At 40.0% G+C, this 115845-nt stretch overlaps 2 protein-coding genes across 3 annotated transcripts; both read right to left on the bottom strand.

Annotated features, from left to right (window-relative positions):
• Nucleotides 1-40794: 40794 nt before the first annotated feature.
• LOC118849049 (SLAM family member 5-like) lies at nt 40795-82377 on the bottom strand. 2 transcript variants are annotated; one of them, XM_036758130.1, is made up of 8 exons: nt 82291-82368; nt 55816-56163; nt 54433-54702; nt 53176-53241; nt 48618-48716; nt 45180-45274; nt 44807-44881; nt 40795-42574 (listed from the first exon to the last, which is right to left on the bottom strand). In XM_036758130.1, exons 1-8 carry the CDS (start codon nt 82334-82336, stop codon nt 42509-42511), a joined length of 1065 nt encoding a protein of 354 aa, XP_036614025.1. In that variant the 5' UTR covers nt 82337-82368; the 3' UTR covers nt 40795-42508. The 2 variants fall into 2 exon arrangements, with proteins under 2 accessions (XP_036614025.1, XP_036614026.1); XM_036758131.1 differs by lacking the exon at nt 53176-53241 and having other exon boundaries at nt 82291-82377.
• A 9786-nt stretch (nt 82378-92163) lies between these two features.
• LOC118846864 (SLAM family member 5-like) lies at nt 92164-114390 on the bottom strand. Its single transcript, XM_036755558.1, has 4 exons — nt 114343-114390; nt 106689-106958; nt 93319-93432; nt 92164-92168 (listed from the first exon to the last, which is right to left on the bottom strand). Exons 1-4 carry the CDS (start codon nt 114386-114388, stop codon nt 92164-92166), a joined length of 435 nt encoding a protein of 144 aa, XP_036611453.1. The 5' UTR covers nt 114389-114390.
• Between the last annotated feature and the right edge of the window lie 1455 nt (nt 114391-115845).

Raw genomic sequence — 115845 nt, 5'->3', positions numbered from 1 at the left:
GTGAGGAGCCTCAGTTGGGCCAGTGTTGGAACATAGAATATCTGGAGGAAAGTAATGTGTAAGAAAACTGGAAAGGCAGGGAGGGGCAAGGTTGTGAGTGGCTTTAAATGCTAAACTATATTTTATCATGGAGGTAATAGGAAGCCATTGGAATTTATTGAATAGGACCACAACATGATTAGATTAGCATCAGGAAGATCACTTTCACAGGAAGTAGATGATGAGCTGAAGTGGGGGGAGACTTGAGGAAGGAAGACCAATCAGAAACCTATTTCAATAATCTAAGCATAAAGTGATAAGGACCTCCATCAGGGTGGTAGTTGTGTGAGTGAACACAAGGGGATGTACATGAATGATGTCATGAAGATAGAAATGACAAGGCTTGGCAACAGATTGTATATGTGGAATGAGTCAATAAGTCAGTCTATAAACATTTATTATTTGCCTATTGTGTGCCAGGAACTATGCTAAGAACTGAGGATACAAAGAAAGGTAAAAGACATCTTTGCTCCCAAGAAGCTCTCAGTCTAATGGGGGAGGTGATATGTAGATGATATAATGAAGGTAAACTAAATTACAAACAAGTTATAGACAGGATAAATTAGAGATAATCAACAGAGGGAAGAATTGAGAGGGATGATGAAAGGCTTCTTGTAGAAGGTGAGATTTTAGCTGGGACTTAAAGGAATCCAGGAAAGCCATAAGGCATAGATGAGGATGGAGAGCATTCTAGGTAGAGGGGACTGCCAGGTAAAATGCCTGAAGACAAGACATGGCGTCTCCTATTTGAGGGACCACTGGATTGGAGTGGGGGGAGTGTAAAATGTAAGAACACTGGGAAGGTAGGGGTGTGGGGAGGCAGGTGATGAAGGGCTTTGAATGCCAAATGGGAGGTGATAGGGAATCACTGGGGAGAGGGAGAGAGAAAGAAAGTGAGTGAGTGAGTGAGAGAGAGAGAGAGAGAGAGACAGAGAGAGACAGAGACAGAGAGACAGAGAGAGACAGAGACAGAGAGACAGAGAGAGACAGAGACAGAGAGACAGAGAGAGAGAGAGAGAGAGAGACAGAGAGAGACAGAGAGAAAGAGGGGGAGAGAGAGAGAGAGAGCATATGTATATATGACACGGTTAGATCTACTCTTTAGGAAGATTACTTTGACAGCTGAGTGGAGGATGGACTGGATTGGGGAGAAACTTGTGGCATGCAGAGCAACCAGCATGCTATTGCAATAATCCAAGCATGAATCCAAGACAATTCCAAAAGACTCATGATGAAAAATGCCATCCACATCCAGAGAAAGAACTGATGGAGGTTGAATGCAGATGGAAGCATACTATTTTCACTTTCTTTGTTTTTTTTCATGGTTTTTTCCTTTTGTTCTTTTTCTTCTTTTACAATATGACTGATGTGGGAAATATGTTTAACATGATTGCATATGTATAACCTACATCACATTGCTTGCCATCTTGTGGAGGGGGAAGGGAGGGAGGGAGAAAAATTTGGAACTCAAAATCTTAGAAAAATGAATGTTGAAAACTATCTTTACATGTAATTGGAAAAAATAAAATACTACTTACATGAAAAATAGTCCAAGCATGAGGTGATGAGGGCCTACACCAGGGTGGTGGCAATGTCAGAGGAGAGAAGGGGACATATTCAAGAGATGTTATGAAGGTTAAATCAACAGACTTGGTAACATACTGGATACGGGGATGAGAATGAGGAGTTGAGAATAACACCCAGACTTCTATCTTGGTTAACTTGGAAGATGGTGGTGTCCTCAATAGTAATAGGGAAATTAGGAAGAAGGAAGAGTTTGGAGGGAAAGATGAGTTTAGCTTTGGACATGTTGACTTTAAGATGTCTATGGGACATCCTGTCTAACATGTCTAATGGCAGTCGGTGATGTGAAACTTGAGGTCAGCAGAGAGGTTTGGGCTGCATAAGTAATTCTGAAAATCATCTGTATAGAGATGATAATTGAACCTAGCATACTTCATGAGATCACCAAGTAAGATAGTATAGAAGAAGGCCAAAAGACAGAGTTGGTGAAGGAAGACTGGAGGTTGAGAGAGAGGTTAAGGCTAGATCTATAGATCTAGGAATCATTTCCATACATATGATCATTGAAGCCATAGAAGCTGATGAGATTGCCAAGCCCAGCATGGAGCCTTGGGGAGCCCTTATGAATTGTGGGCCTGACCTTAATGAAGGAAAGGAGACTGAGAATGGGTGGTCAAAGAGGAAGGAGAAAAAACAGGAGAGAACCGTGTAACAGAAACCCATAAAGGGAAGACTATCCAGGAGAAGAAGGTGATCAACAGTACCAAGGGCTGCAGAAGGGTCAAGAAGGATGAATATTGAGAAAATACAATTAAAGTGGGCAATTAAGAGATTATTGCTAACTTTGGAGGGAGTAATGTCAGTTAATGATGAGGATGGAAACCAGATTCCAGAGGGTTTAAAATTTAGTGAGAGGATCAATGAAGACATCTTTCTCAAGAAGTTTAGCCCAGGGGAAGCTAGGTGGCAGTGGATAGAGCACAGGCCCTGGAATCAGGAAGACCTGAGTTCAAATCTAGCCTCAGGCACTTACTGGCTGTGTGCCCTTGGGCAAGTCACTTATAACCCTATTGCCTCAAAAAAAAAAGTTTGGCCCAAAAGAGTAACACTGGAACAACATATAGATAGAGAAGAATCTCTAGGCAGGGTGGGGCTGTTAAAGTTAACTAACATTTAGATAGTACATTAAAACTTATGAAGAACACAACAGAATCATCTTATTTGATCCTTACAACAGCTCTTTGAGGTCGATACTACCATTTCCATTTTACAGGTGAATAGAAGAAGGCTCAATGAGATTGACCGACTTGCCCATGATCATCACGTAGTAAATATTAGAGGTAGTATTCAAATCTAGATCTCTTCTGAATCCAAGCTTGATGCTCCTATTACATATATTTCCTATGGCCCACTGCTTTGGATACAAGCCAGTCCTTTACCTGGGAACTGAGGGGCTTGCTTAGAATGATAGAAAAAAGCAAGTGGGATGGTCTCTGCAGGGTCATCCTTACCTGTTGAGAGAGCAGGCTGCTAGCAATGATGTAATTTCAGGGACACAGAGGGACTCTTAAATGTGCTACAACTTGTCTCCTGGTATTCAAAATTCTTTTACTTCAGGACAAAGACAACAAAGATTTAAATTTTTTAAAATGGAATCAATATCCTATTAAAGCGAGTTCTATTTATATTGGTTAGACCAATGCTCTCCTTTCAAATGACCTGTTTTAGTGTGTAAATTTTATAAAAGGAGTCAAAATGGGAGGGATTCAAAACCTGTCAGAAGGAAATTCAGGAATTGCCATGAAAGTTAACATGGTCTGGAATCAGGTGATCTAGTTTATTCATTTGAAAAGTAGCACCCTGGAGTTGTGCCATATTCAGAGACCAGTGGCAAGGTGTCTCAGATTACAGTTATTGCAAAATTTCTCACAAATGGTTATAAGTTCAAGAAGGAGGTTAACTCTGGCCGTGAATTTTCAATAACTCCTATTACATAATATTTATAGTACTATATAATCATTCTTATGCCTTTGTATTAATTATAATAATACCTAATTGTATTAACCACAATGTCATATTGTTTTTTGGCACCATTGTGATACCAATACTTGTTGAAATGTTGTGAATTCAAAAATATTTTTCTTGTTATTATTGATGTCCTTTTTCAAACCTGACTTTCATTTCTGAATATATTGCCTCCTTCCCCTACCCAGTGAATATAACCTTGTAACAGATATTTTCAAAAGAAAGAGTAAAAAGTAGTTTAACATGATTAACACATTAACCGTATCTATATGTGATAGTGTATGTGATAGTTAATTATATCAATAACTGGTAATATTATTATCCTCTGTTAAAAAAAAGAATAGCTTAGATGAAGGAGACATTGGAGTAGCATTATATTTCCAGTGAAGAAATTCATGAACTGAACTAGAGAAACATTATGCAAAACTTTCGGGTAAGGATTAATGGAAGGAGAAATGAAAGGCATGTTGTGGTGGGAGTATGCTACTCTTCACTTGGCCAGAAGGAAGAAATGGATAATGAATTTAGGAACCAGAGCACACTTGGCATAGGAGCCTGACGTAGTTGTGATTAGTTGTGATAGGAAACTGTAATTATCTGGATATTTGCAGGAACTATTTAGCTATAAAAGCCAGGAAGAAAAAAATAAAATGGATAGTGTGGTGAGACTATGCAATTTTACTTTGAAAAGAATGAGGAAATGGATATTGAGTTTAGGAAACAAATCACAGACCTGGCACTGGAGCATGACATACTTGTGATAGGACGTTTTAGTTACCTATACAATCTGCAGAAGTTCATTAATTATAAAAGCCAGGGCAGTTGAAAAGATGCTTACCAGCCTAAAAAATAATATCATTCCTCAAAGTGTGGAGGAAATAGCATGCTAATCTGCCCGTGATTCTAATAAATAATGTAGCTGAAAGAGAAATGTTGGGAATTTTGAAAGGAAGTAACCATTCCAGTTTGAGTTTGTGAGAAATGGAGAAGAGAAAGTAGGGCACAGTTACATCCTAGATTTTAAGAGAGTGGATTTCAAAGAGACCATAGTATTAGAGATCTAGACCCTCACTTGGCCGGATTTCAAATGCTGGTTCCCTTGCTATCTCCCTGAGTGCTCTCTCATTCTCCACACGAATTGTTTGTGGCTCAGAACTCACCATTTCAGAAAATCATATTTAGTCCAGGGCTTCTTCATATCCCATACCATGCTGAAATCTTGAATCCAGGCCTATAACCCACTTCTCTGCATTGTTGGACACCCTGATACTCCCTTCAGGATCTGTACTTGGAGACATCCTCTCTTGTTCCAGATTTATAAGTAACTCTGGAAATCTATATCTAGTCATGGCAAGAATAATGGCTCTGAAATTCAAGGTCTAGGACAAAGGAAGCTTTATTTAAAAATATTTTAAACATTCTTTTCTTTTTAAATTTTGAATTACAGATTCTCTCCCTCCTTTCTACCCCTCCCCCACTCACTGAAAAGGTAAACAATATATCAATTACACATGTGAAATCCTGCAAAGCATATTTCCAAATTAACCATATCACAAAAAGCCAAGAACATAAATAGAGAAAATTATACTTCAATTTGTACTCAGAGTTAATCAGTTCGCTCTCTGGAAGTGGATAGAATTTTTTTTTTCCTCATGAGTCCTTTGGAATGGTTTTGGATCATGTATTGATCAGAGTAGCCAGCTTTCACAGTTGATCATCATTATAATATTGCTGTTACTGTGCAAAATGATTGCCCAGGTCTTCTTGCTTCACTTAGCAAGGAATGTAAACAGTTTAACTTTATTGAGTCCCTTATGATTATGCTTTCATGTTTACCTTTTTATGTTTTTCTTGAGTCTCATTTAAATCTCAAATTTTTTATTTAGCTCTGATTTTTTCATCAGGAATGCTTGGAAGTCTTCTATTTTATTAAATATACATTTTTTCTCCTGAAGATTATGCTTAGTTTTACTGGGTAAGTTATTTGTGGTTGTGATCCTAGCTCCTTTGCCTTTCAGAATATTATATTCTAAGTCCTTCACTCCTTTAATGTGGAAGCTGCTAAATCTTGTGTGATCCTGACTGTGGCTCCATGATATTTGAGTTGTTTCTTTCTCGCTATTTGCAACATATTCTCCCTTACCTGGGAACTCTGGAATTTGGCCATAATATTTCTGGGAGTTTTCATTTTGAAATTTCTTTCAGGAGGTGATTGGTAGATTCTTTCAATTTCTATTTTACCCTCTGGATTTAAGATATCAGGGAAATTTTTCTTGGCAATTTCTTGTAATATGATATCTAGACTCCTTTTTTTTGATGATAGTTTTCAGGTAGTCCAATAATTCTTAAATTATCTTCTTTTGATCTGTTATCCAGGTCAGTTGTTTCTCCAATGAGATATTATATATTTTCTTCTATTCTTTCATTCTTCTGACTTTGTTTTATTGTTTCTTGATGTCTCGTGGAGACATTAGCTTCTGCTTGCCCAATTCTAATTTTTAAGGCATTATTTTCTTCAGTGAATTTTTATGTCTCTTTCACCATCAGACCAATTCTGTATTTTAAGGTATTATTTTCTTTAGCATATTTTTTGCCTCTTGCCAAGCTTTTAATTCTCTTTTAATAGTTTTCTTGGATAACTCATTTCTTTTCCCAATTTTTTCTCTACCACTCTTTTTTTTACTCTTCAAAAAAAATTTCCATTCATTCATTCATTTATTTGTTTAATATTTTAGTTTTCAACAGTGATTTCCACAAGATTTTGAGTTACAAATTTTCTCCCCACTTCTACCGTCCCACCCACTCCTAGATGGCATACATTCTGATTGCCCTGCTCCCCAGTCAGCCCTCCCTTCTGTCACCCTACTCCTCACCCCATCCCCTTTCCCCTTGCTTACTTGTAGGGCAGGATAGATTTCTATGCCCCCTTCCCTATATATCCTATTCCTCAGTTGCATGCAAAAACAACTTTTTCTTTTGAGTATCTAATTTTAAGACTTTAAGTTCCAAATTCTCTCCCCTCTTCCCTTCCCACCCACCCTCCCTAAGAAGGTAAGAAATTCAACATAGGCCACACATGCATCATTATGTAAAACACTTCCACAATACTCATGTTGTGAAAGACTAACTATATTTCCCTCCATCCTATCCTATCCCCCTTTATCCAATTTTCTCCCTTGACCCTGTCCCTTTTCAAAAGTGGTTGCTTTTGATTACCTCCTCCCCCATTGGCCCTTCCTTCTATCATACCCCCCTTTTATCCCCTTCTCCCTACTTTCCTGTGGGGTAAGATATCCAATTGAGTGCGTATGTTATTCCCTCCTCAATTCAAATCTGATGAGACAAGATTCACTCATTCCCTCTCTTCTCTTCCAACAGAACTGCTTTTTCTTGCCACTTTTATGCGAGATAATTTACCCCATTCCACCTCTCCTTTTCTTCCTCTTTCAATATGCTCCTCTCTCATCCCTTAATTTAATTTTTTTTAGATATCATCCCTTCATATTCAACTCACCCTGTGCCCTCTGTCTATATATATGTATATTCCCTTCAACTACCCTAATACTGAGAAAGGTCTCATGAGTTACAAATATCATCTTTCCATGTACAAATGTAAACAAAACAGTTCAACTTTAGTAAGTCCCTTATGATTTCTCTTTCTTGTTTACCTTTTCACACTTCTCTTGATTCTTGTGTTTGAAAGTCAAACTTTCTATTCAGCTCTGGTGTTTTCACTGAGAAAGCTTGAAAGTCCTCTATTTTATTAGAAATCCATATTTTGCCTTGGAGCATCATACTCAATTTTGCAGGGTAGGTGATTCTTGGTTTTAATCCTATTAATAATCCTATAATTAAACCTCCAGAATATCATATTCCAAGCCCTTCGATCCCTTAATTTAGAAGCAGCTAGATCTTGTGTTATCCTGACTGTGTTTCCACAATATTCAAATTGTTTCTTTCTAGCTGCTTGCAGTATTTTCTCCTTGATCTGGGAGCTTTGGAATTTGGTGACAATATTCCTAGGAGTTTTCTTTTTGGGATCTTTTTCAAGAGGTGATCGGTGGATTCTTTCAATTTCTATTTTACCCTCTAGCTCTAGAATATCAGGGAAGTGTTCCCTGATAATTTCTTGAAAGATGATGTCTAGGCTCCTTTTTTGATCATGGCTTTCAGGTAGTCCAATAATTTTTAAATTATCTCTCCTGGATCTATTTACCAGGACAGTGGTTTTTCCAATGAGATATTTCACATCGTCTTCCGTTTTTTCATTCCTTTGGTTGTGTTTTATAGTATCTTGATTTCTCACAAAGTCACTAGCTTCTACTGGCTCCAATCTAATTTTTAAGGTGGTCTTTTGGACCTCCTTTTCCATTTGGCTAATTCTTCCTTTCAATGCATTCTTCTCCTCATTGGCTTTTTGGAGCTCTTTTGCCATTTGAGTTAGTCTATTTTTTAAGGTGTTATTTTCTTCAGTATTTTTTGGGGTCTCCTTTAGCAAGTTGTTGACTTGTTTTTCATGGTTTTCTTGCATCTCTCTCATCTCTATTCCCAATTTTTCCTTTACTTCTCTAACTTGCTTTTCCAAATCCTTTTTGAGCTCTTCCATGGCCTGAGACCAATTCATATTTTTCTCGGAGACTTTTGATGCAGGCTCTTTGACTTTGTTGATTTCTTCTGGCTGTATGTTTTGATCTTCTTTGTCACCAAAAAAAAAAAAAGATTTTAGAGTCTGAGTCTGAGTCTGCTTTCTTTTTCCACTGCTTGGCCATATTCCCAGCCAACTACTTGACCTTTGAGCTTTTTGTCAGGGTGTGACTGCTTGTAGAGTAGAGAGTGCTTTGTTCCAAGCTTTAGGGGCTTAGCAGCTGTTTTCAGAGCTACTTCTACTCCACTGTCACAGCAAGCTCTGCCACAGCAGTGCTCCTCCTCCCCCAAGAACCACCAACCAGGATTGTGACCCAGATCCAAGCAGGGCAAAGCAAGCCCTGCACTCCTGCTGTGGTCTGCCACTTGGTTCCTCCCACTGTGTGAGCCAGGGACTTGGGAAGCAGCTGACGCTGGAGCTCCACTACTGCACCACTATACTAGAAAGGCAGAATTTATGATTTCAAAGAGAATCTCATATGTGCCTAAAAGGTCCAGAACCGCAGGATATAAGGAATTCTCTAGGCAGAAGGCAGGAGAACTAAAGCATGTATTTACACTCCACAGTAACAAGCCCACAAACCAGAATCCCCATTTTGATATTTTCATCAAAAGCTTCCAGGCCCAATAAGTCCGCCTCACAAGGGTAACCAGGAGGCCACAGAGAAGCGAGATGGTATAAGGCAAAATCATATACATGCTTCCCCTCTACGGTAAGAAGATTACCCACTAGCCTCCAGTCAGCTCTGCTACCGGCAGCTCAGCTTCGGCTGTAGGCGTCTCTGGCTCCAACTGGAAAAGGAAGAGAGGATCTTCAAGCTGTCCTCGCCCCTCTTATAGAGTTTTTGGCATCATCAAGCGCCGCCTGAACGACCAGGGCCGATTGGTTCTTGACTTGGCCCCTCCCCCTAGCGTAGACCAGGTTAACACACCTCCCCTCAGCCAACCCCATGACTCATCACACAGGAAGTTCTCTGATTCCTGGCATGGTCGCTGGGCTTCCTGCCCTGGAAGAGCAAGCCCCAGTGTCCAGGGAAGCTCAATGAGGTAAGCTGAGTCATTCAAAGAAAACAAAGTCCATTCTGGTTACACTCCACCCCTCACAATGTTCTAGGATGCACAATCCAATCATAATTCAAATTAAATTATATATCCTAGAACATCCAAATTATGCAGGGAACTAAAACATATCATTCACAGTAAAGCAAAACATATCATTCAGTGACATTCCCAAATATTGGTTTACGATTCAAATGTGATCCACCCCTAGATCCCAGCCAGATAATCTCTTCAATCAATCATCCCAAAATAATTATTAATAATTCAAATGTCCACCACTAGATCTTTGTATCCATTACATAGGATCAATAATATCATAACAATAAAACAATATAGCAGGGATAACACAAAGTAAGTACACAGAACACTATCGTTATTCCCCCCCTCAAACAATTGGGGCTCAAAATCTTGGGGTAAGGGGTGAAGGTCTCATTTTCCATAGCTTCTTCTTGCTGAAATTGGATGTAGAGGTGTCCCTGCCCCAAAGAGTCCCATTCCAGAGTTCAGTTCTTTAGCGAGCTGGCAGGAATTCCAAGGATGCTACATGCTTAGGCAGTCACCGGAAACTGCAGGGTGCTTAAACCTGCAGGAGACAGAACTAGCGACAAGGTTAACTAAAACAGAGAACAAAAAGAGTAGGCAAGTATGGGCTATTATCCTTCAAATAAAATCATCTCCAGTTTAGTTGAAATTTCAGTTATGCAGAGATCCAATATCAGAGCCAAACTCAGATGGGAAATGTTTCTTTTTAAACAGAACACAATGAGGAAACTAAGCCAAGGGGATCTCACCCTAGATGGAGACCAGGATTGTCCTCCCAGCCTTTCCCCAGATGTACAAGGGAAACCAGGAGGATCCCATCCTAGATAGACTATTTTTGTCCTCCCAGCCTTTCCCCAGATGTACAAGGGAAACCAGGAGGATCCCATGCTAGATAGACTAGGATTGTCCTCCCAGCCTTTCCCCAGATGTACAAGCTTTCATCCGTTAATCGCACAAAGTCACCTTCCCTCTGAGTGGCTTGTGTCAATTACCAGCATCAGCCATACCTGTGGGGTCTGTGAATCTAATATTATAGCCCTATTCACGGTAAAATATATGGATCAGGGGTACGATTTGGTAATTATCTTCCCCTGAATAGACAACTGTTACAGTGTTGTTCTTCCCATGGGCTATGACTTCTGCAGCCTTTGGAATATCATCTGGCTTCCGTTTTACCCATACCTTAGCTCCCAACTTTATTCTATCAATGGAGCAAGCCCCTTTTGCCCCTCTAGTAGTTATTCTGGGAGGAGGGTCAGTTTTCACAAAGGGTATTTTTTCACAAGGGATAATAATCACTTGAACTATCCTATCATTCCTACCAAATTGTACAGGTTTTTCACCCAAATTCTGGAGTGTCACAACAATTTCTTTTTGATAATTCGAATCTATCACTCCAGCCAATACATGTACTCCTTGAGCTGCTAATCCTGGTTTAGGTAATATCCATCCAAAATGATTCTTGGGGATTCTCATACATACTCCAGTAGGGGTTTTTCTTATCTCTTTCCTATTCAACCTAAAATTCTCTATACAATGTAAATCATATCCTGCCAAACCAGGTGTTCCTGGACATGGTAGGGGGACATCTTCCCTCACAGTCCAAAATTCAATATTTTGGATCTCACGTGTTTGCTGTTCTCTAATCTGCAAATTTGGGGTCATCATTCTGGCTAGAGGTGTACTTCTCCCTAAGGGCCTATTGTTCAAATTACGTAAGGCAATAGACAAATTATCCTTCCAATGTCAATATGAATTATTAGAGCTTAATTTTCTCAGCTGTTCTTTCAATAATCCATTCATTCTTTCAATCAGCCCAGATGCTTGTGGGTAATATGGAATATGATATATCCATTCTATATTATTCAACATACAATATCTTTTCACTTCTTTGCCCTTGAAATGTGACCCATTGTCACTTTGAATCTGCATTGGGGTTCCATAGTATAAACTTACAATATCTAGGGTTTTACAGGTGTTTTTCTGAGTTGCGTCCTTATAAGGACAAGCCACTAGGACACCTGAATAGGTGTCAACACACGTACATACATATTTACATCCTTTATCCTGGGGTAGTGGGCCAACATAATCTATCTGCCAAATTTGGGCTGGAACTTTTCCCCTTGCTATTTCTCCAGTTACTATCCTAGGAAGAGTTCGTTCTTTTTCTAATTGGCATATACAACACTCCTCTGTTATTTGTTTTAACAACGCATGAGAGATACTGATACCTCAATCCTGTGCCCATTGGTGGGTGGCCTGGACCCCTAAATGGCCAGCGGTCTGGTGGACCCATCTTGCTAAGGCTGAGTCATCAGTTGGAGTTGGAGTAGGGACAATACATTCAGTGGCAATCTTTGCTAGTCGATCCGTGTGTGCATTGTACTCATGCTCTGGTGTGGTCAGGGTTGTGTGAGCATCAACATGAAAAACTGACAAATCCGTAACCAAAGACATGTCCCATATATTTTCCCATAACTCTTTACCCCAAGCTTGTTTGCCATGAATCTCCCAATTCTGATTCCTCCATATAGGCATCCAAGTAGCTAATCCATTATCTACCGCCCATGAATCAGTAAATATATGACACTGTCCTCCCTTCTCCATTCTGATGGCCTGATATACTGCCATCAGTTCAGCATATTGGCTACTTCCCCCTATCTCAGAACTTTCCAGAGTTCGCCTAGTACAGGGGTTATAGGCTACTGCTTTCCAATGTCTCTTCTGTCCCAAATATTTTGCTGTCCCGTCAGTAAACCAAGCATGTTTCTTCTGTTCTACATTTAGTCCATCATACCCATTATTCCATTTCACTAAGGATGGCACCATCTGTTGCTTAGATTCAAGGGGTTTTTCATTTCTCTCAGTGCCAATGTTCGCCACCGATTCATGTAAAGCAGAAACTCCACTTTTGCCTGCTCTGGACCTATTCTGAATATACCACTTCCATTTGATTATGCTTGCCTCTTGTGCATGTCCAATTCTGTGAGAAGCTGGGGTACTCATTACCCAAGTCATAATTGGAATTCCAGGCCTTAATATGACTTCGTGACCCAGGGTTAGTTGCTCAGTTTCTACTAAAGCCCAATATGCAGCTAACAGCTGCTTCTCAAAAGGTGTATACTGCACTCCAGATGAGGGCAGTTTCCTTGACCAAAAACCTAAAGGTACACTTCGGCTCTGTTGTTTTTGCCACAGACTCCAATTTGCATAGTCATCTTGTACAGTCACTTGTAACTCCACTGGCCCATTTTGCATAGGCCATAAGTCCAGAGCTAATTGTATAGCAGCCTTTGCTTCCTCAAAAGCTCTACTTTGTTCAAGGCCCCAATCGAATTCATATTTCTTTCTGGTGACTTTATACAAGGGTTTTAAAATTTGTCCCAAATGTGGGATGTGGTGTCTCCAATAACCAAATAGCCCTATGAACTTTTGGGCCTCTTTCCTATTAGTAGGGGTGGGAAAATCCTGAATTTTTTGTCAAGCTTGTGGGATAATTTCTTGCAGTCCTCTATTCCACTGTATCCCCAAGAATTTTACAGTTTGAGCTGGCCCTTGAACCTTTGTGGGGTTGATTTCCCATCCTTTGCTTTTCATATGGTCAATTAATAATGCTAAACTCTCCTCCACTTCTTTTATATTCTTTCCCTGTATCATGATGTCATCTATGTAATGTGTAAGCTGTACACCAGGTAGCTTTAATTCATCCAAATGCTCAGCTACAATCCTGTGGCAAATAGTTGGGCTATGAATATATCCTTGTGGCAGGCGTGTAAATGTATACTGTCGGCCTTGCCAAGTAAAAGCAAACTGGTTCCATTGCTTGGGGTCTATTGGGATCGTAAAGAAGGCATTGGCCAAATCAATAACTGCATACCAAGTCCCTTCATGTTTTTGTATTCTCTCTATTAAAGTAACCGTGTCTGGAACAGCAGCATACAAAGGAGGAGTCACTTTGTTCAGCTGTCTATAATCTACTGTCATCCTCCATGTCCCATCTGACTTTCGGACTGGCCAGACAGGATTGTTCCATTGAGTAGTTATAGGGACTAACACTCCTGCCTCAACACATTCTCTTATAGTGTTGGCAATTTCATCTTGCCCACCTGGCACACGATATTGCCTCAAAGTAATTACTTCAGAAGGTTTGGGCAAAGTGATTGGATCCATCTTGATTTTCCCCACTAAGACTGCATTAATGCCTATTTTCCTCACAGCAAATTGGTATTTCCCTTCAGGTAAATTTAAGGTCATACCCTTCAAAATGTCTATTCCAATGATGTATTCAGGAATAGGCACAATAACCACACTATATTCTTTCTTGGGCAACTGTCCAATTTTCAACATCAATTTAACTTGTCTGGCTATTATTTCAGTCCCTCCTAGTCCTGTGATAGTAATAGGAGTTCCATGGCTGAATTTGTCTGGATTCCCATAGATAAGGGTGGCCTCGGCCCCAGTGTCTATTAACGCCCTAGTTACTGTACTTGACCCATTTTTCCAATATATGGTCAAGTTAATGTGAGGTCTACAATCCAGCTTACGTATTTCCTTAGATTGGGCTGGGGCCTGGCCTGTTTCCTAGTATTCCCTAGCATGTGATTCACTTGGGTATGAAGGTTCAACGTCTGTAGCATTTGCAGGAGCAGTTCTTATTTCCCTATCTCTCCTGTTATCGAGTCCTTTATCTCGGTACATCCTGTACAATTCATTGGTTGGAATGCCATCTATCATTTCAAAACCTACCCCTGCTCTCAATAGAGCAGTGAACATTTCTTTTCTTGTCACTCCATTTTGGCGCCAAGTTTGCTGGCTATTCACCCTTCTCTCTCGAGGAGATCTATCCCTTCCCCAGTCTCCTAAGTCATGTAACTGTAAAATCTTATTTATCACCTCTGTAAGATGGCTCCCTACTTCCCCAAGTAACAGATTCAAAATTAGTTGTTTATAAACAGGGGGAGCTGTCCTAATTATTAAATTCCTATGAGGGATTCCTGTGGGATCATTGTAATATTTGTCTGCAGTTCCTGTCATAATAGCAATCTTCATTACCTCCTCCTTTAGTCTCATGATACAATCTTTAAGTGAATACCAGGGTCTGTGCTCAGTGGGCCACATAGAATCATTAGTATATCTCTTATTGCATCCCGCAGCAGCTAATGCCAACAGAGTAGTCCTGCTAGCATCATCTCCTTGCTGATGATGTTCCCTAAAAGCTTGCTGAACTAGAGGATCGTGGCTGATACCTATGAATCTCATATAGTCCCTCTTATCTACTAATATTCCACTGGCCCCTTGATCACTGAGCCTTACCATCCAAGATATTAATGGTTCTCCTACTCTTTGGCTGAATCTACTCAAAATATCTGTGACCTCTTGTGGTGAGAAAACTTCCTGAAATTCCCTCGTAACTAAATTGCCACCTCGGGTTTCTGTCCTCCTCCTCTCTACGGGACAAACACTTGTCTGAGTATTTGACCATCTCCCATTCTCCGTGTGAGGGATGTTCTGAACCCTAGTGGCGTTTTCTGTCTCAGCCCCTAACATTGTCTCATTTTCCCCCCACTCGCTTCCCCTGCCACCATGGCAAGAACAAAGCAGGCAGTCAGGCTTGGTCTGGGCTGAGTTGGGATGCACTCTTGGCTTATTTGGCCTCCTGTTGCTCCTAGCCACATTAATAGAAAAGTTCTCATCTGAGTCAGTGGGTTCTTGAGCAGCAATTCTCCTGCTATCTGAGATTCCCCTTCTTGCTGTGGGGTAGGAGTGCCCCCATCTCTTTCACTTAATCTCAATCTTTCATATACTAGCCAGTAGGCTGATAACACTATCCAGCTTTGCCTAGATAGTGATGCCCATGACGGAGTCCCAACCTCTTGTAAACACCTTTCCAAATCCTTAGGATCTCCTCTCTGTAGACTTGGTTCCCAGTTTTCACAGGGTCCGGCTTTTTTAGCCAATTCCTTTGCTAAGGACGAATAAAATGGATCCTCCCACCCTGGGATATTCATCTCTTCCTCTGGAGTTCTTCTGCTTCTGAATAGAGAGCCTATATCTAGCGATCCCATCCACCTCGTCGCCAAATATATTAGGAAGGTAGAATTTATGATTTCAAAGAGAATCTCATATGTGCCTAAAAGGTCCAGAACCGCAGGATATAAGGAATTCTCTAGGCAGAAGGCAGGAGAACTAAAGCATGTATTTACACTCCACAGTAACAAGCCCACAAACCAGCATCCCCATTTTGATATTTTCATCAAAAGCTTCCAGGCCCAATAAGTTCACCTCACAAGGGTAACCAGGAGGCCACAGAGAAGTGAGATGGTATAAGGCAAAATCGTATACATGCTTCCCCTCTACGGTAAGAAGATTACCCACTAGCCTCCAGTCAGCTCTGCTACCAGCAGCTCAGCTTCGGCTGTAGGCGTCTCTGGCTCCAACCGGAAAATGAATAGAGGATCTTCAAGCTGTCCTTTCCCCTCTTATAGAGTTTTTGACATCATCAAGCGCCGCCTGAACGACCAGGGCCGATTGGTTCTTGACTTGGCCCCTCCCCCTAGTGTAGACCCGGTTAACACACCTCCCCTCAGCCAGCCGCATGACTCATCACACAGGAAGTTCTCTGATTCCTGGCATGGTTGCTGGGCTTCCTGCCCCGGAACAGCAAGCCCCAGTGTCCAGGGAAGCTCAATGAGGTAAGCTGAGTCATTCAAAGAAAACAAAGTCCATTCTGGTTACAACCACCTCCTCCACCCCCAGGGCTGGTGGCTGGACAGCTCTCTAACCAGATCTAGCCATTTTCCCACTAACTTGCTCCCTGGTCTTTAGCGTTTGTGGATTGAGAAGCCCGGTAACTGCCACAGCTCAATGCTTCGTGGCCCTAAGGCCTGCTCCAGGCTGACTCCTGCTCTGGTCTGTCCTGGCTCAGCCCATGCTGGGCTGTGCTCTGTTCCCAGCACCATGCGATAGACCCTTCCCAGTGACCATCTGGGCTCTCTTGGGCTGGAGACCTGCTTCCCTCTGCTATTTCGTGTGTTCCACAGCCCTAGAATTTGTTCAGAGCCATTTTTTACAGGTGTTTGGAGGGATTTGGGGGAGAGCTTAAGCAAGTCCCTGCTTTCCAGTTGCCATCTTGGCTCTGCCCCGTTTTCTACCACTCTTATCTCTTTCTTTAACTCTTCTGAGAATTCTTGCTGGCCGTGTGTCCAGTTGGCATTTTTCTTTGAGCTTTTGCTTATAGCTGCTTCCACATTAAAGTCTTCTTCTAAGCTTATGCCTTGGTTTCTTGCCACCATAGTAGAGTTTTCTGGTCAAATTCTTTTTTTGTTGTTTGCTAATTTTTATCGCTTATTTCTTGATTTGGAACCTTGTGTTAAAGTTAGGCTCTGCTCACCTGGGGATGGAGAGGCTTTAGGTTTTTTGTGCTGCTATTTTCAGAGACAATTTTGGGAGCCTGCAAGTTTTTGGTGCTTACAAAAGTGCTGTTATCCTGGGAGAGGTTTGGTTACTGCTCTCCTGGTCTATATTCTGGTCATTAACCAGGATGGGCCTGTAAGGTTAATAGGGAATAAGATCTTCCCCACCCATCAATAGGCCTCATGTGGAGCCCATTAAAGGAAGCTTGCTTGCTTGTAGGAAGGCTTATACACCTTTTGTTCATTTCTAATTAGGCACTGAGCCTGTTAGCTGAAAGAGTATATATTCTGAGAGGTGAGCTTTTGCTTTGGGGACTTGCTTAAGAGAAGATATTGTGATTCTCTGGTTGAGACTCTGAGTGGCTGGATGTTCAGACCTCCCTGACTCCTCAGAGGTAAAGGCTCTCTTGATTCAGTGGTGGATGTAAAGTTTTAATTCAGGCAGTAGAGCCCTGTCTAGTGGTCTTTATTTATCTTCTCTGTATTTTTTTCTGTTTAATTAAAGGAGATTGTTGACCCATGAAATAGCTGTCTTTTCTAGTAAAGCAGATAAAATAACTTGCACTAGCAGCCGTCCTAGGTATGCCAATGTGGTTGCTGTTACGGGCCCCTGCTCCCCTGCAGTGACAAGTACTACTGCTCCTCTTGGCCCTGTAACTTTGACCAAGGGCCCTGCTCCCTTGTTATCAACTACTAGCACCCCCTCTCTGCCCTGGAACTGTGACCCAGAACTGTATATAAGAAATAGAGTTATCAATTAGTGCCAGCTGCACCTAGTGTCAGCAAAGGGTCTCCTGTAATCTCTTTCTGACCAGTTGGCTGTTACCCTTACCATCTCTGGGCTGAGAACTCCTGAAGCTGTTGCTGTTGCTACTTCAGTCACAGCTGCTTCCATGACACTGCTGGTGCTCCTGCCCTGCTTGGGGTCTGCATTCAATCTGATGTTTCACATATTTCCTACAGATTGCCTAAGTTTCTTAATCTAGAAAAAATGTCTCCTTCTGATATTTTGTTGGTTCTGCCACCCCAAAATTTGATTTGAGAACTCTGAGGTATCACCTCACACCTATCAAGTTGTTTAATATGACAGAAAGGGAAAACAATTAATATTGGAGAGGATATGGGAAAATTGGGGCACTAATGCACCGTTAGTGGAATTGTGAGCTGATCCAACCATTCTGGAGAGCAATTTGGAACTATGCTCAAAGAGCTATAAAGCTGTGCATACCCCTTGAATGAGTGATACCGCTACTAGGTCTGTATCCCAAAGACAGTATAAAAAAGAGAAAAGGACCTCCATGTACAAAAATATTTATATCAGCTCTTTTTATGGTGGCATAGAATTGAAAATTGAGGGGCTCTCCATCAATTGGGGCATGGCTAATCAAATATGGTATATGAATGTAATGGAATACTACTGTGCTATAACAAATAATGAGCTAGCAGATTTTAGAAGTATCTGGAAAGATATATATATATATATATATATATATATATATATATATATATATGCATATATAAACATATGCAAAGTGAAGTGAGAAGGACCAGGACAACATTATACATAGTGATAGTAATGTGCAATGATCAATTATGTTTGACTTATTTTTTCTCAGCAATACAATGATCCAACACAAGTCCAAAAGATTCATGATGGAAAATGCTACCCACATCTAGAGAAAGAACTGATGGAGTCTGAATATAGATTGAAGCATCCTATTTTCACTTTCTTTAATTTTTTGTGCTTTTTCTTTTTTTCTGTTTCCTCTTTCACAATATGACTAATATGGAAATGTGTTTTACTTGACTGCATATATATAACCTATAACAAATTGCTTACTGTTTTAAAAAAGGGAGATGGTAGGGGCAGCTAGGTGGTACAGTGAGTAGAGCACTGGCCCTGGAGTCAAGAGGACCTGAGTCAAATCTGGCCTCAGACACTTGACACACTTACTAGCTATGTGACCTTGGGCAAGTCACTTAACCCCAATTGTCCTACCTTCTCCCCTCCAAAAAAAAAAAAAACCCAAAAAAGGGGAGGGGAGAGGGGAGGGAGCAAAGGAGAAAGATTCAGAACTCAAAATTTTATAAAAACTATGAATGTTAAAAATTATCTTTACATGCAATTAGAAAATATAGTACTATTTAAAAGAAAAAAACCAAAATTCAATTTGAGGAATTATTATATAGTTCTTTAGAGGGAAATATTGGGAGAGTTCAGCTGGGTCCCTGCCTATATTCCACCATCTTGGCTCTGCCTCCCAAAGGAAGTTTTATTAAAAACATAAAGTTAAAGGAGGACTCAGATGAAGGAATCTCCCCACATTAAACACATAGTGGGCCTTTATACTCTAGAAAGTATAATTTGTTTCTTTCTACAGTTGGCTTTGTAAACAGGAACTTCCTTACCTGCAATTTTTCTTGATCATGAACAAGAGATAGGGCAGTGTAACCTCAGATTCAGAGAACTGAAGTTATTACTTTTTTTGTGCATGCCTAAAATGGAGACAGGATCTAAGAAGGACTAATGAATATAAAGAAAAGGAGATCCATGTTTGGACCTTCCTGCTCCCACTGTAAAAACCTTAGTAACTTTACTCAGTGATATTCATATCTGATGGCTCTGTAAACAGAGCACTCAGAGTCCTTTGAGTAGTAATTATGGGCAACAACTCAGTAGTGTCGGCTTCTGGAATGGCAAAAAGCCATTCACTCACTCAGAGACTTCTGGAACAAGTAAAAAGACTAAAATAACAATGAATGTGAAGATTAACACCTAGATGAAGTTGTAGAATCAGGACATTACATATGTGAAGTCATGCAAAATATATTTCCATATTAGCCATGTTGCCAAAAATTCAACAAACAAGAAAAAAAGTGAAAAAAATGCTTCAGTTTGGACTCAGAGTTCATTAGATATCTCTCTGGAGGTGGAGAGTGTTTGGATTGGACCACAATAATTTTTAAGAATACAAAGGTGTAAAAAAAGAGCATATAGGTGACCTAAGGCCAAAAAGTCTGAAAACTGCTGCTACAGAGAGCTTTCATTTCATTTTCATTTTATAACTCTTGCTTCAATCTGCCTGGAATTCCAATAGAGTTTGTAAAAAAAAAAAAACCAAAAAACAAAAAACTGTGGTTTTCTTTGAAGCTGTGCTTGTAGATGATGTGAAATTATGTCAACGAGTTTGTGTCTTGAGCATTCTTGGCTTCAAAGTATTTCATTATCATCAGTGTTTTCTTCTGTTCACTCATTTTTTTTGGCCTTACTTCATGTTTTGAGACTTTCTGTCAGGACCAGGCTTTGTTCACATTCAGAAGGAATCATGGTGTCTCTTTTGGTCTTTATCTACATCATCTTTGTTCTGTGTAATGAGTAGTGAGTTTTTCAAGGACCTCAGAAATGGTCTTGATTAGCAAGCTGCACTGTGGGCTGATTTTATGAGGCACTCTGGGCAGAGATCCAGGGCATACTCTAATCATTGTCATTCCTTTCCAAACCTTTCAGGCTCCTGAGCTGCTAAATTTTAATAATGCTGATTAAACTTAAAATGGTGCCATGTGTCCATCTTTGCTGGTTGTTAAACATTTGCCCCAACCTGGTTATTAAACATTTACCAACACCCTCTTGCCTAAAGGTGAAATGAGTTGCTAAAGCTTAAAAGGTAGTAAATGTAAAAGCAAAAATACAATCAATCATTCAATAAACATTTATTAGGTGCCTACTACTGTGCTAGGTGCTGAGGATGCATAACCAAAACAAAGAAATGAAACAATTTCTACTCCCGAGGAGCTTATATTCTACTGCAACACAGATTACCTTGACCCTCACTGCCTGAAGTCCAGGTAAATTACATTTTACTCTTCTCCCAGACTTCCCTAGTACACTCGAGGGAGTTTAGGTTATATGTCTAGCAAAGCTCTCTGCCATTGTCTCTAGCCCTCACTGATGATGTTCCCTCAAGTGGGGGGGGGTAGTCTCCTGCATCCAGTTCCATTTAACCACTAATAATCATATGAGTTTTTAAAAAGGAATATTTTCTTCAAAATGTATAATCACAAATATGCAGCCATTCCCCCATCACTTAGGAGGTGTAATCCCTGCTCCCCCCTCCTTTGCGCCACCTCAAATTCTGAGGAAGGAAAGGGGATTAGGTTCATGGTTTATTTTGGTTCCTATATAGTCTCAATTCCAAGTCCAAAACCTTCTTTGGGTTTAAGTCCCAGGAACTCTGGCTTCTCAGGTGTCCCTTGTTGGGCTGGCTAGCAGCAGTGCTCTCCCTGGAATCTTGATTTCAGAGTTACCATGGTTCTAACTTTCAAGTAGTGAGGATCATTGCTAGAACCTAAAACTGAGGACAAAAAAACAACCCCCTCTCAAATAAAACAACTGCCCCCTTCTCCCAACCCCATGCCTATTTCTCTGGACCATGGTTAAAAAAGAAAAGAGAGTCCTTCCCTTTTGACTAGTTCGGTTCATGGCACCTGTGCACCTTTTGAATGCGGCAGCAGGAAAGAGAGTGACTGTTTCAGTATGCTCAGTTTTAAAGATTCAGCCAAACAAATGAGGCTACCCCCACCCCTGTGGTTTGGTAGGGAGCTAAGGAAGCCTTAGTGTTAGGTGACCTAAGCAAATTAAGGAAAGCCCTGTTCAACTACAATACTCAGATTTCCTAACTCCAATGGGGGGTGGGGCGAGGAGGGGGTTGGGGGGGTGTAGTTACCACTACACCATGGTCCAATCAAACAAAGTTTACTGATCCAGTGTGCATGCTCAGTTAGCTTACAACATTTGTGCCCCAGAGTTCAGTGACCCACAGAGCAGATTGTTGAGGCAAGTGGAATCACCTGGTATGAGACAGCTTCACAAAAGGCATTTTATTTATCTGTGTGAAGCGATTGGGGTTAAGTGACTTTCTCAGGGGTCACGGAGGTAGTAAGTGTCTGAGATCCAATTTGAACTCTGGTCCTCCTGACTCCAGGGCTGGTGCTCTATCCACCATCCTGCTGCCCCTACAAAAGACATTTTTAATAAAAATTAAAGAACTATTTTAAGGATGGGTTTATGCTGTGTTTGATATGAAAGTTTTATTTGATTTGAATTTTGGCTGGTATTTTGTTTGTCTTCAGTTGCTGTACTTGCAGGTGGCTTTTATTTTTAGGGTGGGGTTAGCTTAGAGAAGTTTGACAACATCAAGAATATCTTGGTTAGAGGATTCTGGGAAGATGGTGGAGTAGGTCAGGAAACTTTTGGCTCTCCAAATTTCCTCTATAAAAAAAGACAGAACATCCCCTCAGAGCAGCAGAAATAAATGCAGAGTAAAGGAGTGGTCTTCTCAAATTGTCTTAGGAGAACAGGGGAGAAGGTTTGGCTTGAGTAAAGTGCAAACACTTCTAGGCTGGCTCTATAGAATCAACAAAAAACAAACCCTGGGAGCACCTGGATGGAGAGGAAGCCTCAGCCTTAGAAACTTTCATTTTTTTGAAGACAGTGTGTGTGTATATATGTGTGTGTGTTTGTGTATGTGTGTGTGTGTGTGTGTGTGTGTGTGTGTGTGTGTGTGTGTGTGTGTGGTGGGGGGGGCGGGGAGAGGGGGGAGGGTCTGATGGCTGAGTAGGAGTAGATTGAAGGACTATCCACTGTCGAGGGACACTAAGCACAGATATGCTGCCCAGAGGAGTTCTGGGCTGTGGCTGTGGGATGAAGGAGCTAGCAAACACCTAGTGAGTGCAGTAGCAGAGGGGTGGGGACCCTACTCTCTGTGGGTACTTGCAGGAGAGCAGAGTCCCTGGTTTCAGTTCTGGGGCAGAGAGGACAGCTGCAGTTTGCAGCCACCAAAAGACTGCAGGAAGCAAGATCATTTGCAAGACAGTGTGGCTGGGGGCCCTAGTCATAGCCCAGAAGTGGAGAGGAGAGCCTAAGGTTGGGCCCCAAGACAGACCTCAGAAAATTCAATAACCTCAGACACAGTAAGAAGGACCTGAGGCTTGGGACGTCATTCCCCATACCTCAGGACTACAGCTTGATTACACTAATAGCTGCTAAGAACAAAAACAAAAACCCCAATAAATAAATAAAAATGAGTAAGCAAAGGAGAAAGAACCCAACCTTGGAGGGTTATTATGAGAATAGAGAAGACCATTCATCACCTAAGAGATCTCAGGAGGGAAACTTATAGGAATATCAGAGTCAAGTTTCAAAGCTCCTACGTTAAGGAGAGAATATTGGAAGCAACAAGAAAAAAAAACACTTGAAATGTTGTGGAACTACAATAAGGATTACACAAGACTTAGCAGCTATTATTTTGAAGGACAGCAAGTCTTGGAATACTATATTTCATAGAGCAAAAGAGCCAGGGTTATGACCAATGGTAACTTACACAGTAAAGTTAAGTATAATCCTGAATAAAAAAAAGGGTATTTAACAAACTCCAAGAATTTCAGGTTTTTGTGACAAAACTCCTAGAACTTAAGGAAAATTTTGATCTATAATATCCTGGAGAAATATAAGGTAAATATTAAAGATCAATTATAAGGGACTCAGTAAGGTCAAATTGTTTACTTTGTATATGTGAAAATATTAGTGGTACTCTTATGATTGTCATCATTATTTGGGTGTTTTAAAAGAAAGAAGTGAGCTGAGCTGAGCATGATGGGGTGATTCTAAGAAAATAAAACTATAGGGAGTGATAAAAAGGAGTAAAGGAAAACTGATACAGAAGAAGCCAGTAGGGGGAGGGTGGGTGGTTTTGGAACACTACTCTCATTGGGAATGGGTTAAAGAGGGAACAACATATATATATCTAGAGGGCTATAAAAGTTGTCTAAATTCAGAAAGAGATAAGAGGCAAAGAGGATAGGGTGGGGGGAGAGGATAAGGGAGGGACTCTTAGAGGGGTGAGTAGGTTAAGGAATAGGAGGGCAAGTCAGTGGGTAGAAGTAAAGCAGAGGAGTGAGGAGGGATAGGGTAAATAGGCTGAGAAGGATAGTGATGAAAAATAGGAAGGAGGAAAAAATACACAACAAGTAGTTGTAGCTTAGAATTGTGAATGGGATGAATTTACCCATAAAATGGAAATGGATAGTGGATTAAAAATTTGAATTCAACAATATCTTGCTTTCAGGAAACATTATAAAAATGAGATATAGACACAAAGATAAGAAGCAGGAGTAGAATTTAGTATGTAAAAAAGAAGCAGGGATAGTAATCATGATCTCAGACAAAGGTAAAGTTAAAATAGATTTAATCAAAAGTGAAAAATAAAAAAAACCTACACTATGTGTCAGCAGTATTATTCATTTTTTTGGACCATCTGAAACACCTAGACAGTATAAAATACCTGAGCACATGTTTGCCAAAACAGATACAGGAACTATATGAACATAAAGATGAAATACTTTTTATATAAATAAACTCAGATCTAAATAACTGAAGTAATATTTATTGTTCATGAGTAGGTAAAGCCAATAGAATTTAAGAAAATGAAAATTTTACCTAACTAATCTATTTATTGAATGCCATGCCAATTAAATTACTAAAAATTATTTTACTGAGTTAGAAAAAATAATAACAAAGTTCATTTGGAACAAAAGGTCAGGAACTTCACAGAAACGAGGGAAAAAATATAAAGGAAGTAGATTCAACAGTATCAGACCTCCAACTATATTATGAGGTGAGAGCATTGTTTAAGTGTAAAAAGAATACTTTCAATTATTTTAAATTAAAATTTTCTTGTATGAATAAAACCTATGTAGCCAGGAATAGAAGAAATGCAGAAAATTGGGGAAAAAACTTTCACAGACAATCTCTCAGATAGATGCGATTGGGTTGGAATATCGCTGTGGTGTGGGAAACGCTGAGCTGGTTTATTTAGAAAAACATGGAAAGAGACTTGGGCTTATGAATGAAGATGCTATTCACCTTCAGAGAAACAGATGATAGGAGGAAACAAACATAGCACAGTCTTACAAATATGTGTGTGATTGTATATGTATATATATATGTGTGTGTGTATGTTTATAGATACCTATATGTTTGTATATATATTCATACTTAATTGTAGTCTTCTTTAGGGTGGTGGGGGTAAGGAGAGGAAAAAAATAAAATAAAAAGTGCATAGCAGAGAACCAAAGAAAACCAGCAAGGAAGCAAAGAAAAGCTAGGTAGCTTTGAAAACAACGTGTAGTATTTATTATATAGATTTTCTTGAAATAGAAATTTATTGTTTCATATTGAATCCTCTCTTATTGTCTGCAATGTACATAGCAATGTTTTCTTTTCTCATTTTGTATTTAAGTTTAAAATTTAAAGTTTACCAAAAAAAGCATATAATAGATTCAATGTTATTTTCAAAAAAAAATAAATATCTTGGTGGTGTTGTGGAAAGCACTGACTTTGGAGTCAGAAGCATACATTTCACAGTCAATCCCCTGCCCTATAAACTCTAGTGATTCCCTATTACCTCCAGGATCAAATAAAAATACCTCCGTTTGTTATTTAAAATCCTTTATAAACTGGCCACAACCTACCTTTCTAGCCTAATTGCACATTACTTCCCTCCATACACATTGTGGTCCAGTCAAATTAATCTTTTTACTTTTCTTCATACATGACCCTGCATCACTTTCCTCAGAGTTTTTGTACTGACTATTCCCCGTGCCTGGAGTGGACCTCATTCTTACCTTTGTCTCTCAGAATCTCTTTTTTTTTCCACTCAGGTTGAATGCTACCTCCTACTTGAAGCCTTTCCTGATTACTCCAGTTGCTAGTGCCTTCCCCTATAAATCTTCTTGTATCTATTATATCATATATACATATATAGTATTTTATAACAATTATATATACATATATCTACAATACACACATATCAATCAGACAATGAACATTTATTAACCACCTACTGTGTGCCAGGCACTGTGCCAAATGTTGGGAAAACAAAACGAGGCAAAAGACTATGCCTGTTGTCCTCAAGGACTTTGCAATCTAATGGGGAGACAACATGCAAACAAATAAAGCTATACACAGGATAAACATGAGATAACTAACAGAAGGAAGGCACTGGAATTAAGAGGGGTTGGAGAAGGCTTCCTATAGAAGGCAGGACTTTAGGTGGGACTTAAAAGAAGCCAGGGAGGTCAGTAGTCAGAGCTGAGGAGAGAGAGCATTCCAGGAATGGGAAACAGCTAGAGAATATGCCCTGGTCAGAGAGTTAGTGTCTTATTTGAGTAATCAAGGTCAATGTCACTGGATTGAGGAGAAAGTGTTGAGGAGAAAGGTGTCTAAGAAGACTGGAAAGGTAGGAGGGGGCTAGATTATAAAGGGCTTTGAATGCCAAGAAGAACATTTTATGTGATCCTCGAGGCAACAAGGAGCCACTTCAATTTATTGAGTAGGGGGAATGATATGGTTAGACCTACACCATAGGAAAGTCACTTTAGTGATTGATGGAATGCAGGATGGATTGTAGTGAGGAGAGACTTGAGGCAGGAGCATCTATAATTAGGCTGTTCCAATAATCCGTATGATCAGGTGATGATGGCCTGAGCTAGAGTGCTGGTAGTGTCAGAGGATAGAAGGGGGTACATATAAGAGATGTTGTAAAGCTGAAATATAGGTGTTAGTTATTATTCTACTTACATATGTGCATATGGTCTCCTTTGGCTACTTGAGGATATAGACAGCTTTCATTTCTGTCTTTTTATACCCATTGCCAGTATATTATCTGACATATAGTAAGGACTTAGTAAAAGCTTTTCAATTAAATTGAATATTAACATTGCATCTCTGATACCTATTACTGATGTGACCCTGAACAAATCACAGTCACCCAGGCTTCAGTTTTCATATATTTAAGATAAAAGAGTTGAATGAAATGTCTTCTAAGGTTTCTTTCAGCCACATACCAATGAGCCCATGTTAAATGCTAATTTCTTACATGTTCTAGTAATAACTAGGACTAACAGGTCCCTCCACATTTGTGATGATAATAGTATTTTTCTAGTGTGATAGAGACAACCAGCTTGGAGTTTGAAGACCTGAGTTCTAGTTTCAGCTTTGAAATTTACTGATCAATCCTTTGTGTAAATCATTTCAGAAGGAAACGAGCATTTATTAAGTGCCTACTACGTGTCAGGCACTGGGATAAATACTTTCCAAATAATATCTTATTTAATCCTCACAGCAATGCTGTGAAACAGGAGTAGAGGGACAGCATGAGCAAAGAAAGAGATGAGAAAAATCTAGTTTAGTTAAGAGCTGAGTCTTAGGAGAAGACTAATAAAAAGGTACTATTCTTTATTCTAAGTTGGAACCACATTGTATCTGACCTCAAAATGGCACTGTGAATATTAGTAATTAGTGAATAAATATACTGTTATTTAAATATAGACTTTCATGATCAGATGTTTCATCTCACCTTTGTTTTGGAGAGAACTGGGTTTAAGTGCCTAGGATCACACAGCCAAGTAAGCGTCTGAGGCTGGATTTGATCGCCTGACTCCAGGGCTAGTGCTCTATCCACTGCACCACCCAGCTGCCCCATCTCACCTTTCTCAATTATCCATAACTCTTGATAGCCTATCTGGGGACCCTAATAGCATATGCCACACAACCACCTGGTGGCAGCTCCTAGAATTGCAGGTATTACAAATTGGTCCACCTAGACTTTCTGATCCAACCCTCTGAATTGAGGATAGCTGTCATACATAATTTCACTTCCTTCCTTCTCCATGTCATCTTAGCAGTACAGCAGACTCCTGGCCTTTGTTACTTGAGTCCTCACTTTCTTTTGCAATTATGGTCATCAGCATGCAACTGTTCTCTGTTCTCGACCCCATAATGGCCGATACTCAACCTGTTGTATTGATGTCCTCCTCATGACAGCGACACATATTCACACCGATAATTTTGAGCAAGTGAGGATAATGAAATATCAACACAAATGCCATATCCTGAGAAGTAGGCAATGTAAGTACCCTTATTTTTGTTTTGCAAATGAGGGAAATGAGACTCAAAGCAACAGTTAGGTGGCATAGTGAATATAGCATTAAGCCTGGAGTCAGGGAGAGATGAATTCAAATCCTACTTCCAACACTTAACCACTGTTTGCCTCAGTTTCCTCAACTGTAAAAGGGAATAATAATAGCACCTATCTCCCAAGATTGTTATGAGGATCGAATGAGATAATATTTGTAAAGCGCTTAGCACAGTGCCAGGCACAGGGTAGGCACTATACAAATGCTATTTATTATTAACTACTGAGGCAGCAAAATTCACATTTGGAGAGCTTTAATTGTTAATAGTTTTTCCCCACCATTAAGCCTAAAATTTCCTCCTGGCACCCCATTCCTCCTGATTCCATTCTATGGGACCAAACAGAACAAGTATAATATTTCCTCCATGTGATAGCCTTCCAAATATGTGACTATAGCTTCCATGTCTCCCTTGAGTATTCTCTTTTCCAGGCTAAACATACCCAGTTCATTCAGCTGGTCCTTGTATGACAAGAACTCAGTACACTTTACTGCCTTGGTTGTCCTCCTTGCAACATTCTCCAGTTTATCAATGTCCTTAAGTCATAGCGCCCAGAACTGAATACAGTATTCTATATTAGGTCTGACAAAGACAAAGTTCAGTGGAACTATCACTTCCCTATTCTTGCATACTATGCTTCTCTTGATGCAATCCACAATTGCATTAACTTTTTGGGCTGACATATTACATTGCTGATTCATATTGATCTTGCAATCCTTTAAAACCCCACAGATCCTTTTCAGACAAACTGCTATCTCATTGTGATTAACCCATCTTGGATTTGTAAAGTTGATATTTTGCACCCAAGTCAAGGATTTTATATTTATCTCTATCAAATATGATCTTATAAATATTCAACCCAAATATCTTTCCCTGTCAAGATCCTTTTGGATCTTTCTGCTATCTACTGACATTGGTTGTGGTTTGTCCTTCATTCTCAGGGAGGACCATGACATCAAGGAGATGATGACTTGCCTTGCAATTGACTTTGATTTGGGTGAGGGAGGGCTGTGCAAGGTCACCAGCCTCACTTTCTCCTCCAGAGCCATCTGGATTCAGTGGCCAGATATTGATCAGGATAACTGGAGATGGTCCAGGATGCAGTTGGAAACCTTGGCCATTTTAAGGTAAAGTCTTTTCAGGTTCTCGCTTTGAGTGAGGCAACACCCCTTGAGTGAATAGGCCTCTTTAAGAATTGATGTATTTAGCAATCCCTTCTGACTTTGTGTCATCTGCAAATTTGATGAGCCTACTATCTATAGGTTTATCCAAGTCAATGACAAAAATGTTAAACAGCCTAGGACTCAAGATCATATCACCGGAGTGACTCACTGGAGATTTCTTGCTAAGTTGACATTGACAGGCTTTAATGACCATGCATTAAGTCTGGCTATTCGATCAATTCTGAATCCTCTAGTTATATCATCCGGTCCAAATCTCTCCATCTTTTTCTTTTGAAGAATATAAAATACTTTGCCAGATTCTTTTGTAGGTAAACTCTAGATGTAAGTAGCCTATGTCTATACCAGCCTCACCCTCCATATCTACTAATTTGGTAACTCAGAAAAGGAAATGAGATTAGCATGGCTCGTTCTTGATAAAGCCACACTGGTTCTGGGTAATCACCACTTCCCCTTCTAAAAGTATGCCAACCATCCCTTTAGTCATCTATTTCAGAAATTTTCCAGGAATCAATGTTAATTTACAAGGTGGTGTTCTGTTAGAGTTATCGGCCATCATGGCAAGATTTGTAAGTTAGTTTGGAACCTGTGGATCTATGAACAGCCGTTTCCTAGGAGGATAGAGTATCCCTGTTGGCCATCAGAAGGTGCTGTGCCTGAAAACACCCAGGCTACATTCTTCTGTCAAGTTCACTTGGGGATAACATTGTTAAAGCAGCTTTGGTGAACTCTTCCCTTGAAGTCTGGGTCCCAATTTAATCCAGGGGATCAAATGGAATGTTCCTCAAAGTAGTAAAATATTAGATTAGACTATGAATTCCTTGAGTACAGATACTGTCTTTTACCTTTCTTTGTACCCCCAGAGCTTAGTACAGTACTTGGCACATAGTAGGTGCTTAATAAATGCTTATCCACTGACAAATCTATTTATCTAGTGCAGAGCTTTTATCCCACAGTTTGTTCTGTTCCTTCAGTTTACTTTCCCACTGTGTCTGCTGGTTCAAAAACATCATGCTGTGATCACACAGAGTGTTGTACATAGAATAAAGTGAAAGAGAAACTAGGCCAAACATTCTACGTAGAGATAGTCACCACCAAACATCTCTCAGACCTCCTCCTGACCTCTTACCAGCTCTTTCAGTGAAGAGAAGAAGAATCCTGACCAATTACATCTGAAACTTGTGAAAAAGAATGAATAGTAGGGGTATGTACTCCCTCTCTCAAACTCAGGGACTAAAGATGGGAATTGGGGAAGATAGAGAGAGCCTTCTATTTTCTATCTCAGTCATGGACTAAATGTGAATAAAAGAAGATTCCGAGATCACAAGATGAATGAAATTCATTGTAATTGCTGATCTTAGCAACTCTGGATCATAGGTAGAGAGCTTGAAGGGACCTCTCCCTCTCCTATATCCAGTCAATTATCAAGTGCTGTCATTTCTACCATTACAATATCTCCCATTTGTACCCCCTTCTTTCCTCTCCCCATTTCTTACTGGGATGCACTCTGGACTTTTCTATCATGCCCCAGAAACCCCTTCATCCTAGAAGATCCCTTCAGCCCTAGAATTCACAGTCCAGACATACCTTTGCCCCTGTAGTCTCTCTCTTTGACTGGATTACATTTAAAGAAGGTATTAAGGCCAATCATTTCTTCTTTTCTCACCAGGCTGCATTTTGGGTTTCTCCAATATTAGATACCTTCCCTCCCACCTTTCCGCTTCCTTTTATGTGTTCTCTTCCCCATCAGAATGCAAGATCATTGAGGACAGGGATTGTTTTTCTTTTTATTTGTATTCATATTCCAAGGACTTAGCACAGTGCCTGTGCCTTACTAAGTAAACACTTAACAAATACTGGTTGACTGATTGACCAGTTCTGATGCTGTCACCAACCTGGTGTAGGTCCTCATCACTTCACACCTGTCAATAGCCTGTTGGTTGATGTCCCTTCCTCATCTCTCCTCACTGTAATCTATCCTCCTGTTGGCTATCAAATTGATTTTTCCCAAAATGCAGGCCTTACTATATCAATTCCACCTCCTACCCCTTGTTCAATAAACTCCAATTGCACCTGATTGCCTCCAAGATCAACTATAAAATCCTCTGTTTGGCTTTTAAAGCCATTTATAATCTGACCCATTCCTACTATACTTTACTTGCCTCCACGTACTTTGCAATACAGGGACACTAGCCTTGCTGCTGTTCTTTGCACTCCATCTCCAGACTGAGGATGCTCCCTGGTTGTCCCTCATGTTTGGGAAACTCTTTCTCCTCAACTCTGCTTCTGTTGCCCTGGCTTCCGTCAAGTCCTACATCACCACACAGCCCATACATGGAACCAGAAGTTAGAGCAAATGGAGAAGTTTTGAATGCTGTGGCTAAGTTCACTTACCCTGGTAGTGTACTCTCCAGGGATGTATGCATTGATAATGAGGTTGATGCACGCATTGCCAGAGCTAGTTCAGTGTTTGGGAGACTCTGAAGGAAAGTATGGGAGAGAAGAGGTATTAGACTGACTACCAAACTGAAGGTCTACAGAGCTGTGGTGCTGACCTCATTGTTGTATGCCTGTGAAACCCGGACAGTTTATCAGCACCATGTCAGGAAACTGAAATGCTTCCATTTGAGTTGTCTTAGGAAGATTCTGAAGATCACCTGGCAGGATAAGGTACCAGATACTGAGGTCCTTACTGGAACTAAACTGCCAAGCATTAAAGCTCTGCTTCAGAGAGCACAAGTCTGGTGGGCTGGCCATGTTGTCTGAATACAAAATGTATGCTTGCCAAAAAGACTATTTTATGAGAACTCACACAGGGCAAGCGTTCACGTGGTGGTGAGAAGAAGCGATGCAAGGATACTTTCAAGGTCTCTCTTAAGAACTTTGGAATTGATTGTATGACATGGGAGACACTGGCACAGGATCGCTCAGCATGGCATGCCCACATCAGAGAAAGTGCTGTGAGCAAAGGAGAATTGAAACAGCTCAAAGGAAACACAGGATGTGCAGATTTAGAGAATCCACCCCAAATGTTCACATGGACTATTTGTGCCAAGCTCATATTGGTCTGATCAGCCACAGTTGGACACATTAAAACTTGACTCTAGCATAGTGATGTCATTTTGGTCCTCTTTGAGAATGAAAGACAACCAGTTAAAGTCACACCTGTAGCCGTAGCGTGTCCCAGCTGCAGCATGCACAGTGGCCACGCCCTGGTAAAACCACCTGGCAGATGGGCCAAACCAGGTTGAGGTTAACCCACAGGCCTCAAATGAGTTGGTAAGTTAGGGGAATGCCCACCCCAAGCACGTGAAGACTTCCCCCTGGGCAGAATGGAGGATGAGAGCAATTTGTTCCATGGCCATGAAGGCACCTGAAGTCTGACATCAAAGACACCAAGGTCATCCACTGCAACCTCGGCCATCACAGTTGTCCTGACTTTTGTCTTGCTACTGCACTTTGATGACTCTGGAACAGAGCGTGAGTCTGATGACTTTGTGCAATCTGCCTCACTTAAATCCAGTTCATGAGCAAGTTAAGATATCACTCTGTGATGTCATTGGTCCTCAAAAAATGAAGGACACACAATGACAACAACAACAATGACGATGACAAAGTGCCACCTTCTATAACAAGCCTTTCCAAATTCTCCTTAATCATAATATCTCTCCTCTGAGGCCAACCCCAGTTTACTCTGCTTATGTCTTATTTGTACTTGTTTGTCTCTTCCATTAGACAGTGAGCTCCTTGAGAGGAGGAACTGGTTTTTCATCTTTTGTTTTTTCCTTTCTGTGTATCTCCAGTGCTTAGCATGGTGTCTGGAACATACTAGAAGTTTAACAAATGTTTTTTGCTGACTGACTGACCAGTTATATGATTGTAGGCATGTCATCACACCTCTCCCTATTTACTCCTCTGCAAAATGAGGGGTTTAGATTTACTGGCCTCTTAAGGTCCTTTTCCCTCTAAATCTATGATCCCATTATAGGAAATCCTCAAACACCAGTACACATAAAGCTATTCATGACCCTGTCCTTTCATATAGTCTGTTGCCAACCCTACCTCTTACGGTCTATTGCCAACTCCTATCCCGCTGTTTCCCTCCCTCCCTCTTACCCCAACCCTTTTCTCTAGCTCTGCTTTTACTAGAGCAAGTGGAAGGGAATAGAGACCCAGGTCAGGACTCTTAATGAGAGGCGAGAGGGGCTAATCTAATCACTCACATCACTATTCACTCTCTTTAAATGACCTTATTTTCTTCCATGCTCAGGGGTAAAATAATAGTTCAAATAGACAATAGGGCAATGAGGGAGACCTTGGTTATATAATATTCTCTGGATTTAGGTCAGGGATTCTTAACATGGGGTTCACAGAATAGAGGTCCAGGGAGAAATTTCAAAGGAGTGTGAATTTAGAGGGCAAAATAATTACATTTTTATTTCCACAGTTTTGTTTCTCTTTGTAATTCCTTGTAGATGCTACAAAACTGCCAAAGATGTCCATCATGAATAAAAGTATTAAGGACCAGAAGAGGAAACTGAGGCCCAGAAAGGGAAATAAATTTGCTGAGGTCACAGATGAAGGCTTATTCACCACAGTGCAGTGGGAAGAATTCTGACCTTGCCCTGCTGAGTCCGGAGTCACACACAGCAGTGGAGCCCAAATCCTGCCTATGGCACTATCTGTGAGAATTTGAGTGAGTCACTGCAGAGAAGGGGAAGGGAAAAGAATAAATATTTAGATAGCACCTACTGTGCGCTAGGTACTGCACTAAACACTTTCGCAAATATTAGCTCATTTGATCCTTGCAACATCCCTGTGAGGTAGGGTTCTTGTTATTCCCATTTGAAAGTTGAGAAAAATGAGAAAAACAGAGTGATTAGCCCAGGGTGACGCAACTAAGCAACCAGCAATTTGAACTCAAGTCTTCCTGACTCCATGACTGGTGCTCTATCCACTTCTGTCGGTCTAGGCTTCTTGATCTATAAAATGGGAGCGGTTGGAGTAGGTGATTTTGAAACTTGTTTCTAGTTCTACCTGTATGAGCCTACAAATCCTTAACGAAATTGATACAGAGCTGATGTGGAGTCAAATGGAGCCCAAATCTCCTAGATTCATATTGTTCAAGCTAGAAAAGACCTCACAGACTTCCTTGCCTGATACTAATTTTATTTTGTTTTTATATGAAATGGATGTTTATTATCTAGAGTTTTTAAAAAGTGTATATCAACCAAACAAGAAATAGAGAAGTTCTGATCACTGCATAAAAAATAGGTAATTTTGATTGTGTTCAGTCGTGTCTGACCATTCATGACCCCATTTGGGGTTTTCTTGGCAAACATACTGGAGTGGTTTATCATGTTCTTTTCTAGTTCATTTAACAGATGAAGAAACTGAGACACACATGGTTAAGCGACTTGCCCAGGGGCACACAGCTAAGAAGTGTCTGAAGTCAAATTTGAACTCAGGTCCTTCAGAGTTCAGGTTCAGCACTCTATCTACTGTGCTACCTAGTTGCCCCCTACTTTTAAATGCATTAAATTAAAAAGATTTTGCACAAAACAAATGTAGCCAAGATTATGAGGAAAGCAAAAAATTGGGAAAGAAAACATTTTTACAGCAAATTTCTCTGATAAAGGCCTCATTTCTCAAATATATAGAGAAGTGAAGCAAATTTATAAAAATATGAGTCATTTCCCATTGTTAAATGATTAAAGAAGATGGACAGGCAGGTTTTAGAAGAAATCAAAGCTATTGATAGCCATAAAAATGCTCTCAATCACTATTGATAAGAAAAATGAAAATAAAAACAACTCTGATGTACCCCCTCATACATATCAGACTGGCTAATATGACAGAAAAGGAAAATGACAAATGTTGGAGGGGATGTGGAAACATTGGGACACAAGTGCACTGTTGGTGGAGTTGAGAACTGATCCAATCGTTCTGGAAAGCAATTGGGAACCATGACCCTAGAAATACTAGTCTATATCCCAAAGAGATCAAAGAAAAAGAAAAGGATCTATATGTATAAAAATATTTATAGCGAACCTTTTTGTGGTGGCAAAAAATTGGGAATTGAAGGGATGCCCCTAATTGGGGAAAGGACGAGCAAATTGTGGTTGTGATAATTGTGATGACATACTATTGTACTATAAGAAATGGGAGCCATGTGGTTTCAGAAAATACTGGGAAGACTTATACAAACTGATGCAAAATGAAGTGAGCAGAACCAGAAGAACAATGTGGATGGTAATGGCAATATTATACGATGATCAACTATGAACGACTTAGCTATTCTGATAAATACAATGATTCAAGACAATTTGAAAGGACTTATGGTGAAAAATGCTATTCACCTCCAGGGAAAGAACCGACGGAGTCTGAACACAGATTGAAACATAAGTTTTTCACTTTAGTTTTCTTGCTTTTTTTCCCCCAACATGTCTAATATGGAAATATGTTTTGCATGATTTTACATATATAATTGATATTCCATTTCTTGCTTTCACAATGGGTGGGATAAAAATGGGAAGGAGGGAGAGAATTTGGAACTCAAAATTAAAAAAAAAAGAAAGTAAAAAATAAATAAATAGTAAAATTAAAATAAAAATATCAAACAACATAATATGTAACAAAATCATCCTGTTTGTCCATGTTTCTTTATGAACATCCTTCTGCTCTTTTCTGTGTATTTTAAAAATGTTTTGTTACTGGTCTTTTCTCCTCCTCCTCTTCCTCCTCCTTCCTTTTTTTTTTTTGCATCACTATCACTAGGTCACTAGGCCAGAATGGCCCAGATGCTAGGACCAAGTACAGAGGAACCCCTTTTGTTCTAACCTTCCTACCAATGACCTCTTCATCTTTCCCTCTCCTGGCTGGATGCTGATGACCCAATCCCACCGCTGCAAGACTAAGAGTTCTCACTCCACTATAAACCCCCTGAACCTCCAGGCCTTTCCACTCCCATAATATGGCTAATCCTACTATTTAGATGATCAGGGAGTCACCAAGTACAGTCTTTCTGATTAGATAGGGGGTCTTAGGGTCTTCTTAATCTTCCTGCAGCTGCACCCTTAGCTGTCCTGTCCTCTTGGCAGCTGTCCTATCTGCAACCCCTTATCCCCTTCTGATCCCAATTAGAATTTGATCCCTTTGAAAACAAGGAAAACAATCTTTTGTTTGTAAGCCCAGTGTTTAACACAGTTTTTGGCGTATATTAAGCACTTAATAAATGCTCATACATTCATACCTGCCAATTCTTTTCCTTTCTGGAGACCAAATGAGTGGTGAGGGAGGAAGGCTCCATGGCTTGCCCTTGGTTCCTGAGCTTCCCTATAGCTTTAATGCTTCCTCTCCCAGGCAGAAGAGGTTGTGAGGCCCAAGTATTGAAGGGCTTCCATTGTTGGCAGTGAGGGGATTAGCTCACTGAGGCACAGCCTGGGTCAGAACTGGGTCTCCCTTCCCCATCTCTATATAAAGCCAGGCCAGAGTTCAGGCTACATTCTCCAAGGATCAAAAATCCCCTGTCCTTTGCTTCTGAAAGCCAGAGCTGGAGGCACATCTCTCCTCTGGTTGGAGTAAGATGTCTTCTCCTGCTTCTTCTCCCAGAATCCTCTTGACTCTTTCACCCCATAAGTCTTCATCTTCACTTTCTTCCTTTGAAGGGTATCAATACAGTCATTGGCTCTTTACATTTTTATATCCACAAACAAATTTCCCACCCTTTAATAATCCCTGTGCTGGAAACAAAGTTCTAGTTTTCTAATGTCTTATAACTTTGCCAGGGATCCATAAAGACATCAAGCCTTATGTTACCAACCAACAGCTTACAATCCCCTGAAAGGGAAACATATTCTGGTGAGTTCCATTTTCACCCCAGAAACCCATATAGGCATATTACCCTATGATACCCCCCCCCAATATGACTGATACTGAGATTCTCCCAGAAAGAGAAATGTGCTTGGATTTGCTGTGAGGGACAACCTCATTAGTCCTTCACTATTTAAGTAACTGAGTAGAGGGTGAAGTTCAGGTCTTTTGTTCCCATGTATTTTGGTCTATTCCCTTTGTCTAGCTTGGAGAATTACATCTGTGAGTTTTTTTTTATTTAAGAGGATGATACTGCCCAGGAGCTCTCCCCCTTCTCCCCCACCTCTTCTCTCTAGAACACTGGATTCCAGGATGCTCTTCTTTCCACTCTGCAACCATTCTTCCTTCTTTCTCTGAGAGGGCTGCATCTCATAATTTTCCAACCTGAGGTTGCTCGATATGTAAGCCCAAGGCTGTACCTGCCTAGAAATGTCCCTTTTCTCTTTAGGGGAAAGGGAAGGGAATAAGTGTTTATATAGTGCCTGCTGTGTGCCAGGCATTGTACTAAGTGTTTTACAAACATCATCTCATTTGATAATATCTCCTCACAATAACCTTAGGAGGGAGGCGTAATTATCCCCGTTTTACAGTTGAGAAAACTGAGGTAGACAGAGGCTAAGAAACTAGCCCAGGGTTACACAGCTAGAGCAAGTGTCTGAGGCAGAATTTGAACTCAAGTCTTCTTGACTCCAAGCTCATGGCTCTATTCACTATGCAGCTTGGCTGCTCCTTTAGAAGTCTGTGTCCCTGAACTTGGTGTGTAAGAATTTCCCTTCTGGTTCACGTAGGTGGTAGCACATGCAACTTCTTTGTGTTTCTTATCCAAGGCAGCCTCTAGCTCTTGAGTGGCTATAGGCTCCATTTCCCCTTCTCTTTCATCTACAGGACTCAGGTCCACTCTTTGCTCTGTTGCTCTCAGAATCACTATGAAAAGGAGAAAAAAGACTAAAAGGGCAAACAGATCCACCTATTCATCCCCAATGGATGAGATAAAGTCAAAGTCCCAAATAAAGACCTCAAGTTCACAAAGTTGTTTGGGAAGCTTCCCGAGCAATTCTTTACAATGTAAAGGGTTTTGGTTTTTGAAATACTGAAGTCATATCCTGATATTCTTACCTTCCCTACTAAAACAAAACAAAATGGACAGACAAAAATTTCCTCCTTTAAAAAGGAAAAAAAATTAGTAAAACTCATTGGCATAATTGATTGATAGCATATGCAAGGTTTCACACCCATAGTTGGCCACTTTTTGGGGGATTACTTCAACTTTTGTCCTGTGCAATCAAGATTCATCATTGCTTTTAATCTGAGTCTAGTTGCTTTTTATTGTTTTTTTTTTCATTGACAATGCTGTCAATATCAGTGTATTATTCCCTTTACTATGCACTGTAGTTCTGTAGTATTTAATTTCTGTTGTCTTTGTCCCCCGAGAACTCTGTGGCTGTGGGATGGCTTTCATGTCTCCAGGAAAGGGCTGAAAAGCCTATTTTAATTGTGGAAGCTTCTTAACTTATGCTTGGCTAACTCCTATTACCCTGAGAGCCCCAGTGATTCCAAATCTTGTTTCTATTCTCACAAATATTCCTCACAATATGAAAGCAAATTCTGTTATTGTCTTGTGTGCTGCTGCTGCTGCTGCTGCTGTATGTGTGTGTGTGTGTGTGTGTGTGTGTGTGTGTGTGTGTGTGTGTGTGCCCATGTGTTGAACTTTAGGTAGACCCCAAATCACAGAACCTTTACTTAGAAGGATCAGCAATACACTTGGATTAGGCTGCCTCAGGGTCATGGTGAATCTCCCACTCTATTCACAGAAGCTTTTGTCAAGGACCTACAAGATATGCAGCCACCCAGGGATCTGCCCTAATTCACTATATTGATGACTTACTGCTTGCTTCCCTCTTACAAGGAGCCCGTGAGGAAGAGAATATTTTCTTCCTATGCTGTCTCTATGAAAAGGGTCATAGAACCTCCCCTTTAAAGTTATAGTTTGCCCCTCCCATAGTGTGGTATCAGACCCAGGTGTTAGGTCCTTGACAAATGATAGGATGTAGGCAAGAGAAACGATTACTAAATAACAAATTCTTGGGGAGATCTCTGACCTTGTTCAAAAATTTACCCCACCTAGACCATCTTATCTAGGTGGAGTTGTTGCCCCACCCAACCAGGAAAACCTTACAAAGAGATTCTAGTACTGTGCAATCCTGCCCTTTGTATTTTAGTCAGCCAGGTCTGAGTAGAAGTGGACCCCCTTTTGTCTAGATTGCCCTACGTTGGGGTAGTCTGGATTAGAGATAAATTTCTTTGTCTGTGATCAGTCACCTCTCTCAGCCCCTCATTGGAATAAGCCCACTTCTCATTATAATATTTATTTTTCTCATTAATTGTTAACCAATCAGAGTTGATTACTACCCTCAGGAACACCCACACTTCCAAGGGTGTTAAGTGGATTCCAAGAGAGGTCTTTGGCATTCGAGAGTGCCACTGACCCCTTTTATTAATTATCTACTAGCATAATTAATAAAATAATTAATTACCCAGAAATTTTGTCTCTTGAACTTTTTATATGTCACACAGGGTATCCTTCAAGTGCCATTACCAAAAACAAAGCACCAGATACATGTCCTGTTGGGGACTGTGGGATACTGCTGCCACTGGATTCCAGCACTAAGGAAACTCACCAAGCAACTAGTTGCTTATGTGGTTAAAGAGGCCCTGAGTCCTTCACACCCTCAGAGACCTTGAAGGAAATGGTTAAGCAAGTGAAGTGGGTGATAGCCTCCCCACAATCTCTGGGACTGCCTGCTTATGACAACCCTCTTTTCCTTTTTGTACATGAACAGAGAAGAATTGCACTGGAAGTTCTCACCTAGAGGGGCTCCATCATAGGGCCCTTAGTTACTACTGTTGCCGACTTGATCCTGTTATGCAAGGTGCTGTGGGGTGCCTTGGGCTCTCATGACCGCTGTTGAGCTCCAAAAAGGACCCAACCCCTCATTCTGGCCAGGCATTGGCTGTCTATACACCTTATAGTATTGCTGCCATTTTACTCCAATCTAAGGCTCAAGTTTTTTAGTGGTTGCATGTGAGGTAAACCTTTTGTCTGATCCTAACCTTTCCCTGTAGCACTATAATATCTGAAAGCCAGCCACTCTTCTTCTTGAAAAGACCATGAAGTGCCACATGACTGCCTTGAGGTAACTGAAGCTACAGAGAGACCACAGCCTGACCCCTCAGATGTTCCTTTGGAGAAATATGATCTTACATTGTTCACAGATGGCTTCTCCTTTTATGAAAATGGGGTATGAGTGACTATGGGAGTGATTGTGTCTCCCCCCACCCAAGTTGTTGAGTGGGAAACTATACTGCGTAATGCATTGGAGGCACAGGGAGTTGAGTTGGTGGTGTTGACCAAGGCATACTGGCTGACCCTGGGACTCTAAGTGGACATTTACACTGATTCCAAATATACCTTTGGGGTCTGCAACACCACTGGTGTCTTGTGGAAACAGCATAGCTTCATCCCTGCAAATGGTAAATCAATAGCTCATGCCTCACTTATTGATCAATTCCTTTAAGCTATCTTGCTCCCAGAGGCCATCTCTGTGATGCATTTCCTGGCCCATACCAGAGGGTGGTCATTTTTGCAAGTTGGCAACTGTTTGTAGATGAGATGGCCAAATGGGCTGCAGCCCTCAAGAGCTGCCAAAAATACTGTCTGTTAAGCTGTCTGTATGCTGTCTGCTAGTACACCAAATGGCTATTCTTTCTTAGCCATGGAGGCTGAAATCAACATCTTGGTGACCAGACCTAAAATCATTCTACAAGACAGAATGTGGGTTGTGCCAGGTGGGAGCCTGATTGTGCCTAAATGATTAGTGCACCTCCTGTGTCAGCAACTCCATGTCCTGGGACATATGGGAACCCAGGCTCTTTTACTGCAAGTTTGCTGATCATGGTTTGAGCCTGGTGTTGATGCAGAGGCCCATCGTATGATCTCTAGCTGCCTTTCTTGTCAACCATTCAACTCCTTGAGGAAAAAAACCATGACAAAAGGGGGAGAAAGTGGGTGACCCTACCATTTAAACACCTGCAGACTAACTTTATTGAATTGCCAGTCTATAGGTTACAAATATGTGTTGCTATGCAGAGAACAATTGAGCCATTGAATAGAGACATTTCCGGTGACAACATGCTGCGGCAAAGACAGTATCAAGGTGTCTGATCCAGGACGTAATACTAAGATCTGGTCTTGACTCAGACCAGGGGCCACACTTTACTGCAGAAATAACTAAGCAACTCTCCAAATGATTTGGGAACCTGCATACTCCTTATCATTCACACAATCATCAGGGGAAGTTGAATGGTTAAATAGGGAAGGTAAGACCCTTTTGGAAACTTATGCCAGGAAACACAGTTAAAATGTTTTCAGGTACTTCCCTTGTATTGTTCTGGTAGGTAGGATTATGGATTGTCACCTTTTGAAATTCTGTTCAGTAGATGACCTCCTACTACTTGGAGGCTGGACCCTCAGAGCCTGAGGCTGGCCACAGGTAATGAAAGACTGATAAGATATGTGATCTCAGTCCAGTTCACAGATCTGGAAGGAGGCCTTGATGATGAGCCTTGACATCTATTTTGCCTTTGGAAAAGCAGATGTATTCATTTGAGTGAAGAGACAATGTGTGAATCCACAACATCAGGAAGACATCTACTCTCCAGCCCTCTTGGAATGGGCCTTTCCAGATCCTGCTGACCACACATACCGCCATCAAGGGTGCCAAGGGGATAACCTGGATACATCACTACCATCTGAAGCCTGCTGTGATTGACCTCAACCTAACAGAAGAAGCAACCTCTGATCAGCCCCTGGACCCAGTTAAACTGGGAAGAAACCCCAACAACAATCAGTGGTCCTTGGTCACCTGTGTGTTTGATTCTGATAATTAGGACCTAATACGTCATCTGCAATCTACCATGTATTTGTTTTCCTCACTTTATGCCATGCTTTGTGCCCTAGCAGATGGGGGAGCAGGATACTCAACACTTACGTATGTGTAATCCAAAAATGCCAGCCATGACTTTAACTGGACCAGCTGCTGGATACATGCACATGTCCCCTTGGCCTTGAGGGAAGGGATACCCCTCTTGGGCATGGGGTCAGATTGAGCGGGAGATAATTCTTGTGAGGACTTCACAGAGAGAGAAAATATAAGAATTATTTGGCTTTCTGATCTCTCATGGCTGGAATATGTTTGTGGATCTTTTCAGGTGTTTTGTGATGGGGATTGTATGTTGCTCATGTTTACAGTGTCTCCCCCAGTGTAAGGCACTACTCTCAAGGCCTACCCTGTATTACAGGCAGCCCAGATTAAGATGATGCAGTTAAAGACAGAGGAATGATGTAGGTCCAATTATAGTGCTGCATCACCAATCAACATACTTCTGCTCTTATATAGAAGTTGTTTACTCCAGTCTATAAAAACCAGCTCAGTTCGTAATGGGTCTGGCTGCACTCTAACTGCTTGCTGCCTTGGTGTGCTAATAAAATACTTTCTCCTTCTTTTCCTGAGTTTGCCTCATTGACCAGTATGAGGCCTGAACCAATATTTCTTTTAACAGGCTGAAGTCTTCCTGCCATCAAACGTCCACTCCTGGGAAGAGAATAAGCTTCTCTGTCTCTAGATCACAGCCTCATTGGCAGAGGTCCCAAGAAGTTTGGTAGAAGATGAGTAAGAATTTTCCATCTGTACAGGAGGAGAGGACAAAAGGCATGTTAATATTAAGCTGGAGTCAGGGAACTACAAAATCATAGAAAGCAGGCAAGAGCTGGCCAGGTATCAGTTTTAGTCTTAGGGTGTTTCTCCCTCCAAAAAAGGGACCTAATATCCTATCCTAAGATAATGAAGATTTGCAAGTCCCCTTCTGGATCCCATAGGACTTGGCTAGTCAAGGCCCCTAAAGGGACTGCTAGGGATTATTCCTTAAAACAGAACAGAAGGAGAAAGATGGGGGAGGTGGAGAGTAGTAGGTGATCTTGCACCTGAGATGAAGTGCCAGGTTCGAGGTTCCTGCATTCCCAGTCTCTCCTATTGCCACTATCTTGAGACGAAGGGAGAGGGGAGGGAATTCTCTTTGCCCTCCTCTTATAATTTCAAGTGTGATGCCATTGGGAGACCTTCAAGTGAGCAGTAGCAGCAGCAACACACTCACACTGGTCATTTAGTGGGTAACAAAACTATAAGCATAATTGATAACTGTGTACCACGCACCAGTGGTGGGATTCAGCCTGTACACACTGGTTCAGCAGAACAGATACCTAATTTTACATTGGGTTCGATGAACCAGTTGTTAAAATGGCACTTATAATTAGGATTCTCTCTAAGGCAGGCACCTGAGCAGCCGCCCAATGTGGAAATCACAAATTTGTGTTCCTTACTCATTTTTAAAATTCATCTGTGCAACAGTATTTTCTAAGCACCCATAGTAATGTTCATTCCATCCATAGGTGAAAAAAATTGAAGGGAACTATGCTTGTAATATTCATTTATTCATTTCTCAAAACTCATTATATCTTTGATGAAATACTACATTTTAATTCTCTCATTTTTGTTACTTCAGTAAACAAACATATAACATAAAGAGAAAAAGTGCCAAACAACCAGGGGGTGACAAGCTGTCATTTGTTTCTGCTTTGTGTTATGCTCCAAATTCCCCTGAGATATTATGAGTGCACTGGTGTTCCCTGACTGGTGAAACCAATAGGAAGTTGGGACATAATGAACCAATAGAAATACAGATTTCAAGGGTTATCTTATGGCCCATTTCGGAAGCCATGAAAGTAGAAGGAAAAAAAAGAGTTAGAATAGGTAGAATGAGTTTTGTTTCTGCATATGTTCCAATATTGGCAGCTGTGGTCATGTGGCTGCCTTTGTTCCATAAGGATACATTTTGGTCAGGTATTATTTAATATTTTTTCATTAATATTTTAAAACTCTTTCTTATAATCTAGTTTTGTGTACCTCTTTTATTGTTCTTATTTCAGTATTAAATGCATGAAATATTAAACTACCTTTTGGCATATCTTTTCATATACTTAAAATGGTCTTTAGGGCAGAGAACTGGTTGTTAATTTATTTGACTCCCACCACTGCCATGAAACTATGCTAAATGCTAGGAATACAAAGAAAGGAAAAAAACAATCCCTATTCTCTAGGATCTTACAATCTAAAGTAGGGGAGGACAACTTGCAAATAACTGTGTACAAATAAGACATGGACAACATAAGTGGGAGGTAATTTCAGAGGGAAGGCACTAGTGTTAAGAAAGAATGGGAAAAACTACTTGTAAAAGTGAGTTTTAGCAGAGACTTGAAGGAAGCCAGGAGGTAGAGATGAGGTGGGAGAATATTCCACATGTAGAGGACAGCCTGTGACAATCCATGAATTCAGGAAATGGAATGTTGTATGAGGGAGGTCAGTGTCACTGGATTGTAAAGTACAATGGAGGAAAATAAGATCTAAGACCAGAAAGGTAGGAAAGGACAAGCTTATGAAGGTCTTTAAAAGCCAGATTTTATATTGAGCCACTTGTGTTTATTGAATAGGGAAATGACATAAGATTCCACCACATGTAAGATTCTACCACATGTGACAATAGGGAACAGAATCTCAGGTATGGATGTGTAGCTAGCTGGGCGTGGGTGTGTGTTTGTGGAGTTTTATGTGTCTAGAGAGTTTCTTGTCAAAGGCTACTGAAGCAACTTTTAGAGCAGGGAAGAAGTCACAGTTGCATTCAAGATCTGGCCTATGGGTACTAAACTGGAGTTGCCCCTAGGGACACACAGAGAGTATGCAGGTGGAACCACGACAGTCCTCTTGTGTGATGAAGACCCCAGACAGAAGGACCTTAGAACCCTCTGGGCCAACCTGAGAGGAGGCAAGAAATCCAAAATGAAATCAAACTGGAAAGATAGTTACCTTTTTGGGCTTTTGCACTGTGTAATAAATTGTATTTAAGGCTTCTTCTTCCTTCTGAGGTTTGGAGACAATTACCTGTAAAATATTATCATGAGTCCCAGTCCTCAGGGTAACCCGAAACACCAGCCCATACTTTTCCCTTATCTCTTTCCTTGGCCCTTCCCAGGCCTCACTATGATCAAAAAGACCCTCCAGACCTCAAATCAAGGCTCAGTTCTACCCAATGCATGGCCTCAGTGCAGGGGCAAGGTTTGGAGCACCGGGAAGGGCAGGATTTTTTATTCCATATAAAAGAGCCAATACATGGTCAAACCCTCTAGCTCACATCCTTCTCATCCTGGTCCCCAACAGAGAGAGATCAAGCCAAGCTTACCTTGGGCACGCTAATTTCATCATAGACTCGGTTCTCTGCAGGTGGCAGAAAGTCCTTTGGAGTCCTGATCTGGGAAGTGAGTTGTGAATCAGCACCTACAATATAACAAATTCACAGATTCATAGCATGTTAGAGCCTGGTAGGTAGGAACCTTAGAGATAGTCCAATGTCCCCTCACTTTCTACAGGTTGGGGAATGGATGCCCAGTAAAGGAAGATGATTTCTCCAAGGAAGAGGGTTGAGTTTCCCAGTGAGTAAGAGCATACTGAGCAGTGAGTCTGATTGGATTAAGCCATTTCCCACACTCTTACGCTAATAGAGGGAACCCTGACACTCACAAAAGAGATGAAGCTAGGGGATAGAGGAACTCTATCTACAACTCTGGGAGCTATAGAGATTTTAATGGGTACCCCAGAGTGACCTCTTGTTTTAGGAGGAGCACAGAATCATTGGGGTGAGTGTGGGACTATAATTTTCTGACCTTTATCACCAATAAAGTCAGACACTTAGCCGATAGTCCCCCCAGTGGTCAAATTAATAACACTTTTATTTACTGAAATAATACTTAAAAAGTATTTTATTACTAATAGTCTTATGACTTAGGCAGTGTATTAATGTCCACATTTTAGAGATGAGAAAACTGAGGTCTAGAGAAGTACTATAACTTGCCTATGGTCAGTTATTAAATGCCAGAGCTGGAGTTCAAACCCAGGATTCTTGACTCCAAGTCCAGAAATCCTTCCACTATAGTATACCATACTACATTGACATTTGTGAATCTTTTTTCGTGTTGTTGTTTTGTTGATTTCTGGTGTCCAACTTGGTGTAACCCATTTGGAGTTTACCTAGCAAAGATACTGGAGTCATTTGCCATTTCCTTCTCCAGCTCATTTAACAGATGAGGAAATTGAGGCAAACAGAGTCAAGTGACTTGCCCAGGTTCACACAGTTAGTAAGTATTTGAGGCCACATTTAAACTCAGGTCCTCCTAGCTCCAGGACTAGCGCTTTATCTACTGTACCACCTAGCTGTCCTCTTTTTTCTTGGGGCAGGTCATAGGGGATATTTTCAGAGTTGATTTTGATTAGAGTTGGTAGCACTATAGGGTCTTAATAATCAAAATATCCTCACCACATCCCTGTTAGGCAGGTTGTACTAGTATTATTATCCTTATTTCATGTAGAAGAAATCTGAGGCTAGAGGTCAACACAGGGAAGCAAATCTGACCTAAGGGTCTGTCCTCTGACATAAAGGATTTGGTTCAATATTTTCTGGAGTGGGGGTCATTTCTCTACCTGATAATATATATATATATATATATATATATATATATATATACATATATATATATATATATATCTTGTTTTGCCCCCATCCCCTTTCCCCTAGGAATATCATAATTTGGCTCATCACCCTCAAAAACCTTCAGCCCCACTGCCTGTACCAGGCTAAATACAAACATTAAACATAGAAAAGATTTAAGTCACATAGGAAGACTGTAAACATTTATATTTGAATTCTTAGCACTAAAATTGGTAAGAATTTTTTCAGGAAGTTCTATTTTTCTGTCTAGAAGTTTGGCCACAGTCCTTGAAAGCTTGTAGCACTAGTCCATGAAGACTTTTTTCTTTTGTGACATAATTTTGGGTCACAAGATTGGATAATAACAATAACATTAATAAAGCACCTACTATGTGCCAGGCACTGTGCTGAGTGCTCTATAATTATTATCTCATTCAATCCTCACAGCAATCCTGGGAGTTAGGTGCTATTATTTCCCTACTTTATGGAGGAGGAAACTGAGGCAGAGATGTTAAGTGACTTGCCCAGGATGACACAGCTAGTAAGCATCTGAGGCTGGATTTGAACTCAACCTTTCTTGACCCCAAGCCCTGTGCTCTAACCCAGGCCCCCGAGGTCCTCCAATGTGGCACTTTGACTGAATCCAAACTTTACAGAACAGAAATTTGGATTCCTCGAGGGCCACGCAAGGCCTTGAGGCTGCAGGTTCCCCACCCCTGCTTCTAACCATTGCATCACCTAGCTGCCCACCTAACTAATCAGTGCTTCAAAAAAAATCATAGAATGTTGGAGTTTGGAAAGGACCTCAGAGGCCATCTAGCTTAGTCCATGTCTGAACAAGCTGATCATCTGAAATCTCATCATCTTGGCAATTGATTGACTCAGCATCCATACTTAACTCTTCCTTGGGACTGAAGTTGCCTCTCCCTTCTTATTGGAGCGCTGGGGGTGAGGTAGAGCAATAAATGATTTCCAAAGCTAACCCTTTTTAGAAAGGGCTCAGAATTTTCTAGCTAACTTCCTTTCCCATCAGCTGCTCTGCTTGGTCTTGACTCCATGAATATCATGTACATCATCATGTTACTCTATCAGGCTCCTGGAATCTCTCTCCTTTTCAGTTTCCTTTTATGTATTATCTTTCCCCATTAGATTATAAACTCCCTAAGGGCAGGAACTTTCTTTTCTTATTTGTATCCCCAGTGCCTGTGGACAGCTAGGTGGGCACAGTGGAGAGAGCACCAGGCTTGGAATCAGAAAGACTCATCTTCTTAAGTTCAAATACGGCCTCAGGCACTTACCAGCCGTATAATGCTGGGAAAGTCACTTAACCCTGTTTGCCTCAGTTTCCTCATCTGTAAAACGAGCTGGAGAAGAAAATGGCAAACCATTCCTGTGTCTTTGCCAAGAAAACCCCAAATGGGGTCAGAGAGTCATTCATGGCTGAATAACAACACCACACCCAGAGAGGACCCCACTCCCTTCCCACCAACACTTAAATAATTGAAGCTAAAGATTAACATTCTAAGGATATAATACTAACATCATACTGGCTTTCTAAATCTAAGCCAGTGAGCTGACACTTAGATAATATCTTATCATTTCCAGTGTCCTCAGACAGATAAGAATGTTGCTAGACGTTGCAAACCCATATCTGAGTTGCATCTCTCTATCTCTCTCCTTGCATGAAACAGTTACCTTGTACTGAGTAACAATTTGTGACACAACTTTCTTCACTTGGCTTCATACGACAGATTGGTTGGAAATTGCTTGTCAAGAGAACCCATTTGGCCGATTGTGAAAATGTCAGTCAACTCATTTTCCCCTGATGTGAGTAACAGCAATGAAATTTCTTCCTGATCTTTACCTTAACTTGTGCTGGGAGTTGTAGGTTCTTCCTGTGACATTAGTAAATTCTTTCCAGCTCAGTGTCAATGTATGTGATAATGTAAAATGAGATAAACTGAGATAAAATGAGATATTCTTATTAGAAAGGCCGTGGAAAGGAAAGGGAAATGTGGGAGGGCATGATTCCCCAGAGCCCTAGGGACTTCCCTGCGTTCTCCCTCTCAAGGAGACCAAAATCTAAACCAAAGAAGAAGAGAATACATTTCTTCCTACCTCCCCAGAACCCCATACCTTCTGTTTTCTTGCGTTGTAGATAAAACAATATCCCAGCTGAAGTTACTATTACAAGGAGAGGCACCAGTATAAACCAGAGTGAACTAGAGGACCTTCCTGAAAGGAGAAGAAGAAACAAATGGCAGGGGAAGTTCCATAATGATGATGATGACGATGATGATTATCATCATCATCAAACAAAATAAAACAAAGCTAGACTTCTCACTGAACAGTCCCAGGTGGTGAGTGGGCTCACTTGAATCCAGGTTCTTTGCCAAGATCATGACCTACCCTAAGGTCCAGGAAAGATCCACCCCAGGGAGATTGGGAATGTAGTCTGTTATAGACATTGGGATTTTCCTCTCCTGGGAATCTAAATTACGAAAATCTTCATCTTTATTCATAATTCTAGTCATGTCATTCCCTTGTTCAAAAATCTTCAGTGGCTCCCTATTACCTGCTAAGTAAAATTCCTTTATCTGGCATTCAATATCCTCTACCACTTGCCCCAGCTCTCTATTTTGCAAGATTTACCTCATATTCCTCCCCTCTGTGTATTCTATGTATGTGTTTCAGGGTCAAAGGTTGAATCTACTAAAATGTCTTTTTTCCGTTTCTTACTCCTTTGTCCCCATCCACCTCAGCAATATCCCCCCTGAATTCCTTTATTGCTTTGACTTTGTCTTTTGTTAAGGCCCCTGGAATCTCTGTTGTTATTAAACTTCTCTTATTAGACCTCTTCCTCTTATACTCCTTTCATTTTTTTCTTCACTCATCAAGTCATCTGGGTGGCAGAGTGGATAGAGTGCTAAGCCTGGGAGTCAAGAAGACCTGAGTTCAATATGGCCTCAGATACATACTAATTGTGTACTAGTATTAGTCACTTTATCTTTCTTTGCCTGTTTCTTCAGCTTTAAATGTGGATAATAATAGCATCTACCTTCCAGGGTTATGAGGATTAAAGAAGGTATTTTTAAGATGCTTGGTACAGTGCCCAGTAGAGAGCAGAAATTTCCCTTCCCTTTGTAGAAACCTGGCTCCAAGAAACTGCTGCATTCCTGGTCACCCTTTTAGGTACTTAGACATTGTCCTTCATTCAATTCAATTCAACCAGCGTTGATCACGTACTTACCCTGTTAACTTTATGCCAGGCTCTGGGCCAGGTGCTAGGGATACAAAGTGCTGAAACATTCTGTTCCCAAAGAATATACATTCTACTGGGGGAAACAACATGTGCATGTACAATAATTTCAGAGTGTAACCCATGCCAGAACTATGTTCTCTGAACTCACACAGGATGAGTTCGACCTTGGTGCTATCCTAAAAAGACTATCTTTCTTGTACTATTTATGCCCTTACCCTGAGTTTACTCAGAAGAGTCTCAAAATATAGCTTGTGTAGTAATATAGGACATAAATATAGATACTAAGTAGAGTTGTATAGCTTCTCATATCAGAGAAGCAGCATGATGTAGTCGATAAAGAGCCACTGTTGAAGATATGAAGACCTGTGTTTAAGTCCTTTATTTGACATGTAGTAATTTATATATATTGTTTCCCCATTAGAATATGAATTGCTTAAGGTCAGAAACTAATTTTCCTCTTTTTGTTTGTATCCCCAGTACTTAGCACAGTGCTCAACATGTAGTATGTGCTTAATAAACGTTTGATGATTGATTGATTGGCTGTATGATCTGCCACAAGTCACTTAAGTCACTTGTTTTTTCAGTGTTCTAGGCAATTCTCTAAAACTCTAAGTTTCAGAGAAGGTTCCAACCTGCATTGATAGAGGAAGGATTACTCACCTGGTACTCCTTTGTACCTACGCGATGTGCCCTATCTCTATAGATCACATTTAGGTTTCTTTATATGTGGGTAACAGGGTCCCCAGTTCACGTATGAGTGCAGAAGATAACAAGTAGTGTCGGATATTTGTTGTTCATTTTGTTTGGTCTTGTCCCACTATATGTGATGGGGTTTTCTTGGAAAAGATAGTGGAGTAGTTTGCCATCTCCTTCTGCAACATATGCCCTATTTTACAGATGAGAAACTGGGGCAAATAGGTGTTAAGTGATTTGCCCAGTGTCACACAGCTAGTAAGTATCTGAGGCCAGATTTGAACTCAGATCTTACTGGCTTCAAGCCCAATGCTCTATCCACTATGCCACCTAGCTGCCCCAGTTTTGAGGAGACTTAATTTCACCCTACAGAAAATGCAGAAGGAACAAAGGACTCATAGGAACCCGTAAACAAATGCAGAAAACATTATGATAGCTCATAAGCAATCAATATAATTTTCCACAGTGAGTCCCACTTTTTAACCTGAGTCCTAAGGTTCATTTAATCTGGAACTACTTTATGGCTTGTACTCGTCTCAAAAGGGAACAGAAAACAAGAAAAGGAGGAGTTTGCATGCTCCTTGCTTCTCAGAGCCATTTTCGCAGCTTCTTTCTTCTTTCATTACTCAGCAACCTTTCCATTCAGCGTCATTCAATCTGGATATTTCACCATATCTGGATCCTGGTTGCTGTTATCTAATGGCCACCAAGACATTTTTCATCATCATTCAAGGAGTTACCAGCTCTCTTCACTTATACTTGGAGACTTCAACACCATATTCATATCACCTCAAACAGATGGGCATCCCAGTTCCTTGACCTCCTCATCTTCTATGATCTGCCCCTTTATTGTATCTCAACTACTCATTCCTTGATGTCCTCATCACTTATAGATGCTCTGTCTTCATGACCCAGAGTACCGAAATTCTCTCATCAGTTCTTATCCTTCCATTTCTCCTTCTCCTTCATTCATTTTACAAGTGCTATTTATCCTTATTGGGGACTCCTGTCATTTTGCCTGTCCTTGATTTACTAGTCTGTCACTCTTACTCTTTCCAAATTTTCCTACCTTCACAACCTTGACCATATGATGAATCTTCGAAAACCCACAGTGTTCCTTATTGTTTAATCCTGTGCTACCTTATCTTATTTACCACTTATGCCTTTCCAAAACTTGACCCTCAGTTAATTCCATCATCTGCTTTGTGCCTCCCCCTCCCCCACTCTTAGTGCTGCTAAATATTACTGGAAGAAGTCACACAGCTGTGCTGACTGGGTGCACTACAAATTTATGTTATCAAAGCTCAATTGGGCCTTTACTGTTGATCACCAAGCTTTTTACTCTTATCTTAGTGAATCTCTATTTAATTCCCCACCAAGTTGTTCCAAACCATTTTTCTCCTCAATCCACCTAAATGACTCTTCTTTGCCCACTCCCAGGAAAGGTCTTTGCCTCATACTTTACTGAAAAATAGGGGCTATCTGTAATGAGTTTCCTCTTCTCCTAACTCTACACCTCAATACACTCAACATCATTACCCATTCTCTCCTCTTTTGTTCAATATTAGAGTATGTCTTGGTTAACCTGGCTACTTGGGTTCTTAAGCTTTTCCCTACTGGTCTCTTTCAGGAGTTTGCACAACATCACCTTTTCTCTTTCTCTCTTTTTTTTTTGAGTGGGGAAGGGAAGGCAATTGGAGTTAAGTGACTTGTCCAAGGTCACACAGCTAGTAAATGTGACAAGTGTCTGAGGCCAGATTTGAACTCAGGGCCTCTTGACTCCAGGGCCGGTGTTCTACTCACTGTGCCACCTGGCTTCCCCCTTTCCTCTTTTTCTATTCTTCTGTCTGTGATTCTTTTCTTGCTGCCGATAAACTTATGCAGCTCTTCCCAATTCAACCCTGCCATCCCCTCTAGCTATCATCCTAAATTTTTACTCCCCTTTACAACCTAAAAAAAGCATTCTCTGTTTCTACTTACTCACCAGTTATTCAATATAAATGCTTGCAGTCTCGTTTCTGACTCAAACACTCAGCTAAGACTGCTCCCTCCAAGATTACCAATGACCTCTTAGTTTCTAAACAAAATGGATTTTTTTCAGTCTTCATTATCTTTGATCTCTCTGCAATATTTGACACTGTTGAGCGTCCTTTCTTCCTAGGTTCTCTCTCCTACTTGAGTTTCACTGGTTCCCCCACCCCACAAATTTTCCTCTTCTCTGCATGACTATTTTTCATTGTCCATGTTCCATCCCCTAAGCATGGATGTACTCCGGGGTTCAGACACAGGTTCCATTATCTTTCCCTTATGTCATCTCTCTCTTGGTGATATCAGCTTCCATGAGTCCAATTATAATTTTTATGCAGACGACATTCAAATATCTGTTTCTAGTCTTCATCTCTTACCCAAATTCTAGACCCATATCATAAACTGCTGCTGAATATCACAGGGATTACCCCTAGGCAGATCTAATTCAACACTTCCCAAACACAAATTCTTATGATTATCTTTAAACCCACCCAACATCCTGACATCTCTGTTTTTGTCAAGGGCACCATCAATCTGACAGTCACCAAGGTTTCTAAATTCAGAGGAATCTTTGCCTCATTATTCTCCCTCATTTCCCAAATCCACTCATTTGAAAAGTCTTATAGAGTCTACCTTCACATCACTCATATTTTTCTTCTTTTTTGGACTCCAATGGCCACCCTCCCCGTTCAGAATCTTATCGCCTCTTACCTGGGTTTTTGTAAGGGATTTTATAATCGTCTCCCTCCTTCCAATCTCTCTCCTTTCCACTCCGTCCTAAACACAGTCAACAAAGTGATATTTCTATAACCTGGCTCTGACCATGTCACACCACCCTCACCCCATTCAGTGGCTCTAAGTACATTCTCTCCAGGACAAAATGCAGAATCGTTAGTCTGGCATTTAAAGTCCTTCATGATTTGACTTCAGTTTGCCTCTCCAGACTTATATCACTGCCTCTACTGTATAATGTATATATGTATAATGTATACATGTATAATACTGAAACTACACTTCAGCCCCAAATCTTCTTGATTTGGTTTCCCCAAACTTGAGATTCCCATCTTTGTGCGTTTGTACAAGTTGTCCCCTATGCTTGGGATACTGTCCCTTTTCACCTCCCCCTCTTGGATTTTCTAGTTTCCTTGAAGGCTCACATTGGTTGCCATTGCCCATGGGAGTCCTTTCATAACCCCTGATCCTCCCACTTGTTAATGCTCCCTCCCTACCATTGCCTTACACTTACCTTTCTATATTTTCTATTTACTTATTAGCATGTGTTTTATCTCCCCCAAAGGAAGTAAACCTCTTGAGGCCAGGAACAATGTTTCTTTCTCTTTGTATGTGCTTAGCACAGTGACTTACTTATTGTATGCACTTAAAATATGCTTCTTGGTTAATTACTCATTATGAGATTTGAGCAAGTCAGTTAGCCTTAATTTCCTAAGTCTTTATCCTCTAGTGTTGTGGGGATCAAATGTGACAACATATGCAAAGTATTTTGCAATCTTTAAAGCACTATAATAAAATCAGCTCTATAATAAATTTATCTCTTATTTGCATACTTTAAAGGCTAGTTCAAATTCTGTCTCCTGCATGAAGTCTTCCCCAACCCATCTATAAAAAGTAACCTTCCCACTCAGACTTCAGGGAGCACTTTGTTTTATACCTCTTCAATGTACTTGTCATAAATTATCATTATAGTTACATATATTAGAATAACCTCTACTAGATTACAAGTTTCATGAGGGTCAGGGTCTGTGTCTTCTTTCTCTCAGCACATAGCACAACACAGTCCATAGTAGGTTTTAATAAATTTGTTGAATTAAAGCGAACTGAAGGGTGCTTGTGACCTTGATTGGTTTTGATTTCTATCCTCACGGCCCGTGTAAAGACCAGAACTTCTGCGGCCCACTTCCTACAGCTGCTCAGGGTGTTTCCTGAGGCTTTTGGGAAGAAGACGATTACCTGCACAGGGTTGTTGAAGAAGTATAGATTGAGAGTTGTTGCTGACAGGGTTTATGGCTGTGCATGTGTAATTTATATGAGAGTCCTCAGGTTTTTGGAAGATGAAAAGCCTAGATTTCCCATCAGATTCAACAGCTTGTTCTCCCAGAGGAGTCCACTGGTACTTCACAGCTTCTCCTCCCTCCTCCATGAAGCATGTCAGAGTGATGTTACAGGTGTTGTTCTGAGAGGCTACAAGATCAGAAGTAATTTTTGGTGGTGCCAGTCGTCCTATAGGATGGAACAATATGAGGCATAAGAATGAGTGTATAATGAAGCCACCTTCTTTATAAACTTTGTTAATTTTTCCAATTTTGAACTCCCTAGAATCAGTTTTGAGAAACATTCTTGCTAAAGTGACCTATATACAAGGCAAGCAGATGAAGACTTTGGAGTCATTTTCGTCAAAGTGGGAATGAATGAGGTTGCCAAGTGGGAAAAGTATAAGGACAGAAGAGAACCAAGGACAGAACTTTGAAGAACACCCATATTAAAAGAAGAATTAAAGGAGAGTCCTGAAGGGGATAGAAAAGGAGCATTTAGGGAAATAAGAGGAAAACTGAGAAAGTATGCTGTTTTTTAAATCAAGGGAAGAGAAAGTATCAAGTAAGAGGAAATTTTAGGATCATAGAAATGATCAACAGCATTATATGTTGCAGAGGGTTCGAGGATGAAGAAGATTAAAAAAAAAACAACCCATGGAATCTGGCATTTATAAGGTCATTGAAAACTTTAGAGAGGACAGTTTCCATAGAGTCATTGGAATTTGAGCTAGTTTTTAAATGGTTGAGAAGGTGAGTACTATGGAGGAAGAGCCATTGGGTATAGACAGCATTTTTCAGGAGTTTAGCAGCAGATGGTAGGAAACTAATTGGATGGTAGCTGGATGAATGACAAAGGTTAAGGAAAGGTTTTTTTTAAAGGATCAAGGAGACTTGAGAATGTTCGTAGGCAAACGGGAAAGAGCCAATAGTGAGAGAGAAAGGGCAAAATCTGGACTGGCCTGCAGACAAAACCTATGTCTTTTCTAACCCTCTTTTCCCTAGACTCTCTAGAGTCAAGTTCTCTTACTGATAGCCACTGAATGGTCCAGGAAACACTTGATTGAAAACTTCAGCATTCTTTTGAAGAATAAGTTGGGAAATAACCCAGTGGAACAAGACAGAACTAAATCAGGAAATTCCATTTCTTTTCTAGTTTTGCCACTATGTATATGACCTTAGGCAAATCACCTCACTTCTCTGGGCCTCAGTTTCCTTGGATGAAAAATGAGGGGTTGGACTAGAGGGCCTCTTTGGTCTCTCTCAGCCCAAATATTCTATGAGTCCACAACTATAGTCTTACTGTAGACATGCAGGGTATAGTTCTTGGTGAGGGTGATGCTGGTGGTAGTTGTAGGGGTCTGAAGATTTATGTCAGCTCTGTAGGGTCCAGCATCCTCCATCTTCAGTGGGCTAATCTTCAAGTTGTATGTCTCAGGTGGGATACTCAGTCGTCCCTTATAATTTTGATGGGTTGTAATGATGTTGAATGATGTTCCTTCTGGTTGCACAAAAGCAACTGATGTACGGGAAAACCAGTTTATGTTCTCAAGTTTATATGTAGTTGGTATTTCTACGAGTAGGGTAGCTGACTCTCCCAGAATCCCTGTCACCATTATTGGGGCATCATTCTCTCTGGAAGCTCTTGGCTCTGTGGAAGCAAAAGGAAAACTGTACTAGCAATTATACTTGATTCCCAACACATAGCAATCCCTTAGCACCATAGCCTATGATTTGGGATAAGTCCTGTAAACACCATTATAAATGTAGATGGGGGACCTTGGAAGACAGTGAGTCCCCCAATCACTGGAGGTCTTCAGATAGAGATTTGATGACAACTTTTGGATCAAGTTGTACCGGAAATTTGTTTGGGTATAGGTTTTATTGTACGAACTCTGATATTATATGGTTCTTCTTAGTACAACCTCATTTAATTCCTTGAGGAGGATTCCTTGTGAAATCATACTCTAAACTCCCTTCACCTAGGAATACTTTCAGTGTAAGGGATTATAAGGATTTTCTCTGTGAAAATTTGTATGATATCAATGTATCAAATACAGTGCATATTTGTTGGTGTAGGAATTCCTTCTATCAACTCAGACACAGGCCATCTATAATTGAATAGACAAATCCTAGAGAATGGTTGAGATTCAGAATCATCAAGTGTATTGTCCAGTTTAGTATAGGTAGTAAGCATCAGAGGTGGACTTGGAATTTCCGTTTTCCTGATCCCACTTCTAGTACTCTCTCTTTATATCTGTCATAAAAATTTGGGGGTTACTGTTTACTTTATAGACAGAGTCACAATTGAATTCATCTAACTGCCTGGCTATCTGAGACAGTAGGCCTATCTCAGGATTTTGGGCTTGTGTCCCCATCAGTTTTGAGAAGCACAAAGAGTGGAATGAAGAGAGATTCTGGAGCCAGAGGACTTAAGTTCAAATTCTGCTTCTGAAACCTACTGCCTCTATGACATTGAGGAAGTCCCTTAACCTCCCAGAGCTGAAGTTTCCTCATTTATAAAATGAGGGGCTGTGTTAAAATTGTTTCCTGTTCTGTCTACCCTGCCCATCCCCCCTTTTTAGCCAGTACTGTAATATTACAGGTAGTATACATTGACAGTAGTAGGAAGTAAGATTGCAAAAGGGAAACTAGAAGACACAGGCTGTCCCATTAATTAAGGGGCGATAACAGTTCCTTGCAAACTGTCTCATAAATTAGGGGAGCATAGGAACCACTGGAACTTGTCTCATAATTTAACTAAGGCCACATCCTGAGACTATGAGCTAAAGTAGGGGAAGCTAGCAAGGTCTTACTGTAAGGGGCCCTTGGTTCTACTAACTTATCATCTGTAAGCCTCAGATAAGCTCCAAATATGTATAGTAAAGTCAGCACAACACCGGCAAAGTGTTAGGCCAATGAACTAATCCTAAAGTGTTGCTGATAACTTTGAGGCGATATGTATATGTTGATGGACTAACTCTAAGGTGACGTGGATAAGAGTTAATCCATCTTCCACCACCAAAATCCTATTAAAATGAAACCACAAACTTCTCCATCTGCTATGGGTCTGTGTCACCTTAGTGCTTCCAACTCTGACATGTGATTGTGTAACTGACTCTTTATACCTCTCCTCCTCATCATTTTCTTCCCCACATTGCCTACTTCCCTCCACCACATCATACCTCATCCCTATACTATCTGTCTCTACTTTCTGTGTTGTTTCCTTCTGTTCTCTCTGTGCCTTATTAAAGTATGATTGAAGCATTACTTCCTGCTTGTTGTCATTGTGGTCTTTCCTTGTGAGTATCCAAACAAACAAACAAACAAAAACCTAACCAGATGTGCCTGCCCTAACCTTGACCCAGAGGGACCCCCTAACAGTCCCATTCCCTTGCTCATAAATTGGGAATACCAGTACTTAAATTGTAAGCTATTCACAGCTGCCCCTACCTGAAAGAGCTAGGTGCAATAAATTCATGGGTAGAAAGTAAGGGGGGTGGCTGAACCTCATGTTCTCTTCCAGGAGATTCCCCCCTTTTATCTGGGTCATAATAAATCAATTTAATAATTCCATAAGTTAATTGGTAATTCAGGGGCTTTTAGTAGATGGCCTCTGAGATCCTTTCTAGCTCTAGTGCTATGTTCTTATAAATACTTAACCTTCTAGTTTTTAAAATTATGAGACAGGTAGCCTGACACAATGGAGAGAAGGCTAGCTATGGGGTCAGGAGAACCTGGATTCCCATTCTTCCTCTGATACTTCATGTATGATCCTGGGTAAGCCACTTAAACACCCTGTGCCTCATACAACTCACTTAGATTTTAATTCACAGAACAATTGCTTGCATGCATTGGTTGACAGTTTCCTTACTGGGAATTCCCTGCATGGATAAAGTAATGTTTCTGCACAAAAAATTATAAAAATTCAACTTACATATAATTTGTTTCATGGAATATAACTATTATGTAACATGAAGTTCAACTGTGTCTTTGTTCTTACAGGCTAAAGATTGAGAGCTAATAGGAGTTTGAGATAAAGGAGGAGGGCTTCCAACGTTTAGTCAAATTTCTGCTCAACTAGGACCTTGACAAAATATTGCAAGGAGTACTTTGGTGTAAAAGAGAGAATAAGGGCAAGACAAATCCAAGAGAATGATTTTGGAAATTGTTTATTTCTAGTAAAGACTCCTTTTTTATGGGAAGAAAGAAACAGATTGCTCTCAAAGCAAGTTATTAGGCCAAGAAATTATTTGACCAAGAAATTAGTGACTCTACTCTCAACTTTCTGTGACTTTTCCATCCTCTTGGTGGAGTTTCAACTTTCATCTCTGACTCAGAGACCTCATATTCTCACCTATTATCATGCTCTCTCGCTTGAAAGTCTTATGAAACCCTACTTTGCTCAGATCTCATTTACATGAAAGTAAAAAAGACTGATAGAGTTTAATGTATTAACTTTCCTAGGGGCTTTTCAGCTTCAGCAGGGATCAAAACCTTACTCAAAACCTGACTCACAAATGGTGAAATGGAAGACATTTCATTGGGAAGAGTGGCATTTTGGGGAGCTAAGGGGCCTTTCTAGTGGTCCTGAATTCACATCCTGCGGATAACAGCTTGTTCCATGCATCTGTTATGTTGGCCTTGTGCTGCAGGAACCAATGAGGATATAAAGATCCTAAGGGTCCCTGGAATACTCTATTCCTTCAGCTTCAACATTTACTAAGCACCTACAGCATTCACAATGCTACATTAGTGCTGAGGGAGATACAAAGTTTAGATGAAACAGAATTCCTGCCCTCATAGAGCCCCCTCATAGGGGGCTAAAAAAGCTGTGCAGATAATTCTCATTCATAATGATCCATGAAAAATGCATAAGAGAGTTACAAAGAAAGTGTTATGTGAAGTCTTGAAGTACTGAGGAGTGGAGTGGGGAAGACTCCTTACAGGGAATATATATCAAGAAAGGTTTTGTGGAGGAGATTACATTTAATGGTAGGATTTCAACAGAAGAGGATTTGAAGGAATAGAAAATTATGTGAAGAAAGTTATTGAGATGGCAAAGTATGGGATCTATGTGGACAACATCAAACAGTCTATTTTTGCTGGAATTTATATTATGTAGAGGGGAATGATATGAAATGACTGGACATATAGAGTGGTACCAAGCTATGGATGTCTTAAATGCCAGGCAGAGAAGATGGACCTTTACTTTGTAGGCAATAGGGAGCCACTGTAGATTTTGCAGCAGAGGAATGCCTAGATTTATTCAGAAGGAAATTTAATCTGGCAGTGGCATGAAGGAAGAGAAGAGATAGGAGTCTACAAAGCCTGTCTGGAGTCTAACTAGTTTTCCCTAGATTCAGCTAACTCCTTCCTTTCCTGCCTTCTTTAAGCCTCGCTTTAAGTTTCCATTTGCAGCTCACAGCCACCTCAGGCCTAGCACTGACAATCGGCCTTATTATCTAGGGATCTTCCAGATGAGGGATCCCCTGGTGATGTACTCTACCTCAGGAGGCTGGAAAGTGACAAATAAGAACACTCAAAAAAAAAGCTGAGAAGACCAGGATCCTCCCTGGGGAGCTGAACTTTGGGTAGAATTATAGTGTTCACTTTTCTTATACTATTTTTTATTCAAGAGCTCTGCCTCTGGTTGACTGAGAAAACCTGGGATAACTTCTGAATTTCTGAACTTCCATTGCAGTGAGTCAGTGAGTCAGCAAACATACTAAATGCTTATACTATATTAAGTACTTACACTGTGGGGATGCAAAGAAAGGCAACCATAGTTCCCATTTGTTTAGCTTTAATCTTTCCAAAGCACTTTCCCTACAATAACTCTGTAAAGGAGGCAGTGTAAGTGTTATTAGCCCCATTTGACAGATTAGCAATTTGAGCCTCAAGGAGCTTGCCCAAGATCGCACAACAAAACGAGTAAGTGACGAAATCAGGATTCATAGGATTATAGATTGAGAGCTGAAAACCAGGAGCCTTAGAGATCACGTCATCCCAACACTTTAAATCCAGTGTTCTTTCTATTATGCCAGGTCACATTATCTTCTTCTGGGGGATCCTCATGCCCATCATTGTGATATTGTGATGTCTCTTGTCTGATCCCTATATTTCCTCACATAAATCTTATAGACAAGACAAAAAAGGAGTGTGTGTGTGTGTGTGTGTGTGTGTGTATCTGTGTGCATCAATTTCAGCCATGCATAACAGGTATCCTAGTATCCATCCAAAACTCCACTGGACAAGATTATTGGATGATTCCCATTCATATTCCATGACAATAATTACTCTCAATTAGTATTGTACCTTGATTTTTATAGCATATCACAATTAATATTTCATTCTAATGTTTCTGCAGCACAGAATTATTATTCTACAGTAGCACATTGCCATAGCATAAAAATGGACATTTCATTCCAGTATTACTGTGTTGTTTCCATATGTTCATAGCAAATCAGTATTTTAAACTGCATGTCCAAAAATGAATCCAACTCAATTTCTTTATCTCATTCAGGCCAGTAATGGCTTTTGATTTACTTTTCTCTTCTTTCCACACTTTCATTAACATTTGGTAAAGGGCAAGCTAAATTCGAAAGGACAATGAAGCAGAAAATCCCAACAAGATGCCACAAGATGGCACCCAGTATTCCAAGGCAGCTAGGTGAATAATGGAAAGAAAAATGGGCCTGGAGTCAGGAAGACTTGAATTCAAATCTAGCTTCAGACTTACTACTAGCTGTGTGACCTGGACAAACCTCTGACTGTCTCAGTTTTCTCAACTGTAAAATGGGGATAATTATACTGCTTACCTCCCAGGCTTGTTGTGAGGATAAAATAAGATAATATTTGTGGAATACTCAGTGCAGTGCCTGGTACATAGTGGATATTCAACAAATGCATGCTTCCTTTCTTTCTTTTAGGACTTCCCAATTATCTCCCATGGGGAGGCAGTCATAATTTTGGAGGAGCTCAGGTTCATAGATTGAACCAAGTAAAAGGAGAAATTCACCTGGGGCAATACTTGTAGGATCTTCAGAATTAATGCCATCCCTACACAGGTATCCTGACTTGTTTGGGCCTGCATCTCACTGGCCAAGCAAAGAGAAGTGATTCCAAGACTGAGACTCAAAGCATCTAAAAGGGAATGGTGGCCCTCGTATTGGTGATTCAGAGGAGATGGTACCACAGCTCCCTGATTTTGTAGATCTGGAGAACAGGGGGACAAAAAACATGCTGTGGCCAGTCAGTATAAAGAGCCCAGATATCTTTATTTGGGCAGTTTGGTAGGTAAAAGGAGTCTGTTGGAATCTAGATCCTTAAGGACTCTTATGTGAAGTTATATGGCTCAAGTTCTTACCTACTAGAGGGATTTGAGATGATAGAACTTAAGATAAGGGAAAGGAGAAGCTCGGCTCATCTAGGCATTGTAAGTCCAGGATTGTTTCTCTTCATATTATTTGTTTAACTGGTACCATCATTAAGGGTGCCAGATGACATTGACGCTGGTATGTAGGTGGCTTTCTTTGTCCACAATCATGAACTAGAATAAGAGGGTTTCATATTTCCAGAGGTGGTAGACTCCAGAGAGGAAAGGAGAGAAATTAAAACACTAAGTATGGAAGGGGCTCTTTCTAAGGAGTAGAGGTATATAAGGATCTCCATGGTTTTAGTGTTACAGAATAACTGCAATATGTCATAGTATTTTAGAATAAGTTCAGGGAGTGGGCCTATAGCTGAAAAACCATAGAATTAAGCTGATAAAGGCATATGGATGAAGATGAGCTGGTGAATCAAATACACTTCATTGGATTGTGCACCTTTAAAACTTGGAATGGAACTGTGGGTTCATGAGATTTGTTGTCTCCAGGACTTCCAAGGACATAGATTGGAAATTTCAAGGGAAAGCTCTCAATAGTCACATGCATTTGGTTTTCCCATTATTCTTGGTGTGGGTCATAATATAAAGGTAGTATGAGTGAAGCCTCTGGGGTCCCACAATCATGGTGGTAGAGACTTCCAACACTCATCAGACCTGTGAGTCTTGTAGGATCATTGATAGTATTCTATTGGAAATAAGATAAAACACATGGAAATCTCAATAAGTCAGCATGCAGGAAATGGAGAATAATATGAGAAAGGTGAAGGACACATAACTAGAAACTTCCAGGATCCTAATGGATAGGATGAGAACAGCAGATCACGAAAGTCAGACCTCTAGACTTGGGTGATATTTAAAATGTTTGTAGGAAGATAGGATCCCTGCTTCTTCCTTTATTGCACCTCATTGACCCATAACTCCAAAGAATATGAGCAGCATGTTTAATGCCCCTCATTGGTACATTAAAAGAAACATTAAGGATATATAGGACCTACAACACAAGTTGCAAAGCCCCAATGTATCCACCTACTACTATGTATTAAAACAGGTAGGTGGCCTAGTGCACAGAGTGCTGAACCTAGAATCAGAAAAACTTGAGTTCAAATCCAGTCTCAGTTACTTAGTAGCTGCATGACCCACATCACTAAACCTATATCTCACTATCCTTGCCTAAAAAGTGGATAATAATAGCATCTACCTCTCAGGGTTGTTGTGAAGATCAAATAAGACAATATTTGTCAAGCACTTTTTATACTTTAAATAACTCTATAAATATTAGTTATTATTAATTATCTGTATGGGCCATGAGGAAAGGGACAGGGAGCAACAAAGGATCACCTGTTGTCTACTCACTAGTCAATAAACATTTATTAACCACTTGCTGTATGCCAGACATTGTGCTCTATTTTGGGGATACAAAGAAAGGAAAGAAGACCATGCTTCCCCACCAGGAGCTCACAATCTAATGGAGACAACATGCCAAAACTACATACAAATGAAATATATGCAGTATAAGTAAGAAATAATAAGCAGAAGGGAGGCATTAAAATTAAAGAGCATTTGGAACAGGCTTCTTGTAGAAGGTGCGATTTTAGTTGGGACTTGAAAGAAACAAGAGAAGTTAAGAGGCAACGATGAAGAGAGAGAGCATTACAAGTATGGAGGTTAACCAAGGGGAAATTCACAGAACTGGGAAGTGGAGTATCTTGTGCAAGGATGCCAGTTGATCTGGTTGAGAAGACTGGCTGAAACTTTTAGTATTCTTCATCTAACTTCTATTCTTGCCCTGTGGCTGCTGTATCCTAGGCTGACACTCCAGAGGTATTGGATACTATCACCCTGTCCCTCCACAGAATGTGCCTCTTCTTGAAAGCAAAGACTGTTGATCTGTTCAAAGACCCACTATCTGGTCTGTACTAAGATGGCCAATTTGCTAGGCAATCAGGGCCTTGAGTGAGCAATTGTTTAGAATGGTTAAACTTGACCAAGGTTTGTGGAACCTTAAAGGACTCCTGCTCTGATCCTTGGTGCTAGGCATTAGGACGCATATTGTTAGTCCCTGGACCTGGAAGCCCCAAACAAAAAGCATGAGAGGTGTTGAAAACCCAGCAGGATGTGACCTCACAACCAGTAGACACCTCAAAGATTTCTACCAAGAAGGATTTCTCCCCACATGAGCCCTTCTCATAGCTCCACTCATAAGTTGCTTGAGTCTTGACTTTTTCAGCATTATTATCTGTATTACTAATGGTATCCTTGGTGATTCAGCCTCTCTATTGCAAAATTTCTTGGACTCCACTGCCAGGAAAGGCATGATGTCTAACCTATAGCAGTGATCCAGCGATAACTTATTATCACTCTCAAGGCTGATCAGATCCCTTCCCTGCATATAGGAAGCTAAGTGGCACAGTGTAAAAAAGGGATAATAATGGCATCTACTTAACAAGGGCAGCTAGGTGGTACAGTGGATAGAATGCCAGAGTCAGCAAGCCTCATTTTCCTGAGTTCAAATCTGACTTCAGACCCTTACTAGATGTCAGACCCTGGGCAAGTCACTTAACCCTGTTTGCTTCAGTTTCCTTACCTATAAAACAAGGAGGAGAAGGAAATGGCAAATAATTCCAGTATCTCTGTTAAGAAAACCCCAAATGGAGTCACAGAGATCCAGACATGACTGAAACAACTTGAACAACAACTTCACAAGGCTGTTGTGGAGATCAAATCAAATGAGATAATATATGCAAAGAACTTGGCAAAACTGTATGTTGGCTATTATAATGAGGAGGGTGTCAGTGTGAACTCTGTGACTCTTCCCTCCCAAGAATAGAACTTACTTAGGAAAGGACAAAGGCTGTGGTCTCCTAAACAGCTCCAATCCTTTTGAATTAGGCCATTGTGAAGCCCACATAGCCAAAACTCATTTCCTTTTTTTTTTGGCCTTTGAATCCCCAACACCTGTTTGAAAAATTGAGTAGAATTTTATTAGCCCTTGGTTCTCCCAAAGACTCATCCTAACATCTTTGCCCCTACACTGTGTAGCTTTGGGATCAGGAGATGGGGAGGATGTGAGATTAACAGGTTGCCTGGTAGACCTCTGTGTCGCTAGTCATTCTGGCCCCCTCCTTGAAAATGCTGGGAGGATGTGTGTGTGTGTGTGTGTGTGTGTGTGTGTGTGTGTGTGTGTGACTCATCTGATAAAGTTGTGACCTGCTTTTGTGATAGGGCAGCAGGAACAGCAGCTGAGATAGTGTATTTCTGTTCTCTGAAGTCTCCATTATCACCTACATCTTGGGGGCCTCAGCAAAAACTGAGAACAATTTAGCCAGGAAGTGTTGCAGGTTTCTCTTTGAGTGGGAGGGGTGTGGGTGGAGGCGAGGAGGAGGGCAGGGCAGTGGCAGCACTGAAGTGGTCAGGAGAGGAGGGGATTGAAAAACACTTGTTGCTGTGTCTGCTACTGTGGCTCCAAGCTATGGCTGTGACTGCCTCTGTAGGTTATTGAAACGATATGGTCATAAACATTCACTAATTTTCTACAGTGTTTGTAGAACACCATACTAGGCACTTTGATAGACCCAAAGTTTAGGTATAAATAGAGATGGGATTATTAGGGTCACTTTGTATTCAGGTGCTCCTAGGAGATTTCTGGGTAGAAATAACAAAGCAGAATGGAATAAGTACCAGTTTTGGACTGAGGAAAGCTGGGCTCCAACATCTCAACAGTTCCTGCCTTCACAGGGCTCATAGGGTTTCAGGGGAGAGGAATGGTTAGAAACAAATTAAGATAACTATAATACATGGTGTTACATGATAAAAACACTAGAGAGAGGCAAAATAAAGTACTTGGGGAAGGGGGGTCTAGGGATTAGGTTATTACTGACCAGTGGGATCAAGGAAAACCTTAGAGTATTTTAGTTGGACTTTAAAGGATGGGCTAGAGTTTGGCTGATGAAGAGGGGGAGACAAGATAATTTAGGCATTGGGAACAACCCGAGGAAAGGCCAAGGAAAGCTGGAGAGTTTAGGGCTCACTTTGGGCAGGGGGGATGTTTTGTTATCTTCCAGACTACAGTGGGTGGTTAGTGCCATTTGACACATATTACCAGGGCTATTCTTGGCCTCCTATTTGGGATGGTTTTAGGGACTACAGACCTCCACTAAAACATGGACACGGGAACACTTTGAAAGTTGTCTCTTCATTCTGTACTTTCCCTGCTAAACTCTTCTCACAAGTGGATAAATTGGTTTCAAGTACTTCTTGGGCATTCTGTTTGGAGAAGGGACTATGTCAACAGCCAAGGACTCCAGATCAGTGTGCCAACCAATAAGTAAATACTGATTGATTGAGGTACTGTTAAGGTACTAAGTTCCAGGCAGACCACAGTAGCATGGTCCCTGTCCTTGAGGAGTTGAGAATCTAACTCAGGGTTTCTTAGCCTGAGATCCATGAACTTGACTTAAAAAGTTTTGATAACTATATTTCAACATAATCGGCTTCCTTTGTAATCCTATGTAATTTACTGAATGCACTTAAAAATATCATTCTGAGGAGTCCATTCTGAGACTACCAAAGAGATCTACGACACAAGAAATATTAAGAACTTCTAGTCTAGGCAGAGATGATCCGGAGACACAGAAGGGCACAATAAAACACTTTAATACTCCCAAAGAGTTCGGACATTACGCACCACATCACTTCTAAGAGGAAGGGAGCAATCCCTGTAGAGTGGGGCAGTCAAGGAATACTTCAAGAAGGAAGTTGAAGTTAAGTTGGACCTTATAGTATAGGCAGGACTTGGAAAAGCTGAGAGGATGAGGTTAATCATTGGAACAAATTAGGTACACACCATACAGAAGCAAACAAACACAGCGGCATAGTGTTTGACAGACCTCAATATCCCATTTCCTGGGGGGAAGGACTCCCTCTCTGATTAAGAAAAAAAAACTGCTGGGAAAACTGGACAGAATTCTGGCAGAAATTAGGTTTAAACAAATACCATATACTATATACCGAGATAAACTCTAAATGAATACATGACCTAGATATAAAAAGTCACGTTGTAAACGAATTAAAGGAAGAAGTGAGAAATTACCTTTTGAATTTATAGATGCGGAAAGGGTTCACGATTAAACAAGTGATAGAGATGATCACACAAGATAAAATGGACAATTTGGGACAATGGACAATAAAATTATGGACAGTGATTATTCAAAATTAAAGAGACTTTGCACAAACAAATCCAATGTAGTAAAGATCTGAAGATAAACCGGTAAAAGGGGAAAAATCTTTGTGGCAAGTTTCCGATAAAAGCATTCTCCTATTGAGGAATGACTAAACAAATTGTGGCATATTATTATACCATAAGAAATGATGAAAGAGAAAGTTTCTGAAGGAACTGGGACAACCTTTATGAGCTGATGTAAAGTAAAATAAATAGCACTAGAATATTTTATACGATAACATTATAAAGAAAAAAAAAACAACTTTTGAAGGCTTTATAACCCTAACTGACACAAAGATAAATCATGAATCCAAAGAATTAATATGAAACATGTTACTCACCTCCTGAAAGAGAGGTGGTGAACTTAAAATGCAGAAGGAGACATAGTTTTTTGGATTCCTAACATAGGAATTTCTTTTGCTGGACTATGTACATTTGGATTGTTTAAAAGATACTTGTTAATTGAAATATTTTTTTTAAAAGCCAAGGGGATATGGGAAAGGATTTTGGTAGAGAATGACTGGAACAAAAGAGATAGAAAATCAGGAGGTGTGGTAGCATGGCAGTGAGAAGATTAGTATGGTGTGAGTGGATGAGACCACACTGGCACAGCTCAGAATCCTGGCCTGAGTTTGAATTCTGACTCTGATGTTTATTATCTGCATGACCTTGGGCAAGTCATTCAACCTCTCTGAGCCTTAGTTTCTTCATTTTTAAAATGAAGATAAGAATACTAAGAATATCTGTTTCACGAGATTGTAGGAAAGATGCTTAATTTAAAGTGATATATGTGAATTATTATTATTATTGGGTCAAGCAGGGGTGGCAGGCAGGGCTAGGAAGGTAGATACAGATAGCGTTGGGGGAACAAGACATTTCAGAGCTTGGCTAAGGAATTTGGATGCTGTGGCATAGGTGATAAAAAGACATTGAATATTTTTGAGGAGAGGAGTTGAAGCAGTAACTTTTGGAAGTTAATCCAGCAGCTCCGAAGAATAGATTTGACCTTGCAAAATGGGATGCAGGGAGACCAGTTTAGGATTCTGTTGGGGACTGCTCACTGGTTGGTGAATCTTTTCCTGGAATTGCTATGCTCTGAGGAGCCTTAGCTATGTTGTGTACTTCACTTCTGGCTGACTGCACTCTCAAGACTGCTCCATCTCCCCTCAAGCTGTTTTGTCCATGGAACAAGAGGGTATCTTTCCCTATTTCCAGCTCCCCTTTATCTTTTATCTTTCCCTATTAGAATATAAGCTTGAGTGTAGGGAACATCTTGTTTTCTTGCATCTGTATAACACAATACCTGGAAGTACTTAATACGTGCTCTCTGTCTCTGTCTCTGTCTCTGTGTCTATCTGTCTCTGTCTCTGTCTGTCTCTCTCTCTCTCTCTGTCTCTCTCTCCCTATCCATCTATCCATTCATCCATTCATCAACCACATCAATCTGTTCACCCTTACAGAAAGAATGAGAGGGTTGGGGAGGCCAAAGGAACATAAAATTGTGGCCTTGGATACCATTTGCTTCTTTTGTGTTGATAAAAGTCACTCATCCTTGTTCTTCATTTAACAAAACGATTAAGGAAAATGCAGGAGACTTTATTTTAACTGTCCCTGAAAACCCCAAGAGACTCTTACATTACTAGGTATTCTAGGAATGGAGATTAGAGAGGAATTCTGGTAACTCTGCTTTTGTCTAGAAAGTAGTTGTGAAGTCAAGCCTGATTCCACTGGTCTTGGGAGATGACCACACTGTTTCTAAGGATTCATAGCTTCCTTCCTTTTATCCATAGCCAGATGACCAAGACTTTCCCACTAAACAAATAGAATTGGCATGTGATATTCTGGTCTCAATTCCCTTAAACTTCCCTTTCCTCTTCCCCTTCTCCCACAATGTCCCATTGTGGAATAGGATGGTCACACATGCTCCCTTTACTGTATGCTCTCCTGATCTACCTGCTACCAGTATCCCAGTCATACAGCTGGTGATTGCCAGGGGACTGCTTGTCCCCCAAGTCCCCTGGTCAGAACTTTTTTTTTCACTCAGGACCCAAGGTGGAGAGGGTGGGGCATAATTCTCTGTCAATTAACCTTCCCACTACAACAGGTTAAAACTTCAAGGCTTGTTGTGAGGATTGAATGAGATAATATTTGTAAAGCACTAAGCATAGTACCCAGCACATAAGTGCTACAAAAATGCTAGTTATTATCATTATTATTATGTGTGGATTATTTACTTTGTAGATTGTCCGTAACACATTTTCAGTCATAGGATGGCTTTCCCATACTAATCAGAAGCTCCATTCTTGGCTATAGTGGGTTTTTTTGTTATTCTATGAACCCCTTTCAACAACAACAACAGAAATGTGTAAAGTGTGTTAATTTAATATACTGCTTAAAAATTATTTTAGATTTATTCATTAAATGCTTACAGTAACTACAGTGATTAACTTTTACCCCCCGAATCCCAATGAAAATGTATGATGTATAATTATAATGATAAAATCTAGAATTGGATTCTACTTACACTTACAAAAACTCTAGAAATAGAAAATTATAAAATATTATTTGTAAAATAATTATAGATATTTTATGTGAGGCATTCTGTAAGAATTCAAAGAGGTAATCTGACAAGATCTCACATAGTTACTATTGGAACTGCTGCAGAAACAAATCTATAATGCTTTGAATGTGCATGTGCTTGTGGTCACAGAGGAAACTGTATTTGTGACAAAACAAAGCAATTATTTACTGTTTAACACACTATTAATTGCAAACCCCTGGGCTAGTTGGACTAGTTTCATGAGTTTCCAAGGGTTTCTCAAACCACTAAATGGGAACCACTGGTCTAGATCATAGGTCTAGAGTTGGAAGGGGCCTTCAAGCCCTCACTTTATAGAGGAGGGAACTGAGTCCCTGAGAGATTAAGTGAGTTGTATAAGGTCTCACACTTACCACAAAGGAAAGAAGCAGGATTTAAACCTTGGTCCTCTTACTCCAAATCCAGTGGTTTTTACATTGTGCTGTATTGTACTGATTCTAACAACTCAGGGAATGAGAACCCATTCTGATCAAAGTAAGCATGGGAATAATAGTATTACAGGACTTCAAGCTGGAGGAGATCTTAGAGATTGTCTTGCCAATCTTCTCATTTCACAGATATAAATTCAATTCAAGAAATATCTATTAATCAATGAGATTTGTATTGGCTGAAATGTAGTATGAAAGTCACTGGCTTTTGTCATGAGTAATAAAGGAAGGAATTTAAAACATCTAAACTTATTTTTCTTTTGAAAAAGCAATGAAATGTGTCCTGAGATTGAATTGGTACAAAGGACTAAGGTACAAACGATTGATATAGTTTTGAAGTTGCTTATGGCATAAAATCCTAGGGCAGAAGTACTCTGAGCTCTTCAGGATTGATGGATTTCCCACCCCATTTTGAATGAACACACTCTTCTGACTGGGTGTGCCACTATAACAAATGCAGAATTGAAAGGTGCTATGCCCAGTAGAAAAACAGCTATTTTTTTTTTGCTGAATATCCTTACTATATTTTTGTTGAATAAAAATTCCTTTGTAAAATTTTATGGGGTCTCCAAGTGTCTCATTTCATTCCACTTCTGCAACATAATCATTAGAATGTCTAGTCAGATCTGACCTAGAACATTTGGTTATTGTCAGCAGAATCGATTTAAGATGACCTCATGGTGGACCTTGTAGGTGAAGTGAGGAAAGACCAACGCAGACAGAAGGGAGTCTTGGGTGTTTGGATGGCTTGATCTGGGACCCTGATACTCTATGGTCTTCCTGCTTTTGTCTGCATAGTTACAAGTATTTTCAGTAGGGTGAGGAAGGGGTTCCTTCTGATTCAGTAGAGTCAGCTCAATGTATGTTTAAGGATGTCGACAAGAAATGTAAAGGTATCATAAGAACAAAAATTCCTTGGTTGTTACAAACGGCCATCAGTAAAATGATGATAATAGCCAGCATTTATGTAGAGCTTTAAGGTTTACAAAGCACTTTTTCTCTCTCCATCTGCACAACTGTATGAAGTAGATACTATTATTATCACCGTACAGATGAGAAAATGGAAACTTGAAAGAGGTTAAGTGGTTTGCCACAGGTCACAGTTAATAAATGGAGTTTCTCATTCTCCACTGCAGCCTTCATGTTGAGAACACAAGATTCAAGATTCAACTAAGTTCTTGGAAGACCCCTTGGTTCTCTGCTTTTTATTTTCAGCCTTGTATTTCTCAGTTCCTGGACCATATGTTCAATGTCTCATTTAATTCTTACAACAGCATCATGAAATGACTTATTACAGAGGAGGGATCTAAGATTCAGAGAAGTTATAGGCTGCCTATGTGGGTATATGGGTAATAAGTAGTAGAGATGGGAATTCAGTCCAGGTGTTCCTAGACTAGTAATAAGGAATTTCTACCCTGAATTAAAGAGAAGCCTGCTACTGTAGGGGAAAATCAAATAATGCTTCCTCAAACCAGAAAAAAAGGACATTGGGTTATTCACAGTTTGTTATTAGTCACACATATGCTTGCCTGCATTAGGGTGGCTAATTATGAGCTTAATGTAATCCTTATTTTGTGGGTGACTAGCAAGTTTTTTCCTAAAGTGAGTTTCTTTTCCATTCACTCCAAAAATTTGAGAGGAAGAATGGTGGAAATGGAGAAGAAGATGAAGAAGAAGGGAGGATAGAGTTTCAGGAAGAGTGGTAGGAAGGTGAAAGAAGAGGAGAGTTGATGGAGGATAGAGGAAGAAAGGATGGAGGAAAGGGAAGAGAAGGAAGAATGGAGAAGGGGGAGATTGGAAGGAGAATTGTAATAAATGAATAACAGAGGGATAATGGAGGAGGAGGTGGAGAGAGAAGAGTGAAGGGTGAGGGATGGAGTAGATGGGTCCTGGGGGTGGAGAATTGAACCATTTGATATTTCTAGTTTGAGTCAGAGCTGGGAGTTTTAAGACAGAGCACAAGACTCTGTGTCTTCATTCTCAGGGAATACATTCCTTGATGTGGGAAAGTCTTTGCTCTTCATGATTTAGAATTTTCTTATTCTAAGGGTTTCAAGGAGAAGAGGGAGGAGATTCCTGCCTACAACTCCGTACCTGGGGCTACTTATTCTGAGTACTTTCTCTAAGTTTTTGGCAGTGCTCTGATGTCCAGGGAAGGAAAACCCACCAAATAGTGATTAGCACTAAGCCCAGAAAAAACTGGTAATTGAATGTTAGATGACCACAATGAAAAGAACTGAAGCTGGCTGGAGTTAATTTGAAAAAAAATCAAAGGATTCATGAATAAACAAGTTTAACTATTGGCAAAACCAATAAAATATATTTTGTAAGTACTTACATTTAAATATATCAGTTTTAAACCTAAAAATGTTATTAATTCATCAATTAATCTCTCTATGTTTCCTTTAATTTCCTTTTGTCCATTCTTTCTGGAATACATACATGCATATACTTTTCCTTTCGTATGATCATAATCAACATCCACTTTTTTCCTTCATATTAGTATGGGTCTCTCTAAATTTCTTTACATTCTTCATACTTATGAATCTTATTCATATTATAACATCCTATTACTTTGATACACTCTAATTTATCCAAAGGGCTACTAGGTGGTGCAGTGGATGGAGTGCTGGACCTGGAATCAGGAAGACTTAAGTTCCTGAGTTCAAATAGCTGTGTGACCCTGGGCAAGTCACTCAACCTTGTTTGCCTCAGTTTTCTCCTTTGTAAAATGAGCTGGAGAAGGAGAGGGCAAACCATTCCAGTATTTTTTCCAAGAAAACCCCAAATGGAGTCATGAAGAATCAGACACAACTGAATGAGTTTAGTCAACCATTCTCTAATTTTTGCATGTTTTTGTGGCTTTCAGGTTTTTGGGTTTTTTGCTTTGTTTTGTTTTGTTATGGCAATGTTCCTGTAAACATCTTTAAACTTAGTGTATTTTCTTTTCTTCTAGTCAACCCTTTTGAGTTCTATTTTCAATAATGAGATTATTGGGTCAAATGGTATGATTATTCTGGTAACTCTTGGAGTTCTCTATCAGAGTGGTGTGCTAAGAGATTGTGGTATTTTGCAAATGCACCAGCAGAATATAGATGTTCTTGTTTAATCCCAGTCATACCAACACCAAGTTCTATTATTTTTAACTATCTGCTATTTTGATAGATATAATCTTAAGTTTGCTTTAATTTATATTTCTCTAATTTCTAGTGGGGTTAAACATATCTTTTCAAGTAATACTTTATGTTTCCTTTCTGTAAAATTTCTATTCATATTCTTTTATCTATTAAGGGCTTGGTTTTCCCATTGAATATTATTATTAGTTCCTTTATGTAATGTATATGGTTTTTATCTGTTAAATTTATCGTAAATGCTTTCCCTACAGTTATTTTTCTTACCTTAAATATGCGTGCATATATACGTATGCATGTATGTGTGTATATGTGTACATGTATATAAATGTGTACAGACATATACACATATACATACACATACATATACATACATACATATGTAAAATTTTTTTTTGCCTGACTAATATAAGGCCTCTTGGCTCTCTTTCTTTCTGCACCTGTAGGTTGGGCTCCATGGAAGATAGTTACCCCAGATGGGTCTACACATAATTCTTTACAACTGGACTGTTCTGTAAATAAGTGCAATGTGAAAGCAAATATAGAACCTACATTGGATTACATGCTGTCTTGGGGGGGAAGGAGGAGGAGAGGGAGGGAGAAAAAATTCAGAACCCAAAAAACCTGTGGAACTGAATGTTATAAACTAAAAATAAAAAAATAAATTTATAATAAAAAAATAAAAGTATAACTCATTAACCAGCACCAATATGTTTGCCTTTTAAAAATTAGCCAGAGGCACAATTAGCTCAATGCAGAGGAATTTACTGGAATAGTATGTTAAAAAATATTAGCAGTGAAACCATCGACCTGGACCACATTCTCCTGCAAATATACCCAGCATTGCTGGAGAAAGTGGATATACGAAGAGGTCATGAACAAAAATGTACAAGTGTAGTGAAGTTAGATATGAAGAAAGGCAGTTAATTCCTCTGATGCTGCAGGGCTGCAAGGTCATGAAATCTTTGCACTGCTCTAGCTTACTTTGCTTCAGTTTTCTCCATATAAGACTTCACAGGTGGTTGGGCACTGCATGTTTGTTGTCCCTGTTACCTCTAGCTTATTGATCTAGTGAAATCCTTAGTGACTGTGTGCTCCAAAATAGAACACTGCTTAGTAATCACATGGACTGTCTTCTTCTTTCTGCAACAAGCAAGATAAATCAGGAAATCTGTCTTTCTAGAAGACTCATTGTCTAGAACTGTTGAACGCAGAAACCTGGACTCAGAATTACCTATGAGGCCACCCTCAAAGCTGGTGCTGCTCTCTCGAAATCTCCCTTCTTTGCTGAAAACCTAAATTCTGGAATTGTGTTGTTCAGTTACTTCAGAATCCCCCTCTTTTCCACAGAAACTCGGGGTTCAGGAAGCAATAGCTTTGAATCCCCCTCCTGCTTTAGGTCTTGTGCAAGAACATGTTCTAAATAGCCATGCACTTTTGCTACAAAATACAGCTGCTGATGGGAGGTGGAGGAAAGCGAGAGCCCATTTCTACCCCTATTTCCCTTGCTGATCTCTGCTAGAAGGGATCAAGGAAAAGGATAAAGAATGATCCTATTATTCAGTGCCATACCAATCAAATTACCAAAAAATTCTTTTATAGAGCTAGAAAAATTAACAAAATTCATTGGGAAGAACACAAGGTCCAGAATATCAAGGGAATTAATGAAAAGAAATGTAAGGGAAGGTGGCCCAGCCCTTCCAGATCTTAAATTGAATTATAAAGCAGCAATCATCAAAACCACTTAGTACTGGCTAAGAAATAGAGTGGTGGATCAGTGGAATAGGTTAGGTAGACAAGACACAGTATTCAATGACTACAGTAGTCTACTGTTTGATAAATCCAAAGACTCCAGCTTCTGAAATAAGAACTCACTATTTGGCAAAAACTGCTGGGAAAACTGGAAAATAGTATGGCAGAAACTAGGAATAGACCAATATCTTTTGCTGTATGCCAAAATAAAGTCAAAGTGGAAAAGCAAGGATTAGTTTACTTGTTAGATTTATGGAGAATGGAAGAATTTATGACAAAACAAAAGATAGAGAACATTATGAAATGCAAAATGGATCATGAATTGAAAAGTTTTTGCACAAGCAAAGCCAATGCAACTAAGATTAGGAACGAAGTAGAAAACAGGGAAAGAATTTTTATATCTAGTGTCTCTGCTAAAGGCCTCATTTCTAAACTATATAGAAAACTGAGTCAAATTTATAAGAACACAAGTCATTCCCCAATTGATAAATGGTCAAAGGATATGAACAAGCAGTTTTCAGAGGAAGAAATTAAAGCTATCTATAGTCATATGAAAAAATGCTCTAAATCACTATTGATTAGAGAAATGTAAATTAAAACAACTGTAAGGTACCACGTCACACTTCTCAGATTGACTAACATGATAAAGCAAGGAAAATGATAAATGTTGGAGAAGATGTGGAAAATTGGAACCCTAACACATACTCCAACCATTCTGGAGAGCAATTTGGAACTAGGCCTAAAGGGCTATAAAAATTTGCACACCCTTTGTACCCAGCAATACCACTTCTAGTTCTGTATCCCAAAGAGATCATACAAATGAGAGAATTACCCACATGTACAAAAATACTTGTGGTGGCCAAGAATTGGAAATTGAGGGGATACCCATCAGATGGGGAATGGCTTAACAAGTTGTGGTATATGAATGCAATGAAATACTACTGTGCTATAAGAAATGATGAGCAGGTGGACTTCAGAAAAACCTGGAAAGACATATATGAACTGCTGCTGAGTGAGGTGATCAGAACCAGGAGAACATTGTACACAATAACAGCCACATTGTACGATGACTAACCTTGATAGACTTATCTCTGAGCAATGCAAAGATCTAAGGTAACTCCAAAAGACTCATGATGGAAAATGCTATACACATCCAGAAAAAGAACTGTGGAGTCTGAATGCAGATCAAAACATATTATTTGCTCTCTTTCTCTTTTTTTTGTTTCTTCTTTCTCATGGTTTCTCCCATTGGTTCTAATTCTTCTTTACATATTACATGCTGTCTTGGGGTGGGGGAGAGGGGAGGCATGGGGAGAAATTTTGGAACTCATAATCTTATGGAAATTAATGTTGAAAACTAAAACTAAAAACAAAACAAAACAAAAGAATGACTCTGCAAGAGCTGAAAGCTTCCCCCAGGGCTGACTTTATCCTCAGAACTGACTCCAGACATGACTGGCTTCCTTTCTTTTTAAAAGACATAAGGGTCATTACTGGTCCTTAGCCAGTTGCCTTTATCCAGTGGTCAAAGCCTTATAATGTTATTGAGTTATTTGCACTCCATTGCCTGGTTGTTTAAGTAATGACTTTGTACTCAATTATCGGATTGTTTTAGAAAAGTCCTAAGCACCTTAACACTGAAATTTAAATTTTTTATGTAATCAAGTAAATCTATTTATCTCCAATAATTTCTCCTATTTGTTCAATAGATAAATTTTTTATCTCCCATATTTGAGATAACTGTTGTTTTCTTCCATCTTTTTATGTTTGTCTCTAATTCAGATGGAAGTTGATGTGGTATATGATGTGCCAGTCAGTCAACAAGCATTTATTAAGCTTACTACGTGCCAGGCACTGCGCTAAGTACTGAGAAAACAAATACAAGTAGGGTGCGCATCTAAGGTGTTTTTCCTTCTTCTTAGTATTGCTAGCCAGTTTTTTTCCAGTTATTAAATAAAGAATTCTCCTCCAGTTATCATTTTCTAAAGGCTGATTAAGCACTCTGAGAAGTAATGGAGGCAGCAAATGTAGACAGCTCTTTCTAGGCATTTGACCAAGAAAGTAAGGAGAGATGTAGAACAATAGATTGAAATGATAGTTGGCTCTAGTAAAGGTATTTTAATCCTCAAAAATGCATTTGTTTGTAGGTAGCAAGGAAAGAAACAGTATAGTAAGAGATTAGAAGATTAAAAGGAGGAATTGCTATGGGGGCAGTCTGCTTGAGAAGATGGGATTGGGAGGCATCATGGACACTTGTAGAGGGATGATCTTGGCAAGGAGAAGGGCAACCTTTTTTTTTTAAATCAGAAACTGGAGTAAAGGGAGGAGAAGGGGAAGATATCAAATGGTTTATAATTGAAGAAAAGGGGAGAAGAGGGAACTCACGATGAATAAGTACTTCTCATTAAACTGAAAGGTTGAATAAAAGGGGAGGTGTAGAAAGTTTGAAGACATGAGGTTTAGAACAACTTCAATGGGCAGTGGCAATATAGGAGTGATTCTTATACTTTGTGGTTTCAGGACACCTTTAGACTCTTGAAAATTATTGAAGACCCCCTCCCCCAATTCTTATTTGTGTGGGTTATGTCCATTGATATTTACCATATCAGAAATTATTGTGTATTATTAAATATTATTATGAAAAATTTGGCCTTTATAAACCTCTTGAAAGAGTTTTGGGGATCCCCAGGAGTTCCCAGATCACAGTTTGAGAAAAGCTGAAATAGAGGACTAAGGGCTAAGACTAATAACTAAGAAGGAGTGAAGCCACAGAGAGGGTCCAGCTAAGGCTATATAACAAATCTCTTGTGAATGTAGTGAGTTTGGTTGGGTGAATGAACTACTATATATTCAATAACAATTAACAGTTGTTATTTATTTATTCCATGTTGACTACATGTGAAATAATATGCTCAGCACTGGGGATTTTTTTTGGGGGGAGTACGCATTTCTAATTTCATCAGAAGGGAAACTCCTAGCATGGAAATTTCTTTCACTGATGCAGATCAGCCACTCATTTGGAACTTATAGTCTGAACAATTCCCTAGGGCACTGAGATGTTACATGACTTACCTATGATCACACAGCTGTGTCAGAGGCAGCACTTGAAGTCTTTCTGACTTCAATGACAGTACTGTCTTTGCATACAAAAACAAAATGGAACACAGTCCTTGATCTTACAGAGCTTATGTTCTATGGAATGCATGATGTTTTAGACACCAAAAGCACTATGTTAATATATATTTCTGTATTGCCATGAATAATCTATTTAAAATGATGTTACTTGTTCTTTGAAGTTTTAAAAATATGAATTTGTGAAACCACATCAGTTTCAGGTCAAATTTCTAGAATTATGTAGCCCAAATTAGCTAAAATAAATAGCTAAAGTTCTTTTTAGTCTATGACTGCTATCTTACCTTGTCAAATCTCACATAGCGAACATCTCATCCATGACCTTTCCTTTCAGAGAAACCTGTTTCCCATTCACCTAAGCCACCCTCTCAAATTTCCACTGACCCAACCCCTTATTTCCACTCCCCAGAGCTTTTATCATGAGAGAGGTCTTGTCTGACACCACCGGGTGACAAAGAGCCTGCTTTCAAATACCTTATAGCAAATAACACATATATGACAATAAGTGTTTTTTTTTAGTATGAGCAAGAGTGTTAACGTGAACAAGGGTTCTGGTCTTAGTTATGATTCTACTAAATACTAGCTGTGTGAACTTGGAAATATCTCAGTTTATAATAATCCTTGTTCTGCCCACTTAACAGACTTGTGAAAAATTACCGGGATAATTTGTATGAAAACCATGAAGCATCAGGCAAACATAGGGTATTATTAAATGGCATCTGTGGTCAGATCTGTTGATCTATCCAGTCTAGGACTACCTCTGAAGGTGACAACACTATGAGATATTTCCCCAGATTGTCTCCATGATATCAGGTAAAAAAGGCTAGAGATGGAGAATAAAAATAAGATCATGGTAATTGAGGGAGAGAGAGGGAAAGAAGAGAGGGAGAGAGAGGAGTGAAAGGGAGAGAAGGATGGATGGATAGAGAGAGAAAGGAGAGAGGAGAGGAGAGGAGAGGAGAGGAGAGGAGAGGAGAGAGAGAGAGAGAGCGAGAGAGAGAGCAACAAAGTTATTGGAAAATAGTAGGCCATTGCCAGAAATAGAAAAGTTAGGAGGGACAGATTTGGGGCCAGCAAAAGATGATATGCTGGTTTTTGAGCAAATTGCATTTGAATTGTAGGTAGAATATCCAAGTGGAGATACTTAGCTGCTATTTGGGGATGCAAAATTATAATAAATGCTTGCTGAATTAAAATAAACTAGGCTCTGAAGAGAGGTTGGAGTAAAGATAAACCCTTGGAAATCATCTTCTGGAAGGTGATAATTGAAGCCACTGAAGAATGTGAGATCAGCTAAGGAGAATATGGAGAGAAAGAAGAGAAAAGGGTGTATGATGGAATATTGGAGGAAACCAATAGTAGAGCCATCAGAGGTGGATGAAGACTGTATAGAAAAGATAATCATTCTTACTATACACTTTTTTGTGGGTAGGTTTAAAGGTTATAGAGGATAAAAGGTGAATGTATGAAGACCAATTAGAAAACTATCCCAATAATCTAAGTGAGAAGAGATGAGAGAGTGGTGGCAACGTGAGTGAGGAGGAGGGGACAGAAGGGAAAAATATTACTTTGTTGCATCTGTGATCTCATCTCTCCAATGGTGTATATTGCAACCCTCTCTTGCCTTCTCATCCTGGGTCACTTTGATCAATTCCCTTTCATAAATCCCATGCAGATGATTGGTACAACATGCTAGGGGCTTTCCTCTAGATCTCTTGCCATTTTCACAGAGATCAGTGGGGAGCAAAGACTGTTCATTGGTTATTACTCGACTCTGGCTCCATGGCTAGCACATCATCTATTCTAATCCTAATTTTTTTGGGGGTGGGGAAGAACAAGGTAATTGGAGTTAAGTGACTTGCCCAGGGTCACACAGCTAGTAAGTATCAAGTGTCTGGTCTGAGGTGAGATTTGAACTCAGGTCCTCCTGACAACAGGACTGGCGCTCTATTCACTGTGCCTAACCTTATATTTTTTCCAATATAGAGACAGAATTGACAGGACTTCAGAATTGATTAGTTGTGGGGGTGAGGGAAAGGGAAGAGTTAAAGATGATTCTGTGGTTGTGAGATTAAGCAACTGAGAATATAGTTGTGAAAATAACAAAAATAGAGAAGTTAAGAAAAAGGTGAGTTTTTTTTCCTCCTTTGGGTGGAAAGAAGGGAAATGAGTAAGTTCAGTTGAGTTTAATATAAGCAGCTTGAGTAATTAACAGACATTTTGAAATATGAGACTAGAGCTTTGGGGAGAGGTGGTGGCTATAGAAAAAGAAATGAAAGTCATGTGCATAGAGGTGACAGTAGAACTCATGGGAGTGGATGAGATTATTAAAGAGAGAGAGTACAGAGAGAGGAGAAGAGTACCTGGGACAAAGTCAAGTGGGCACACCCAAGTTTAAGGAGTCAGAGGTGGATGAGGAACTGGCAAAGAGCTCTCCACAGCTCAACCAGACCCTTCATGGCACCTTTCTATATTTTCAGCCTGGACCATCCCATGGATTCATGGGCTTTATGTTACATGCTGCTGACTGGTTGAGTATTCCCTAGAGAGAAGACATTGTTATAAATGGGAGTATTATTTAAATCCCCAGGTCGATTAATGAACTCTAAGTGCATTTGTTCCACATTTTAAGGCAATGCTATTGTTCCTGACCTAGTCTGCTCCAATACGTTGCTCGAGTTTCTAATAGATACTAAAGATCAAAATTTGAAAACACCGTTAATCACCTTAAATATGAGCCATCCATAGTATGAGTCTTTCACAGTTACACTGACATCTCTATGCTGTCCAACACAGTCCTGGGCAGTCTCCCTTCTTTCTAATTAGTTTTGAGCAACTGGGGCCAGGGACTAAACTGTACCTTTTCTTTGTACAACACCCCAAACAGTGCCATGTGCTCTATGATGTTTAGTGATGACAATGATGATGAGAATGTTGCCCACAACAGTTACCTGTAGAGAAGTCCATTGGCCTGGATTTAAAGCACAGCTTTGTTGCTTTCTAGTCTTTTGACCTAGGGTATGTCTCTTCATCTCTCTAAGCCTTTACTTGTATTATGCATGTAAAGCTTAAATAATTAGACAAATAAATTGAGGGTTTTTTGGTTATTATTGCCTATATCTCAGAAATTCCATTCCATTCCCTATTATTCACTTTAATATAGATTGATGGTGTGTATCTCATAATAAACTGGATAACCTCAAACTCATCTCTCATAAGCTAGGAATGGTAAGTTAGAAGGGACCTTAGAAGTCTTAGAGTATAGTCCCCATTTTCCAGATGAAGAAACTGAGGCCCAGATAAGTGAAAGGATTTTCCCAAGGAAACATCATAAGTGGCAGAGCAAGACCTGAATCTAGGTCCTCTGACTCCAAATTCAGCATTCTTTCCAGGGTATCATAGTCTCATCTTACTAGTCAAAGAATGAATGACAAGTTTTTAGTCTAGTTTAGGGTAGAGAAGAAGCATAGTACAGCAAAAACCAGACTGGACAATTAAAATTTCAGTTCAATTGAAAACAACAACCATTTACTATACATCTATGCGTGAAATATACTTAGGGCCTCTGATGCTTTTTGGATTCTGGTCCTGCCATTTACTAGCTTTATGATTTATAAGAAGTTATTTTACCCCCTGTGTGCCTCAGCTATTTTTAAAAAAATTGTAAAAAATGTGTTTTGTCCCCTTCATAGGACTATTGTAAGGATCAAATGAGAATGTCCAAAGATTATTTTCTAGAATTACAGATCCATAGAAGATTACACCTGGAAGGAATCCTAAATCCATCCCCTTCATTTAATAGTTGAGGAATCTGAGGTCCACTGAGGCTGAGTGAATTCTAAATAGAAATAAATTTCAATACTGTCCTCTTCAAAGTAGGAAAATGCATTAGACTGGCCAGGTTGGATGTTTGCATTCTCTTCTCATGGCCACATTTTTGGCCAGTTTAATTCCTTAGGATTTTGGTATAGACAGAAACATATGGGTTAACATTATCGTTTAAAAGCACAAACTGAAAGGAAACCACCATCTCAGCCCTAAACCACCGAAGGTCTCAGCAATGTCCCTGCCCAAGGAGATAGCTGACAAGTGGACAACAGAGAGGGATTGGCAACAGCCAGAACTCACCCGTGAACAGAAAGAGGACCAAGAACCAGAGGTGGAGTTGGGCCATGTTCCTTCAGCTCTTAATCCTTGGGAGGCAACAGTGTCAGTGATAAATGAGTTGCAGTTTCTCTGTTTCCCTTCCTTTTTTTTTTTTTTTTTTAGTGCCGTGACGTTTTACTGCAGAAACCGCCAATAGCAGCATTACTCTAGAACTACAGAGAGAGTAAAAGGGCTGCTAGGTTAGAATTAAACAAGCAACAAACATTTATTAAGCATTTATTAGGTGCTGAGCCCTCTGCTAGACACCAAACATTTGACCTATGTCAACTTGATAGAAATGGGAGTCAAATGCAATAGTTGTTCAAATTATAAACTTGTTTGTAAAATCTTGACAAAAAACGATGGAAGATTATGAGTACCATCACCCCAAAATCAGAGAGAAGCAATAGAAGGTAAAATCATTTTTAAGAAAACTTGGAGAGAGACAATTATGTAAGGTAAGCCTGAGTGCTCTTAATGATTGGTTTTTATTTAGTGATAATAATCGTATGTTTTTCTTCTGACTCAACTTCTTTTGTTTCATCTTTCTAAATCCCTTTAATGTTCTCATTCACCAGTATTAATGATGTATCGTATCTCTTTTCTTTTTTTTGTGGCAGGGCAATTGGGGTTAAGTGACTTGCCCAAGGTCACACAGCTAGTACATGTGCCAAGTGTCTGAAGTCGGATTTGAACTGAGGTCCTCCTGACTCCAGGGCTGGTGTTCTACTCATTGCGCCACCTAGCTGCCCCAAAATGATAAATGAAAAATATAAAGAAAATGGAAGGACAACAAACAGAAGACAAGTATAAAAGATCTATGAAGATTTTATAATAAAGTTTCTTACCATTAAGGAGAGTAGAGCTATCATACTTGACCTCTAACATCAAAGTTCAGGGGGTACTTATAGAGACATAGAAATGGCACTAAAAAGAACAAAGTTGGAAAAAACAGTTTAACTAGACCAAGTATAGAGAAGATCCATGCTAGATACAATAAAATTTTGGTGACATTGATGTTTTGACTCACAAAGCTCACAAGGAAAGGAGGGGAAGATAGCTGGGGTTTGGAAGAAAAACACCTTAGACTTTATTGGTACTGAAAAAAGTGACTGAGAGTGTAACAACTACTGAATGAGTTGCTGATGTTCTATCTGTAATAATTTTAATTAGAATTATCTGAATTCTTTGAGGCGATCCATAATGAAAGTATTTGTAGGTAGCAGGCAGGCTTTCCTAGCCAATTTTCCACAGTGGACAACATTTTCAGTGTCATACAATTGACGGAAAGATGTAGAGGATAGAGAATCCCACTGTGTTTATTATTGATTGATAACTAAAAGTGTTTGCTTCAGGAGAGCTCAATGGCACCTTAAATGGTCTTTTCCAAGAAGGCGTCCTCCATCCATACATAAAAATAATTCAAGATTTCTTGAGCAAATGAACAACAGAAATAATCCTATTAAAATTCCCCTGATCATAAATATCAAATTAGGCATAAAACTAGGAGGCATATATTTGCACAAGTTGTTTGACCCTGGGATAAAGAAGATTCATCATGGGATGAAAGTGGAAGAGGGATTGACTAGGTGGTACTACAGTGGATAGAGAATTGGACTTGGAGTCAGAGTTTGAGTCCTACCTTAGTTACTTACTAGCTGCATTATAAACCTGGAGAAGTCAACTTAAGGCCTCTCAGCCTCAGTTTCTTAATCAAGTAAAACGGGGAAAATATTAGTATTTATCTTACAGGTTTGTTGTGAGGATCAAATGAAATGGCATAGATAATTTGTTTGCAAAACTTTTTTTTTTTAACTTTTTGACTGGTAGCATAGGGACTGACATCAGTCCATAGCAAATTTTTTATTGCTTTGAAAATCTTTTTTTTTTAATTTAAATTTATTTATTTAACATATTTGGTTTTCAGCATTGATTTTCACAACAGTTTGAATTACAAATTTTCTCCCCATTTCTACCCTCCCCCCCCACTCCCAGATGGCTTATATTCCGGTTGCCCTGTTCCCCAGTCAGCCCTCCCCTCTATCACCTCCCTCCCCTCTCATCCCCTTTTCCCTTCCTTTCTTGTAGGGCAAGATAAATTTCTACGCCCCATTGCCTGTGTATCTTATTTTTCAGTTGCATACAAAAACTTTTTTTGTTTTTGAACATCTGATTTTAAAACTTTGAGTTTCAAATTCTCTTCCCTCTTCCCTTCCCACCCACCCTCCCTAAGAAGCCGAGCAATTCAATCTAGGCCACACATGTATTATGTATAACCCTTCCACAATACTCATGTTGTGAAAGGCTAACTACATTTTGCTCCTTCCCAACCCATCCCGCTTTATTGAATTTTCTCCCTTGACCCTGTCCCCTTTCCAAAGTGTTTGTTTTGATTACCTCCACCCCTATCTGCCCTCCCCTCCATCATCCCCCCACCTTTTATTTTTTTTTTATCTTCCTCCCTCTTCTTTCCTGTGGGGTAAGATACCCAACTGAGTATGTATGGTATTCCCCCTCAGGCCAAATCTGATGAGAGCAAGGTTCACTCATTCCCCCCTCACCTGCCCTCTCCCCTCCTCCCATAGAACAGCTTCTTCTTGCCACCTTTATGCGAGATAGTCCACCCCATTCTATCTCTCCCTATCTCCCTCTCTCAGTATGTTGCTCTCTCATCCCTTAATTTCATTTTATTTCTTTTAGATATCTTCCCTTCATCTTCAACTCACCCTGTGTCTGCTCTCTCTCTTTTACATATATATATATATATATAAACACACACACATATATATATATATATACACACATACATACATGTACATACATATACACATAGATATATACATACATACACATTCACTTATATATATACATAAACATATATATATATATGCATATTCCCTTCAACTACCCTAATACTGAGGTCTCATGAATCATACTCATCATCTTTCCATGTAGGAATGTAAACAAAACAGTTCAACTTTAGTAAGTCCCTTGCAATTTCCGTTTCTTGATTACCTTTTCATGCTTCTCTTGATTCTTGTGTTTGAAAGTCAAATTTTCTATTCAGTTCTGGTCTTTTCACTGAGAAAGCTTGAAAGTCCTCTATTTTATTGAAACTCCATATTTTGCCTTGGAACATGATACTCAGTTTTGCTGGGTAGGTGATTCTTGGTTTTAATCCTAGCTCCATTGACCTCCGGAATATCGCATTCCAAGCCCTTCGATCTCTTAATGTAGAAGCTGCCAGATCTTGGATTATTCTGATTGGGTTTCCACAATACTCAAATTGTTTCTTTCTGGCTGCTTGCAGTATTTTCTCCTTGATCTGGGAGCTCTGGAATTTGGCAACAATATTCCTAGGAGATTTCTTTTTGGGATCTATTTGAGGAGGCGATCGATGGATTCTTTCAATTTCTATTTTGCCCTGTGGATCTAGAATATCAGGGCAGTTCTCCTTGATAATTTCTTGAAAGATGGTATCTAGGCTCTTTTTTTGATCATGGCTTTCAGGTAGTCCAACAATTTTTAAATTATCTCTCCTGGATCTATTTTCCAGGTCAGTGGTTTTTCCAAGGAGATATTTCACATTGTCTTCCATTTTTTCATTCCTTTGGTTCTGTTTTATAATATCTTGATTTCTCATCAAGTCACTAGCTTCCACTTGCTCCAATATAATTTTTAAAGTAGTATTTTCTTCACTGGTCTTTTGGACCTCCTTTTCCATTTGGCTAATTCTGCCTTTCAAGGCATTCTTCTCCTCATTGGCTCTTTGGAGCTCTTTTGCCATTTGAGTTAGTCGTTTTTTAAGGTGTTGTTTTCTTCAGTGTATTTTTCAGCATTTTTTTGGGTCTCCTTTAGCAAGTCATTGACTTGTTTTTCATGGTTTTCTCACATCCTTCTCATTTCTCTTCCCAATTTTTCCTCTACTTCTCTAACTTGCTTTTCCAAATCCTTTTTGAGTTCTTCTATGGCCTGGGGCCAATTCATGTTTTTCTTGGAGGCTTTTGTTGTAGGCTCTATGACTTTGTTGTCTTCTTTAGGCTGCATGTTTTGGTCTTCTTTGTCACCAAAAAAAGAATCCAAAGTCTGAGACTGACTCTGGGCACGTTTTCGCTGCCTGGCCATATTCCCAACCAACTAACTTGACCCTTGAGTTTTTCAGTGGGGTATGACTGCTTGTAGATTACAGAGTTCTATGTTCCACGTTTGGGGGGGAGGTGCCAGCTCTGTCAGACCCGCACTACTCCTTCCCCAAGAACCCCCAGTCCAGGCTGGGCTTAGATCTTCAGCAGGCTGTTGCACTCCTGCTCTGATCCGCCACTTAATTCCTCCCACCAGGTGGGCCTGGAGCCGGAAGTAACAACAGCTGTAGCTGCCCCACCTCCATTGCCCCTGGGGCTGGAAGCCGAACCGCGAACTCCTTCCACTCCCCCAGCTTTTCCCACTAACCTTCTCCGCAGTCTTTGGTGTTTGTGGGTCGAGGGGCCTGGTAACTGCCGCAGCTCACTGAATCAGGGCACTAGGGCCCCCTCCACCCAGCTTCTGTTCTGGATGGTCCACGTCGCTCATGCTGGGCTCTGCTCCACTCCGTTCCCAGCTCCCAGCTCCGTGTGGAATAGACCTCACCCAGCGACCATCCAGGCTGTCCTGGGCTGGAGCCCTGCTTCCCTCTGCTGTTCTGTGGGTTCTGCCGTTCTAGAATTGGTTCAGAGACATTTTTATAGGTTTTTGGAGGGACTCGGGTATGGAGCTCACTCTAGTCCGTGCTTACCAGCCGCCATCTTGGCTCAGCCCCCCATTTGTTTGCAAAACTTAAAGTACTATATAAATGCTAATTGTTTTTTTCCTAGCAAAAATATTCGTTTATTTTTTTAAAATTATAAATTTATTTTTTATTTTTAGTTTACAACACTCAGTTCCACAAAGATTTTGGGTTCCAAATTTTCTCTCCCTCCCTCTCCTCTCCCCTCCCCCCCCAGATGGCATGTAATCCAATGTAGGTTCTACATATACCTCCACACTGAACTTATTTACATAGTAGTCCAGTTGTAAAGAAGAATTATAACCAATGGAAGGAATCACAAGAAATAAGAAAAGAAACTAAAAAAGAAGGAAAAAAGAGAGAGCAAATAGTTTGACTCAATTTGCATTCCGACTCCATAATTCTTTCTCTGGATGTGCATGGTTTTTCCCATCATGAGTCTGTTGGAGCTGTCTTTGAACCTTGGATTGATGAGAGGAGCCAAGTCTATCAAAGTTAGTCCTTACGGATACCTTTTATCTGTAATCATGTATAATGATCTTCGGGTTCTGCTCTCCTCACTCAGCATCAGTTCATAAAAGTCTATAATGAAGTCTGTCAGCTCCTGATTTTTTATAGCACAGTAGTATTCCATTACATTCATATACCACAATTTGTTTAGCCATTTCCCAATTGATGGGTCTCCCCTTGATTTCCAATTCTTTGCTGCCACAAAAGAGCTGCTATAAATATATTTGTATATACGGGTCCATTTCCCGCTTGTGTGATCTCTTCGGGATACAGCCCTAGGAGTGGTATTGCTGGGTCAAAGGGTATGCACAATAAATGCTAATTGTTGTTATTGTCATTAATATTACTATGGATGATGAGGTCTCCCACATACTCTTGTTTGCTGATTGACATCGTGCATGTTGCTTCAATACTTGGATCACTGAAGAGACTCCTGGAAGAGATCTGTAAGCACTCTGCCTGTTGGTTAATGCTAAGTATTCTGGCCCAGGCCTTATGGCACAATCCAATAATTCAGGTTTGGGATTGGAACAAACTGAACCATTTGCAGACTAGAAAATTAATTAAAAAGAACTTTATTTGCCACAAAAACTATTTACTTTGCTGAAAATCAGACAGTCTCCTCCATGGCCTCCCAATACTCTTCTGCATTCACCAGGGCAGTGACACTGAATCAAAAAGATGTACCAAAGGGAAATTTCAACTCTGTCAGTTGTGACATCACATATTATTTCCATCTCCATTTTAATCCTGGAGTTATTTCTGGAGACTTTTAAATTTTTCTTTGACCACTTTTAGGTCTCTACTTTGTTCTTTCTCTCAGCATCCTCTGGGGTGGGACAATAGAGATCATAGGTGCTAATTCTATAGTAGCGATTTTGTACCCGAGATTCCATGAAATATGTTTATGTGACTGAATAATTTCTAGTCATATAGCTCTGATAACTTCCTGCTCGACACAAAAAAGAGAGAATGACAAAATTTGGAAGGGGAAGTGTGATAGTTATTTTAAAATGTTATGTGTGTGTTGTCAGGTAAGATGTGTATGTTCATAAAAGTTGTCTAAATGCAGCTCCCAGGGAGGTGTGGATAAAGATCTCCATGACATTGCCTGTTATTCTCCAAGGGAGAATTTGATTTAAGCCTAGAGGGAGAAGGTGGAGGGGCCACGAGGCTGGCCACTTAGTTGTCTGAGAGAGGATACCAGATGAGAATTATATATTACCTGCTTCCTAAATATTTCTAGTCAGGGGCATGCTTTTTAGGTTGAAGACAATTTTCTGATCACTATCAATAAAAAGAGAGTGACCTCAAGGTTGTACACTTAGGCTTGACTCCTTCCAACTAAGTACTAGCTGTATATAAAAAAATCACAAATAGTGAAGTGAGTAAACCCATTTATCTGAATGCATATGACACAGAAATTGGAAAAGTCATACAGGTTATAAAATACACAGAGGAAACTCTCTCATTGAGACCAAGATATACCAATCCAATCAAGAGACACCCCAGTCTCACAAGAGGGGAAATTCATTGTAGCCTTTAAGGAGGCAACCCGGAAATCAGGGTTACATTGAGTTACCATCTCCTCTACATATCTGCTGCTTTCTGAAATTTTTCTCCTTTTCATGGGTTTCTCTTTGAAAAGAGTTTGGAACCACAGAAATCCATATTGAAAGAGAAATCAAGAATTTCCTTCCAAAGCTCTCATGCTGGCTTTTAGGAATGTGATGTTGAGTCATCTTTCACTCCACCAAACAAGAATTCCTTCTGAGCAGCAGTACATGAAATATTCCAGGCTTCAAACCTGGGTTACACCAGAATCTGAAGAACTGTAATGTGGAAGTGTGATTAGATTTTTTCTTCTTGGCTATGGATGACAGTACTAAGCTGATGATTGAAAGTCAAAGAGGCAAATTTTTCACTTAAGGCAAGGCAATGTTTCCTACCTAACAGTATCATCCCAAAGTGGGATAGGCTTTTTCAAGATATAGCAGGTTCCCCTATCACAAAGTCAAGTAAATTACCTGGATGACCACTTCCTGGGTTGGTTGTTGTGGGGATCCCTGCTCATTTATAGATGGAACTAGATGATGTTGGTGAAGTTATTTCCAATTCTGAGATGGCTGTAATTCATTTTAGACCACTCCATGAGAACTACCTAGTCACATCTAGACATAGACAAAGAACAGAAGAACCTTAGTGTTTCCTCTGGGTTTTAGGTCATTTAGTACAACATTCATTCCACAAGACTATTCTTAGAATGTAAGTTTATTAATTTTCAGCCCAGTTCTCTTTCTAGGACTTCAGAGACCTGGTCCATGCTCAGAGTCTCACATCTTCCTGATCTAAATCCTCTGAAATGAAGGACCGTTCCTTGCTCATCATGGTGGGACAACTTCTGGAAGACATCAAGTTCATATAATCAGGGAATGTTAGAACCTGGCAATAACTTCAGAAATAATCTAATCCAAATGCCCTTCTACATTACAGAGCAGAAAGTTATGGTTCAAAACGGTGGAGTCAATTGCCCAAAGTCAAACGGCTTGTTAATGGACTCAGTCTTTGTCCATCAGCAGCTAGGTGGTACAGTGGATGCTGAGCTTGGAGTCAGGAATCCTTGAGTTTAAATCTGGCCTTAAATACTTACCTCAGATACTAGGGTGACCCTGGACAAGTCCCTTAACCACTGTCTGCTTCAGTTTCCTCAGCTGTAAAATGGGGACAATAATTGAATCTACGTGCCAGAGTTGTTGTGAAGATCAACTGAGATTAGTAAAAGGCTTATCACAGTGCTTGGCATATAGCAAGTGCTTAATAAATGTTTGTTTCCTTTGTCCATTGTTCTTTTCACTATTCATACTTCTTTCCCCACCCTGCCACAGTTGATGCCTAATTCAGCTCAGCACAATCTAGCCCTATACCTCTCAAGTTGAGATGTGAAGATCAAGAGAAGGGATTTTGCTTTAGTTGAGTTGGGACTAGTGCTATCTCTGAGGGGCCTTATACTTCCTGAATAGGATGCTCAGGTTTTCAGGAACTCCTCTGCCCTGAGGACTATCTTCTTTTAGAAAATGATTTCTTCTCACTTTTCCCCATAACTAACAGGTACCAAGGGAGGCTGGGAAGCTATTTTGAAGGATGTGAGATTCCTTATACCCTTGGAATATACTGCAAATTTAACCTAATGTGCTTAACTTGTGTAATAGGTCTTGACCTCTGACACGATGGACTAAATTTAATGCTGGGTAGTTTTCTCTCTGATAATATCTTTGAATTGTTTGGTTTGCAACTTCAATTTTTCCTGGGTACCTGAAATCTGACCTATTTCTCTCAAAAGTCCTTCAGTTCCCCAGATAGCAACAGACTAAAAAGGAAACTCAATTAAGAAAGGATTTATTCAGATAGTAAAGAACACTTCTGTTTCTTTCCCCTCAAAGTTTGACTTACCATTCTCAAAATTCACAACACCAATTAATGAAGTCTCTCCTTTGTGCAGTACTGTTGTGTGTCTCTCAAAATCATGGACTCTCAGACTTGGAAGGAATCTCAGTGACTGACTCATCCAACCCTGAATTACAATTCCCACTACAACAGACTCAAAAAGTGTTCATCCATTAAGCAAGACTTGCCATGTCCTGAGGTAGCTCATACCATATTAGGATAGCACTAATGGTAAAAATAATTGCTATATTTTTTTTGTATTTCTTCCACTTATCAATATATCTTTCCCTTTCTCTCCTACTCTAAAGACACATTCCTTAAGACAAAGTGTAAGTTCCACAGAAATTATCAATACAATAACTCAGGCTGATGGTATATGAAATTGATGGGAATTTTAAAGTTCTGCTTTATTTCTCATCCCCTTCCCTCTGGGGTTTGTGTGCTGTGGTCTCTATTCAGCCTTTTATGGGTCTATGTGGGGATCAGGAAGTTGGTTACAGCTCCCAGATCCACAATTCTCAGGGGAGCCCTGGCTGACCCTGTGGACAGCTTTCTCACACTAAGCCTGCATGTCTCAGAGGAGCTTTTTGTACTGCTGCGTGGTGCCCCACCCCTTTCACCTAGCACCCCAAGATGTTTCCACTTCACATGATTGTTGGCCCATGTGCTTCCTGTACACGATTTCCTACCAATTCCATCCTGAGATCTGTGGAGTCTGGGGAAAGAAGTCTTGGTTCCACTCCTCTATTACATTTCTAGTGATCATAACAGGTGGAATGGGACCTATGACTAGAAAATGGCACAACTTATTTTTTTTTTAAAAAGAGACCTGGAGTGATCATGTGGTGATAGGAGGGACAGAGAAGCAGTGAGAAGAAATTTACAAAGTAGAGTGGGAAATGGAACATTTGGTGAAGATTAGTGGAGGCATAAACAGAATCAGTTTTGTAATTGAAGTATCCTAGAGATGACCTTGATAGAAAGAAGAAATGAATGAGTTCAGGAACATCTCACTTCTGACATGGAAGCATGTTGGATAAGTGATGAAGAACATGAATTATTAGATGTCTCCTAGATCTCTTTTTTTCCTTTCCAAAGCATATTAGCTAATAATCTTTTGGCTTACTTTAATGATCACTTCATCCTTCAAAAGGGGAAGGGGACAAATAATGAGGAACTTCAACTTTTCATCTGGTTCTCATTAACAAGGAAGAATTGATTACTGAATCAGAAATTATGGGAACCTTGGGGAGAAGTGACATATACTTCATAGAATTTGTTATACAGTACAAGAAATCTTGGCATGGTCTGACATACAGCACAGCTATGTCATCCTATGTATGTTTGCATATATCTGTACTCTATTCTATGTATGTATACATGTTAACACTCACATATATATGTATATATTGCATAGACATGAATGTGCTGTCTTTATTACATTAAGCTGTATAGGTGTACGTGTACATCTACATTATTTAGAAGTGTATGTATGTATCTATATATTTATACCTTCTCTTAATCAGGCCAAATCTGTTTGTTGTGTTCAGTTCTGGGCACCCCATTTTTAGGAAGCAGATTAATAGGCTAAAGAATGTCTGGGATTGGGGTGGACCTAGAGGGAGATCAGGATGATGAAGGGATTCAAGATCATGTCCTATGAAGTTTGGCTGAAAGAATGGAGGTTCTTTAACCTGGAAAAGAGAAGTCTTTGGAGGACTATGGCAGCTGTCCTGAATTATTTTAAAGACTGTCATGTGCAAAGAGGATTAGATCTACTCTGGTTCCAGAGGGCAGAACTGAGAGCAATGCACGGGTAGAAATTGCACAGAAGCAGATTTATTCTCCTTGTAAGAAATGAGGAGAATTCAAAAGGTAAATGATCTGCCTCTAAAGATCACAGGCTCAATCTGTTTGGAATTCTTTAAGCAGAGGCTGGATGACCACAGGGTAGATAGGTTGTAACTGGCATTTTCATTCAGGTGCACATCAGCTCCTACATCTGCAGCCCCTTCCAACTCAGAGATTCTGGTTCTTTGATTTGGTGATTAGTAAGGTCTTTCCAGATTTATGATGATGTGTGTAAAAGGGCTTTTGAAATTAAAAAGTGTTGCACAAAGGAAATGCATATCATAATACATTAATGTTAGGTAATGAGAGGGAAGGGGAAGTGGGTGAGGGAATGTCCTAAAGACTCCTCTCCCTTGCCTTCCTCCATATTAAAACCTCAAGGGAATCAGAATTCAAACCCAGAGAAGGTGTGCTTCTTTGCATTGCCTTCCAGATAATCTTACCTTGTTTTTTCTTGTGCCACATGTAAAAGCCCACTCCAGCTAGAATGATGACGACCAGCATTTCCAAGACAGACAAGACAGTATACCAGAGAGGATCAAAAGCAACTAAAGTACCTGAAAGGGGAAGTCATGAAGAGTGGTGAGGAGACTTTCTGGCCAAGTTTGGTTTGGTTTTGATCAGATTCCTCACTGGATAGACTCAGGAAGTGAGTAAACTCAGTTGAATCCTGGCTTCCTGCCAGAGCCAAACCTCACCTCAGTGTCCAAGAAAAACCCTTTCTAAAGAGATTGGGAGTATGGCCTATAAGAGAGATTGTGGTTTTAGTCTCCTGGAAATCTGAATTATAAACTCAGAATCTTTGTGCATAGATTTAGTTGTGTAACTCCTTTGCTCAACAATCTTCTTTGGCTCACCATTGCATAATGAAGAAAACTCATTTGCCTTCATGATTTTGCTCACACTGTTGAACTCTGTTTTCCTTTCTTCTCCTCCTGACTCTACACTACCCTTCCTGGTCCTCTTTGCTCTCCATTCCTAGAATGTCCTCTCCCCTTGTCTTGAGAGGCAGCATAGTACAGTGACTAGAGTGCTGGCTCCAGAGTTAGGAAGATGTGGGTTCAAATTCTGCCTCCATCCTTACCTAGGTAACACCAGGCTTCTTCCCATGAAGGCATTGGGACCACTCTTCCCTGCCCAAAACAAAGGAACACTTAAGCCTGTATTGTTATTCATTAGGAAAGGTTTGAAATCTACTGTCTTATGACAACTTGAACTCTCTTTTCCTCCTTCAAAATACCCATGTTTCATAGTCAAAGGCCCAACAGGCCAAAATTCGCTTCCTTAGTTACTATTTGCTACTTCATCCCATCCACCTTGATGTCCCTTCTGAGTCCCAACTCCTTTCTTTTCTTTCTTTCCCCTCTGAGCTCTGAAAGCATCATTATATTGTTAACAAACTATCTTTTGTAGCCCCTTCCTCACACATTCCAACATTTTTGGTTTCCGTGAGAGAACTACATTACTGGCCATCCTCTCATGTAAGGATGTATCTTCTCTCCTTCCATTAATTTCAACCATGGTTATGCTACCTTCTATGTGCCAGGCACGGCGCTAGGTACTGTATAGAGAAAGAAAAAACCCAGAACAGCCCTTGCCCTCGAAGAGCTTATATTATACTGGATAGATATGTATATAGATGAGAAAATACAAAATACATACACAAAATAAATAATTAATATAACCTATGTTCCAGAACTATGTGCTCTTAGCTCAGATAAACTGGTTTCAATCCTGTGACTCCTAAGAAAATCACTCTCTGTCTTTCTCTGATTATACTCCAACTCAGAATACATTTGGGAAATCTCAGATTACGGCTTGTACATAGGTCATATTAGTTGTTTTTGTTGTTCAGTTGTGCCCAAGTCTTTATGACCCCACTTGGGGTTTTCTTGGCAAAGATACTAGAAGAGTTTGCTGTTTTCTTCTCCAGCTCATTTTACAGATGAGGAACTGACATAAACAGGATTAAGTGACTTGCCCAGGGTCACACAACTAGTTAGTGTGTGAGGCCAGATTTGAACTCAGGGAGATGAATCTTCCTGATTCTGGGCCAAGCACTCCATTCACTGGGCCACCTAGCTGCCCATATGATATATTACTGTGGCCAGATTCTGGTTCTATCTACTGGTCCCCTTTCATTTTTCCCCTTTCTTGAGGAGTTTAACATTGTCTACACCCTAATTACTGCCCTTATACTTGGGGGCTTCAAAATTCATTTTTATTTCCATTCAAGCATCCTGGTCTTTAAATTCCTTAATCTCTTCTACTTTCTTGATCTAAATCTTTACTTAGGGGTATTCTGGTAGATGTTTAACAACTGGTTCTCTGAAAAAAATACACTAACAATGCACTTTTAAGTTTAATGTGTATAATTAACTTGTTCCTATATCTAGACCAGTTGTGTCAAACTCAAATAGAAAATACATAAGGATCCAGGCAGGTAGAATATTAAGTTAAAAAACCAAAGATTACCTTTATGTCATTATCAAATTTGGTTCTTGCTTTCATTCTGCGTATCTGATACCTCTAGCCAATCAACAAAACCACGAAGTGCACCCTCATTTTTAGCTATTGTTGATTTCTGAGGTGAAGATGTTCATACTGAAAATTTAACAATTGCCTCCCAGCACAGCCTTCCCTCTACCTCAGTTACAAAGGAATGATTGTACCATTTATCTCACCACTGTCCATAAATATTTGAGATCCATGATTCAAGGACTTTGTTGTTCCTCTCTTAGGCCATGATGTCTTATCTTTCCACCTCTAATGCTGCCTCATTCTTCTTCAACCTATTCTCCATCCTTCTTGTGGCCTGCAGTTGCTCTCCCCCTTTCCAACACACTACCTCTTCCTTGACTTCACTTCTGTCCCCTCACATTCTTGACCCAATTGATCAATCAATCAGCAAGCATTTATTAAGTGCCTACTCTGTGCCAGGCCCTGCCCCTTGGTGGTAGGGAAATGTAGGCAAAAATGAAACATTCTCTCTTTTCCAGGAGCTTATATCCTATCTGAAGAAACAATATACACATATTTAAAAGTATATAGAAAACAAACAGAGAATAATTTAGGAATTACTTTTATCTGGTAGAATTAAGAAAGGCCTCATGTATGAGATCACATTTTTGTTATGCATAAAAAGAAAAAAGGGATTCTAAGAGGTGGAGGCAAGGAGGGAGGGCATTCCAAACAAAGGCACTGATTATACAGAGGCATAGAGAAGAGCCAGAGTGTGTTGCTTGAAGAAAAACCAGATGGCCAGTTTGGCTTAAATATAGCTTTCCTGAAAGAGGTTAATGTGTAATAAATTTAGAAAGATTGGCCATAATCAGGTTGTGAAGGACCTTAAATGCCAAACAGAAGAGTTTATATTTGGACCCTAGAGGCAATACAGAATTACTGAACCTTGTTAAGTAGGGAACTGACAGAGTCAGGCCTATGTTTTCAGAATATCACTTTGTCAGCCATGAAGAGAGGTGATCAGAGAGGGGAGGGATTGGAAGTTGTAAGAAGAATGAAGGAAGGAAGGAAAAATAGGATTTATTGAGTGCTTACTATGTGGAAACACTATGCTAACTTTTGTGGATAGAAATAGAAAAGCAAGGCAATTCTTCCTGTCATGAACCTCAAGTTCTAGTAAGAAGACAAAATACCTGTGAAATTTCAGCTCTCAGTCAGATCCTTAGAGTCTAAGTCAGGTCCTTAGAGAACATTGGCAAAATAGATGGTAATGCATTTTCTTTACTATGTGAGGGAGTGAGGAGTAAGAAGACTGGAAATGTAGGAGGAGGCTAGGATATGAAGGGCTTTGAATGCCAGGCAAAGTATTTTATATTTTATCTTGGAGGCAATTGGAAGCCACTGGAATTTATTGAGTAGAGATGTGTGTGTGTGTGTGTGTGTGTGTGTGTGTGTGTGTGTGTGTGTGTGAGACATGATCACACCTTCATTTTGAGAAAATCACTCTGGTGACTGAATGGAGGATGGATTAGAGCGGGGAGAGAATTGAAGCAGACAGACCCACTTGCAGGCTAGTGCAAAAATCCCGGAAGACGTGATGAGGGCCTGCACTAGAGTGGTGGTAGTGTCAGAGGAAAGAGGGTGTGTATTCAAGACATTTTGCGGAGGTGAAATCCACAGGCCTTGGTAACAATTAGACAGGAGGGGTGAAAGAGTGTGAGGAGTTCCAGGTGGCTCCTAGGTTGTAGGTTTGAGGTTCTTGGAGGATGGTGTTGTCCTGTTCAGTAATAGAGAAGGTAGGAGAGAGAGGGGAGGGTTTATGGCAAAAGAACATGAGTTTTGTTTTGGACATACTGAGTTTATGATGTTTGAGGCACCTAGAGGCCATCCATTATTAAACGTGTAATTGTTATTCATGTGAAATGGATATGGAGAGAGAGTAAGGCCAGATATGTAGATCTGAGGGTCCATAGCATCATTCCCTCATTCTCTCTTCCTTTGACACAGTCTTAAAGGCAGAGCTGATATTTCTGTTTGCTAAGGCCAGTTTGCCTTGTGCTCCTTGTCCCCTTGATTCTCTTGAACCCCTCTGGTCCCCTCCAGCAGCAGCCTGACCTTTCCATAATTCCTGTGCACTTTGATTTCTGCTTTATTTCCTGAGATTGACTTGCTGTCTACAGATGTCCAGATCTCTCCAATAATTATAACAGTGCATTTAATTCTGCCATCTCTTCAGTTATCATCCTTTATCTTTCATTTCATATTTAAACACCTAGAAACCGCTATGACTATTTTCTTGCCAATCACTTATTAAATTTCTTGGACTCTGGTATCTGACATCAACACTCAACAAAAGCCACTTTAGCTAAAGTGATTAATAACTAAATACTAATAATCAAAGTAGCTAATTGATAAAGTAACTAATTAATAGCTTAATTTGTAAATTCCATGATCTTTTCTCAATCCTCTTCCTTCTTGGCCTCTGTGAAAAGTCTGACACTGATGATTGTCCGGTCCTCCTAGATATTCTCTTTACTGGATTTTCAGGACACTGCTCTTTCTGGATCTTTTCCTACATGGTATTGTTTCTTCTCAGTATCCTTTGCGTGATCACCATCCATGCTTAATCTCGTTGCTCCTTTTTTTTTTACCACCATCACCACCTTTCCCCTTCCCTCAGCAACCATGTAACAGAGTGGGTAAAGCATGGGATTTGGAGTCAGAAAGACATGCTTCAGACATTGACCAGCTATGTGACCCTGGGCAAGTTACTAAACTTCTTGGCTTCAATTTTCACATCTCTAAAATGGAGATCATAATAGCACTTTCTTCACAGAGTTATGAATATCAAATAAATTGACATATGTAAAGTGCTTTGTAAACCTTAAATCACTATATAACTACTGGCTACTTCTTAGACATGAGTGTTCTGTCCTGGGCCATCTTCTCTTTGCTCTCTGTTCTCTGCTTTGGCGATCTTAAGAATTTCTATCAGTTTAACTATCATCTTTATACAGATGAATCTCCAAACCATTTATCTAGCTGCCATCTCTCTTCTGTGTCCCCAACTGCCTGTTTCACATCTTTACCTGGGTAACTTAAAACTCAAACAGAACAAGGTCAAAAATTAACTCTTTATTGTCCTCCCCCAAACCTAGTCCTCTCACAAACTTCCCTACGTCTATTGAGAGCACTAGGAAGGTTCTAATCATTCATATTGACAACTGTGCAGTTCTGAATTTTTTCCTTTCCTTCTTCACCCATATAAGATTAGTTTCCAAGTCTTGGGTACTATATCTCATAGCATCTTTCTAATCCTTGTTCTTCTCTCCACACAGATAGTCACCATACCAGTACTAGCGCTCATGATCTTTCACTTGGACCACTGCTATAATCTCCTAATTGATCTCTCTGCTTCCATTCTGTCATCTGACTAGTTTAAACTGAGCCACCAAATTGACTATGTAATTCTCTCATTCAAGAATCTTCCCTATTGTTTCTGGAATAGCATACAAAATTCTTAGCCTGTCATTTAAACCTGTCACCATTTGGCTTCAGCCTGCCTGTCCAGGCTTATTTCACATTACTTCCCTTCACATACTATGTTCTAGTCAAACTGGTTTACTTGTTCTCCGATGGTAATGCCCTAACTTCTGCCTCTGTGCCTTTGCAAAAGCTGTCCTTGACCCTAGAAAGCATTCAGGCCTCCCTCTTGCCTCTTGGAATTCTTAGTTTCCCTCAAAGTTCAACTTAGGTGCCATTTCCTACAGGAGACCTCTCTAGATCTACCATAACTATGCTGTATTTATTTCTATTTTCTCATCTTTTCGTGTCCTTTTTGATATTAATGGTAGAATTTAAACTCCCTGAAGGCAGGGATTATTTCATTTTGTTTTTCTGTCCTCATGGCCTATCCCAGTGTCTTGTGCTTAGTAGATGCTTAATAGATTTTTGTCAATTGAGCAATTGTTTACTAGCTATGTGATTCTGGGGAATTATCTAAGTCTTTCTTTCTTCCCCTATGAAAAAGAGATTGTAATAATATCCATAATACCTACATCATAGGGTTGATATGAGATTCAAATGAAAGACTGTCTATAAAACACTTCGCAAATTTTAAAGCATTGTATAAATATCAGTTATTATATTCAACATTTGAAATTTTAGCCACCCCTTACAATCCACTTTAAATGTCAGTTCCTCTATGAAACTCCTTCCTGTGTTCACCTGTACATAAGAACCTTCTTTGTACTTTATATTGTGCTTTGCTTTGCACTTTTGTATGTACTATCATTAATTATAGCTGTGTTGGTTTCTTATCCCTTTGGTACATTGTAAGGTGCAGAAGGGCAGGGTCTTTGTCTTAGCTCTTTGTATATAGCATCATGCTTATCTGACCACAGGTCTTAAGAAATGATTATTCATTGAATTAAATTGAACTGAAAGGTATCTGTAGGCTCTACTGAATATAAGTTCGCTTCCAATTGCACTTTAAATTGACCCTGTTTCTTTGAAGATCAAACCCCTCCTTGCTATAGCTGCTGATGTTTTAGAAAGCCAATGACGGATGATTATCTCCGCAGAGACTACCTTCAGATGCTCCCCATTCAGATACTCAGCACTCTTTAGCTGGACTTTTATAAGAGCTTTTAAAATCATCTCCCTCCTTCCAATCTCTGTCCTTTCCACTCTGTCCTATACATAGTCAACAAAGTAATATTTCTATAACCTGGCTCTGACCAAGTCATACCACCATCACCCCCTTCAGAGGCTGTAAGTTGACTCTCTCTAGGATAAAATGCAGGATCCTTAGTCAGGCATTGTAGTGGTAACGTAAATTTGAAGATCTTTCCCACCCATTAATAGGCCCATGTGACCTGCTTATATCACAGGAAGCCCAAGTCACATGTGGTGGGAGGAGCTTGCTGAATGAGTGGAACTGGAAGGGTGGAGCAGGAAATGCTCAGAGTGAGTTAGAACTGTGGGAAGAGAAGGATACGGGCAAGGAGCTAGCTAGGATTTGTGAGCGTTTGTGGGAAGGCCCCAGTAGGGAAGAAGGCTAATGGGATGGTGAGACTCCATGCTGTGATGTTGTGTCTTAAGTTCCTTGCTGTTTGATGAAATGCGCTTACTGGTTTTGGGATTTGGTCTTCTGGCGTCTGAATAAAATATTTTTACTTCTTCTACTTTTTATATGGAGAGTCTCTTATGTTTTGTGATACAGAACTGCACAGGCACATTCACAACTATCGTCAATGTTGTGATTATTGCCTCGATGATACATTTGGTGACAAATAGGATGGGATCACAAGGTATAAAATCTCTATTTAGAGGTAGAAGGGCTTTAGAGGAAGAAATGGATGTCCCAGGATGGGATGATGTAGCTTATTCCTCCCTGGCAAGGGAATGGGCTAAAGGCACTGGACCCTGTGAAAGTTGGGAACGGAGGCTACAGAGGGGAGAACTTAGAGATTTGGAAAGATGTTTGCAAGAGATTAAAGTTAAACCAGAGGGAGAATTGGCAGCAGTATCTAGGACAGGCTGGGCTTTACTAATAGCTTATTGTATCATATATGAAAACAGGGGCAAACTGTTAAAAGAGAGAACTTAAATGGGTAGAGAATCAGCTAGCTTGAGTAGGAATATTTCTGTGCCACAGCAAGATGGGGATTCTCAGGTGTAAGAAGAACAAATTATTGTTCAGGAATTGACTGATTTGGATTGGAATTTTGCTGTTAATTTAGCTAAGAAAAAGCAAAAAGCAAAGAGGTCGAAAGTGCACATAAGTTCAGGACAGGTGGAGTCTAGTTGCCAGTCTCGTTGCCATGGTGATGGGGAAAGAGAGTCCATAGAAAATGATACTATATCAGGAGCTGAGATACGAAATGAGACAATGTTACATGATGCTCTGACAGAGAATGAGACAATGTCACATGGAGCTCAGGCAGATGCATGCCTCATACTGTGGAGGAGGCAAGAGACCCAGTGAGACAACATGCAGTGGTTGTAGAGACTAACACTCCTAATCCAACATATACCTTTATAGTATTGGCAATTTTATCTTGCCCACCTGGCACATGGTACTACTTCAGAGTAATTACTTCAGAAGGTTCAGGTAAAGTAATTGGATACATTTTTACTTTTCCCACTAAAACTGTATTAATTCTTATCTTCCTTACAGCAAATTGATATCTCCCCTCAGGTAAATTCAGAGTCACACCTCTCAATATATCTATTCCAATGATGTATTCAGGAATGGGTACAATTAGCATGGTATATTCTTTCTTAGGTAATTGTCCAATTTTCATCATTAGTTTGACTTGTCAGGCTGATATTTCAGCCCCTCCCAGTCCTGTGATGACTATAGGAGTTCTATGCTTAAACTTGTCAGAATTTATAAGGGAGGCCTCTGCCCCAGTATCTATCAATGCCCTAGTTACAGTATTTGATCCATTTTTCCAATATATAGTCAGATTAATATGGGGTCTGTAATCCCATCTGTGTGTTTCTTTAATCTGAGCTGGGGCGCAGCCTATTTCCTATTCTCCCTGAAGGTGTGACTCACTTAGATACAAGGGTTCAAGATCTATAGATGTAGTTCTTACTTCTCTGTTCCATCTGCTATTATACCCCTTATCTTGGTACATTTTATATAGCTCATCAGTTAGAATACCATCTATTCTTCCAAAATCTGCCCCTGCTCTCAAGAGAGCAGCAAACATTGTTTTTCTTGTCACTCTATTCTGACATGAATCCACTGGTTATTAACTCTTCTCTCTAGAGGAAATTTATCTTTTCCCCAGTCTCCTAAGTCACTTAACTTTGAAATCTTATCTAGCACCTCTGAAAGAGGGTGCCCTATCTCCCCAATTAGCAGAGTCAGAACTAGGTGTTCCTAAGCAGGAGGGGCTATCTTAACTATCATATTCTTATGAGAAACTTCCAAGAGAGTATCATAGTATACATCTACATTTCTGGTCTGATTGCTGTCTTCGTTTCCTCCTCCTTTAACTTTCTCATACAGTCCCTATGTGAATACAAGGGCATTTCTGCACTGGGCCACATAGAATCAGTGGGATACTCTCTGCTACATCCTCTTGCTGCTAAAGCTAATAGACTAATGGTCCTGTTACCTACTTGCAGATGATAATCCCTAAAAGCATTCTGTACAAAAGTATTCTGACTAATACTTATGAATTTCATACAGTCCACACTATCCATGGATATTCCTGCAGCCCCTTCATCATTGATTCTCACAATCCAAGATAGAAATGATTCTCCCATTCCTGGGGTAAACCAACCCCAAATATCTATGATTTCCTGCTGTGTAAAATTTTCCAACACCTCTGAAAATACTGTATTATCTCTTTGGGTCTATTGCCTCCTTGGAGTGTACTTCTGTCTGAGGGGCCTGTTCTAATGTATCATTTTATGGCTCAGGAGCATCATGCCACATAGTATCATTTTGTGCCTCGGCCCCTAATATAGTGTCATTTTCTGCCTACTCTCCTTCCATATTGTCATGACAACAAGAGTGGCAACTAAACTCCACCTGGGCTGAACTTAGATGCACTTTTGACCTTCTTGTCTTCCTCTTTTTTCTAGACAAATTAACAGTAAAATCAGTCGATTCCTGAACAACAATCTGTTCTTCTGCCACCTGAGATTCCCCATCTTTCTGAGGCATAGAAACATTCCCATCAGGCTAACTAGTTCTCTTTCCATCTGAGTTTTCTCTTTTAACAATCAGTTCATTCTTTCATATATTTGATGATAAGCTGATAACAATATCCAGCCTTTCCTAGAGAGTGATACTGGCAATTATCTCCCTGGCTTAACTTTAATTTCTTGCAAACATCTTTCCAAATCTCTAGATCCTCCCCTCTGTAGCCTCTGTTCTTAGTTTTCACAGAGCCCTGCTCCATTAGACCATTCCCTTGCGAGGGAAGAATAAGCTACATCATCCCATCCTAGGATAAACATTTCTTCCTCTGAAGTCCTTCTACCTCTAAATAGAGATTTTATACCTTGTGATGCCATCCTCATTGACAAATGTTTTAGCAAGGCAATAAACACAGTATCAATGATAATTGTGAATATTCCTACGTATGAAAGACTCTGCATATAGAAGGTAGAAGAAGTAAAACATTTATTCAGACACCAGAGGACCACATCCCATAACCAATAAGTCCAACCCATCCAAGCAGCAACCAATTCACAAAACCAGTAAGCACACTTTATCATAACAGCAAGGAACTTAAAATACAATATCACAGCATGTAGCCTCACCATCCCATAACCTTCAGCCCCCCTGCTGGGACCTTCCCACAAGCACATTCACAGCCTAGCTAGCACACATCTTCTCTCTCCCTCAGCTCTAACCATTCTGAGCATTTCCTGCTCCACCCTTTCCTGTTCCTCTCGTTCAGCAAGCTCCTCCCACCACATGTGACTTAGGCTTTCTGTGACAAAAGCAGTTTACATGGGCCTATTAATGGGTGGGAAAGATCTTCAAATTTAAATTACCATCACAACCTTCTATATGGAGAGTCTCTTATATTTTGTGATACAGAACTACACAGGCATATTCACAATTATTGTCGATGTTGTGATTATTGCCTTGTTGATATAGGCATTTAAAATCCTTCGTAATTTGATTTCAGTTTACCTTTCCAGACTTATCTTATAACACTGTCTCTCATATAAACTACATTTCAGCCCCAAAACTTATTTGCTTTTCCACAAACTTGAGATTCCCATCTCTGCACCTTTATACAAGCTGTCCCCTATGCTTGGGATGAAGCCTCTCTTCACCTCCTCCTCTTGGATTTCCTAGTATCCTTGAGGGCTCACAATGGGTGCCATTGCCCATGGGAGTCCTTTCATAGTAACTGATCCTCCCAGTTGCTTTATACCTCTTCAATGTACTTGTCATATGTTATTATTAAGTTACATGTATTAGTATAACCCCTACTAGAATGCAAGTTTCATGAGGGTCAGGGTCTTCTTTTTCTCAGTGCATAACACAACACAGTCCATAGTAGGCCTTAATAAATTTGTTGAATTAAATTGAACTGAAATGTGCTTGTGACCTTGACTGGATTTGATTTCTGTACTCGTTGGGTTCTCTCTTGAAACTGCTCATGTAAAGACCAGACCTTCTGAGGCCCACTTCCTACAGCTTCTCAGGTTGTTTCCTGAGGCTTTTGGGATGAAGGGAGAGATGATTACCTGCACAGAGAGGCTGAAGAAGTATGGATTGAGAATTGTTGCTGACAGGGTTTGTGACTGTGCACGTGTAATTTATGTGAACATCCTCCTCTGCCTTTGCCTCCTCTCCATGCTCCATTTATGACTGAAGACTGCCTCCTTAACTTTGAGTTTACTGGCTAGATGTCTTTCTCAAAAACCAAGCCTTAAACCCAATTCACTCTGGTGCTCATAGATTGGACAATAGGTCCCTGCTCTCCTAGCACATTGAATGTAAATACCAAATAGTAACTGTTTCTCTTTTGGCTAGGAACCCTGAGGGTCTTCCCCTCCCAGTTTGATTTTTTTTTTTGAGTTTTGATTAAAGGGGCCATCCCTTGATTAACTTCCTAAAGAGGCCTATTCACTGAATGGGCTTTGCCTCACTCAAAGTGAGAACCTGAAAAGACCTTATCCTGAAAGGGCCAAGGTCTCCCAGTGCATCCTAGGCCATATCCAGTTGTCCCGGTGAATATCAGACCACTGGACCCAGAAGGCTCTGGAGGAGAAAGTGAGGCTGGTGACTTTGCACAGCCCTCCCTCAATCAAATCAAAGTCAACTGCAAGTCATGTCATCATTTCCCTGACGTCATGATCCTCTTCGAGAATGAAGGACAAACACAAGGTCCATAAGAACAGGGTCTTTGTCTTGGCTCTTCGTATATAGCGCCATGCTAATCTGCCTACAGGTCTTAATAAATGATTGTTTCACTGAATTAAGTTGAACTGAAAGGTATCTGTAGGCTCTACTGGATATAGGTTTTCTTCCTATTGCACATTACATTGACTCTTTGAAGACCAGATCCCCTTAAGCCTCCTTGCTGTAGCTGCTGAGGTTTTAGAAAGACAAGGATATTACTTGCATACCCTCCTCATTTAGGATCTTAGCACCTTTCACCTGGACTTTTGTAAGAGCTTTCAAATCATCTCCCTCCTTCCAGTCTATCTCCTCTCCAATACTAAATACAGTCAACAAAGTGATATTTCTATAGCCTGGTTCTGAACATGTCACACCACCCTTTCCCCCTTCAGTGGCTCTAGGTAGACTGCCTCTAGGAAAAATGCAAAATCCTTAGTCTGGCATTTAAGTCCTTCATGATTTGACTCCAGTTTACCTTTTCAGACTTAACTTATATCACTGCCTCTCACATACACTATATTTCAGCCCCAAATTGCTTTTCCCCAAACTTGAGATTTCTATCTCTGTGCCTTTGTACAAGATGTCTCCTATGCTTGAGGTGCTGTGCCTTTTCACCTCCTCCTCTTGGATTTCCTAGATTCCTTGAAGTCTCATATTGGGTGCTATTGCCTATGGGAATCCTTTCATAACCCCTGATCCTCCCAGTAGCTAATGCTTTGTCCCTACCACTACCTTACACTTACCTTTTTACATTGTCTGTTTGCTTATTTGCTCATGTTATATCTTCTCCAAAGAAAGTAAACTTCTTTTTTTGTACATGCTTAACACAGCATCTTGCATATTATATGCACTTAAAATATGCTTCTTGATTAATTACTTATTATGTGATTTGAGCAAGTCTATCAGCCTTGATATCCTAAGTCTTTATCCTCTAGTGTAGTGGGGATCAAATGTGATAACATATGCAAAGTATTTTGTAAGCTTTAAAGCACTATAATAAAATCAGTTCTGTAATAAATTCATCTCTTATTTGTATACTTTAAAGGCTAGTTCAAATTCTATCTCCTCCATGAATTCTTCCCCAACCCCTCTGTAAAAAATGACCTTCTCCCTCAGACTTTAGGAAGCACTTCGCTTTATATCTCTTTAATAACTTGTCATCTAATATTATTATAGTTATAGGTATTAGTATAACCCCTACTAGAAGGCAAGTTTCTTGAGGGCCAGGGACTGTGCCTTTTTTTCCAGCATATAACACAACACAGTCCACAGTAGGCCTTAATAAATTTGTTGAATTAAATTGAACTGAAGGGTGCTTGTGATCTTGACTGAATTTGGTTTTTATCCTCATTGAGTTCTACCTTTAACTGCTCATGTAAAGACCAGATCTTCTGAAGCCCACTTTCTATAGCTGCTCAGGCTGTTCCCTGAGGATTTTGGGAAGAAGGAAGAGATGATTACCTGCACAGAGATGTTGAAGAACTATGGATTGAGATTTGTTGCTGACAGGGTTTATGGCTGTGCATGTGTAATTTATATGAGCATCCTCAGGTCTTTGGAAGATGAAAAGCCTAGATTTCCCATCGGATTCAACGGCTTGTTTTCCCAGAGGAGTCCACTGGTACTTCACAGCTTCTCCTCCCTCCTCCATGAAGCATGTCAGAGTGATGTTACAAATGTTGTTCTCAGAGAGTATGGCATTCAAAGTAATTTTTGGTGGTGCCAGTCGTCCTACAGGATGAAACAATACGAGGCACAAGAATGAACTTATAATGAAACCTCCTTCTTTATAAGCTTTGTTAATTTTTCCAATTTTGAACTCTTTAGAAGTCAGTTTTGAGAAACATTCTTGCAAAAGTAGCCCATAAACACAGCAAGCAGATGAAGGCTTTGGAGTCATTTTTATCAAAGTGGCAATAAATGAAATTGCCAAGTGGGAAAAGTATCGGAACAGAAGAGGACCAAAGACAGAACCTTGAGGAACACCCATATTAAAAGGTGAAGAATACCAAGGAGAGTCACTGATGCGGACAGAAAAGGAGCATTTAGGAAAGTAAGAGGAAAACAGAAAATATGTTGTTTTTTTTTAAATCAAGGGAAGAGAAAGTGCCCAGTAAGAGGAAATTTTAGGATCATAGAAATGATTAACTACATTATATGTGGCAGAGAGTTCAAGGATGAAGCAGACCTGAAAAAAACCCATGGAATCTGGCATTTATAAGGTCATTGAAAACTTTAGAGAGGACAGTTTCCATAGAGTCATTGGAGCTTGAGCTATTTTATCAAGGGTGGAGACAGTGAGTTGTGTGGAAGAAGAGCCATCGAATATAGATAGTATTTTTAGGAGTTTAGCAGCAGATGATAGGAGATTAATGGGACGGTAGCTGGATGGATGACAGGGCTTAAGGAAAAAATTATTTTTATTCTTAGGGAGACCTGTACATTTTTGTAGGCAAATGGCAAACAGCCAATAGTGAGAGATGCAAGGGTAAAATCTGGACTGGCCTGAAGACAAGATGCATGTACTTTCTAGTCTTCTTGCTGCCCAGACATAGTAGTATAGTGCTGAGGTCTCTTACTGATAGCCACTGAATGGTCCAGGGAGCATTTGATTGAACACTTTGGTATTCTTTTGAAGAATAACTTGGAAAATAACCCAGTAGAAAAAGAGAGAACTAAATGGAAAACCTAATTTCTTTTCTGAGTTGTACCACTACATATGTGACTTTAGGCAAATAACCTCACTTCTTTGGGCTTCAGTTTCCTTGGATGAGAAATGAGGGATTGGACTAGAGGGCTTATTTGGTCCCTTTCACCCCAAATGTTCTATGAGTCCACAACTATAGTCTTACTGTAGACATGCAGGGTATAGTTCTTGGTGAGGCTGATGCTGGTGGTAGTTGTAGGGGTCTGAAGATTTATGTCAGCTCTGTAGGGTCCAGCATCCTCCATCTTCAGTGGGCTAATCTTCAAGTTGTATGTCTCAGGTGGGATACTCAGTTGTCCCTTATAATTTTGATGGGTTGTAATGATGTTGAACGATGTTCCTTCTGGTTGCACAAAAGCAACTGATGTACGGGAAAACCAGTTTATGTTCTCAAGTTTATATGTAGTTGGTATTTCTACGAGTAGGGTAGCTGACTCTCCCAGAATCCCTGTCACCATTATTGGGGCATCATTCTCTCTGGAAGCTCTTGGCTCTGTGGAAGCAAAAGGGAAACTGTACTAGCAATTATACTTGATTTTATTATATGAATCTGATATTTTGTGGTTCTTCTTGGTCCTGCCTCACAATTCCTTGAGGAGGTACCATACTGTGGTATCTACTTCTAGTTCCCCCCTCCTTTAGAAATTTTTAGGTGTAAGGGATGCTGATGATTTTCTCCATGAAAATTTGTATTATGTTAGTGTGCCAAATACGTGCATTGTACAACCTCTGTGCATCAAGGATCTGTAATTTGTTGATGTGGGAATTCCTTTCCTTGACTCAGACATAGTTCTTCTATAAGAACATAGATAGATCTCAGAGGTTAAGTATCTTGTTCAGTGTCCTATAGGTAGTAAGGATCAGAGGCGAGCTTTGAATCCAGGCCTTCCTGGCTCACTTTCCAGCATTCTCTATTTGCCAAGCACAATAGGAACCTCTACATGGAAGTCCATGCAATTTTCTCGGTAGTCATTCCAGCTAGGATATCCAAGGGTAGAATGACTGGTTGTCTCAGCTTCCCTATCACCATCGTTGGGGCTGGGTTCTCTCTAGATGTTCCCAGTTCTGCAGATGGAAATGAGAGATTACAACAGTAGACAAGTTCAACCCTCAGGCCCCTGACATTCTCTAAGCTTCACAGTTTTATGATTTGAGTTAAGCACCATAGATTCCATTCCAGAAGTGCAATCAAATGCCTTATATAGATGAGGCCTAAATTAGGTGATTTAGGTTCAGGATTCAAATACAATGAGACTGGAAGGTCATTTAATAATCAAAAGGAAATTCACTTAGTCATAACATTGGAAGTGTGTTCTGCAAGAATAAAATACTGATAAAATCAGGTGAAGCTTGCTTTTGTACTTACACCAACACCAGTAGTCAATGACCTGAGCATACATCTCCTTGAAAGTACTGAGTTCCCCATCACTGGAGATCTTCAAGTGAATGCTGGATGACAACCTGCTGGGAAAGTTACTACAAGGAGTTTCCTATCAAGTACAGTTTGTATTACATGTGCTCTTTGTCTCCTTCTAGAATTCCAAAGTTTTCTTTAGGCCCACCTTATTTATTCTGTGAGGATGAACCGTTACGGAAATTTCCTCTGTCCTCTTCATCCAGAAATTACTTCAGTGTAGGAGAATTACATTATTTTGATGGATCATGAATATATTGTACGTGAAAAATCTGTATTAATGTACCAAGAATCTGTATTTTTTGGTTTGAGAAATCCCTCCTCTAACTCATACATAAACCATCTATAACTCATAATAGATAAAAGTCTTAGAGAGTTTCCTGAAACCTGGAGTGGTAAGGTGGCTTGCCTAGGGACACACAGTTTATGAATGTCACAGCAGGATTTTTTTTGGTAGGAAGGAGGCAATCTGGGTTAAGTGACTTGCCCAGGGTCACACAGCTAGTAAGTGTTTGAGGTCAGATTAGAACTCAGGTCCCCTTGACTTCAGGACCAGTGCTCTATCCACTGCTCCACCTAGCTGCCCTTAGAGGCAGGATTTGAACTTGGCTGTCTCTGACTCTAAGTCCAACCCTCTATCCTTGCTACCTCATCAACATATCAGAGTTTATTATTCACCTTACAGAAGAATTCATAATTCATAATAGTATTCTTTAAAGGATGGACCCTGGATTTTTTTAAAACTTTGTTCTCCAAAGATAAGCAAAGTTGTGCAATGGAGGCAGGGATGGCTTCAGAGTTAGGATGACTTCGGTTTGACTGACATGTCCTATCAGTGTCACTGAACCCAAGTCACTTGCCCTCTCAGTGCCCCCAAGCAATTCTTTAAGACTATACTGTGTAGAACAGTAGATTTGCATTTGGAAAGGGCATTTATTCTTTGCCTACACTAATGAAATCATAGAACTCAAAGTAAAATCACAAAATTAGATTTACACACCACTGTATTGTATAAAGTGAATATCAACTATATCCCTGTTTCAGCAGGCTGCAGACTGTGAGCCTTCTGGATTCTGAGAGAGAGGAGGAGACCTGTCTACCACAATTTTGTCATGTTTGTTCAAATATAATTTTTCCAAAGTTCTTGCAAGAAGTATTTTTTGGGGAAACAAAGGTTATAAGGGCAAGAGGAACCTAAGGAAATGCTTTTAGAAACTGATTGTTTCCAGTCAAGACTTATTTGCAGGAAGAAGAAGGAGGATTATTGGTTACGGGGGCAACACTTTGTTTCTTGCACCTTCACTATCTTCCTTTCTGTTTTTTCTCTTTTGGAGGAATTTTTCTCTCAACCTGAACCCAGAGGTCTTACATTCTCATCTTTTGTCATGTTCTTTCCCCTCTCTGCTATATTAAACTGTGCTTTCCTGAAATTTCATTTACACTAATGTGTAATTATCATTTGTTACAACTGATTTTGTTACCCAAATATTGGATATTTCATTCATTCCTATTATATTTCATCTTATTTGAATTGACCCATCATTCTAATCTACTCTGACCTTTTGAATATGAGAGACAGAGACACAGAGATGGACACGCACACAGTGGGGGGGGGGAGGGAGGAAGCTAGGGAGAAAGAGAGAGAGAGAGAGAGAGACAGAGAGTGAAGAGAGAGAAGAGAGAGGGAGAAAGAGAGATAAGAGAGAGAGACAGAGAGAGAGAGAGACAGAGAGAGAGAGAGAGAGAGAGAGAGAGAGAAGAGAAGAGAAGAGAAGACAGAGAGAGGGAGAGAGAGAGAGAAGATAGCAACAAAGTTATTGGAAGATGGTGGGCCATTGCCAGAAATAGAGAAGTTAGGAGGAACAGATTTGGATGTGGTGAAAAATGACAGGTTAGTTTTTGAGCACATTGTGTTTGAATTGCAGGCAGGACATCTAAGTGCAGATACCTAACTGCTATTTGGAGATGCAGAATCATAATAAATGCTTGTTGAATTAAATAAAGCAGGCTCTGAAGAGAGGTTGGAGGGAAGATAGACCCTTGGAAATCATCTTTGTGAAGGTGGTAATTGAAGCCATTGAAGAAGATGAGTTCAGCAAGGGTGAATATGTAGAGAAAGAAGAGAAAAGAGTCCATGATGGAATATTGGGGAAACCAATAGTGGAACCATAAGAGGAAGATGAAGATCCTATACAGAAGAAAATCATTCTTGCTGTATATCTTTTTGTGGAGAAGTTTAAAGGATGAGTTAGAGAGGATAAAGGGTAAATGTATGAAGGCCAATTAGAAAACTATCCCAATAATGTAAGTCAGGGCTGTCCAACCTTAGGTGTTTATTGAAACAATAGACAATATATTTTGATTTGCCATTTTAGTGACAGCTCTGCTGTAGCTCAGCTTTGTTTACTAAAGCATTTATGTAAATTCGTATGCTTGTGGGCAGGTCCCATAAATCATACTGTGGGCCCAGGCAGCCCTAGGGTAGCATTTTGGACAGCCCTGATCTAAGTGAGAAGAGATAAAAGACTGAATGAAGGTGGTGGCAATGTGAGTGAAGAAGAGGGGACAGAAGGGAAAAATATTACTTCCATAATTTGATCCATTTGTGATCTTATCCCTCCCATGGTGTATATTGCAACCCTCTCCTCTCTTTTCATCCTGGGTCACTTTGATCAATTCACTTTTATAAATCCCTTCTAGATGATTGGTGTAATGTACTAGGGGCTTTCCTCTAGATGTGTTGTCATTTTCACGGAGATCACTGGGGAGCAAAGACTGTTCATTGGTTATTACTCAACTCTAGCTCCATGACTAGCACTTCTATTCTAATCCTGATTTTTTCCGATATAGAGATAGAATCAACAGGAGTTCAGAATTGATTAGTTGTGAGGGTGAGGGAAAGGGAAGCGTTAAAGATGATTCCGTGGTTGTGAGATTAAGCAACTGAGAATATAGTTGTGAAAATAACAAAAATGAGAAGTTAAGAAAAGATAAGTTTATTCTCCATTTGGGTGGGAAGAAGGGAAGTGAACAAATTCAGTTGAGTTTAATATAATCAGCTTGACTTTTCAACAAGCATTTCAAAATATGAGACTAGAGCTTTGGGGAGAGGTGGTGGCTATAGATAAAGAATTGAAAGTCATGTACATAGAGATGATAATAGAACTCATGGGAGTGGTTGAGATCACTTAAGTGAGAGTACAGAGAGAAGAGTGTCTAGGATAAAGCCAAGTGGGCACACCCAAGTTTAAGGAGTCAGAGGTGGATGAGGAGCTGGCAAAGAGCTCTACACAGCTCAAGTAGATCACTCATTGCACCTTTCTATATTTTCAGCCTGGACCATCCCATGTATTCATGGGCTTTATGTTACATGCTGCTGACTGGTTGAGTTTTCCCTAGAGAGAAGGGACCTGTTATTAATAAGAGTATAGTTTAAATCCCCAGGTGGATTAATGAACTCTAAGCACATTGGCTCCACTTTTTAAGGCAATCCTATTGTTCTTGACCTAGTTTGTTCCAGTACATTGCTCAAGTTTCTAATAGATAGTGAAGATCAAAATTTGAAAACACCGTTAGTCACCTTCAATATGAACCATCCATAGTATGAATCTTTCACAGTCACAATGACATCTCTCTGCTGTCCAACACAGTCCTGGGCAGTCTCCCTTCTTTCTAGTTGGTTTTAAGCAACTGGGGCCAGGGACTTAGCCTATACCTTTTCTTTGTACAACACCCCAAACAGTGCCATGTGCTCAATAATGTTTAGTGATGACAATGATGATGAGGATGTTGCCCACAACAGTTACCTGTAGAGAAGTCCATTGGCCTGGATTTAAAGCACAGCTTTGCTGCTGTGTAGCCTTTTGGCCTAGGGAATGTCTCTTCATCTCTTTAAGGCTTTACTTGTATTGTGCATGAACAGCTTAAAGAACTGGCCAAATCAATTGTGGGCTTTTTTTGTTATAATTGCCTACCTTTCAAAAATTACGTTCAGTTCCCCATTATTCATTTTAGCAAAGATTGATAGTTGTGTATCTAATGATAAACTGGATAACTCCAAACTCATCTCTCTTAGACTAGGAATTTAAAGTTAGAAGGGACTTTAGAAGTCTTAGAGTATAGTCCCCATTTTACAGATGAAGAAACTGAGTCCCAGATAAGTGAAAGGATTTTCTCAAGGATATATCATAAGTGGCAGAGCAAGACCTGGATCTAGGTCCTCTGACTCCAAATCCAGCATTCTTCCCAGGATATCATCTACTCTCATCTCATTGGTTTAAGAATGCATGGAAACTTTTTAGTGTAGTTTAGGGTAGAGAAGAAGCATAGTATAGTGAAAACCAGACTGGAAAATTAAATTTTCAGTTCAATTGAAAACAACCATTTGCTATACACCTATCTGTGAAATATATGTGGGGCCTATGATGCTTTTTGTTTGGGTTCTGGTCCTGCCATTTACTAGATTTATGATTTATAAGAAAGTTGTTTTACCCCTGTGTGCATACCTCATTTATTTTTTAAAAATGTGTAAAAATGCATTTTGCCTCTTTCACAAGACTATTGAAAGAATCAAATGAGAATGTCTAAGGACTATTTCCTAGCATTAGAGATCCATACAAGATTGCTGCTTGGAAGGAATCCTAAACCCATCCCTTTCATTTAATAATTGAGGATCTGAGGCCCACTGAGGCTGAGTGAATTCTAAATACAAATAAATTTCAAGACTGTCCTCTTCAAAATAGGAAAAGGCATCAGGCTGGCCAGGTTTGATGTTTGCATTCTCTTCTCATGGCCCCGTTTTTGGCCAGCTCATTTCCTTAGGATTTTGGTACAGACAGAAACCATAGGGCTTAGCATTACTGTTTAAAAGCACAAACTGAAAGGAAACTACCATCTCAGCCCTAAACCACCCAGAAGGTCTCAGCAATGTTCCTGCCCGAAGAAATAGCTCACAGGTGGACAACAGAGAGGGATTGGCAACAGCCAGAACTTACCCATGAACAGAAAGAGGACCAAGAACCAGAGGTGGGGTTGGGCCATGTTTCTTCAGCTCTTAATCCTTGGGAGGCAACAGTGTCAGTGATAAATGAGTTTCACTTTATCTGTTTTCCTTCCTATTTTCTTTTTTTTTTGTTAGTGTTGTGACATTTTACTGCACAAAGCTTCACTAATACCAGCATTGCTCTAGAACTATAGAGATATTTAGAGAGCTACCACGACCACAGGCCTTAGAGAGGAAAGCAGCATTAGAGATCTTTGATTAAGGATGGTTGAGGGCATAGGCCCAGACTGATAAGGTGAATTCTTCTTGGTCATAGCTAGTAACTGCCTAGGGATTTGAATCAACATTCTCTAACTCCAGATCCAGTCCATGTTCTAGTCCCTTGACCCCTGTTTATTTTCCTTTCCATAAGATTTCTGATAAGTGGTCACTACATCTCTGTATGAATACTGTTAGTAATGAGGAACACACTACCTGTCAAGGCAGGTTGTTCATTTTTTGCACACTTACAGTGGTGAAAGTATCTTCTTTTTTTTTAAATCTGAATGCTGACTGCCTGTAACATCTGCCGACTGATAGTAGTTCTCTTCCTTGGAATCACAGAGAATAAGTCCAATTTCTTCTAAATGTAACACCATTGATTTAGAGCTGGAAAGGCCTATAGAGACTATATAGTCTAATCTTATCATTTCATAGATGAGGAGCTAAGGCTTATGGGAATGAAATGACTTTTCAAAGGTTACATCGAATTGTTCTTTTTATTTAGTGACAATAATTGTGTATGCTATTCTGACTCTATATCCTCTGTTTTGATAATTTGTATCTTTCTGAATCCCTTTATGTTCTCATTCACCATTATTAATGATGTCTAATATCACACAATTTAGTTAATGAGAAATATGATAGGTATATAAAGTATATGAAGTATATCTCATGAAATAAGTAAAAAGTTATATGAAGTAAAGCAAAGGAAGCTTAACCAATCTAAGCTGTCATAACAAGAAGGCCAAAATATCTTAAAAGCTCCTTGGTCAACAATCTATCAATCAACAAACGGTTATTATACATCTACTGGGGACAGAGCCAAGATGGCAGCTTGAAAACAGGGATTTGCTTAAGCTCTCCCCCAAATCCCTCTAAACAAATTCTAGAGTTACAAAATAACAGAGAGAAGCAGGATGGCCTGGATGGTCGCTGGGAAGAGTCTATTGCACTGTGCTGGGAGCAGAGCATAGCCCAGCGTGGGCCTTGCCAGGACAGACCAGGCATGGAGTAGACTAGCTGGAGCAGACCTCAGGGCCCTGAATGACTGAACTGTGGCAGTTACCAGACTTCTCAACCCACAAACACCAAAAACAACTGAGCAGGTCAGTGGGAAAACTGCTGGATCTGGGTGAGGAAAGTGTACGGTCCAGCTGCAGCCCTGGGATGGCAGAGGTGGCAGCAGCAGCTTCAGCAACAGTGGCTGCTGCTGGCCCTAGGCCCACACAATGGG

This window comes from Trichosurus vulpecula, chromosome 4, assembly GCF_011100635.1.
Source record: "Trichosurus vulpecula isolate mTriVul1 chromosome 4, mTriVul1.pri, whole genome shotgun sequence".
Taxonomy (NCBI): domain Eukaryota; kingdom Metazoa; phylum Chordata; class Mammalia; order Diprotodontia; family Phalangeridae; genus Trichosurus; species Trichosurus vulpecula.
The sequence above is the reverse complement of the archived record's forward strand: the minus strand, read 5'-3'. Positions and strand labels throughout refer to the sequence as shown.

What these genes read in the sequence shown, in the direction of transcription:
- LOC118849049 (XM_036758130.1), bottom strand. Translation starts at nt 82,336, where the DNA reads ATGGCCCAACTCCACCTCTGGTTCTTGGTCCTCTTTCTGTTCACGG. An exon ending in GGTCCTCTTTCTGTTCACGG is followed by an intron (nt 56,164 to 82,290) that starts GTGAGTTCTGGC and finishes TTGCTTCCACAG; the next exon opens with AGCCAAGAGCTTCCAGAGAG. An exon ending in CTATACCCTGCATGTCTACA is followed by an intron (nt 54,703 to 55,815) that starts GTAAGACTATAG and finishes TCCATCCTATAG; the next exon opens with GACGACTGGCACCACCAAAA.
- LOC118846864 (XM_036755558.1), bottom strand. Translation starts at nt 114,388, where the DNA reads ATGGCCCAACCCCACCTCTGGTTCTTGGTCCTCTTTCTGTTCATGG. An exon ending in GGTCCTCTTTCTGTTCATGG is followed by an intron (nt 106,959 to 114,342) that starts GTAAGTTCTGGC and finishes TTCATCCTGTAG; the next exon opens with GACGACTGGCACCACCAAAA. An exon ending in TCTTCAACATCTCTGTGCAG is followed by an intron (nt 93,433 to 106,688) that starts GTAATCATCTCT and finishes TTCCCCTTTCAG; the next exon opens with GTACTTTAGTTGCTTTTGAT.